The sequence below is a fragment of the Astyanax mexicanus genome, chromosome 18, assembly GCF_023375975.1.
Source record: "Astyanax mexicanus isolate ESR-SI-001 chromosome 18, AstMex3_surface, whole genome shotgun sequence".
In the NCBI taxonomy this organism is placed as follows: Eukaryota; Metazoa; Chordata; class Actinopteri; order Characiformes; family Acestrorhamphidae; genus Astyanax; species Astyanax mexicanus.
This window is the reverse complement of record NC_064425.1, coordinates 38,354,736-38,482,152: the sequence shown is the minus strand read 5'-3', so window position 1 is coordinate 38,482,152 and position 127,417 is coordinate 38,354,736. Positions and strand designations below refer to the sequence as shown.

Here is a 127,417-nt window from a genome sequence, read left to right as displayed (position 1 = left end):
TGATGTGGAAGAAGAAAGGGAGGTTTTGGTAGCAGAGACGCAGCATGAGCAAGAGCCAGAGCCAGAGCCAGAGCCAGGTCCAGTGCAGCCAGGGAAGACACGATCAACAGGATCTCAGATGAGCCTGTTTGAAAAAAGACTCATTAAAGCAGTAGAGACAGCATCAAATGCAGGGCAGAGCTCATCTTCATCTGATGAAGATCAGTTGTTCTTATTAAGTCTTTTACCATCTCTGAAATGGCTCCCTTTAGCAAAAAGGGCTGAAGCCAAGCTCAGGATCCATCAGATCATGTTTGAAATGGAGTTCTCTGAATAGTTAGTTACCAGGGTGCAGCTGACAAGATTGTGAGGGGTGTCAGTAAGCTTATTTCCCTCGCAGTCTTGTCAGCTGCACCTTGAATAATCAGACACATTGTGTTAACCTTTTAACATGCCTTGTTCTGTATATGTGGTGTAGGTGATAAAAAAATATTTTTCTCTGCATTAAAATAAGTTATATAAGTTCTGCAGGTTCGAAAATAGACATACTTTAGGTCTGGAGGAAATTAAATGTTTGATTTGTATTCAGGAAAATACTGATTTAAATTTTTTTTTTTTTTTCAATTTCATGATTTTATTCATTATATTTTGACATTAGCAGATTTACTTGACTATTTTTTTTTTAGATTTTCTATTACAGTTACAGTTACACTTTTTAGTAATGTTCCTTAGCAAACATCAAAGCTTTTTATGTAATGCTTGAATAGAAATCCTCAAGATTTAGTGCTGTAATGTCAGGAAGACAGTTGACAAAAATCCTGGCCTGTTAATATGTATATAGTTCTGTTTGAGTTTAAGTTTTTTTGTCAATGTAGGGGTATTGAAAGGTTATTTAAATCTGTTTTCCCCTTTATATAATATTTTGTATGTAAGGTGAATAAAACTTCACAATTTGACATAGTGTATTTTGTCATCTTTTTAATATAATCAGATTGTATTGTATTTTTAAATTCTTTAATCATTGGGAAACATGTTAACAGTTGTGGTTAGGCAGTTGTGTTAGGTTATATGATGATTATAAGATGTAATACAATTGTAAGTATGTCAATTACTGGTATTTATTTGTAAAATATCGGAACAGGGAGGTATTGTGCTTGTGCATTACAAGAAGGAACTTTGATCTTTTGTAAAATAATTGTTTGGCTCTTAAAAGAGCCGTTGTGTTGTTGATGGCTTTTATAAAAGCCTTTTGTTTTTTCTTTTAACTCAGGCCATCTGGTCTTGCCAGGCAACGGCACCTTCTGCAGAAAAATAGTTGGCAAATTTTTCCCTCTCCCTAGCAGCATAGTTGCTTCCGGCTCTTGGGGCATTCTGTAGGGCAGATGCTGCTTCTCCCTCAGACACTGCAACAGTAGATGGATTCCTATCAGTTCTTCGCATGAAGTTGTGTAGGATACATGTGGCTTTCACACATGCTCCAGCATTGTCAGGGTTAGTACCAATGACCCGCCTGTACATGCGCCACTGTGCTGCCAGAATACCAAAAGTATTCTCTACTACCATGCGTGCCCGTGAAAGCCGGTAGTTGTAGATCCTATTTCTGTGGGAAATCCTGGATCCAGGGAAGGTCGCAGAAGATTTCGCCTGAGAGGGAAAGCTTCATCTGCCACAAACACATGAGGTTGGGGTCCCAAATGCTCTGCTCCTGGAAGTAGTGGAAGGAGAGTCTTCTGGAAGATCAAGTGACCCATTTCTGAGAGCCTGGCCAAAGATGGAGTTTGCTAATGTTCCACCATCACTTGTTTTTCCATATGCACCTACATCCACAACCCGAAAACAGTAGGAAGCATCCACAACTGCCAGGAGAACTATAGAAAAGGTTCCCTTGTAGTTGTGGTACATAGATCCAGAGTTGTTTGGAGCCTGGATGACTACGTGCTTCCCATGACTACGTGCTTCCCATGACAGACCTGAATGAGGATTATTCATTTCCATTCAATGAAACTGATGAGGAAGAGTTTGAACATACTATCAAGGACTGTGTGGTTGAGCATGCAAATAGACAGTATAGCAAGTGTGACAGTTTGAATTTGAACACTATTGACCATATGGAACATAAAATATATGAGTTTGGAAATGATATTGACCCAGAAAACAACTTCTACAATAACATCAATAACTCATGTGAGTATTACACAGATGAACAGTTCAATAGTAAGGTCAATATGGAAGGTGCTTTTTCCATAATACACTTCAATAGCAGAAGCCTTAACAAAATGTTTTCAAAAATTAAGGAGTATTTGAATAAATTTAATAAGTTCACTATCATTGCAGTATCTGAGACTTGGCTTGAACATAATAAAGAGTATGATGTTGGGCTGGAGGGATATGAGCTATTTACAGTAAACAGGGTTAATAAAGTAGGAGGAGGGGTTGCCATCTATGTTGATACAGCTTTGCAATGCAATATGGTTACAGGGATGTCATATGCAATAGACAATATAATGGAGTGCATAACCATAGAAATTAACATAGAAAAATCTAAAAATATATTAATCAGTTGTGTATATAGAACACCAGGAACCTGTCTTGACATATTCAAAGATAAATTAGAGGACATACTGGATCAGTTAAATAAAGTTCAAATTATATGTGGGGGGGATTTTAACATTGATTTATTAAATCCAAATGGGCATAAAAAGACAACAGACTTTATGAATTCATTGTATAGCAACAGTCTATTCCCTGTAATCATAAAACCATCCAGAATAACTACAGACACTGCAACACTGATTGACAACATATGGACAAACAAAATAGAAGCTAGAATAATTGGTGGACTGCTCATAATAGACATCAGTGATCACCTTCCAGTCTTTGCAGTATTTCAAAACATGTTTATGGTTAAAAAAGAAAATAGGTCAAATACATTTAAATTAGTAAGACATAGAACACCAGAAACTTTAGCAGCTCTCAGGGTGGACTTAATGAAACAAGCCTGGACAGACATATATAAAAATAATGATCCAAATAAGGCATATGGGGTTTTTCTGTCCATACTAACAGGGTTATACGAAAAAAAATGTCCTTTAAGAAAACACAAAATAAGAAACAAATATGAGGGCAAGCCATGGATAACAAAGGGGATTGCAAATGCATGTAAAAAGAAAAATATATTATATAAAATATTTATATAACAAAGAACAAATGAAGCAGAATACAAATATAAGAGGTACAAAAACAAATTAATAAGTATTATGAGATTTAGTAAGAAGGATTACTATCAGAAAGTATTAGAGCAGTGTAGGAGCAACATGCAAGGAATATGGAAAGTTCTTAATAGCATAATTAGAAAAGGTTCTGGGAAAACAAGCAACCCTAATTACTTTGTAAAAGGAAACCATACAATTATAAATAAAGCAGAAGATATCGCTAATGGATTTAATGATTATTTTGTTAACATAGGATATAACTTAGCAAAAGAGATTGTGGAGCCTAGAAACAAGGATGGGATAGAATATGATATTATTACTAAAAACCCTCACTCCATTTTTTTTAGGGGCACTGATGAAAAAGAAATACTTGAAATTGTAAACAAATGTAAAAATAAAACATCTGCTGACTACAATAACATTGATATGTCACTGGTGAAAAATATAATAGAATGCATAGTGAAACCTTTTACACATATTTGCAATCAGTCCCTTCAAACAGGCATATTTCCTAACAAAATGAAAACAGCTAAAGTTATTCCTATCTATAAATGTGGAGACAGACATAAATTCTCTAATTATAGACCAATTTCTCTTCTATCCCAGTTTTCAAAAAATTTAGAAAAACTATTTGTCCACAGGCTTGAACACTTTATAGAAAAGCATAATCTATTGAGTGATCATCAATATGGTTTTAGAGAACATAGGTCCACCTCGATGGCAGTGATGCAATTAGTAGAAGAAATAGCTACAGCAATAGATAAGAAGGAATATACTGTTGGAGTATTTATAGACCTAAAAAAGGCATTTGACACTATTGATCATGATATATTGTTAAAGAAACTGGTAAGATATGGAGTGAGAGGTGTAGCATATTCATGGCTTAAAAGTTATCTAGGAAATAGATACCAATATGTGCAAATAGGCAATAGTAAATCAGATTTATTGAAGGTCACTTGTGGGATTCCTCAAGGTTCAGTGTTAGGACCCAAATTGTTCACATTGTATGTAAATGACATTTGTAAAGTATCAAAACTATTAAAAATTGTATTATTTGCTGATGATACAAACTTATATTGTTCTGGGGAGAAATTGGAATGGCTTCTGAATACAGTCGAAAGAGAATTGAGTACTTTAAAGAGATGGTTTGATATCAATAAGCTATCGTTGAATTTAGGTAAAACAAAGTTTATAATATTTGGTAACAGAAAAATCAGAAATGAAGCTAAACTTAGGATAGATGATGTTGAAATTGAAAGAGTATATGAAAATAAATTTCTGGGTGTGATAATTGATCATAAATTATGTTGGAAACCACATATTAATAATGTAAAAACTAAAATCTCTAAAACCATTGCAATACTGTATAAAACCAAACATATTTTGAATCAAAAATCATAATTTATACTGTACTGTTCTTTCATAGTTCCATACATGACCTATTGTGTGGAAGTATGGGGAAATGTATATAAAACTAACACGCATCAAATTTTCATGCTACAGAAAAAAGCAATACGAATTATTAACCAAGCAGACTTCTATGAATCAACAAACAAATTATTTATTAATTTATGGGCTCTAAAATTCACTGATCTAGTTGACTTACACATTGCACAGATAATGTATAGAGTGCAAAACAATTCGCTTCCTGACTGTATTCAGAAGCTATTTGAATTGAGAGAGAATAAGTATGAGCTGAGAGCAACAAGTATGTTTAAAAAAATAAGAGCAAGAACAAATATAAAAAATAGATGTGTATCAGTCAGGGGGGTCACTTTGTGGAATGGTTTTAACAATGAATTGAAAATGTGTAGTTCACTCAGCAAATTTAAAAAACTTACAAGAGAAAAGTAGTAAACTCCTATAAACATGAACAATGATTAAATATGGAATGTGTGGCATTTTTTTTTTTGACTCATTTTGTGTTTTTGATTTGCAAAATAATGGAATATAGAATGTGAGATAATGTAAAAAGGATAGGCAAAAATAAGCCAAAGCTTCAGCCTATACCTTTTCGGCTCATATTTGTGTTGTTGATATGCTTATTAACAGAAAACTTTTCTGTTTATGTGTATGTATATGTGTTTTCAACCGAAATAAACATGAGTAAACTAAACTAAACTAAACATCTATGGATCCCAAGCAGTTTGGGAAATTCCATCGCTCATGGAACCCAGTCGCAATGGTTCTCCAGTCCTCCTTGGTGGGCACTGGCATGTATTCTGTGACCAGGCAATCCCATATGGACCGTGTCACTTGGGAAACTATGCCAGCCACAGTGGAAACCCCACCACGGTAACTGAAGGCCAGAGAACGGAAGGAGTCCCCAGTTGCAAGGTACCTAGAAAAAGGGAGATAATTTTTTAAACTATAAAAAGGATTGAATTATTTTATATGTCTCTGAGTTATTGTTTTAAAAGGATGGCCTAATTAATTATGAACGTTCAATAAAGTATGCAATAAAAAAATAGTGAATAATAAAGAAAATTCGGATTTTAATATAAAAAAAACGATACAGATTATTTAAAATGGTGAATGCTCTGTTTATATAAATCTTAAATCTTTCATCTTAAAATATGCTTCTGGTAAATAGAGAAATACATAAAAAATATTAACTTATAAATAACAGTAAAAAAAATATATATATATATATATATTAATTAATTATAAATATATAAAATATATTACTTACCGAAGGCAAATAGCAAGGCGTTCGGATGGGCTGATGGCTCGTTGGCACCTTGTATCCTGTCTTGCTATTTGGGGTCCAACTTTGCTAAGGAGCAAATCGAACTGACTGGTATCGAGCCTGAAATAGGCACGAAAACGCTCCCTGTCCAGTCGCAGTTCTTGCACCAGGCGGTGAAATTCCCCATGCATCCAACGTGTTTCCAGAATAGGATGGACCCACGTCGATCTGCGGGAACGGCTGCGTTTCCAGCGCAGATAAATCAGAGAAACGGCCAAGAGTCTACCAAGATCGGGAGTCATAGCTGCAGAATAAAGTGAAAAGGCGATTCCTCATATTTATACACTATTTTCCCTCCAAAAAGAATATTTTTCAAGCGGGAATAAAAATGACTGGATGATGAGTTTATATATGTACATATATATATATATATATATATATATATATATATATATATATATATAAATATATATATATATATATATATATATATATATATATATATATAAATATAAATATATATATATATATATATATATAAATATATATATATATATAAATATAAATATATATATATATATATATATATATATTTTTTTTTTTTTTTAAATCAGTTTATTTTTAACCATTTTAGTGATCTTAATTTAGTTAACAAATACATATTTAATACAAACACATTTAATAAAAAATATTTTTCTAGGGCGGTGGAAGCAATACAATTGATCGAGCCTTTTTTCTTGTCGGAAGCTGGACCGTGATACACGTGCGCGTTTAGCTTTGACACGCCCCCAAGCGACAAACGCGGGGCGACGCAAGCGACTCGTCGCGTTCCAGTGTGAACGCAGGGTAATGGTGAATTTACACTGCTCCGACGCGACAACGCACACGGTCGCACTACCCCCCTCCAACTGGTCGCATGTGGGCGTGACGAAGGTGTTCCCTGCGTCGTCCAATCAAATCGTTTGTGTATGTTTCCAGGGGTAACGGTGCAGCGATGACGAACACTCGAGTATCCGTCAGCTATTTCTTGATATTTCCACCCAACCATATATTTTCCCGCCCGGATTTTGAATTTTGGAGGGAATGTTGTTGAGTATAAATATGTGCACCCTCGAATTGCTGTTTTTATTCATTATGGATCATAAAAAGAGGATTGTCGCCATTGCTTTCCTGTATCTGCGTAGAAAACGCCGCCGGTCTGTCTGGGTTCACCAGATACTGCGTGGCCGGCAGCAGCAAGGGGAGTACCACCGCTTGGTACAAGAGCTTCGCCTGGATGATGTCTTGTTCCAGCAGTATTTTAGACTGTCCAAAGGCCAGTTTGATAACCTGTTGGGACGATTATTATGAATTAATTACTCAGTGAATAGTGTCTGTCTGACATTTATTATATCATAATACGTTATCATATTCCGCTGTGAACTGTTAGATTTTCTGAACAGGTAGTGTTAAAATTTATTTGATGTTGATCGTCTCTTCCCTGGCTGCACTGGACCTGGCTCTGGCTTAATTCCAGCCATTATATTATATCAGTGTGTGATCAAATATGACCATAAACCTTTTAATGTAATACCAAATACTATACAAACAATTGCTACACTGTTTAATATCTAACATTACTACCCTTGTGAAAAGGAAGTATAGTTAAGAGCATTAAAAGTATGTTCGAAGTAGGTAAACAATACTAATGGTTCATATTCAATTTTATATACTTAATGAAAATACACATTAAATATGCTTTCTCTGTATTTCCATATAATGTTTTTATAAGCCATGGTTTAAATTATACATTGTGTACGTTGAAAATATATATAGTGGCAATAAATACTGTACTGAGTATTTATTTCCCAGTAGCATTAAAGGTGCACACAATATGTGCATCAATATGCCAATAGTATATTTACAACATACTTAAAGTGTATTAAAAAGTTGTTTAAAAATCACAGACTTAAATCTAAAGTTTGCAAAAGTTGTACAGAAAAAGAACTCAAAAGCACAATTTAATACTTGTATGTTGTTTAAATATAGCTTCATTACAATTGAAATATACTTATGTTCCAAAATGGTACATTTAGTATGTATTTAAGTATGTTTTAATTTTAAAAAGTATGTACCTTTCCATGTTAAGCATACTTTTAAAAAATATACTTAATACACTTTTCTTTTAGAAGGGTAGTCAACAGTGTTTGTGTGGCATTAACATTTTATGCACAAGCTAATAAGAATTCTCTCTATGTGAATTTACAGATATCTTGCAACTGGGGATTCGTTCAGGACAATAGCGTTCAACTACAGAGTAGGGCACAGCACAGTGGCTGGGATTGTTAAAGAGGTGGCGGAAGTTATCTGGTTGTCCCTCTTGAATGACTTCATGCCCATTCCATCTTCAGAAGATTAGGAAAGTATAGCCGAGGGGTTCTACCAGCGCTGGAATTTCCCCAACTGCCTCGGTTCAATAGATGGAAAACGTGTTGTCATCCAAGCTCCACCAAACTCTGGCTCCCTGTATCACAACTACAAGGGAACATTTTCCATTGTTCTCTTGGCAGTTGTTGATGCAGACTACCTGTTCCGGGTTGTTGACATCGGTGGGTATGGAAGAACAAGTGACGGTGGGTCACTGTATAACTCAGCCTTTGGTGAGAGGCTCAGAGATGGCACCCTTCAGCTTCCAGAAGACACTGTGATCTCAGGATCAGATCATTGTGGGCCCATACCACATGTCTTTGTGGGAGATGAGGCGTTCCCCCTCCGCAGGAACCTGATGCGTCCTTTCCCCGGCACAAACCTTCCAAGAGAGCAAAGGGTCTTCAACTATCGCCTCAGCCGTGCCAGGCTGGTTGTAGAATGTGCCTTTGGCATACTCTCTTCCCAGTGGAGGATGTACACGCGAGTTATTGGAGTCAGTCCTGCCACTGCCGAGGTATGTGTCAAAGCCACCTGCATTCTGCATAACTTTCTTAGGGTCACAAGCCTGAGGGGGGAGCATAGGGTGTCAAATCCTAACCCTGCACCTGAGGATGACACTAATGTAGCTCTCCAGGAAGTATCCAGGATGGGGACAAACAACGCCACAAGAGAGGCCATAACCATCAGTTGAACTTTCACCTCTTTCTTCAATCAAGAGGGTGCTGTATCCTGGCAAGACTGCATTTAGTCAGTGCAACTCAAAGGCTCTTTTAAGAGCCACCCACAAATTCAAATTCAAGTGCAAAATTTCAGTCTGCACAAGCACAAACACCAGTATAAACCTGAAAATAACATTTCATTTTACAGCTGTAACATCATTGTGAAAATATAATTTAGTGTACAACATACATATTCATTTACAAATATGTAATGTTGACAGCTACATTTAATTTTTCTGTAGATACATTTGATTCTCAAATTTATAATACTCTATCATTTACTAAGTATATGGACTAGGAAACTCATCAAGTTTTTTAAATTATTATATTCAGTTACACTGTTAGTTATTTTTATTTTTTTAATAGTTATTTTTTACATTTGCAATTTTATTTATTATACAATAAAGAGGACCATTCACTCCAAATGTTTTTTTTTATAAACAAATATTTAATTGAACTCATATGAACCATTTATAACATACTAAAATCAATTTACACTTTTGACTTTTTTGTTTCAGGTATTCAGTTAAAAAACTATTTACACTTTTGACTTTTTTGTTTCAAGTATTCAGTTAAAAAACGAATTACACTTTATCTTTTTCTACTTCAGGAAGTCATTCACTCTCCTGCCCAGCCTCAAAAATTAAATTAAACTGAGGAAAAAAAGCTCATCCTCATCTGTGCTTGGGGGAGGGGGAGGTGGAGGTGCTGCCGGAACAGATGCATCCCCAAGAGATGCCAGAAGCTCTCGCTCAAAGGGGCTCATTGTCTGGCGCTTCCTTCTTCCTGCCCTAAACCCAGGGGTGTCAGGAACAGGTTCTGCCACTGCTGCTACCTCAACGATTACAGGGTACTCAACAGGGTACTGTTGAGGTTCAGGGACTGTTTCTGTCTGGCTGAGGTTTAATGCCTCCAAATGCTCCTGAGCTGCTACTGGACGGACTCATTTGCATAAAGTTCAGCTCGGCTCAACTTTTCATCGCATCGCATCCCCCGCTCTCGACGCGTCGGACCCATGATGCACCGCGCGACTGCGTCTGACGGAGGCGGCGCTTCCCATTGAAAATGAATGGGATCCGTCGCTGTGCGTTGTCGCGTCGGAGCAGTGTAACGGTGAATTTACACTGCTCCGACGCGACAACGCACACGGTCGCACTACCCCCCTCCAACCGGTCGCATGTGGGCGTGACAAAGGCGTTCCCTGCGTCGTCCAATTGAATCGTTTTAATAAATGGGAAATGCTTTTTTATATAAGCTATTATTATTTCCAATAATTAATAAATATAAATGTGTCTTTATAGATATAAATGTTTGAATGAGCTTCATTACACTGTCTAGTGAGCATTATATAAGCGGACAAAAGCAAACTTTTCCAATTAAATTACATATTAATATTTAAAAAACCCACCAGAGACTCCAACAATCACAGCAGCCTTTCTCCTCGCTGACAGAGTCCCTGTGAATCAGCGGGGATTTTATAAAGAACAGGGAAGCCTGAAACTTCTCTTCCAGGCTTCTCTGGACGCTTGAAAGCGGAACTAAAATGTTTTCATGCGCTGCGCTGAGGACGCGTTACAGGCCAACACCTGCTCTCTGATTGGATAGACGCATTGCGTTGGACGGACTCATTTGCATAAAGTTCAGCTCGGCTCAACTTTTCATCGCATCGCATCCCCCGCTCTCGACGCGTCGGACCCATGATGCACCGCGCGACTGCGTCTGACGGAGGCGGCGCTTCCCATTGAAAATGAATGGGATCCGTCGCTGTGCGTTGTCGCGTCGGAGCAGTGTAAATTCACCGTAAATTCACCGCAGAGAGCCGCTCAACGCGAGTCACAGCCCCCGCCGCTGCTGCTCTCAAGTAGGTGAGTGTAAAACAGCTGAAAACAGGGCATTTACCTCACCACTGTGGCCATGTAATATCACTTAAACGGCGTAGAAATCCTCACTTTAACCACGGTTTGCTCTGTGGTTTGTAAACATTAAATTAAGATAGATATCCAGATATACCTTGTTAAACTAACTAACTAAATAAATAAAGCTCCTCTGTTCATTTCAGAAAGAGCTTCAAACACGAACACTAGATCAATTATTTATAAATACAGCCACTGTGTGGAAGATAATTACTACTGTAGAATCTGAGATAGTAACTTAGTTTGCTGAATTATAGCTACCTATCTTGCTAGTTAGCTGTGGGACTGTGCGATTATAGATAAGATACTACCTAGTTAGCGGTTTGTTTAGCAATACCTTATTTACACTTTGCTGCAAAGTATGTTGCTTAGTGTACTGGCCACTGTCTAAATAAATATATTGAGCTATATTACACTTACTGTACCCCTCTCAGGCTGGTCCTCTCATTAAATAAAGGAGATTTATTAGAATTGCTTTTTGTCTCTTTACTAATTTAACAGAGATAATTTAAGATATGACCATTACTTATTTTATGATATAAATGTTAATGTTTATATTTAATATATATTTTATACATTTGTTAACAATTCAACTCAGGCTTTTACTGAGGATATCAACAGTAAATAATAGTCCTAAAATGCTTGTGTAATTAAAATACAGCATGATTAGTCCTGTTTACTAGTGCATCTCAAAAGTGAAAAATATATATTTGGGTTTAATATCGTTCAGCAAACGGTCACCTTATGTTTTAAGCAACACATTTAACTTTTTTTTATTTTTTAAGTTTAAACTACATATTCTAGTAAACTGGGTTAAGGTCAGGACAGTAATTCTGGTTTAATGAACTTTTAGCCAGGTAAAAATTATTTGGAATATGTCAATTTACATGTAGAGTAATGTATAATTTCTATTAAATTATGATATTCTCATGATCTTCAGATTTTCTGAGATGCATTAGTAATTGGTTTGTGCCAAAACCAATGCAATAATAATTTCAAAAATGTTTTATATAAATATAAATGAAGTAAATACTGAATCCAAACAACACCAAGTTTAACACAGTCATACTTCTTGTCTTCACTTTCTTAAACAGGATATTTTCTCCCAGAAAATGAAAGGATAATAAAAGGTAGGTAATGTTCTTAAAATTTTTAATTATATTCATGTATCAAATGCAGTAATTTTTCAAGTTTCTTTTGTATTCCACAGGTTTCCTTTCTCCAAACTTTTAAAGAACAAATAAAGAAATCCAATTTCATGCAGTCTGTGCTGTGTTTATTTGATTTATTTACATGTGCCATGTTCTGTTTTTCTTTAGTTGTTTACATGTGTTCTGTATTTTTTTGTGTGTTTTGGGCAGCCTCCCTGTATTCTGGCACATCATATCATGCTCATCTTGTTTGTATAAATAATAAAAGTAATAAAATAATGTGGTTCCTATTCATAATCCAAATAATTCTGCATAAAATCTTCAAGTGGTGACTTCAGAATATGGACAGATCTTTGTATTCTTTGACTTCGTTCTTTTCGTGGTGAACTCTCCATAGCTGCAAGCTGAAACTTCTCCATCTTCTTTTCAACCTTAAATAAAAACATCAGATTCACTTTTAGCGACAGCATTTACAAAATGTGACAATTATTATTAACATAAAACATTTAATAAATATTACTAATAATACTCTCTCATGGGTTGCAATATTTGATTCTCATTTATTAACATAACCTAAATATAAATAAAAATGTATAAAAGACATCACTAATAAATATTGCACTGATTACAAATTAGATAATGCCCACACATACATCTAGACCTAGTTACCAGCCTGAGAGGTATATAGTAACTGTAATAAACCTCCTTTATTTAATGAGAGGACCAGCCTGAGAGGGGTACAGTAATAGTATATAATATATATATAATATATATATATATATATAATCGGCTTTCATTATATATATATCAGCTTTTATTATATATTTCCTGTTTGGCTTGCCATACCAGTGGTCCTACTGTGCAGGTGACACTAATGGCACTTATTCACCTGTTGCATCAGTTTACTCACCATGATGTGCCTTTTTGTGAGGCAGGAGGAAATCTGTGTGGACACGAGGAGAACACTGACAACAGTGACCAGAGCAAAGATCCACCCCATGAAGCTGTACCACCCAAGTATTCCCTGCTGCACCACCATAGTACCTAAATACAGTAAATACAGTATCTACAATAACACAGATACTTAAATAATTATGACCTAATCTACATTTAAGAAGAATATTTTAATTCAGATGTATTTCTCTTAAACTCCATGAAGCAAAGCAAAGGAAAGAAAACTCTTAATCCGTACATGGTTCATTTTTTATATAATAGAAAAAAACACACAATAACTGCTTCTGCTCTTAAGTGGCCAAAAGAAAATCTTTTATACTCAGTGATCAATTCACTCACTGTTTGAGTAGTTAGTGGAGATCTGTCACGCATAGACTGCACTATGATTCTACTGTGCTCAAATGTTGCAACTGCATCGTACTTCCAAAATACATTTTGACTTTATAAGACAATCAAACTGCTTTAAACAATTCTTTATAGAAAACAATTTTATTTAAAAAAAAATAAAAAAACACACTGAAAAAAAAAATAATTTATTTAATCCTTTCTTTTAGTAACCTTTACTTAATTTCTGCATACAATATCACCTAATTACAATTACTTAATATATACATTACTTAATTAATGATACATAATATATTATTCCTTATATATTATTATATTAATATATTATTATATATTATTCCTGAAATTTAAATATTTTTAGTTAAAACACACATTTAAATATTTACATATTTTCATAGATTAATTTTGTAAACTGAAAACTGTATACTAAAAAAAATGCATTACATGCCATCCATGTGTTGAGACAGTATTTTTAAATTTCAAGAATTATCATATATTGTGTATTATAGGTTATTTGAGTAATATTGTATAATCAAAGTAATTGTAATTAGGTAATACTGTATGCAGAAATTAAGTAAAGTTTACTAAAAGAAAGGATTGACCGAAGTTCAGTTCACTTATTTACTCTGTTACATTTAAGTCAGACCGAGTTGAAGTTACTTAAATTTATCTAAAATTTAAATGTACTTAAAAAAAAGCAAATGCAGAAGGTTGATAAACTTTAAGTAAATTTCTCATTTTTTTCAGTGCATGTAGCATGTTTCCTCGAAAATAAGTAAATAAAAAATACACACTTATATTCTCTTTCTCTCTTTATCATAAGTCTTTAGCTCTATAGTTTATTTTACTTGCTGTAACTTCAGCAACTAATCTGTATATAGACCGTTTCAATGAGGAAAACAACAACAAAGCTACTGCGCATGTCTGTTCCTTCGACGCTTCCGGTGGCGCTATTCTCAAGTATACAGGAGATCGCATATTTCGCTCCCGAACACAGAACAAACACGCTATAGTGTTAGTAATAAGTGATCAAACCTCTTCTCCTGATCTTTTTGATAAGGATTTAAGATGGAAGTTTTTTCCTCTGATTTAAAACGCTTGCCAGAGGTGACCTACCCAAATGTGATCACTACCTTGTTGAAAGCGCACCACAGTTTGGACGCATATAATTACTTTCTCAGTGGAAAAGTTGGGAATATTTGTTCCTGTAGTAGAGAAGGCATCACTATAGTGTATGGTGAGGTTGGAGCAAGTCAAATGCTATCCAACACGTACTCTGCATGGTTTATAGATAAGAAGGAGGGAGTTGTGAGCGGACACTGTAACTGCAGGCAGGTCAGCAGTGTGAAAAACGAAAGCAGGCGTGTTTACTATGGAGGACCAAAAATGACATAAGTATAAATAAATAAATGTTGAAATTAATAAATGAATAAATAAATAAATGTTAACATAAATAAATGCACATATAAATGAATAAATAAATATATAAATAAAACGTATTTATTAATTTATTTATTTACCTATACAATTATTTGTGCATGCATTTATTTATATATTTATTTATTTCATTTATATGTGCATTTATTTATATATTTATTCATTTAAACGTTAATTTATTTATTCATTTATATATTTATACATTTATGTGTATTTATTGATACTTATGTCATTTTTGGTCCTCCATAGTTTACTTGTTTAAAGAACAATTTGACCTGATTTTCAATGTTTGTGACTCTCAGATTATGTGATGATGTCAGGGCCCTGAACACATCACCACCAACTCCAGAGACATTTTACCTGCAAAGACATTTTTTACACAAACACAGTACTTACCTGGATCCTGTGGAAATGGCGGCGCGCGAGCCACCCGGGTCCTTAAGGTCTGGGTAGAGACCAAGGGGTGTCCTGGGGCAGGGGAGCCTGGGGTACCTGTGAAAAAGAGAACAGAGAAAATAATACATTAACATTGTAAAATTATCATCAATACTTACCTGGACGTCCAAATGTTTACATGCATGTCATTCTGTTTGTAAATATGTTAATATTGTACATATACAATCATGTATAGTTGTCTTACCCACCTGCCCTCAAGTTAATTACTTGTTGGTTTAGCCGGGGATGGGCTAAAGGTATTTAAAGGCAGGCGGGTACACTATTGGGGGGCTGGTTGAGCGTGGCTGGTATGCCGACGGGAGTTTATTGTGCTGAGTATTAGCATTTGTGGTGGTAGCTGCCAATCCACCTTTAACTCCTACCAGTGTAGCGTGTAAATAGTTTGTATATATATTGTAAATTTCGTTTTGTTTTCATTTTTGTTTTTGGGTTCGAGTGCTTAATTTGTCACAATAAACACTTCAAAAGGGATTCTTACCTGGTTCCAGACTGTTTTTGCGTCTCTGCCTCACCTCTCTCCGGTAACCTCCTGACCACTTGTCCTCACACTACCACAGATTAGGTGAAGGTTGCATTCATGTTAAATTATAAAGTTACGTCCACTGTTTTGAACGCTGTTTACCGCTAAACGGAAGTGTTCTAGGAACAGCTACGTCACTTCCTATGCTCATGAATATTCCTCAGAAACGGTCTATAAGCAGTCTTTGGTCATGGATAAAGTTTTGTCTCCACCCTGCGGACAAACTGTGCAACTGCAAGCTTCGAAAATAGACCACTGCAGTCCTTCCTCATTCTCATAGTCCTTGTATGCCCATATTTGGGGTTCCGTGTCTAAGCTGACTTTATAAATATTGAAAATGAGTGGGTTTTTCAAAAACCTCTTCACTGCATGATTAACCTAAAAATCTTTATAAGATAAATGAATCACAGTAGTATAACATTGGGAAGTAAAAAAAGCTGATCTTCAGAATAGCTTTTTGTGTATAGTCTATACCAGTATAATTACCCGAAGGAGACGACGACAAAAATAGGTAACAAAGCCTTTTATTAATTATTATTATTATTATTATTATTATTATTATTATTATTATTATTATTTCTAGACAATAAACCAGCTAAAAATCATGCATGAGTCAGACTAGAAATATTTGCATAACTTAAGGTTAAAAACCTCCGATCATAATTAATAACCAATAAACAAAAAAGGAGCAAAATTAATATAAAACAAACATAACACCAAATAAACAAAATGTCCCAGTCTCTAAGATGAACAGCTTCCAGGGCGGGCAGATGCAGCTCTTCTCAGTCCACAGGGTCCACTCACGCCCCTAACAGGGCACAGGAAAGGCTTAACAGTAGCTAGTTCCTTTAGACTAATCAGCCTCTAATATATAATGCAGAGGTGAACAATAACAAAAGCTTAACTTACGCAGTTTACTAAATAAAACTCCCTATAACAGCAAGCCAACTATCACATACACTGTAAATAAAAAGGCTGTTGGTACTCACACCGTTCTGAGCACAGTCAAAACTGTACTCAGAACCTGCAGCCGCTTGCCCACAGTGTATGGCTCGACCCTCAGTCACCAGTCCAACGCGCTCCCGACGGCCGCCGTCGTCACCGCGTGCTCCTGCTTCAGTAACCTCCCGGGTCTGCTGCAAGTGCCACACTCGAGTCTGTTTGGCCAGCCAGCCTCGCGGTCTGTACTCCAGCTCGCTCTCGGCGTGCACGCCGATTCCGCCGCTGCTGCCGCCGCCGACGCTGAGTCTGCGCACTTCCGACTCGCCCGCGCGTCCCCTTCGCGAGCCCTGCTTCCTGCCCTGTTGCTGCTCTCTCCACACGATAAGAGTCCACCTTTTAAAATAAGAGTCCCGACATGCCCGACACTCTCCCGCTGCTCTGATTGGCGAAAAAAGGGGATTGCAAGAAGCAGTTTCAGCTGTTCAGGTAATTAGACAGACAGTCTTAAAGAAATTATCGGTGACAAACACCCCCAAAACACAGCACACATCACAGCAAATAAACAAAGATCCAAAATAAATCCCACAATAGTCACAGCAAATAAACAGAAGTCCAAAATAAATTCACAATAATGCTACACAAAATCATATTATAATATAAATAAAATAAATAAAATAACCACTTTTTAACCTGTCCAACATATATATATAATGTATATATATAATGAACCCTGATATAATATAATAAAATATAATATAATAACCTTTTAAACTCCAGTTATAAACCTTTTAAACTCCAGTTATAAGCCTTTTAATCTCAGTGGTCTGACTGTAACTCCAGCATCAGCTCAAGGACCCATCAGCTCTCAGTATAGCCTAAACCCCGTTTATTTTAGAATCAAGTTTATTATAGAAAAACTTAACTTACTATTTCTAATTTGTGTTTTTAGCCCCCCTTCCGTTTAATTTTGGACTCACTCGCGGGCTCCCTCTAGCGGTAGGAAGTGTGTAGGCTCTCCATAAATCGGCTCTGGTTCTACTGAACTTTCAACTGAAAAAGGAACGATTGCACAACGTTAACCCCTAAAGTTGTATAAATTGCTGATGGGAGATACTCTAGCAACATTAATAAAATATGTTATAAATGTATAATATATATAATAATATATCATTTATATCATTACAATAATTAGTATTGTAATAATGGGAAATAAACTAGCAATAATAAAATATTATAAAATAATAATAACAACAATAATAATAATAATAATAATAATAATAATAACAATAACAACAACAACAACAACAACAATAATAATAATAATAATAATAATAATAATAATAATAATAATAATAATAATAAATATATGGTAGAAATATTTTTTTCCCCACCCCCCGCTGCGTCATTCAGCGCAGCGCAGCTGATTTGTTTTTATTCGAACTCTTCGGAGATCGTGAGCAGCGGCAGCAGCGTTTCTTTCGACGGATCGTCTACAACTTCTCAACACCAGTTTACTGTTTAATATTTACTGTTTTATTATCTGTATTATCTTTTAATTACTGTATATAATTGTATATAATTGGATTATCTGTACTGTTTTGTCATTAATTAATTGTATTTGGTTTTTTGTTTTTCAGGTGACTGTAGCCGCTGAGGGAGCTCACCCCCATACCGGTCAGGTATGGATCCCCGGTGGAGGAGCAGACCTCTTCCAATAGTGGTGAGTAAATTTGAAACTTCTCACATTTTACACCAAATTCACCCTCAGTAACACTCAGAAATAAACCCAGAGCTGGATTAGTTCAGGAGTTTAAAGCAGGGCTTTGTTTTTCAGGCGCAGTCAGGAAACTTTTGCTTCCGGACTCGTCGTGTGTCTCCGGTGAGTCTCTATCACTAACTGTTACACCTGCAGCTAATGACTAACTAACTAACTAATTAACTAACTAACTAACTAACGTTAACTACTTAACTAATTAACTATCACCCCCAGTATACCTTATTGTAACCCTTTCAGTTCGTTTTTTAGAGTCAACGCTAATTTCTAAAGAGATTTGTCTGGAGTATCCACTGTGCCCTAACCTAGGTTAGCTAAATTAGGGTTAGATAGCAGCATACATTGTAAAGAAGCTAGTGAAATGATTTAACACGTATTTCTGTTCTGTATTTTCTTGGTTCCTTTTGGTTTTGGACTTAAAGGGAAGGTTAGATAAGGAAATTACTCTCGAAAATACATACATATGTTTATATGTTTTTGAGGACAATGAGAGATTCATAAAAAATGTGGTTAAAATTTTAGGTAAATATTATATAGACAATATGAAAATTGCTAATAAAAAAAGAGGATTGAGGCAGTGATGAGCTGACATAAGATTGTCTGCAGTGGCAGGGTGAAGATCCAGCCGCCTGTGAGGAGCCCCAGCCGTGTCAGCCCGGGTTCCTCGAGATGAAGCCAAGGGCCTACATTAAGAAGGTAAGAAAAGCACAATGAACAGTTAAAGTGTAGTCAAGTATCACTGTCATACATCTCTATTTTAGCAGCATCACTAATATGTACAGCTCTGCTTTCACTGAATCTTTCTTAAATTGGACTTAAATTGGATTTTTAACAGTGCACAGAAGGTCAGCTGGAGGGACTCCTTCCCACCTCCCACCCAGAGTCTCCATTGCCTTCAACAACACCTGAAAGGTATCACAGCCTTCTTATCTGTCCCTCTACCACCCTGAAACCTCCCATTCCTTTATTCTGATTCTGATTTACCACCCTGACACCTCCCATTCCCTCTTTCAGGGATGACTGTAAGGCTCTGGTGGTGGTTGCGGAGGCAGAACCCTTGAACACGCTGAACACTGCTGGTCCAGTTGCACAGGTAAGAGTTTGCGGTTTATTCTGTATCCTCTCTACCTCTCTACCATCTTTCAACGATTGAAGATTTAAAGTTTTTAGGACACACACATACAGTATTCCCTTACACGCACATTCACACTATATATACACTTAATGTATCCAGCTTTCTGCTTCTGTGTGTCTTGCTATCCCTTTGCTACTGTAATACTGTCAATTTCCCCACTTTTGGACTCATAAGCAATTATCTTTTCTCATCTGTTCTTGGACAGTGTGAGGAAGCCCGGATCACGTCCCTCACCACCACCCACCACCCGGAGACATTCAGCCAGTAAGACACTGCACTATCACCCACCATCAACACTCAAATAATCTCTTAAACACATCACCACCAACAGTAAGACCTCTGTTTTTTCTCATTTCAGGTCAGGGATCGATGTCCTGGTGGTGGTTGCAGAGGCGGGTCCCTCTTACAGGCTGGACACCAACAGCACCGAGCCTGAGTCTGAGCCAGTGCCAGTTGCACAGGTAAGAGTTGGGAATAAATTCTGCTGTCAGCTATAGAAGAAGTACCTGCAGTATCAGATTGTTTAGATATTTTCCATGTATGACCCTGTATCTCATTTAGTAATAATAATTTTTATTTAGTGGTAGAACTAAACAGCAATTCTTATGAAATATTTTAAACACCATTTTAAACTGTTTCACTTATAGTTTCTTAAAAGTATTTGTTAAATATATATATATAACTTATTTCTGCAGTGACATTATTAGTAAGGTGTTTTTTCCATTCTGTCTTCATATAGTTCTTATATATGGTTATCATATAGTTCTATAGGTCTACAGTTCTTTGGTAAACACCTTTGTTTTTTTTTTATCTGTCTCTTATAGGCTGAGGAGGATCTGGAGAGCAGCATGGAGGTCGTGGTGGAGAGCATAGAAACAGCTCCCAAAAACAAGGTCAGTTTAGTTTTACCTAAAACATCAAACAAAACCAGATCACTCTTTTCTGTTCTATTGCATGTGTATGGGATGTATATATCAGAGTTTTACACCATGTCTTACTTTATTCTGTATTGATGTTTCCCTGCAGAGACGACGGCTACAGCGCTGTCTGAGACTCTGGAGGAGCACAGCCTCTACCTTCCTCTCCTGCTTTCCTTGTAGGGTTAAGAGATCTAACAAAAATAGAGAGGATAAATAGAGGATAAAACGACGGTGGATAGATACATAGAAAGGGGGATGATATATAGGTAGATAGATAGAAAAGGGGATGATATATAGGTAGATACATAGAAAGGGGGATGATATATAGGTAGGTAGATACATAGAAAAGGGGATGATATATAGGTAGATAGATAGAAAAGGGGGTGATATATAGGTAGATAGATAGAAAGGGGGATGATATATAGGTAGATAGAAAAGGGGATGATATAGGTAGATAGATAGAAAAGGGGATGATATATAGGTAGATAAATAGAAAGGGGATGATATATAGGTAGATAGATAGCAAAGGGGGTGATATATAGGAAAATAGATAGAAAAGGGGATGATATATAGGTAGATAGAAAGGGGTAGGATAGATAGATAAGTAGATAGATAGATAGATATCTATCTATATTCAATTCAATATAGCTTATTTAGCATGGCTGTAAATTACAGTGATATATGATATATGAACATACATAACAGACAATAACATTTATAACAAAAATAATTATAATGATTATTATAATAATAATTATACTATTTATCAATAATTATAATTATATAGTAATAATCTGTCTGTTTGTCTATCTTCTCCTTTTTCTATCTTTCTATCTTCTGATTTATCTATCTGTCTCTTTTCCGTTTTCTATCTATCTATCTTCTCATTTTTCTATCTATCTATGTATCTGTCTTCTCCTTTTTCTATCTATCTATCTTCTCATTTTTTCAATGATATATGAACATACATAACAGACATAATAACATTTATAACAAAAATAATTATTATGATTATTATAATAATAATGATACTATTTATCAATAATTATAATTATATAATAATAATCTGTCTGTCTGTCTTCTCCTTTTTCTATCTATCTATCTATCTATCTATCTATCTATCTATCTTCTCCTTTGTATCTATCTATCTATCTAGCTTCTTCTTTTTCTATCTATCTAGCTTCTCCTTTTTATCTATCTATCTTCTTTTTTATCTCTTTTCATTTTCTATCTCTATCTGTCTTTTTGTCTATCTATCTTCTCATTTTCTATCTATCTATCTCTATCTATCTTCTTCTTTTTCGATCGATCTATTATAATAATAATTATACTATTTAACAATAATTATAATTATATCAAATTAATCTATCTATCTGTCTGTCTGTCTATCTTCTCCTTTTTCTGTCTATCTTCTCATATTTCTATCTGTCTGTCTGTCGCTCTGTCTTCTCCTTTTTCTATCTATCTTCTCCTTTTTTCAATAATATATGAACATACATAACAGACATAATAACATTTATAACAAACATAATTATTATGATTATTATAATTATAATTATACTATTTATCAATAATTATAATTATATAATAACAATCTGTCTGTCTTCTCTTTTTTATCTATCTATCTATTTATCTATCTATCTATCTTCTCATTTTCTATCTATCTCTATCTATCTGTCTGTCTGTATTCTCCTTTTTCTATCTAGCTATCTATCTTCTTATTCTGTCTATCTTTCCTTTTTCTATCTATCTTCTCCTTTTTATCTATCTAGCTATCTATCTATATTTGTCTATATATCTTTTTATCTATATATTATTAATAATTATTATGATATTATAATTATACTATTTATCAATAATTATATAATAATAATCTGTATCTCTGTCTATCTTCTCCTTTTTCTATCTATCTAACTATCTATCTGTCTGTCTGTCTTCTCCTTTTTCTATCTATCTGTCTGTCTTCTCTGTCTATCTATCTATCTATCTATCTTCTTTCTATCTATCTATCTATCTATCTATCTATATTTGTCTATTATCTATATATTATTAATAATTATGATTATTATAATTATACTATTTATCAATAATTATATAATAATAATCTGTCTCTCTGTCTATCTTCTCCTTTTTCTATCTATCTATCTATTTTCTCCTTTTTTATCTTTCTATCTTCTCATTTATCTATCTGTCTGTCTTTTCCTTTTTCTATCTGTCTGTCTGTCTTCTCTATCTATCTATCTATCTATCTATATTCTCCTTTTTCTATCTATCTATCTTCTCCTATCTATCTATCTTTCTATCTATCTTCTCCTTTTTATCTATCTATCTATCTATCTATCCATCTTCTTCTTTTTCTGTCTCTTCTTATTTTCTATCTCTATCTGTCTGTTTGTCTGTCTATATCTTCTCATTTTTCTATCTATCTTCTCCTTTCTTTCTATCTTCTTCTTTCTATCTATCTATCTATCTTATCATTTTCTATACATCTCTATCTGTCTTTCTGTCTGTCTGTCTTCTCATTTTTCTATCTATCTATCTATCTTCTCATTTTCTATCTATCTCTATCTGTCTTTCTGTCTGTCTATCTTCTTATTTTTCTATCTATCTATCTATCTATCTATCTATCTATCTATCTATATTTGTCTATCTATCTGTCTATCTTCTCATTTTTCTATCTGTCTATCTATCTCTATCTATCTATCTATCTTCTCATTTTCTATCTATCTCTATCTGTCTTTCTGTCTGTCTATCTTCTCCTTTTTCTATCTATCGTCTTCTTTCTATCTATCTATCTATCTTCTCCTTTTTCTATCTACCTATCTATCTATCTTCCCCTTTTTCTATCTATCTATCTTTCTATCTATCTTCTCCTTTTTATCTATCTATCTATCTATCTATCTATCTATCTATCTTCTCATTTTCTATCTATCTCTATCCATCTGTCTGTCTGTCTTCTCCTTTTTCTATCTATCTATATTCTCCTTTTTCTATCTATCTATCTTCTCCTATCTATCTATCTTTCTATCTATCTTCTCCTTTTTATCTATCTATCTATCCATCTTCTTCTTTTTCTGTCTCTTCTTATTTTCTATCTCTATCTGTCTGTTTGTCTGTCTATATCTTCTCATTTTTCTATCTATCTTCTCCTTTCTTTCTATCTTCTTCTTTCTATCTATCTATCTATCTATCTATCTTATCATTTTCTATCCATCTCTATCTGTCTTTCTGTCTGTCCGTCTTCTCATTTTTCTATCTATCTATCTATCTATCTATCTATCTATCTATCTATCTTCTCATTTTCTATCTTCTCCTTTTTCTATCTATCTATCTTCTCATCTATCTATCTATCTATCTTTCTATCTATCTTCTCCTTTTTATCTATCTATCTATCTATCTATCTTCTCATTTTCTATCTATCTATATCCATCTGTCTGTCTGTCTTCTCCTTTTTCTATATATCTATCTTCTCCTTTTTCTATCTATCTTTTCATTTTCTATCCATCTCTATATGTCTTTCTGTCTATCTGTCTTCTCCTTTTTCTATATATCTATCTTCTTATTCTGTCTATCTTCTCCTTTTTCTATCTATCTTTCTATCTATCTCCTTCTTTTTCTAGCTATCTTCTCATTTTCTATGTATCTCTATCTGTCTGTCTGTCTATCTTCTCCTTTTTCTATCTATCTATCTTTTCATTTTCTATCCATCTCTATCTGTCTTTCTGTCTACCTGTTTTCTATTTTTTCTATCTATCTATCTATCTATCTATCTATCTATCTATCTATCTCCTCATTTTCTATCTCTATCTTTCTATCTACTCATTTTTCTATCTTTCTATCTATCTATCAATCTATCTGTCTATCTATCTCTATCTGTCTTTCTGTCTGTCTATCTTCTCCATTTTCTATATATCTTCTCCTTTTTATCTATATATATATATCTGTATGTCTATTCTCTGCTTTTTCTAACTCTGTCTATCTGTATATCTTTTCATTTTTCTATCTATCTATCTCTATCTATTTATCTTCTTATTCTTATTCTGTCTACCTTCTCTTTTTCTATCTATCTATCTTTCTATCTGTCTGTCTGTCTTCTCATTTTTCTATATATCTGTCTTCTCATTTTTCTATCTATCTTCTTCTTATTCTGTCTATCTTCTCTTTTTCTATCTATCTACTTCTTTTTCTATCTTTTCATTTTCTATCTGTCTATCTATCTATCTATCTCTCTCTATCTATCTATCTTCTCATTTTCTATCTATCTATCTGTTTTTCTGTCTGTCTATCTTCTCCTTTTTCTATCTATCTACCTATCTATCTACTCCTTTTTCTTTCTATCTATCTTCTCATCTATCTCTCTATCTTATCATTTTCTATCCATCTCTATCTGTCTTTCTGTCTGTCTGTCTTCTCATTTTTCTATCTATCTATCTATCTTCTCATTTTCTATCTATCTCTATCTCTGTCTTTCTGTCTTTCTATCTTCTCTTTTTTCTATCTATCTATCTATCTATCTATCTATATATATCTATCTTCTTATTCTGTCTATCTCTATCTTTTTTCTCTCTTTTTCTCTCTTTTTCTATCTTCTCATTTTCTATCTATCTCTATCGCTGTCTGTCTATCTTCTTATTTTTCTATCTATCCATCTATCTATCTTCTCCTTTTTCTATCTATCTATTTTCTCCTTTTTTATCTTTCTATCTTCTCATTTATCTATCTATCTGTCTGTCTTTTCCTTTTTCTATCTATCTTCTCATTTTTCTATCTATCTATCTGTCTTCTCCTTTTTCTATCTATCTTCTCATTTTCTATCTATCTCTATCTCTGTCTGTCTATCTTATTATTTTTCTATCTATCTATCTATCTATCTATCTATCTATCTATCTATCTTCTCCTTTTTATCTATCTATCTATCTATCTATCTATCTATCTATCTATCCTCTCATTTTCTATCTATCTCTATCTGTCTTTCTGTCTGTCTATCTTCTCATCTATCTATCTATCTATCTATCTATCTTCTCCTTTTTATCTATCTATCTATCTATCTATCCTCTCATTTTCTATCTATCTCTATCTGTCTTTCTGTCTGTCTATCTTCTCATCTATCTATCTATCTATCTATCTATCTATCTATCTATCTATCTTCTCATTTTCTGTCTATCTTCTCTTTTTCTATCTATCTTCTCCTTTTTATCTATCTATCTATCTATCTATCTATCTATCTATCTATCTATCTTCTTATTCTGTCTATCTTCTCTTTTTCTATCTATCTCTATCTCTCTGTCTGTCTGTCTTCTTATTTTTCTATCTATCTATCTTCTCCTTTTTATCTATCTATCTATCTATCTATCTATCTATCTATCTATCTATCTATCTATATTTGTCTATATATCTATCTATCTTCTCATGTTCTATCTATCTCTATCTCTCTGTCTGTCTATCTTCTCATTTTTCTATCTGTCTATCTCTCTCTATTTATCTATCTTCTCATTTTCTATCTATATCTGTCTTTCTGTCTATCTGCTCCTTTTTCTATCTGTCGTCTTCTATCTATCTATCTATCTATCTATCTATCGATCTATCTTCTCCTTTTTCTATCTATCTATCTACCTATCTATCTATCTTCTCCTTTTTCTATCTATCTTCTCATCTATCTATCTATCTTTCTATCTATCTTCTCCTTTTTATCTATCTATTTATCTATCTATCTTCTCATTTTCTATCTATCTCTATCCGTCTGTCTGTCTGTCTTCTACTTTTTCTTTATATCTATCTTCTCCTTTTTCTATCTATCTATCTTTTCATTTTCTATCCATCTCTATGTCTTTCTGTCTATCTGTCTTCTCATTTTTCTATCTATCTATCTTCTTATCCTGTCTATCTTCTCTTTTTCTATCTATCTTTCTATCTCCTTCTTTTTCTATCTATCTTCTCATTTTCTATGTATCTCTATCTGTCTGTCTGTCTATTTATCTTCTCATTTTTCTATCTGTCTGTCTTCTCCTTTTTCTATATATCTATCTTCTCTTTTTTCTATCTATCTTTTCATTTTCTATCCATCTCTATCTGTCTTTCTGTCTATCTGTTTTCTCATCTATCTATCTATCTATCTATCTCCTCATTTTCTATCTATCTATCTGTCTATCTATCTCTTTCTGTCTGTCTATCTTCTCCGTTTTCTATACATCTTCTCCTTTTTATCTATATATATATATATATATATATATATATATATATATATCTGTATGTCTATTCTCTGCTTTTTCTAACTCTGTCTATCTGTATATCTATCTTTTCATTTTTCTATCTCTATCTATCTATCCTCTCATTTTCTATCTATCTCTCTCTTTCTGTCTGTCTATCTTCTCATCTATCTATCTATCTATCTTCTCATTTTCTGTCTATCTTCTCTTTTTCTATCTATCTTCTCCTTTTTTATCTATCTATCTATCTATCTATCTATCTATCTATCTTCTTATTCTGTCTATCTTCTCTTTTTCTATCTATCTATCTTCTTCTTTTTCTATCTTCTCATTTTCTATCTATCTCTATCTCTCTGTCTGTCTATCTTCTTATTTTTCTATCTGTCTATCTATCTATCTATCTATCTATCTTCTCCTTTTTATCTATCTATCTTTTTATCTATCTATCTTCTCATTTTCTATCTATCTCTATCTCTCTGTCTGTCTATCTTCTCCTTTTTCTATCTATCTATCTTCTTCTTTCTATCTCTATCTATCTATCTATCCTCTCATTTTCTATCTATCTCTATCTGTCTTTCTGTCTGTCTATCTTCTCATCTATCTATCTATCTATCTATCTATCTATCTTCTCATTTTCTGTCTATCTTCTCTTTTTCTATCTATCTTCTCCTTTTTATCTATCTATCTATCTTCTTATTCTGTCTATCTTCTCTTTTTCTATCTATCTCTATCTCTCTGTCTGTCTGTCTTCTTATTTTTCTATCTATCTATCTTCTCCTTTTTATCTATCTATCTATCTAACTATCTATCTATCTATCTATCTATCTATCTATCTATCTATCTATATTTGTCTATATATCTATCTATCTTCTCATGTTCTATCTATCTCTATCTCTCTGTCTGTCTATCTTCTCATTTTTCTATCTGTCTATCTCTCTCTATTTATCTATCTTCTCATTTTCTATCTATATCTGTCTTTCTGTCTATCTGCTCCTTTTTCTATCTGTCGTCTTCTATCTATCTATCTATCGATCTATCTTCTCCTTTTTCTATCTATCTATCTACCTATCTATCTATCTTCTCCTTTTTCTATCTATCTTCTCATCTATCTATCTATCTTTCTATCTATCTTCTCCTTTTTATCTATCTATTTATCTATCTATCTTCTCATTTTCTATCTATCTCTATCTCTCTGTCTGTCTATCTTCTTATTTTTCTATCTATCTATCTATCTATCTTCTCCTTTTTATCTATCTATCTATTTATCTATCTATCTTCTCATTTTCTATCTATCTCTATCTCTCTGTCTGTCTATCTTCTCCTTTTTCTATCTATCTATCTTCTTCTTTCTATCTCTATCTATCTATCTATCCTCTCATTTTCTATCTATCTCTATCTGTCTTTCTGTCTGTCTATCTTCTCATCTATCTATCTATCTATCTATCTATCTATCCTCTCATTTTCTGTCTATCTTCTCTTTTTCTATCTATCTTCTCCTTTTTATCTATCTATCTATCTATCTTCTTATTCTGTCTATCTTCTCTTTTTCTATCTATCTCTATCTCTCTGTCTGTCTGTCTTCTTATTTTTCTATCTATCTATCTTCTCCTTTTTATCTATCTATCTATCTATCTATCTATCTATCTATCTATCTATCTATATTTGTCTATATATCTATCTATCTTCTCATGTTCTATCTATCTCTATCTCTCTGTCTGTCTATCTTCTCATTTTTCTATCTGTCTATCTCTCTCTATTTATCTATCTTCTCATTTTCTATCTATATCTGTCTTTCTGTCTATCTGCTCCTTTTTCTATCTGTCGTCTTCTATCTATCTATCTATCTATCTATCTATCTATCGATCTATCTTCTCCTTTTTCTATCTATCTATCTACCTATCTATCTATCTTCTCCTTTTTCTATCTGTCTTCTCATCTATCTATCTATCTTTCTATCTATCTTCTCCTTTTTATCTATCTATTTATCTATCTATCTATCCTCTCATTTTCTATCTATCTCTATCTGTCTTTCTGTCTGTCTATCTTCTCATCTATCTATCTATCTATCTATCTTCTCATTTTCTGTCTATCTTCTCTTTTTCTATCTATCTTCTCCTTTTTATCTATCTATCTATCTATCTATCTATCTATCTTCTTATTCTGTCTATCTTCTCTTTTTCTATCTATCTCTATCTCTCTGTCTGTCTGTCTTCTTATTTTTCTATCTATCTATCTTCTCCTTTTTATCTATCTATCTATCTATCTATCTATATTTGTCTATATATCTATCTATCTTCTCATGTTCTATCTATCTCTATCTCTCTGTCTGTCTATCTTCTCATTTTTCTATCTGTCTATCTCTCTCTATTTATCTATCTTCTCATTTTCTATCTATATCTGTCTTTCTGTCTATCTGCTCCTTTTTCTATCTGTCGTCTTCTATCTATCTATCTATCTATCTATCTATCTACCTATCTATCTATCTTCTCCTTTTTCTATCTATCTTCTCATCTATCTATCTATCTTTCTATCTATCTTCTCCTTTTTATCTATCTATTTATCTATCTATCTATCTATCTATCTATCCTCTCATTTTCTATCTATCTCTATCTGTCTTTCTGTCTGTCTATCTTCTCATCTATCTATCTATCTATCTATCTATCTATCTATCTATCTTCTCATTTTCTGTCTATCTTCTCTTTTTCTATCTATCTTCTCCTTTTTATCTATCTATCTATCTATATATCTATCTATCTTCTTATTCTGTCTATCTTCTCTTTTTCTATCTATCTCTATCTCTCTGTCTGTCTGTCTTCTTATTTTTCTATCTATCTATCTTCTCCTTTTTATCTATCTATCTATCTGTCTATATTTGTCTATATATCTATCTATCTTCTCATGTTCTATCTATCTCTATCTCTCTGTCTGTCTATCTTCTCATTTTTCTATCTGTCTATCTCTCTCTATTTATCTATCTTCTCATTTTCTATCTATATCTGTCTTTCTGTCTATCTGCTCCTTTTTCTATCTGTCGTCTTCTATCTATCTATCTATCTATCTATCGATCTATCTTCTCCTTTTTCTATCTATCTATCTATCTACCTATCTATCTATCTTCTCCTTTTTCTATCTATCTTCTCATCTATCTATCTATCTTTCTATCTATCTTCTCCTTTTTATCTATCTATTTATCTATCTATCTTCTCATTTTCTATCTATCTATCTTTTCATTTTCTATCCATCTCTATGTCTTTCTGTCTATCTGTCTTCTCATTTTTCTATCTATCTATCTTCTTATCCTGTCTATCTTCTCTTTTTCTATCTATCTTTCTATCTCCTTCTTTTTCTATCTATCTTCTCATTTTCTATGTATCTCTATCTGTCTGTCTGTCTATTTATCTTCTCATTTTTCTATCTGTCTGTCTTCTCCTTTTTCTATATATCTATCTTCTCTTTTTTCTATCTATCTTTTCATTTTCTATCCATCTCTATCTGTCTTTCTGTCTATCTGTTTTCTCATCTATCTATCTATCTATCTATCTCCTCATTTTCTATCTATCTATCTGTCTATCTATCTCTATCTGTCTTTCTGTCTGTCTATCTTCTCCGTTTTCTATACATCTTCTCCTTTTTATCTATATATATATATATATATATATATATATATATATATATATATATCTGTATGTCTATTCTCTGCTTTTTCTAACTCTGTCTATCTGTATATCTATCTTTTCATTTTTCTATCTCTATCTATCTATCTATCTATCTATCTATCCTCTCATTTTCTATCTATCTCTCTCTTTCTGTCTGTCTATCTTCTCATCTATCTATCTATCTATCTATCTATCTATCTTCTCATTTTCTGTCTATCTTCTCTTTTTCTATCTATCTTCTCCTTTTTTATCTATCTATCTATCTATCTATCTATCTATCTATCTATCTTCTTATTCTGTCTATCTTCTCTTTTTCTATCTATCTATCTTCTTCTTTTTCTATCTTCTCATTTTCTATCTATCTCTATCTCTCTGTCTGTCTATCTTCTTATTTTTCTATCTATCTATCTTCTCCTTTTTCTATCTATCTTCTCATCTATCTATCTATCTTTCTATCTATCTTCTCCTTTTTATCTATCTATTTATCTATCTATCTATCTATCTATCTATATTTGTCTATATATCTATCTATCTTATCATGTTCTATCTATCTCTATCTCTCTCTGTCTATCTTCTCATTTTTCTATCTGTCTATCTATCTCTCTCTATTTATCTATCTTCTCGTTTTCTACCTATATCTGTCTTTCTGTCTGTCTATCTTCTCCTTTTTCTATCTGTCGTCTTCTTTCTATCTATCTCTCTATCTATCTATCTATCTTCTCCTTTTTCTATCTATCTATCTACCTATCTATCTATCTTCTCCTTTTTCTATCTATCTTCTCATCTATCTATCTATCTTTCTATTTATCTTCTCCTTTTTATCTATCTATTTATCTATCTATCTTCTCATTTTCTATCTATCTCTATCCGTCTGTCTGTCTTCTACTTTTTCTTTATATCTATCTTCTCCTTTTTCTATCTATCTTTTCATTTTCTATCCATCTCTATGTCTTTCTGTCTATGTCTTTCTATGTCTCTATGTCTTTCTATCTCTATCTGTCTATCTACTCATTTTTCTATCTTTCTATCTATCTATCTGTCTATCTATCTGTCTATCTTCTCCGTTTTCTATATATCTTCTCCTTTTTATCTATATATATATCTGTATGTCTATTCTCTGCTTTTTCTAACTCTGTCTATCTGTATATCTGTCTTTTCATTTTTCTATCTCTATCTATCTATCTTCTTACTCTTATTCTGTCTATCATCTCTTTTTCTATCTTTCTATCTGTCTGTCTGTCTATCTTCTCCTTTTTCTATATATCTGTCTTCTCATTTTTCTATCTATCTATACCGTAAAATCGTGCGTATACGCGCATCTAAATTTAAAGCACGGATGACTTGACTAGGAATTTCAGAGGCACGGATAGCTTGACTCCGGTCATACAGGGACAGGTCGATTTCTGGTGCTTTGCTGCCTGGATTTTGTGAGATTTCCTGAGATTCACCCAGTTTTATAGCACGTATGCATCTGGATTTGCAGGACTGATCGTAGAAGTACATTAATGCCATTTATAATAATTTCTGGCTTTTTCACCATTTAGGGACACCATTGCTATCGATTTAAAAGAAATTATTAAGGACTGCAGCTTTGCACATGATCATGGGATTGGTTTGACACACTGCTGCGTGGACACAATGATAAATAAATTACCTATTACTCTGATTTAACGTCTCTTGTTGGAATGATGGCATATGTATATGTATTTAAAGGAAGATATGGATTGGACTTTATTTTGTCTGCTCTTCCTCCTTCTTGGTCAATTGTTTTTCTTACCTGTATTAATTCCGCCTAAGGTCTTTAATCATGCCGCAGCGAGCGTTTAACACTAAATTAAATTCATCTTCTCTCTCACCATTGACCGCAACTCCATCTACAGACTGTTACCTATATCACAATAGAGTTTTTCACCTCTTAGGCTTATTTGATTCTGGACCTCGTCATATTTGACAGATGAGTTTCTGTTTAGCAAAGGGGTCCGAATTATTCACATTCATTTCTCAGGTAGAAGTATAGATAGGCTTTAAAAATACTTCTGTAGAAGTTGAAGTGACAGATGAGTTTCTGTTTAGCAAAGGGGTCAGAATTATTCACATTCATTTCTCAGGTAGAAGTATAGATAGGCTTTAAAAATACTTCTGTAGAAGTTGAAGTATCAACTCAAGATTTTACTTAAGTAAAAGTGTAAACGTTCTGGATTCCAAACTACCTAGAGTATAAAATTAAAAGTAATGCTATTAAGATCATAAGCTCAAGCCACACCACAGGGTCCTACTGTGCGCAATCCTCCTCCCCCATTGATTGAAAATGAAAATGTTTTTAAGTACAATGTAAATATATTAAAGAAGCTTAGTTGGACATTTAGCTTGAGTTCTCTCGAGTCTCTGTATACATGATCTTTTATAAAACATATTTTAGTATTGTAAATAAGTATATTATAAAAATAAATTGTAAAAAATGTATTTTATCAAAGCATATTGAAAAACTGAACTGGAAAATTATATATATTCTTTTTAAAAAGAGGGGGTGGTTTTACAGCTAGTAGGTAGCAATGGAAATAAAATGATCTTTGGATTTTTTAAATGTCATTTTACAAAGCCTTTGTTTGTAGTAAAGCAGTGCTGGAACAGATTGTGTTATTGCCCTCTCTACTGCAGCAAGTTTATTTTTAACTGACTCCTGTTCTATTTGCCACCTTATAACAAAGACTTATATTTTGAAAGGTGGCGCTGTAAGGAAGAGCAATAATAAAGCACGCGCAGGAGCGCTGCTCACGCGCTGGAGAGTATGAGGAAAGAAACTGAAGATGGCTTTTCTGTTTAAAGTGTCTCAGCTCTGTCCTCTGCTGAGAATAGCGCTGGTTCTGGCCTGTGTTCTGCGGCTCCCGGCTGAAGCGCGTTTCTCCAGCTCCCGAAAACTGAGCACAGCTTCTGGGTTCAGTTCAGAACCTGCAGGAGAGGAGTACTGGTTCATCCAGCGGCTGGACCACTTCAATGGAGCCGACAGCAGAGTCTGGAAACAGGTAACCCAGTGGAGTTATTAGAGTTATTAACATTACCCAGTTAACCCAGTTCAGACCCAGTGGAGTTATTAGAGTTATTAACATTACCCAGTTAACCCAGTTCAGACCCAGTGGAGTTATTAGAGTTATTAACATTACCTAGTTAACTCAGTTCAGACCCAACTCTATTCTATGATCTCTATGATACATCTATGTTAGTGAAGAGGATAAAATACTCCTGAATAAGCAAATACCAGGAATTATGAATTTATTGGTGTCAGTTTCACAGACTTTGACAACCAATATTCTTCACCACAGGTTAAATTAGATTAGCACAGCTAAAATATATTTTAATCAAACATTTGACAGTTTCCCCCATTGTGGAATTTCATTTCACAAACTACACTGTATTTTGTTTTTTGAGATGCAGGTGCAACATTATATTATGGTTTTTTTTTTTACATCTTGTATAGAATCATCTTAAATATATAAGTGTTTTGATGATAATGCAGCTCTAATCTAAGCTCAAAACTATAATGTTCTAACTGTTAGTTCTTTCAGTTCTTCATTTCCCTCCCCCCCTCAATTTCCTTCTTTTTCTTTCTTTCAGCTGTAAAGCATAGTCTTTTAAAGTGACCTTGGCATTGTGAAAGGAATTATAAAAGTTATTTAGAGAGAGATGTCTTAAAATTTAAAATTTAATTAGAAAGTGAGTGTTTAGTTTAAAATTTATAATTTGCCCATTGCAGTTTAATCACAGAAAATATGTAAAAGTGTTAAACCAGGGGTGTCCAAACTTTTTTTGTTGGGGGCCAGAAGGAGAAATATATTTGAAGTCACAGGCCACACTCCGTAATAAAACAAATAATGAAATATACCACTTTAAATAATACTCTTTTCCTGATTATTTCATTTACACACCATTTTACTTGACTAACTATCTTTATCTTTGACAGTGTTGTGTAAACTAAGATTTTCAAATTGATGTTTAATTTCATGATGTCTCTTAATATAAAACTCCTTAATTACGGCAACTTTTAGACTCTTTGGCCCGTTTTCTGAGCTAGAAAAGCGCACTCTCTCTGCTTTTAGACTCTTTGGCCCCGTTTTTCTGTGCTAGAAATGCGCACTCTCTCCGCTTTTAGACTCTTTGGCCCATTTTTTTCTGCGCTAGAAGTGAAGTAAACAGACAGAAAAGCAGACTTTATTTATTCAACTGTAACTCCCAACAAGAACAGTGTTAAAAGAACAAGGACAAGTGTACTCTTAGGATCGAGCAGCAATGTACTCTAGTCTCCACATCTGTCATGAATATAATTACTTAACATATTACTTCCACTCTTTTTTTTTTATTATTATATATACTTAGTTACTTTTTTTACTTAAATGTTAAACCACTAGTCTGACCGTTAAAAATATTCAGCACCTCTAATCAAAAGACGTAACTTAGCTAGCATGATAGCTAACTTACATTTTGTTTACCACATAACTCAATCCATTCTGATTAACTAAAACTCTATTGATAAGTAAACATTTAGAAGAGAATGACCGAGCGACTGGATGGAGAGAATATAGAAATGAGCTTTTTATCCATGGTGGTGTAAGCTAGCCACTAGTAAAGATGCAGAGAATTACACAGAGCTCAACAGCACACCAAAGACCGATGCAAATAGAAAACAGGCTAACTGCTCTCAGCACAGCAAAATATCGATGTCGTTAGCTACCAGGATAAACGCTAATAGCGCAACAAAAACTGATAACGTTAGCTTACAGGCTAACCGCTAACAGCACAGCAAAGACTGATAACGTTAGCTAACAAGCTAACCGCTTACAGCACAACAAAAACTGATAACAATAGCTAACAGGCTAACCGCTAACAGCACAGCTAAGACCGATAACCTTAGCTAATAGGAAAAATGCTATCAGCACAGGAAAGACTGATAACTTTAGCTAACAGGAAAATCGCTAACAGCACAGACTGTGTTCCAGCTAAATGAGGTTCAGATCACACACTTCCTGCAGACTCCTTTGCCCAAAAATACAACTTGGTGTATAAAAAACAGGGTGGTCCTGTTTTTTTTTTATCTTAACCATTATCTATTTATTTTCTAATTCATAGAAAGGTCTACACTACATCTAATAATACCTTTTATTAAAATAGTATAAATTAGTTGATTTTTTTTCATTTAAACCACATTTCTGTAAATCTGTATTGCAATAACATCAGTTGCAAAAGCTCTATATATCTATATCTTGCACAAAATTCTTTTTTTTTCCACTTACCTTACATGTGAAGTGCAGTTACTGACTCCGTACACACTACTGCCTCCCATTGAGAATGGGCCTGTGGACCACTAGAGGGTACTGTGGTCCCACTGGTGGTCTGTGGCCCACGTTTTGAAACCCTGTGTTAAACAAGAAAACCTCTATAATATGCAGGGCAGTAATTGATATATATTCTATTTTTTCCTACTTATTCTGCAACATGCATAGGTTTTTAAAATATAACATCAAAAACTAACACACATTATTCTTTAAACTAATGCTTAATGTCAAATGATGTAATTTGTTAAACAAGCTTTCAGTGATACTGCACATTTCAATACTCAAGTCGGTAGATGTAGCACAGATCTGATATCACGACAACCCATTTGTTAACGGCAAACCTCTGAATGTTTTTTTTTTTTTTTTTTTTTTTAATGCTTTACCAGGAAGAGGAACTGTTCAAACTACACACGGCTGATAAACGCCTGACCAGTCATATAACTGTGTCTGAACTTCATAATAGCATGTAAGCGTTTCCCAGCGTTAACATGTATGGACTAATAATTAAAACAGCACCAGACTATGCAAAGTGCTTGAGATAGAAACACAAGGTGGGAGGGGTTAAGAGCTGCTTACTCACTCAGTTCACACTAAGTGCAACACAGCAGATTACAATATTTTTACTCACTAAATATCAGAAAATTTCACATTTAAACATCTGGGATATTTAAGAGCATTTAAATTCCACGTTCAGCTGTTTCTGTTATTATAAAGTGATGGCGGGCATGGAAGAAATAATCGTTGTATTGTAATATTGTGCCATATTGCCCACCCCTAATTATCACATCAGGGTACTATTTTTTTATTTTATTATTATTATTTTTTTTTTAAACTGTTTTTTTAGAAAAAGAAAAATTCACACTGTTCTCATATCCCATTATATATCTACTAGAGACAGATTATATCTGTCCAGTATCATTTATTTTACTTTAATCCTGAATATCAAGATATTTGGAGTGCATTATTATTATCATGACATTAATAATAATAATAATAATAATAAATCAATTTTATATAGCGCTTTTCTTGGTACTCAAAGCCGCTTTACAGAAAATTTCACATACACACGTACAATATGCACATGTGTCAATGTTCATATGCAAACTTGAAAAAGGTGGGTTTTGAGATGACGTTTGAAGGAGTGCAGGGACTCGAATTCGAGTTTCGAATGGTAAGGGGGAGGGAGTTCCATAGGGTGGGGGCAGCGACGGCAAAGGCCCTGTCCCCACGGTATTTGGTGGAGGTAGTTTGGGTGAGGAGGTTAGCGTCAGCAGAGCGGAGTTGACGGGCGGGGGAGTGGCGGTGAAGGAGGTCAGACAGGTATGGGGGGGCGAGGTTGTTAAGGGCTTTATAGGTGATAAGGAGAATCTTGAAATGTATGCGTTGTTTTATGGGAAGCCAATGGAGTTGACGGAGGACAGGGGTAATGTGCTGTCTAATTTGGGAGCGGGTGAGCAATCGAGCAGCAGAGTTCTGGACATATTGGAGTTTTTGAAGAGCAGTAGAGGGGAGACCATACAGGATGCTATTGCAGTAGTCGAGTCTGGAGGTGATAAAGGCATGAATTAATGTCTCTGCAGCAGGAGTGGGAAGAGTGGGTCGCAGGCGTGCAATATTACGTAAGTGAAAGAAGGATGTTTTAACTATGTGGTTGATGTGTGATTTGAAGGAAAGTGTAGGGTCCAAATAGATTCCAAGGTTTCTGACAAGTGGGGAAGGAGTGACAGAGTGACCGTCAATACAGAGAGTGAAATTTTGACAGGTGGAGAGGCTGGATTTTGGACCAAAGATAATAATCTCTGTTTTATTACTGTTTAGTTTGAGAAAATTATGGTTCATCCAGTCTTTGATATCCATGAGGCAGCAAGTGAGGGTGGAGAGGATGGCAGGGGAGATGGTTTTAGTGGTGATGTAAAGCTAGATATCATCAGCGTAACAGTGGATACATTCTGTATCATTGACTTCTGATACAAATCTGATAAAATGTATGTATTTTTTAATATCTCAGTTAGAGGTGGGCCATATCATATCATCATATGCAATGAATAAATCATTTTTTTATTTTGTTGCAGTAGTGTGTTCTTGAAATATATATTTTTTTAAATTCAGTGTTTTGTCATATCACCAAGAGTATCATTATCGTGAAAATGCCATGAAATATTGTGATATTATTTCAGGGCCATATCGCCCACCCCAAGTCATTAGAATAGTTGACGTTTATACACACACTCAAACAAGCAAAATGTGTTCTGCAAAAAAAAAAACGGGGGCATGTGTATAAAAATAAATAAATAAGTATTGTAAAATGAGGGGAGGATTTTTAGTGAACACGTCATTGGTTAGCAACTTACACCTAATCTGTATAAACAGAAATAAACTGTATTTTGGAAATGAATGTGGAACAATTACATTTTACAAGCCTATGTAGTAAGTCAGTGCTGGAACAGATTGTGTTACTACACCCTTCTGCAGCATTAACACACTTACACACAGCAAACTCACACTTTTAACATAATAACTAGAACAACACACAAACACAGAGAACTCTGTAACTATTAAAAGTGAAAGTCTTTAGAGAGCGGTGAGTACTGTTTCCTACACCTTTTAGAAAAGACTCTTAGAAACCGGAGAAAACTGCTACACGAAGACGTCTGGCTGACCCAAATTGCCACAGCTTTAGCCTTTAGCTTAGCTAAACATTGGACTCAGTTTTAACAGTCAAGAAAAGATTTAGAGGTCTGATAGGTGAAGTGCAGTAATAAAGTCATTCCTAAGATGATAAAATAAAAAAGCAGTACAATCTTTCTCTGTTCCACAGTTGAACCTGTTTATTAAAGTTGGCGTAATCCCACATGTTCTCAGGGACTCTTGTTGTCCAATACACTCTCATTTTCCTTTGTAAATTTCTACAGGGTCCTTTTTCCCCAAACTGCTCTTCAGTTAAGAAAGCTTATGATTTTTCCCCAAACTGCTCTCCGGTTGAAAAAGCTTATGTTATTAGTAATTTACTTAATAATTCCCTGTTTGTCTGTGTGTTTGCAGAGGTATTTTGTTAATGATCGTTTCTACAAAACCGGAGGCCCAGTGTTCCTTATGATTGGGGGAGAAGGCCCGGCCAACCCTGCCTGGATGCAGTACGGAACCTGGCTAAATTATGCAGAGAAGTTTGGAGCCTTGTGCTTGTTACTGGAGCATCGATTCTATGGCAAAAGTCACCCAACTGAGTAAGTAACATTAACCACTAATGTTGTTAATGCCAGTTCTCTCTCTGGGTGGGTCACTCCCAAGGTGATGCTGGCCTGCACAGGCGTCTGGTAGCTGATGTATTAGACCTGGGGATCTGGCACATTCCTCAGAGCTCGCTGGCTGCTTGGTATTAATGGATTAATAATCACAGTCTATTTCTTAATTTCGGTCGATACAATATAATTCCGACATTGATATAAACAGTATAAAGCCCCCCCCACCCCCCGTGGTGTACATCACACTCTGACACTGCCAGTCTACAGTAGTATACAGTGCTTTGCCCTTTGTGCTCAGCTTGAATGCAGTGAACTGACAACAGTGTCTCCTAAAAACTTTTAACTACAGCTCTGAAAAAAAAAATTAAGAGACCACTTAAAATGATGAGTTTCTTGGATTTTACCAAATTTAAAACCTCTGGAATATAATCAAGAGGAAGATGGATGATCACAAGCCATCAAACCACCAAGCTGAACTGCTTGAATTTTTGCACCAGGAGTGGCATAAAGTTATCCAAAAGCAGTGTGTAAGACTGGTGTAGGAGAACATACCAAGATGCATGAAAACTGTGATTAAAAACCAAATATTGATTTCTGAACTCAAACATATACCTATAAATAGCAAAATCAAATAAACTGATTCAGAAACTGAACATTACAAATAATTAATAGAAAATGGTCACACAAGCCAGATTCAGAAGATTCTAGGATACATCTTAAAGAGTAACTACACTCTAATAAATGTTTACATTAATAGCTGAAATGTGTTGCTCTGTAATAGAAAAATATACCAGCCCTGCTTAAAAATAACCGAATTTAGATATGACCAGATTTTGATCACGTTTACTTAGTAAAGTAAAAAAAAAATACTCCAAATTACATGACGAGACTGAGTGTTCTTTATTTAGCTTTATTATTGAGGTCGTAATGTAATTTTTGCAATAGGTTTAAGCATACATCACTAGTTGAAACAGTGTGCACAGTATGATTATTCTACCAGAACTCACCATGGTGTTATAGCACAATATGACCACAAGGTGTCCCTCATGTTGCACTTGAGTTTTTGTAGTTTATGTGAGGCCCGTGATACCAGGCCCCCAGCTTTTCCCTTCCAAAACGTGCCACCGGAAGTGTGCTGCTGAGAGATGAGAGGACCATTTGAACAAAGCTATCCATTCACTTCCACTCATTTCGGGGTGTCTTTGAACCAATAATAAATGTATTTCCAAGCCGTTTTCGATTATGACACGGCCCGTGTTCTTTTCTACAAAGAACGGATTTTCTGCCATTTGATCCATAAGATTAATAATCTGTTCATAGCTTTAGAAAATAACATTTTTATACAACTATGCTAACGATTACGTAAAAAGACAGCGACCCAAAATACCGTGCTGTAATGTTTGGAGAAGTTGCTCCTCTTAATTTAAAAGTACAGAGCTGATTGAATTAGAGCAGGGTCAAAGTAACCTCTTATTATGCAAATATAATGCTACTACTATCAGTTATAATACATTGTAGATAGTAAGATAGTAGTAAATAGAAGTAAGATAGGCTATGAGAATTATAGTGTATAGATATAACTGTAATTTATATTACACATTTATTATTCTTATTACTGAGTTTCTAAATGCTCATTATATAGACACACTATGGATATTCTTCAGTAAATCCGTGGCCTAATATTGGATACCAGTAATTCTAGTTTTTTATCTGCTGTTTATTCAATAAAAGCCGGAATGGAGCTTTTCTCACTGTGGAGTAAATAGTTCTGTGCAGCTCCTATAAACAGTACGGCTGTTTGCACGGCACGCGGAAGATTCGCGTCATGCTGGCGCCTGCGCAATCTCTCACTTTCCCGGTTAACGCCCCACGAGAAGCCGATCAGGAAGTGACACGATTGGCCTCATCTGGCTCCGTTGAAATCAGTGGGATGGCTTGGTCCAGTTAATATATACTGTCAATGCGTGATACTAGCCCCAATGTGTGAAATACAGAACCAGTCAAAAGTTTGAATACACCTCTTCTCATTTAATGTGTTTTTCTTTAATTTTATGATTTTACATTGTAAATTTATTATTAAAGACTATATTAAAGCTACACAGAAACACATGCTGAATTATTTAGTAAACAAACATATTAAACAAACCAGAACATGTTTTATACTTTAGATTCTTCTAAATAGCACATTTATCTTTGAGGACAGATCTGCACACTCTTGGTATTTTAATCTCAGTGTCTTCATGAGGGAGAGTCTTCTGGAATAGTTTTCTCAGCGTCTTGAAGGAGGAGTTCCTGGAGGTGCTGAACAATAGTTGCTGCTTTTCCTTCACACTCTGAAGCTCCAGCTCATCTCAAAAATCCATCTCAGTTCATCTGGTTTAAATTAGAGGATTAATGTGTAGGACAAACACTTTTAATGTTTACTATGTAACGCCATACATAATTTAAATTCCGTCTGCATTAATTATTTTCATGTTTTTAATATTAATCTGCAATGTAGGAAATAAATTAAATAAAGCAAAACTTAGAAGGAGAAGTTGTGTTTAAACATTTGACTGGTTTAAAAAGTCATGTTAAAAAAAAATGTATAATATGTATATCTTGTGAAAATATGTATATATAAACACATACAACTGCATCCATATCTCATTTATCCTTTATCATATCATTTATCCACTGAAATTTTAAATGTCATGTGACAGGAAATACTGTGTTTTTAAAGAGTGCTGCACTGACCTGTGGGATATGTGGGTGGGGTAATTTCTGTCGTTGGTCTGTTCACACAGACAAATCTAGCCAGATACCGCCGGACACCATCATTACCACCCACTGCAGTATATCTATATGACACTTTATAAATAATTTACATACTGCTATCCCATGACTTTTGGCATGTCGATATATGTTTTAAAAAGTGTACAGTACAATCTCTTGACTAAAACTTTATCCTTCGCAGGGATTTGAGTGTGGAAAGTCTGCGATTCCTGAGCAGTAGACAAGCCCTGGCTGACCTCGCCCACTTTCGCTCGGTCACCGCAGAAACTCGCAAACTTACCAGTAACAAATGGGTCGCGTTTGGAGGCTCATACCCAGGATCTCTCGCTGCGTGGTTCCGACTCAAATACCCTCACCTGGTCCACGCTTCTGTTGCTACCAGCGCTCCTGTGTATGCTACAGTGAACTTCACAGGTAACACACACACACTTGCACAGGCAGTGTTGTGAAAAAGCGTTTAATTAAAACCACAAACCTACCCAATCTAACCTGCAGTGTCCTCCATATGTTATCAACAATCAGCAATTAACCCAGTTCAGAGAACAGTTAGCATCACCAGTTAGCCGTTAGCCATTATGACTAATCTGTTTTTGTAAGCTTCATAATAGGATTTTACAAGCCAGCTCATATTGTTTTTAGTATACATATTTTCATTAATAAGAAACAACTAGCTTTTTATTGTATTTGGATTGTTTTATTTTATTTAGACAACAATATGGTGAAATATAGCAAAATTCTGTTCATATTGCATCTAATATTTAAGCTTTTTAAAACAGTGCTGGTCTGGTTTATTATTACGGAGCAACACATTACAGCTATTATACCTGTGCTGGGATTTACATAAAAAATGCAATACCATATCGTTCACTGGTGAAGTGGTTTATGGCTGGAACACAAACCAAAATCTGGATTTGAGCTCAGGACTCCATCCAAAGTAAACTGAAACGTTCTTACTGTACCAGTAGTTAATTTGATATTTTTAGATATTGTTAAAATAACCACATTCTATTAGAGCTGGGCGATATGGCCCAAAAAAAAGAAATCTTCGATTTTGTAAAAAATTGATTTAAACCGATTTTTCCCCCCCTACTAAAATCTCCTAAAAGTCGCTAGAAGTCGCTAAATGACGTCATTGCCTAATTTGCATAATACATGTTTTTGAAGCTGTAAAGGATTAACATTGTGAGAGAGAAAAAAGTGAGTAAAAAAACACTCTAAATATGTTAGAAATGATACAAATGAACTCCAACAAATGAACAACTTCTGTTGCTTTTTAAATAGGCAGTCACGTCTCAAAATAACTTTATTTTTACTTAAATTACATAAATCAGTTTTTGCCGTGTTGTTAAATGTTATTATAAGAGCAGTTTTTTATTTTATTAATTTTTTTTTAGCTTTCTTAAGTTTTCTTTATTTTCAAACCTATTATAGACAAATTGTTGAATATCTTTTTACAAAGAGGGAGACACTGTGGAGGAGGTGAGTGACAGGCTGTGTGGTGAATGAGGTGAGTGACTGACTGAGACTGTGTGAGTTAAATTCGGTGAGGTTTTTTTTTTTCGTGTCACACTGAAGACACTTTTATATTTATATTTCTGCTCTGTAAATACGGGGCGGGGTCAGTCAGCACGCACAGTGTGTTTGTGGAGCAGTGTGTGTGCTGAGTGTGTGAGACTGCACTGTGAGTGTTGTGGGCAGGGCTCACGGTAGCACCTGCTGCAGCGCGGAGGTCAGTAACTGAAGAGCATGTGTTTATCTCAGAGTCGCCAAAAGTGTCCAATAACACCACAAAAACTCGCTAGATTTGTCGCTAGTCACTTTTTTACAAAAAAAAGTTGCTAGAGGGTCTGAAAAGTAGCTAAATATAGCGACAAAGTTGGCAACACTGCTCCGCCGTCATGTTGTGGGTGGGGGAGGGAGAAAGGGGCGGGGCTGCGCGCGGGAGAGCGTCGGTGGTGAAAATTAAAACTCGGAGAAAATCGATTTTCATAAAAACACATCGTCCTTAACTGTAATTCGATTTAATCTATAAAATCGATTAGTTGCCCAGCTCTACCACATTCTATTTCTATTTACATTGATTTACATTTTATACAATCCATTTAAACAGGCTTTGGCCCAGAGAACACGGTAAAATTTCGGGATGGTGTTGTGAAATGGTTTCTTCATTGCAGGATCCAGTTTTAAACTGCATTAGTGGATTACAGCACGATGAACTGTGTTCAGTCAGGGATGATTTCTGGAAGTGTTCCTGAGCTCATGCAGTGATTTCCTGTACAGAATCAGCACAGCCTGTATTTAATGCAGTTTCTCCTTCATCCCTTACACACAGGGGTTTCTCCAGATTCTTTGAATCTTTGATAAAATTATGGGCTGTATATGGTGAGAGATCCAAATCATTTATTGTTTTACATTGAACATTTTTTTCTGAAATTGTTCCAAAATTGGTGTAAATTCCCCCTATTTCAGCAGTTTTTTTATTAGTAAAACTTATTTTTCCAGCTTTTTGTTTCCTGTCCAAAGCTCTAAATATTATAAAATAGTAAAATGTTGGAAATAATATTCTGTGTTTAATACTGTAAGTAATATGCAGGTCTTAAATATTTGCAAATCTTTGCATTCTATTTTTATATGCATTTATTCTAGTTGTGTCAATCGATTAAAAAATTAAATCAGATTAATCACAACAAAATTCAGTGATTAACTGCAATTAATCGCATTTGTTTTTATACAGACGCAAAATTTTTATAGTGGATATTTAAATGTAAAAAAAAGAATAAATGGAAGAAATGTAAAATGCATATGTATATGTTTATTAGTGGTGTCAATTAAAATAGTTTATACTTGTATGTTTGGGGGGAGATACAATCAGCGTAGGGTGCTGGAATAAATAATGCATAATATATTGGATTGTAAATGTCTCAGCTTGGTTGTAACAGCGAAGGTGTATAAATATAGAGAGAAATAGAGAGAGCGAGAGAGACTGAGAGAGAAATGGAGAGAGAGGGAGAGAAATAGAGAAAGAGGATATAATATATAATATATAAGCTGACTGGTCTGAGCTGGAAGTTCACAGCGCCGTTCAATCGTTCAGCCGGAAGACAAATAAAAAAAATAGTAACGCGTTACTAATTCCAAATTAACATACGGCTCTAGTTTATTCACATTTAGGGTTTTTTTTTTCTCCTTTTTATTCTGTTTCTCTTTCTGTTAGTCTGCCTGCCTTCCCTTGCCCCATTAGCAACAGACATTTCCCAGAGCGCTTGTACGCATACATAATCGCTCCAATTTTAACTTTGTCTGGATGTCTTGAAAGACTGTCTGTTTCTGAGACACTTTCCAGGAAAATAACGTAATTAAAACTTAAATATGAAGATGAGCAACTGTCTCTTCATCTTCCTGTTACAGTTTGTGGTGAGCTCCACCCTCAGCTTCTCTGGCTTGGTGGTCACAGTAGGGAAGACTTGAGTCCAGCACATCTAACTCCACTGATGTTAGCTGGCTGGCCAACAACGAATTATAGATCACATCCAGCGTTTAATACTAACAACAGGCTTACTAAAAAAAACACCGTAAAGAACCCCGTGCACAGTGACTAACAGCACAACGTCTACACATGATCGATAATAAACTTATTGATTAATTAGCTAGTTGACTAAAAATATTTTATTGTAGCCCTACCTCCTTACGATAGAACAGTGGTGTGCAGTAAGGCCCTTCTAACCCTTCAGAGAAGGGGTGACAAAAAGTTAATGTAAATAATTACATATTTTTAATCAGGAAATATATGTTATAGCTATTGTAAGTGTAAGAATTTATTTTATAAATTAACTAAAATAAAAAAAACAGCAACTAATTCAAAGCATTAGTCTGTGTTTTTCAGTTGCTACAGGACTCTTATCTGACCGACAGCGGTTTTAACCAATCAAAAAGGGTGTAGTAATGAGTCTGTTAGCAAAGTTATAGGACAATCTAACCGATCAGATTCATGATTTTCACTTTGGGGGCGGGCCATGACTGTCTTACCCCTTCTCTGTGCTCAAATTAAGGGGTTACGCTATGTGCACTGATTAGTCGTAAAACGGAGCGTGCATGCTGGATTAATTAAATATTTAGCTAACTAGCAGGGAAATAAGACAGATCTTGGGTCATAATATATTAAACAGCCTTTTTAAAGGCTGCCCTTTAACATGAAACTAAGTAACAGGCTGCCTGACTGGTGAGTTTTATGTGTGCTTAATGTTTTGGCTGCTCTGGCGTCCTGTAGGCATACAAATGACTGGTCTTTGTTGAACGCCTGTACTTGTAGGAAAATTAAGCATTGATTGTATGCTTGTCTATTGTATGCTTTTGTGGGTTGTAGCTGTAATATTGGGCAGTTAATGTGTATTAAGTTCATATAACTCAGTCAAAACAGAGAATATGTAGTTATTGTAGTATTTATCAATGTGTCTGTTGAAGAAGGGGTACCCACTATATTCACTGCACGCCACTGCAATGTAATAAAATTAGAGATTAAAAACTAGAGATTCAAAGACCACTTAGGTTTGTTTTCACTCCAGCATTATTTGGTCTGGTTAAAACAGACTCTGATTCGGTTAAAAAACTATTAAAAATGTATGAAAACAGAAATAACACTCAGGTCCGGATCAAAACAACCAGACTGAGACCTGCTAGTGGAGGTGGTTTCGGTCTGGTCCCAAATAAACTCTGACCAAGCTATCCTAATACTTATTTTATTTTAGCTGAGCTGCTGATAATGTGCAGTTTAATCTGATATATTAGCCAGATAACACTATATACCACAACTATGAACAAACGCTTTCTGCTCCATGCTGTTAACACATGCGGTATGTGCAGCGTTCACAGCTTGCAGCCGCGCAACTCTGTTTACTACATGTACATCTGTGCTGCAGCAGCAAATTCTCAGCGTTTTGTGTTAAAACAGCTTCAAACTTAGAATCTTCTTTCAGCTCTGGCTAATTAGAGGAAAAGATGTGCTTGTGTGGTTTATTGGTGGAGATTTTGACTCGTTTAGGTTTGTGTCTGTGTGAAACCAAACCAAACAGAGGGAGAAACGCTCCAATTAAACAAACTCATCAACTGATTAGGACCTTAGAAACCAACTACAGGTGTAAAAACGTCTTTAGAGAAGAAAATGAGTTGGGTTGGCCTGTTTTGTCACAAGGGAATTTGAGATTTCATTTCTATATATAGTCATTATAATATTAACAATGGTCTTATATTGTTTTCTCCTTCGTCCAGTGCACAAATCCCATTTCTTGAATGGAAAATGGAGCCAGTTACATGTAGATGTAGCTGTTGGATGTTCATGATTGTTTGACTGCATATTGATGTACACCGTACCATAGAGTAATGAGGATATTATTATATTGTAATATATAACAATGTAAATTATATTGTAATCTGTAACAATAATATATTGTTAAAGAGTATCTGGAGGTTGTTCAGAAGTCGTTGGAAGCAGAGAATCCTCAGTGCCCTGTACTGGTGAAGAAGGCGTCAGACACCCTGATGGCTCGACTTAAGGACCCAAAGACCTACGACAACATCACTAAAGACTTCAGGTATCATGAATAGTAATTAGAATAAGAATAATCATATACTCAATGATTAATAAAACAACACACCAAGAAGAAGTTTTTGTACAAGATTGTCCTACTGCACATTTAGACACAGATTTTGCTGTAGCTGGGCCTGTAGATCCTACGCTACACTCATTGGTTGGTGGAACTGCTCCCATGAATGCTTAATTGATGATTAGTCTAGAGACTTGGTAGGCTTAGAAAGTGTTGCAATATGGCGAAGACTTTTATAGTAAACGCTTGCAGTGTGTGAGCGAGCATTATCCTGCTGAAACACGCCAGTTGGCAGCCCTACCATAAGAGACAATACATAGCCACTGAGATGTTAGTGTCCCTTGAATGACTACATGGGGTGACCGACTGTAGTATGCGACTGTTCCCCGGATCAGATCATCACACCAGCTTTTGAGGCAAAGTATCACTCCAGATCAAAGGACTGGCCACCACTGGATCTCAAACAAAACCTGGTTCTAGTCTGTCGCAGTCCAATGCAATTAAATGCTGGCTGTGGGCGTCCTAGTTGCTCAACAGTTTGTTAAAGCGGCCATCCAGATTCTCTCAGTCCACTAATGCACCGTCCCTCAGTGCCTGTCAACTGGGCAAAATGTGCTTTAGTAATGAGTGACCTTAATAGCAATGTAAATATTTCCGTTTATATGCTAAAGAACAGCTCTTAATGTGTCTTAAACTGTTTCCTGAAGGTGACAGAGGCTGTTTCTGAAATCGCATATGTAACCAGTCTGTACTGGTTTGAGGGGAGTACGTACTGCTCGCCTGGCAAAGCAGTATGCTCTTTCAGTACTTCATTAAAATAATTGATCAGCTTTATTTTTATAAATAAAAGCCCACTCGGTCCTATTTAATCAGCACTGACTGTAAATAATATTTAAAATTAATTATATTTTACTAAAATATAGCCCATATATTAAATAATTATAAATAGAGCTTATTCAGTATTACAAAAATATGAATTAAGATTACCAAAAATATATATAGATAGATAGATTACCATTAATATATTTCAGAAATATATATATATATATATATATATATATATATATATATATATATATATATATATATATATATATATATATATTATTATATATATATATATATATATATATATATATATATATATATATATATATATATATATTATTATATATATATTTTTTTTCTCTTGTCCTAGATGCATGCCAGCCCGGGGTGAATCCCTTTTAGCATAAATATTATTTATCACATTATGCTTATTGTTGTACATTATCCTTTTCTGACAGTATTAAACATAAAAGCCAACATATGTACATTATTAATGCATAAAATTAATATGAAAAACAAAGTTTAAAGGTCACCTTCCGTCGTTTTTTCTTTCATTTTAAAATGTCTAGTTGTGGTCTCTAGTATGAATGAATGACATGTGAGCCGTTTTTGTAAAAAAAAAGTGCTCAGGTGTCTCTGTATAGCTCTTTTTTAATGGACTGTTTTAGGGGTGTGTCCAAAATGACCGGATTCCAGCTTTGCTCATGAATATTCATACATGCAAACAGAATGCAAATATCTCTCCTCTGATTGGCTAGGAGCACTGCGACGCCCCTCCACCGCTCTGCCGCTCACTGCCTCCCACCTCCTAACTGATGAGCGGTGATGTTGCGTCGCTTCAGCTCCGCCTCTGGGAGTTTCTCGAGCCAAGGTGGGCTGGTCTGTGAGTTTCTGCCTACGTAGGCAGAAAGATAATTCAAATTTCACCCGTTTTTCGGAGGGGGGGAGGGGGGATTTCTTTGCTTAGCTCCTGCAGACAATGGGGGCTGCAAAACAGTTTAATGTGCAGGTGTACACATTCAACTCGGAGAGACCTACTGTATTCCACAAAAAAACAAGAAAAATCGGATTTTCGCGGAAGGTGACCTTTAATAATAAACAGAACTGGGAAACTGAGAGAGGGAGATTAACTAAATGTAAATACATAAAATTATTTTTTTTTTCGCATTACATTTTTACGTCAACATATAAGAATGACAAGAAGTCTTTGAAGTGGATTTATTTTATTTTATTTATTAGTTTTATCCTTTATTGTCCATTTTTCTCCACCTCCTAGTCTTCATCCTCTCTCCTATTTCTACTGGCAGAATACTTTAATCTAAAAACACACGATTAAATTATAAACTTTAGCTCTGGTATTAGACGTATGTAATTTAAATTCAGTATAATAGCACTTTTGGACACACTACCATATCTCGCATACTGCTTTTGCACAGTGTTTCATATGGAAGTATGCGATTTATGAAGCAGCCCGTGTGTTCTGATTGTTTTTCGGTTTTGGGATATGATAAAATAAAAGTCAGCATCAGCGTGAAGGTGCCTTTATAAATAATTTATTAAAAGCGTGAAACCTGAGTCCTGTCAGCATCGATGAGAATCTTAAAAAAAACGTGTCCTGCATCTTGTGGAGTCTGTGTCACAATGAATTGAAGTTTTTTGAGATCAAACTGTAGTCCCTACCCAGTATTACTAAACGGTTCTCAATAAAAAGCTCTATAAGTGTATTTTCAGACAGCAGTTAAATTAAATGGCTTTATATTTAGCTTTTGTCTCACCATTTGGGTGGAGAAGCCACAGTTCCATGACTCATGCTGTCCACTTTAAAGCAATGGACTATTATAAGGGCAAAACATTTGAGATTAAGTCATTTTGTGTACACAATGCTGTAAAATGGTTATTTCAGGTACGTATACCAGAAGATCCACCACTTCAAAGTGTTTAATGCATCAGCTTCAAACCACCTGCGTGGTTAGGCCTGTCAAAATAACTTATTTAAATTAGAAACTGCATGGCCAAATAAAATAAATCACGCATCCTAATATTTACTTAGAGTATCTTTAGCTTATATTCGCTGTGGCATCTTTTCACAATTATTTCTGTCCAGAGCCGCATTAATATTTCCCCAAGATTTCCCAAGTCTTCTCCAGGACATCCCAAAAATTCTCAGTGGGGTTAAGGTCTAAAATCAATGTGTTAAAATGTTCTCATGCTCCCTGAACTCTACACTCTTTCACAATCTGAACCACATGAATCCTGGCATTATTATCTTGGAATATGCCCGTGTCATCAGGGAAGAAAAAAAACAATTGATGGAAAACCTGGTCTATATTCAGTATATTCAGGTAGTCAGCTGACCTCATTCTTTCAGCACATACTGTTGCTGAACCTAAACCTGCAGACCAACTGCAGCATGAACCCCACATCATAGCCCCGCCCCCCACAGGCTTGTACAGTAGACACTAGGTATGATTGGTCCATCACTGGAACAACAGGGTAAATCTGGACTCATCAGACTTTCACATGACCTTCTTCCATTACTGCAGACTACAATCTTTATGCTCCCAAGCAAACTAAGGGCATTTTTGTCAGTTAGCCTCACTGATAAGGGATTTTAAGGGATTGGGACTAAATCGCTTAAGAAAAGCACTTCATACTGTGCATGTGGAAATGCTCTTTCTTTCACTATTAAACATGTCCCTGAGTATTTTTTTTTCTATGATTTAATTTCACCAACCGTTTAAGTGTCTTTCACTTTTTAATAATGCTTGACAGTTCTTAACCTGATTTGTTAACCCACAATTGACTGCTATACATACCTCCACATAGCACTCAAAGACATTGTCCATTTAACTTTTTAATACCAACTTTAATACCAAGAAGACCACTTTCGCTACAGCAAAAACACACCATTATTTGGTAAATAAATTTTACACTAAGATTTTGCTTACTGTATTTCAAACAAACAAGTGCAGAAGTCTGTGTGTGTGTGTGTGTGTCTGTGTGTGTGTGTCTGTGTGTGTGTGTCTGTGTCTGTGTGTGTCTGTGTGTGTCTGTGTGTGTCTGTGTGTGTCTGTGTGTGTCTGTGTGTGTCTGTGTGTGTCTGTGTCTGTGTGTGTCTGTGTGTGTCTGTGTGTGTCTGTGTGTGTCTGTGTGTCTCTGTGTCTCTGTGTCTCTGTGTGTGTCTGTGTGTGTCTGTGTGTGTCTGTGTGTGTCTGTGTGTGTCTGTGTGTGTCTTGTGTGTGTCTGTGTGTGTCTGTGTGTGTCTGTGTGTGTCTGTGTGTGTCTGTGTGTGTCTTGTGTGTGTCTTGTGTGTGTCTTGTGTGTGTCTTGTGTGTGTCTTGTGTGTGTCTTGTGTGTGTCTTGTGTGTGTCTTGTGTGTGTCTTGTGTGTGTCTTGTGTGTGTCTTGTGTGTGTCTGTGTGTGTCTGTGTGTGTCTTGTGTGTGTCTTGTGTGTGTCTTGTGTGTGTCTGTGTGTGTCTGTGTGTGTCTGTGTGTGTCTTGTGTGTGTCTTGTGTGTGTCTTGTGTGTGTGTGTTAAGGTTTCTCCATATCTGTAGATCTGAATGCCATTCATGCTCGAGAGTGCAGTGCAGTATTACACGTTTGGAAAGACCCACCAACACAAAGCCTCTTACACAAATGTAGATCTCACCCCTTCCCTCAATAACTGAGCTTTCAGCTGATAATTTTGGCAGAAATCAGTTATTTGTTTTGGATTGTATGTGTTGTTCAGACTCTTAATCAAGCTTGTATAAATAACTGTATCATCCCTTAAAAATGTTTTTTACTGTTGTAAGTCTTAAGGCTGAACCAGTCTAGTTCTGAAAATAAAGAGAAGGGTACTAAATAAAATACATTGTTCTGCAGGTAATGCATATATAGACCTATTTAGAAGTTACACAAACCTTAATAATACATAAAATAAATCTTTATTGTTTAGCCGTGATGCTACAAGCTAAATGTAATGGGACACAACTTCCGAAAATTTTGACTTTTTCCTCGTCAGTCCACAGAGCTGTTTCCCAAAAGTCTTGGAGATCATCAATATGTTTTCTAGCAAAATTAAGACGAGCCTTTTTTCTCAACAGTTTTTTGTTTTGGCACTCTGCCTTGCAGACCATTTTCCCAGTCTCTTTCTTATGATGGAGTCATGAACGCTGGCAAGTGAGGCCTGCAGTTCTTTGGATGTTGTTAAGGGGTCTTTTCTGATGACTTGGATGAGTCATCACTGCTCTCTGGGTGTAATTTTGGTTGGCCGGCCACTCCTGTGAAGGTTCACTACTGTTCCACATTTTCACCATTTGTGGATTATGGCTCTCACTGTGATTCCCTGAAGTCCCAAAAAATTAGAAACGGCTCTAACATTTTGGTCTACTTTATTTTGTCAGGCAGGTTCTATTTAAGGTCCTATTTCTTGACTGAGAACAGGTGTGTCAGTAATCAGGCCTGGGTGTGGTTAGAGAAATTAAACTCAGGTGTGATAAACCCCAGTTAAGTTTTAACAAGTTTAAAAGCCTTAAATGCTAATAGTTTCCAATCATATTTAACTTTTGACATGTTGGTTTGCATGGAATTTAAAAAAAAAAGTCTGTTTTGATATCGTTCCTTGAAATTATGGATAAGTGGTCCCATTATGGTCAGAATAGTGGCCCTACTATAATGGATTAAGTAACTGTATGGTTTGGATGCCTCATGTCCACAGGAAAATTTAGCTAAAACTCTTATGCAATTCTCTCCCTCTCTGTCTCCTACAGGCTGTGCTCCAAGCTGGAGATTCAGTCAGATATGGACTCTGCTTATCTGCTGGAGACTCTGGCTGGAAACTTCATGGATGTTGTGCAATATAACGAGGACAATAGGGCCTTTGAGGTGTGTGCATCCCCTTTTTTTTAGTTGATTTAATGGGTTTTAAGTGGATCACTGGCTGGATGAGTGACAGGTTAGTTATTACTCCCATAGACATTCCCTGCTTTGTTGGGGGAAAATTAGGGTTATTTTACAAAACTGGGTCACTCACATTCTACAAATGATGTGGATTGTGCTTTAGTTTGACTGATATGAACCTATACCATTTGGAAAAGATTTTTAAGAGAGTCCCTTCTGATGTGCTTTTAGTTTTTTTCCCAAGTCGTTCATAGTGAGTGATTTCAGAGCTTTAAAATAAAAAATAAGAATTAAATTGAAAAAAATCAAGCAAGCATACAGAAACCCAGTAATCACTACAACCGCAAACTGTAAAAAAAAAAAAGACGTATTTATTAAATGAAAAATTGTCCAAAAAGTGCACAGAAGAGAGAATATTTGCATGGCAAGTAAAGAAGATACGTCCAGATGACACATGATATCCAAGTGAGGAAGAGGAAAATAAAGGGTGTTTTTAAAGAAAATTACTACTCAAAAATTTAAACCATTTTTTGGAAGTCGCAGAATATTAAAAAAATGATTGAAATGAAATAATTGTTCTTCAATTCAAATGGCTTTAGATCCAGCATTTCTTTAGTGCACTTGATAAACTGTGTGAACTGAGTGAAACCAAAGCTAATTGGACCAGTTGTACAAAATAAAATATAAAAAACACATCAACCTCTGGAATTGACTTTTAGGTGCCCATTAATTGCCTAGTTATTTGTTTAGTTTTAGTCATTCAGGGGTAGATTCGATTCAATTATTGGGATTGTTGTCTTGCTACAATGGCCCTGAAGCCCTGAAGAATCTCCACACCATCACACTACCACCACCATGTTTTACAGTTTGAATGATGTTCTTATTGAGAAGTGCTGTTCAATAACTACATGTGATGGGAGCCCTGTTTTTTTGTGTTATGAGCCTTCTAATGGGGAAATCAAGGATGCCACCTTTTTTTTATTAATTTAGCTTTACTGTACATACAGGATCACTTTGTAGTTCTATAATTACAGACTGTGGTTCTGTATCTGAACACAGTGTTTAAAAACTCCCAGCAGCACTGCTGTATCTGATCCACTCACCCAGCCCACCACACACACCTCATACACCACCACCATTCTAATCAGTGCTAATCACTGTAGTGCTGAGATTAAACAACCCACCACCCAAATAATGATGATAGCTGCTCTGTGGTGGTCTCTTTCGCTCCTGTGGGGTCGTGAGCATTGTAAAACAGGGTGAAAGGAGGATAATAATAATACATACATACAGGAACAGGTACAGGACTACAGCCTGTAATTATACTGCAGAACTACAAAGTGCTTCTCTATGGCCATGAACAATTTATTATTCTATTGCCGTTATTGGTTAATAAATGTCACTTTGTGTTCCAGTTTAATAAAACACAGGAGCTAATGACCTGAGTAGAGCAGTACAGAGAGAGAGGGAGAGGTAGTGAAGAAAAGAGTGTAAAACAGAGAGGCTTGTGTGTGGGCCCAGAGAGAGGGTGCAGGGGATGTAGTTTGGGAACCTGTGAATCAAATTACAAATAAGCTGAAGTGGAAACAGTGGGATAAAGAGTTCTGGGCCTGCCGTGTCCAGTTACTGCAGCTGCAGCCACACAAACACAAAGCCATTAGGACCGTGTACTATACCACCAGACAGTCGAAAATGTTATATGTAGCAGTGTAATAATCAAAATGTGTTTTTATGTTATCGACTTACCACTCAACAAATTAATGTTTGCCAATAATTTTAACCACCCTTTTTATTTTTATATTGCTCATTGTGTATATTTGTGTGTTTAACCCTCATGTTTTGTTCTGGGTCAAATTGACCTGTTTTGAAGTTTGAAGATCTATGAAAACTAGTAAAAAGTATTTTTTCAGTATAAAGCTCATCTCACATATTTGCAACCACCCCCTGCAAAAACTAAAACTAAAACATTGCAATGTTTCAATGTTATGTAAAACTATTGTGTTTTATATGTTGGTATTTCAAAAGTAATAAAGTAGTGAAACATTTAAAGTTTAAATGATCATAATTAAAGCATGAACTATTAGAGGTAAGGAACACCATTCCACTAAATATTGATAGAATACTTAGTAATGAAATATTCACACTGCTTTTTAGGATTTTTTTTGGGTTTCAGACACCTTTGGATAATTAAAGATGCACCGGGTCAAACTGACCCTGGAGCACCATTGCTGTTTCTAAACAATGAACATAAAAGGGGGTAAAGACATTAAGAGGAGACATTATTTTTAGCCACTTAGCCACATTGTGAGTAGGCCACACACACACACACACAGTATGTTTTTACTGCGGTAGCCTTTCATACCTTTTAATCAAGCAATTATACAAACATCTATCAATTCTGTTTCAGTGCAAATCAGTACTGAGGTCAAGAAACACATATGGAATTATATAGTAAACTTAAAAGTGTTAAACAAACCAAAATACTCTGAAGTATTTAGGTGCTCTTATCTCGGGAGCTGTTAACTGTTAGCTGTAGGTAGCTCTCGCTCTTCCTTTCCTGGGGCGGTCCTGATGAGAGCCAGTTTTATCATAACTCTTTTCATGGTCTTTGCCATTGCACTTGAGGATACTTTCAAAGTTTTTTTCTTTACTTAGTTGAGTAGTTTTTGACATAATATGGATTAGAACATTACTCAGAGTTATTCACTGTATACCTGTAACTCTACCTCTTCACAACTTTACAACTGATGCTCTCAAACACATTAATAGACTAGAAACTCAAGTAATTAAGTAATTCAAGGCACAGCTGTTCCCTAAAAGCCATCTACCTCATAAAGCTGACTGTGAAAATAAGAAAGATCTAAAATATAAAACATGTTCTGGTTTGTTAAACAATTTATGAAACGTTTAATTTGGTACTGTGTATATATTTTTATATATTTACCGGTATTTATTCATTAGTGACGTAAAAAGAAATTTAAAACTATTTATTGTCTATTAAAAAACAGTTTTTGTGACAGGCCTGTTTGTAACTTGTCTTGTGTCTGTTTGTGTTTGTGTGTTTCTGGCAGGGTGTGTTGGGCACTAACATCACTATAAAGGTGCTGTGTGATGTGATGCTGGACTCGTCGCTGGGTGAGCCGTATGATCGTTATGCAGCTGTAGCGCGTCTGCTTCAGAAGACCTTCCTCCAGTCCTGCACTGATGCCCAGTATTCCCAGTACGTACGAGAAATGAGCAACACCAGCTGGACTGGACCTGCTGCCTCTGGAGGTGTGTATCTTTTTATTCCTACACATTCATTCATGTGTAACATATTTTAACAGGATCTTTAGGTAGACTCAAAGTAGCTCCACTCTTCATTGGTAGAATTCTGAGGGCTCTGACATTTAAAACGAGGCACTGAGAGCTTTAAAAGTGCAAAGACCGTATATTAAAAACACTGTTTATACACACTGAACCTTCAGCCAGCTAAGTTCTCTGAGTGTCGCCATCTTAAAATTAAGTCACGACAAGTGGACTGATGAGAACAAGCCAAACTACAGCAGATAAGTCATATTTATGCCATTTGTTGTACGGTGCTCTTCATTCTCATGTAGACAGTCAACAGATATTTTCACAGAATTAACTTTGCAGTTTGTTCTCTTATTTCTTCATACTCATCGCTCAACTTTAACATTAAAATGTTAAAGTTGTTTTTTTTGTTTGTTTTTTTTTTTTGTGAAAAAAAGTGCTCCGGTGTTTCTATTCAGCCCTGCTTTAAATCACTGAATTACTGGTCTCTGAAGAAAGACAGGTTTTGGCTCTTGTTCATGAATATTCATACATGCAAATATATCTCCTCCGATTGGCTAACAGCACTGCAGCAGAGAACGTCTACCTGCCCCCTACAGTCAGTTGTACAGCTCTAAAACTCAAAGGGCAAAATGTTTTCAGAGATACAGTCTTAGTTATAAAGATATAGCATTGAGTGCTACGTAAAGTTAACCCTTAAACTTAACATCAGACTCTCTGTGTCGAATGGCCCTGCAGCTGAGAAATGTTATCAATGCCGCGGGCCGAGTGTAGGCTGCCCACCCATATCATGAAATCTGACGCGAGCGGCGCCCCCTTTTTACCGGTGCTCTGTCGAGCTGTGCTACCTTGTCAAATCGTGCTTCCCTGGTGTTTATTTAGGGTGTCAGTAAAAAGAGGAATCAACCGAAGATACAATATAAACCTATGGTTACTAAAGCTAACACTTAGTAGCTCTGTGGGTGGTCCTGAGCCAAGGTGGGCGAGGCCATGAACTCACTGGTTGAACTCACATCTCTCTGATCAACTTGTTCTTCTGAGGATTATCTTTTAGTAGCTAGTGAAGACAATGGAACCTGAGAAACAGTTTAATGTGCAGCATCATATACAACTCCCTATAGTTTTTCGCAAAGAACAAAAAAAATGTGGATTTTAGCGAAAGGTGACCTATAATTTCAGTATAGCTGCGCAGAGAATTACCTTTTATCTATTGCTCTCACTTTGTGGGATAAATGCACCTTGGAAGAAGCATTCAGAGGAGTAAGCATAAATGGTAAAATCTTCATCATACTCTTTAGTTATTTCCATCCATATTATTTTCAGCTGTTTTTAGCCAAAGTCTTAAGGTTCACATCCCCAGCTAAGGAGGATTTGATTATTTTTGTTTTGTTTCCTTTTTTTGAATGACCTTCCTCCATTTCTGCCATTTGGAAATCTTTTTAGTGATACGTTTTAAAATTATATTACACATAAATTAAATGTAAATAAATAATTTAATAAATGTAAGTTTGGTAAAATAGTTTTTTTTACGTGATTGACACCACTAATATGAATATAACAACAAATAAATAATATGCTGATATTTCGCTGTGTTTATGGAAGGGAGGTTTGATAATTGTGTAGTGTGTGTGTGTGCATCTCAAAAAATGTGAATATCACTCAAAAGTTGACATGTCTCTCCAAACCATCACTGATTGGTGAAAACTTCACACTAGACCTCAAGCAGCTTGTACTGTGTGTCTCTCCACTCTTCCTCCAGACTCTGCTCCCTTGATTTATAAATGAAATGTAAAATTTACTGATGATCAGTGATGGTTTGGAGAGACATGTCATCTGCTGGTGTTGATCCACTGTGTTTTATTATCAAGTCTAAAGTCAGTTCAGGGTTTTCCCACAAAATCTTATAACACTTCATGCTTCCCTCTGCTACTGACAACTTTTATGGAGATGTGGATTTCATTTTCCAGCAGGACTTGGCACACTGCCCACACTGCCAAAAGTAACAATTGGTCTTATATAATATTCTTGTTTTCTGAGATACTGGGTTTTCATAATAAGCAACAATAAAAGAAATAAAATGCATCACTCTGTGTGTAATACATCTACATAATTTTTACGTTTCACATTTTAACTGAATTACCAAAAAAAGTAACTTTTCATTGATATTCTAATTTTTGGATATGCACCTGTATGTGAGGAAGCTGGTGCCAAACTTTTTTTTTTGCGGGGAAAAACATTACTATTGTGTTTAATGTAGGCCGCAATATTTATATGTATATTTGTAGTAATGGTATTAGTTTCTGTTCTGTGTAGGCAGGCAGTGGGTGTATCAGACCTGTGCTGAATTTGGATTCTATCAGAGCACTGATTCACAGAAACAGCCTTTTGGTGGATTCCCTCTGAAGTAAGTACAGAATGTTGGTGCAGTTTGTTTATTAGTAAGAGAGTCTGAAGGATGTGATGGTGAAACTGTAGTCAGGGCCTGTTAGTCATCCGGGTGGAGAATTTGAATATTAAGCTGCAGTAAATCTGGGTGTGGGTGATGTTATTACAGGCCTAAGGGTATGTGTATCAAAAAACAAACACATTAACATTCTCTGTGCCTCTGTGTACAACAGATCCAGAACCTCTGTTCTGAATAGATAAACAGCAGATGTGAAATATGATAGTTTAAATCTGATATGAAATGAAAATGCTTCCAATTACAGTATATAACCTTAATAACCTTGCAGTATATTGTGATTATATTGAATCATAACCCCTGTATTATGGTGAGTATTGTATCACCATATTCTTGCCAATACATTAAGACTAACAAGACTGTCAGCAATGCAGGAAATTGTAGGATATTTAAAGTATTTATCATAATACACAGTATCATGCTGGATAAATCAGCTAATGATCAAAAGTTTAGACACCCCACACATCAGTATGCTCTACGATACTGTGTGCATGAACGAGCTTAGCAACACCTTAGCAACACCTTTGTAGGACATGCTGATCCATCCAAACTGACAGATCGAGCAAGGAGAGTACTGGTCAGCCATGAGGCCCAAGGTCACTCTGGAGGAGCTGCAGAAATCCACAGCTCAGGTGGGAGAATCTGTTGACAGGACACCTAGAAGTTGGACACTCTTCAAATGTTGGCCTTTATGGAAGAGTGATAAGAAGAAAAACAATGTTGAAAAAAAAGGAAAGACATAATTACTGCAGTTTGCAGTTTGTCACAAGCCATGTAGGAACACAGCAAACGTGTAAAATGTGCCGGAATGTGTGACAGAAAATTAGCACTGCTCGCCACCCTGAATTAAACATCTCCACTGTGAAACATGGTGGTGGCAGCATCACACAGTAGAGATGCTTTTCTTCAGCAGGGACAGGGAAGCTGATCAGAGTTGATGTGAAGATGGATGGAGATAAATACAGGGCAATACTGGAAGAAAACCTGTTGGAGGTTGCAAAAGACTTGAGACTGGAATGGAGATTCACCTTCCAGCAAGACAATGACCCTAAAGATACAGCCAGAGCTACCGTGGAATAGTTTAGATCAAAGAATATTAATGTTAGAATGACCCAGTCACAGTCCTGGCCTAAATCTCCCTTGAGTTTCATTGAGTTCAGTGGCAAGACGTGCAACTTGCTGTTCATAGACGCTCTCCATCAAACCTGGATCGAGCTTGAGCTTTTTTATAAAGAAGAATGAGCAAATATCTCACTCTCTAGATGCTCAAAGCTGGTAGAGACAAACCCCCAACGTCTTGCAAGCCACTGTACATATAGTAATCACTGGATTACTTAAACTGGCCTTATTGTTACCATTGGTCTCATTACTGTAGCCTACATAATGTTTATGTCTAGATAAGTAACGATAATTCTGTGATACTCAAATAATCAAAGACAGTTCTTTATGATAATTTACAGCCTCTGTTACTAAATAGGATAAAATACTCCTAAATAAGTAAATACCAGGAATTATTGATATATTGGTGTCAAATTTACAGAATTTACCAACCAATATTCTTCACCACAGGTTTTCCCTATTCATATGATCATAGCGCCACCATGTGGAGTAATGAAGCAGCAACTTTAGTAAGTCCAATTGAGAGGCGAGTCTTGGGGAGTGTAGAACTCTTATGTTTCAATAAAAATGTTCATATTTGACACCACGCATCAATATAATGCCATATAACGAATACAATACATCACTGAATACATGCAAATCTCAGGTCTTCTGAATTGTGTAAATGGCAAATTCATGGTTTACGCAAGCTGAAATTCTCTGAAGTTTAGGCTGCAGTAGCACAGGTGTAAATGTAGGCTTTTGTGATGTGTGTATTGATATAAGTCTAGAGTGATCTCTAGAGTGAACGCTGCCGCTGCTCGCCGGGAATTTTTATTTTTATTTTAATTTTTTAAGCTGTCCTATGGTCTATGGTCCTGCGACCTAGGACAAAATGATGCACAAGATCTCATCTGGCAGACTTTACACCTGTTTTGAAAATTAGTCTACACTTCTGTGTAGTTATACGGACAGCTTCTGAGCCTTACCTGCCTCTGCACAACTGATCAAGCTACCTGAATCCTCGATCACAATGTTGACCAGCCTGACCCACATCTGGTCCGTGCTTCTGTGGCTTCTCCTGGCATTTGTTCACCAACCCGCGACAGGCTTGCTTCAGTACTCCGCTGCTGAACTCCTCTGGCTGCGGTACCAACTGTCTGATCCTCCGTCGGCTGCACTACTCCTCCATTCGGATGCAGCTTTCCTGCCCTGCCGGAGATAATTCCACCGCGGATCTCGCCGCAACTTCCACGAGGACTCAACGAAAGAAATAAAATCCATCTGGTCCACTTCTCGCCGTCCATCTCGCAACTACAGCCGGGCTGTTGACCACAGTGTGCTAGCCTGCTTAGCCCGGTCGGCTAACACCCCCGGCAAACCAAATAACTCCACTGTCAACTTCGGTCTTCTCAACATTCGCTCACTCACAAGCAAGGGACATCTCATCCAGGATCTCCTCATCGACCATAAGCTTGACTTTCTCTGTTCAACTGAGACCTGGCAACAACCAAATGACTTTGTACAACTTAATGAATGCACTCCTCCGGAGTTTGTTTACATCTGCCAACCTCGTGACACCGGCCGGAGGGGGGGAGGTCTCGCGATAATTCACTGCGAGAAGTGTAAAGTCTTGCCGGTGTCTGTGCCTACCTTCTCCTCCTTTGAATCAACAGTGTGTCAATTGTCTGGACCTATTCCCACTATCATTACAACTGTCTATCGTCCCCCAAAACAAAACAACCATTTTCTCAATGACTTTGCTGCTCTGCTTACTCATCTCTCCACCCTCTCACCAAATAATATAGTGCTGGGAGATTTCAATATTCATATGGAGAATATCAATAACCCTCTTACCAAAGACTTTACATCTTGTCTTGACAGTTTTGGATTCCAGCAGCACTCAGATGCTCCCACTCACACTTAAGGTCACATTTTGGATTTGATTTGCTGCTCTGGTGTCTCACCTTCCTACCTTACAACAGATTATCTCCCTATAACTGACCATTTTCTCCTCTCATTCTCTATTGATCTCCCTCTCTCCATCTCTAAGCCCTCCCGTCTCATTTCTTTCCGTAACATTAAGAACATTAATTTAGATTCTCTTTCCTCATCTATTCACCACTTTACAAACACTCTCAACTCAACTACCCTTGAAGAGCTGGTATCACACTATAATACTGGACTCCACCACATACTCAACTCCGCTAAAAACCAGGTCTGTTTCCTTTTCTCGGTCTGCCCCCTGGTTCACGCACGAACTTCGGCTCATGAAAGCCAAAGGACGGCAACTTGAGCGGCTCTGTAGGAAAACTGGTCTAACTATTCACAAGGACATTTACAAAAATCATATGTTACACTATAAGGACTGCATCACCGCATCCAAAAACTACTACACTAGTCTAATCTGTTCCAACGAAGGTAACAAGTCACTATTTTCATTATATAAGAATATCACCCAAGCCCCAGACTCTCTGCCATCTCACCTCTGCTCAACTGCTTTCTGTAACTCCCTCATGTCATTTTTCAATGAAAAAATTCTGAACATTCATAAACATCTCACTTCACAACCTACGCTTGGTATATTTCCTGAACTTTCCCCTCCTGTCCACTCTTTTTCCTCGTTCCAGCTTCCCTCAAATTCGGAAATTTCAGATCTCATCCGCAAATCTAAACCATCCACCTGTCAGCTAGACCCTCTCCCTACAGGCCTGGTTAAAGCCTGCCTCCCTTCCTTGCTCCCTTTAATTTCCGCTATTATCCATTCTTCTCTCTCCACTGGAACTGTTCCTGCATCATTTAAAACTGCTGCAATAACCCCAATCTTAAAAAAAATCTGGTGCTGACCCCACAAATTTTAATAACCTACGGCCAATCTTTAATCTACCCTTTATCTCAAAAATCCTTGAGAAAACAGTAGCAGCCCAACTACATACTTATCTGTCTTGCAACAACCTGTATGAACAGTTCCAATCTGGATTTCGCCCTCTCCACAGTACAGAAACCGCGCTCATAAAAATCACTAATGACCTCCTCATGGCAGCTGATTCTGGTTTACTCTCCATCCTCATCCTTCTTGACCTTAGTGCAGCATTTGACACCATCTGTCACACCACACTCCTCAATAGACTAGTTTCCATTGGTATCACTCAGACTCCTTTAAATTGGTTTAAATCATACCTCACCTCTCGCACTCAGTTCATTCAGCTCAAAACTTTTACTTCTCTGCCTTCTCCTGTCACTTCAGGTGTGCCCCAGGGCTCTGTCCTGGGGCCCCTCCTATTCATCATTTATCTCCTTCCCCTTGGTAACATCTTCCACAAATACAACATCCATTTCCACTGTTATGCGGACGACACCCAGCTCTACCTTGCCACCAAACCCACCTCCAATCTTCCACCCTCCTACCTTACTGACTGTTTGGCTGAAATAAAACTATGGTTCAATTCAAATCTACTAAAACTTAACAGTGATAAAACTGAGGTTCTCCTCCTAGGCACAAAATCAATTCTATCCAAAACCAACAGTCTGTCTCTCAACATTGACAACGTCTCCCCCTCTCCACAGGTAAAGAGTCTGGGTGTCATCCTGGACAGTACTCTTTCATTTCAATCACACATCAACAACATTACCCGGTCTGCCTACTTCCACCTCCGCAATATAAACCGTCTTCGCCCTTCTCATACTCCTCATGCCACTGCCATTCTTGTACACATCCTTGTTACCTCTCAATTAGACTATTGCAACTCTCTTCTCTTTGGTCTCACCAATAAAACTCTCCATAAGCTTCAACTGGTCCAGAATTCAGCTGCCCGTATCATCAGTAGAACCCCCACCTTCCATCACATCACTCCTGTTCTTCAACAGCTCCACTGGCTCCCAGTAAAGTTCCGTATCAATTACAAAATCCTTCTGCTCACCTTTAAGGCCATTCACAATCTTTCTCCACCATATCTCTCTAATCTTCTTCAGGTTGTAATTCCATCTCGTTCCCTCCGATCTTCCTCCTCCATCCACCTTACCGTCCCCACTGCTCGCCTCACCACCATGGGGAGCAGAGCCTTCAGCCGCTCTGCTCCCCAACTCTGGAACTCTTTACCACCTCATATCAGACAAATTAACTCGCTCACACAATTCAAATCCACACTAAAAACTCACCTGTTTAAACTTGCCTATTCCATCTGATTGTTTTCTCTTTTTTTAACCAGTTTTTTAATGTTGTGTATTTTGTATGTTTTATTTTAATGCTTATTTTGCACTTTGTAAGGTGTCCTTGAGTGACAGAAAGGCGCCTGAAATAAAATGTATTATTATTATTATTTATCATAAGTGATCCATATACTATTTCATACACTGCCTGGCCAAAAAAAAAGGTTGGCACCACTCTACTCTAATATTTTGTTGGAACGCTTTGATTGCTAAAGATCTTGCAGCAGCATTGATGATGGTAGAGTCTGACCACTGCACAAAGTCTTCTCCAGCACATCCCAAAGATTCTCAATGAGGTTAAGGTCTGGACTCTGTGGTGAACTCTCTCAATCCATGTGTGAAAATGATGATCTCATGCTCCCTGAACCCTGAACTCTTTCACAATTCCAGCACCATGAATCCTGTCATCCTGACCTAATTCTTTGAGCACATACTGTTGCTTAACCTAGACCTGACCAACTGCAGCAACCCCACATCATTTGCTTTCATCATTGTAATGTCAGTTGAAGCGATATTAAGAAGGCAAGTGTGTGTTTCTTAATAATCTTTTTAACCATCACTCTCTGTAGATATCACCTGCGGCAGTGTAATGATATCTACAACCTGAATTCATCCGTGGCCGATGCTGTGCAGCAGACCAATGAAGAGTATGGAGGATATAACATCAGGTCAACGCGCATCGTCTTTCCAAACGGCTCCATTGACCCCTGGCACGCCCTCGGAGTGACCAGTAACATCACTGATGAGCTGCCAGCAGTCTTCATCAAAGGTCAGAAACCAGTCATACATCCGTCCTACATTTACAACATTCAGATATAATTACAAAAATGCACTAAATTACAGTCAAATCTAGAATTTATTCTTTAAATTGAGTGTATTACACACCAAGGTGTGAAAAGTATTCACATTTATTACTCGGGTAGAATTGTAGATATTAGGCTTTAAAATTACTTTTGTATAAGTTGAAGTATCAACTCATGTAAAAGTGTAAAAGTACTGGTTTTAAAAATACTTCTGGATTAAAAACTACTTAATTATAAGCAAGTTAATAAATTCAGCAAATAAATAAATTAACCAAAAACAGTATTTCTAAGTTTGTGCTGTTTATTACTTTAATAGCTGCACTTAAAGTATAAAAGTAAAAGTAATGTTAGATGAAAAAAATGCCATAAAGGAAAAACACATTTTTCTAAAAGCTATAAAAATATATAAAAGCTGTTATATTATTAAAATGTTAATGTTGATAACACAATTTGGGATGCACTAGGCTGTTCCCTGTTTCAGCTGCACATATTTGCTGATTGTAATTGAATGTATTTTAGTAGAATGTAAATATATTAAAGAAGTTTAGTTGGAGTGGAGTTTGTCTGGAGTTTTCTTGAGTCTCTGCACGGAGGGGAGGGGGGGGGGGTTTTGGGGACATGTGCAGGTGTGATGGATCACAGTATAAACCAATAGGGTGTCAGAATGTTATATGACCCAGAAGATAAATATATAATTAGAAATTCAATATATATTTAAATAAAATGTGTTACCCTTTTTACATTAAATTTTTAAATTAGAAATTCTATATATATATATATATATATATAAACATATTTTGGCAATACACACAAAGCTCTACAAACATTTTAATCCAGGAAATGTATTTATCTATTTATTTAGTAATTAACTGTTCCATTTGTAAGATTTGTTTTTAAATGGCCATATAATGTTTATATTATTTATACACAATCAGATAGGAAATATTGATCATTTTTGTTGATAGATTTATTTTTTGCGTGCATGTGTGTGTGCATGTGACAGGTGTATTGGACATAAGGGGTGGGCGATATGGCTCTAAAATAATATCACAATATTTCATGATTTTTTCCCCGATAACGATACTTTTGGCGATATGACTAAATACTGGATTCAAAAAATTATTTAGAATTTTATTATTGCATGCAATATGATATGGCTAACTGAGATATTAAAAAAGATGTCTTGATATTAATAATGCATTTCAAATATATTCATATATCTAGGATTAAAGTAAAATAAATGATACTGGTCTCTAGTAGATATATAATGGGAAATGAGAACGGTGTGAATTTTTATTTTGATAATTTATGTGATAATTAGGGGTGGGTGATCTGGTACGATATTTCAGGGTATAATATCGTTCACGATATTTAACATTTTTGGCGATATCATGTACGATACGATATGATACACCCCTATTGCAAAATTGAAATCGGTTCAAAAAGGGAAGCATCATTTAATTGGCAAATAAAAGACGCTTTGGTATTTTACAGGGCGGGTTGCAACCTTTGATGTACCTTTTAACACAGATGTCCAGATGTCTATTTTAAATTATTTCTCTTTCTTTTTTTTTCTTTAAGGTACAGCTCACTGTGCCAATATGTACCCGGCCCGAGCAGAAGACCTCCCGGCACTGACACAAGCACGAGATGAGATCTTCCTTCTGCTGCAGCAGTGGTTGAAGAAGTGATGAACAAACACGACAGCCAGTCAAATCTGGCAGCTGCACTCAGTCACAGTTGTGATTTTAGCAATAATTTACAGAGAAAAATATGATTTAATGTTCTGTTCACAAAAAAAACACTTTTGTTCACTTGTTTTAATATTCATTTGATCAGATTTTTTTTTATAATAATAAAGATACTTCTATATCAGGGATCAGCAGCTCCAGTCCAGGGATTCCACACTTGCTGTCAGGTTGATTATCAGGTTTTAGTAGGTGTGGTTGAGCTGGAAAATTGTATCCAGTGCTGCTCTGTTGTTCTCCAGGACTGTTGTTGCCATGTACTATACATCAGTGTTCTGACGTGCAATGTAATAAAGTTGATTTGGTACTCTCTTTGTTTTGTTGTTGAAAATTGTGTAGGATTTTGACTAGTTTTTTTAATAATTTTATTTCAAAATTTTCCCCATTTTCTCCCCAATTTTGCTCAGCCAATTACCCAACCAACTCATTAGGACTCCCTCTTTGCGAGCTGCTGCAGATGCAGTATTGTCAAGTAGCCAGCACGCTTGGAGGAAAATGCAGCGACTCAGTTCCAATACATCAGCTCACAGATGCCCTGTGCTGCAGTCCCTTTAGTGATGTGGGGACAAAGCGCCATCTACCCACCCGGAGGGAGCAGCGCCAATTTTGCTCCTTCTGAGCGCCGGCAGCTTGATGGCAAAGCTGCATGAATGGGGGTTCGAACCTGCGACCTTCCGCTCATAGTGGCAGCGCCTACTAGTTTTGTCTTTAAAGGATATTTCTGGTTGTTGGACTTTTGACATTGTGTCACTGCATTGCTGAGAACAATCCACCCATGTGGGGTCCTGAGTATTTAAGATTAGGGTGAAAGGAGGATAATAATAAAGTATGTACAGAGACAGATACAGAACTACAAAGTGCGCCAAGATACACAGTGGAGATAAAAAGATCGACAGTGAGTGTAGAAACAACTATTCCACTATGGAATGTCATGCTTGCCAAGGGAACATGTGGAATCCTGAGGGAGAAAATGAAGTGCCTGACTGAGAACAGGTGTTATTAGTCAGATGAGACCAATGGCAAGGGACCTGCAATCTGATATAAAGCAGATAAACAGCTGGAAATTAAGTCAGTACTTTTCCACAGCAGTTTCGGTCTCTTAGCATCACTGAAACGCAGTGATCTGAGTCCGAGAGGAAGTATGCTCCTGTGGGTTTGAGACCAAGACTTGGTCCAATCTAATTTTTCTTTTGTATCCCTACCCCTTGTTTTTGAGTGTAGCCCTTCCCCTTAAAACAGTGTTAGAAGAGGAACTGGTGAGATCTCCCTCTAAGAATTGAGACAACCCTTCAATCGCCTGATGCAGATATAGCGCTATATATAGCAGTGGAGCGCTAAAGTTCAGCAACTTATCTGCTGCTTAACAATTAAACTTGAATGCTTTGTATGTCTTCAAAAAGGGGGCAAATTGTCCATTTATTAAGTCCTCTGTGATGGAGAACAGACATTAGCTTTTTTACTGTATTTATTTTATTGTATTTTTCTGTTCCATCTTAAATGCTTCAGCCTTTACCATCTGTTACACCATTTAAGGTGGAACAGGACAGTTAGTTAGCTACCTAGCTACTGAGGTGAACTACTACAGATTTTCTTATGCTTGTTATAAAGAAAATATAGTGGGTTTTGTCATTTTTAACAAGAAAAATAGTTGTGTGGCTTTCTTTGGTAGCTTGTGTGCCTGCAATATACATTTTTTCAGTTTTTAACAAAATAAAATATTTCCTTATTTTTTACATATAAAGCTCTGGGAAAAATTGAGACCACTTCAGTTTCTGAATCAGTTTCTCTGATTTTGGTATTTATAGGTATATGTTTGAGTAAAATGAACATTGTTTTTTATTCTATAAACTACAAACTTTTCTCCCAAATTCCAAATAAAAATATTGCAATTTAGAGCATTTTTTTTTTTTTTGCAGAAAATGAGAAATTGCTGAAATAACAAAAAAAAAGAAGCAGAGCTTCTTGGCATGTTCTCCTCCACCAGTTTACACACTGCTTTTAGATAACTTTCAAGCTGAAAATTTTAAGCAGTTCAGTTTGGTTTGATGGCTTGTGATCATCCATCTTCCTCCTGATTATATTCCAGATTTTTAATTTGGTAAAATCAAAGAAACTTAAATGTCTTTTCCAGAGCTGTATATATTTTTAGTATAAAGTATTTGTTTTTCCTTTAAGGAAGTACTGTTTCAGGTTATGCACTGGACCTAAAGAGCATAAATCGCAAAATAAACAGGAGTAAAAAAAAAAAAAAAACTTTTGACCAGTAGTGTATTTGTCCTAAACACATGCTTTACTTATGGTTATGTTTCATAGTTACTGACCGCCAGGGCGGTGCTTAATGTGAATGTATTCCCTGCCGTGCCCACGGCGAACCGAGAGTTGTATACCAACGAAGTCACTACACGTGACACAGCGTGTGACGCAAGCGGGGTATAAATGCCCCCTGGCACTCGCTGCTCCTCCTCTTTTTCTTCTCGCCCAGAACCGATTGAGTGCAGCTCGCTTCAGAGCTCGGATTCCGACCTCTAGAGCTGTTTTTCATCATCTTTTTCTTCTCCTTTTTTCTTCTCCTATTTGGATTACTCGTCGCCAGTACCCACACGAAGCTTGGGGCTCCAAGCTTCGGGTTACTGTGCATTTCCCGTCGAAGCTCGAAACCAGTGAGGACTCCCACCGTAGTTCTAACCTAGCTTCAGTACTCGTCCGCTGCCTCAGTTATCGTGCGCTCGGTACACCGAGTTCACTTTGACCGCAGCGAAGCGCTCGGCGCCGGGATTAGCCTCAGCTAACGCCCCCACGAGCGGCTATCTACACTGTGGTGTCTTCGCCGGAGCCGACACGGTGAGTACTCTCTCCTTAGCTCTACTAGCGTTACGCCTCGCGAGCTATCTGACCTAGCTAGCTAGTGCTCGGTACACCGAGTTCATTTAGCCGGCTACGAATCGCTCGACGCCGGGGTTAACCAGAGGCTAGCGGCCCCACGAGTAGCTATCAGCCGAGCGGCTGTCAGCACTGCTGTGCCTTTCGCCGGAGCCTGACACGGTGAGTACTCTCAACCGTAGCTCTAACTAGCGCAAACTCCTCGTGAGCTATCTGCTTCAGCTAGCTGGTGCTCGGTACACCGAGTGACTCGACGCTCGACGCCCGAAGCGAGCCAGCGGCCACCGCGAGCGGCTGTCAGACCCCCTCCCGGAGCCGCGGCCTACCTAGCGCTGCTATGCTAGCCTCGATTAGCTGCATGCACTGCCAGGCCGTCCTGGAGCCCGACGACGGACACCGACTGTGCCCGTCGTGCCTGGGCTTGGACCATCTGCGCGAAGCGCTCACAGACCCATGCATCGACTGCGCGATGATTCCCATGGCTATCCGCCACGAGCGGCTAGCGGGCCTGGAAGCACGAAGCGAGGCATCCCTCCCCGCGACAACGCCCAAGGCTCGGGGAAAACGGAGCGCGGATAGCTCGTTAGAGCCACCGCGAAAAAAGAAAGGCTATGGAGCTCTCTCTAACCGTGTGGACTCGGTTGTATCGGAGTTACACCAGCTAAAGAACCTGATCTTAGCTATGAACAGCCAGACACAGGACCGAGCAGGTGAGAGCCCCTCGGTCGAGTTTAAGGAGTCTGTTTCGCCAAGGCGGGAGGCTGAGTTTGACGTTCTCTCAACGGCTGCCTCCAACGCGAACTTTACACAAGGGTCGGCTCTCGAGCACGAGATGGGGTTCGGATCTTTTCCGACCGATAGCTCTCCTGCACCCCCACACTCCCTGTCTTCGGATGGAGCCAAGGGAAGTGAGGACACACACCCCGCAGCCTCTCGCAGGGCTTCAGTGGAAGAGACGCTTAAGTTAGCCTTAGCTAGGCTAGGCCTGGATACACCAGCAGCAGGGAGCGTACGCTCTAACGCGCTGTTTAAACGCCTGGAAGCGGGTGCTTTCGCGGTGCCGCCTTGTCAGGACTTCGTGTCTGAATTCTCGGCTGCTTTTCAGAGCGAAAAAGCAGGTCGGCCGACGGAGACGGCGCGCTTGCTAGCATCCATGGCCGGAGCGGCTGACTATGGACTGGCCTCCATGCCTGCGATCGACCCCTGTGTGGCTTCCACGGTGGTTTCGCCAGACGAAGCGCTACGGCCGGAACCTCGCTGCCCGAGCGCGGAGTGTAGGCGCACGGACGAGCTGGTTGTTAAAATGCACAACTCAGCAACGCGGATGGGGAGACTGCTGAATTCCCTCTGCATCCTGCTTATTGCGCTGCAGAATCCCCCCGCATCCACGGAGGACTCAAATAGCTCGGAGGAGCTTCTGAATCTAGCCCTCTTGACCGCGGGTTACATGACCCACGATACTGGTCGGCTCGTCGCTACGAGCCTGCATGCTCGGCGCCAGGTGTGGCTGGCCCAATCCTCTCTGCCCGAACCTTGCCGAGCTACGCTGCGGTCCGTGCCTCTCAAACCCGGGTCTCTCTTCGGACCAGCAGCCAAGGAAGCCCTGGAACGACGATCCTCCCTGACGGAGGCTCGAAAGCTGCATAATACCGGGCAGCCACAGAGTTTTCGTCGCCCACTACAGCGGACTCGAGGACACGATAGAGAGAGGCGCTTCGGAGCCGCAGCTCCGCCGCCGCGCCCCGCAGGCCCCACGGTCCCGCCGAGAGCGCCTAGGCGACCCCCCCACCCTTCCAAGCCGCGTGCAGCTGCCGCTGCTGACCGCCGCTGACATGCTACGGCCGGTGACGCTGTTGCTCTCACCATCACATTTGGCCTACTGGACAAAGATGGTCTCAGACCCGTGGGCTCTGAGCACCATGACAGTGGGTTACAGACTGCAGTTTCGCCGCCGGCCACCAGTATGTTCTCGCCCTACGGTGACCAAAGTTCGGGATCCCGTTCGGGCTGCAAGTCTCTCCCAGGAGATAGGCTCCCTGCTGGCCAGAGGAGCCATAGAGTTAGTAGACCCTCAAGTTCACCCCGAGGGGTTCTACTCAATTTATTTTGTTGTTCCGAAGAAAGACGGCGGTTTGAGACCGATCTTAGATCTCCGTCGCCTGAACAAATTTTTGAAAGTTCTTCCGTTCCGGATGTTACACACCGCGGCTGTTCTCCACGCGGTTTCCGAGGCGGAGTGGTTCACCCTAGTGGATCTCAAAGACGCCTACTTTCACGTTCCAATCGTTCCAGAACACAGACGGTTTCTCAGGTTCGCCTTCCGAGACAGGGTATACCAGTTCAGAGTGCTGCCGTTCGGCCTTTCACTGGCACCAAGGGTGTTCACGAGATGTATGCGGGCGGCCCTGTCCCCCCTTATGGCTCAGGGGCTAAAAATCTTGCCCTATCTAGACGACTGGCTGCTGTGTGCCCCCTCGGAGCAGAGAGCTCACACAGACACACTCAGATTACTGCAGCACACGCAAGCGCTGGGGCTCGCGGTGAACTGGAACAAGAGTGTTTTAATTCCTGCTCAGTCCATAACCTTTTTAGGCATGGTCTTGGATTCACGTCGCATGTTGGCCACCCTGCCTTCAGCTCGCGCTGCGGCTATACTATCGGCCATTCACAGCCTCAGGTGGGGCGCCAAGGTGCAGTATGTGAGGCTTTTGCGACTACAAGGTCTTCTCACCGCCGCTGCGCAGGTGGTGGCACTGGGGAAGCTCCACATCCGACCATTTCAGATGTGGCTCATCAGTCTGAAACTGGATGCGGCACGGCACAGGCACACACGCGTTCGCATTACCAGCGAGTGCTTGGCTGCCCTCGATGTCTGGAACTCTGCACCCTTCCTGCTGTCAGGGGTAACGATGGGCCAGATTCCTTCTCGCAGAGAAGTGATCACTACAGACGCGTCAGCCACAGGCTGGGGGGCTGTCTGGAACCACAGCGCAGTGCAGGGTGTTTGGTCCATGCGGCAGGCGCGAGACCACATCAACATCCTGGAGTTACGTGCCATAGTGCTCGCCCTGAGACATTTTCTCCCGGTGCTCCGCGGCAGACATGTCTTGGTGAGATCGGACAATGTGTCAGCAGTCTATCATGTAAACCACTTCGGCGGAACACGGTCCCGCAGGCTATTAATGCTGGCACAAGAACTCTGGACGTGGGCTCACCCCAGAGTGTTATCTCTGAGAGCATCTCATGTGACAGGCGCCACCAATGTCACGGCGGATGCGCTATCTCGCCGTTCTCTTCACCCAGGACGATGGAAGCTACACCCGCGTGTGGTACAGCTGGTGTGGGAACGGTTCGGGGAGGCTCGAGTAGACCTCTTTGCCTCTCCAGACACGACACACTGCCCTCTCTGGTTTTCGGAGATGGCACTATACAGCCCATTGGGCCAGGATGCCCTGGCTCACAGCTGGCCGAGAACTCTGCTCTATGCCTTTCCCCCTTTGCCTCTGATTCCGGCTGTATTGGACAGAGTACGCCTGGAACAGCATCGGGTCCTCTTGGTGGCCCCGAAGTGGCCGTATCAAACATGGTTTCCAACGCTGCTGTCATTACTCCATGGGGTTCCATGGGAACTTCCGTGTCGAGCAGACCTGCTTTCACAGCTGAACGGACAGGTGTGGCACCCACGTCCGGAGCAACTCCGGCTATGGCTGTGGCCCTTAGGCCCACCAGCACATTAGACTCGTGCACGGCCCAGGTCAGACGCACGATCGATAATGCTAGAGCTCCTTCTACGCGGGCTCTATACGAGGGCAGGTGGAAGGCTTTTGAAGCTTGGTGTATTAACCAAGGTGTGGTACCACACCTCTGCACACTACAGACTGTCTTGTCCTTTCTCCAGACGCTACTGGAGGAAGGCAGGGCCGCTTCGACGCTCAGGGTATACGTGGCGGCCTTAGCCTGTCACGTGATGCCGGCGGACGGTACTTCCTTGGGCTCTCATAAGCTTGTGACTGCTTTTTTGAAGGGAGCTAGGAGACTGGCTCCCCCTCGTAAGCCGCGGTATCCCCCCTGGGATCTTCCGCTAGTCTTGAACGCTCTCTGCAAGGCTCCTTTTGAACCGCTAGAGCAGGCAGAGCTGAAATGGATCTCTCTAAAGGCTGCTTTCCTGTTGGCTGTTTGCACAGCAAAGCGGAGCTGTGAGCTGCATGCGCTGTCTATCAGCCCCCTGTGTTTACAGTGGGGCTTGGATGATTGCAGTGTGAAACTGAGGCCGAACGCTGCGTTTCTGCCTAAGGTGTTGAATCCTGCTTTTGTGAACCAAACCATTGATCTTCCAGCCTATGGGGACGATTCTGATACCAGGAGGCTAAAGTTATGCCCTGTAAGAGCTCTACGGGCATATGTTTCTGCTACGACGGCTGTTCGTCAAACGGACCAGCTGTTTGTATGTTTTTCTGCTGCGAAGTTGGGGAAACCACTTTCGAAGCAACGGCTATCCCACTGGCTTGTGGAGGTTATTCAGGGGGCCTACAGGGCTGCAGATCGCCCTTTGCCTGCCCCGACTACAGGACATTCTGTCAGAGGCATCGCCACATCTTGGGCTGCGCTTCAAGGAGTGTCTCTACTAGAGATTTGTGCAGCGGCCACATGGTCGTCACCATGCACCTTCTCTCGTTACTACAGTGTGAACGTGGCAGCCGCCGAGGGCTTATCTACGGCGGTTCTGTCTGGAATCTCCTCGTGACATCGCTGGTATGCATCATCCACATTAAGCACCGCCCTGGCGGTCAGTAACTATGAAACATAACGCTAGTTACGTATGTAACTGTGGTTATGTGAATAGTGGATGACCGCCAGGGTTCTTGGTCACTCGGATTGCGAGAAGAACCAAGTTTTGAGGAGGAGCAGCGAGTGCCAGGGGGCATTTATACCCCGCTTGCGTCACACGCTGTGTCACGTGTAGTGACTTCGTTGGTATACAACTCTCGGTTCGCCGTGGGCACGGCAGGGAATACATTCACATTAAGCACCGCCCTGGCGGTCATCCACTATTCACATAACCACAGTTACATACGTAACTAGCGTTATCCTGCTTTAAACCTCAGCTAGAGCATGTCTCCTGCGGGGTTAGGATGAATCCTCTTAGATGGAGTAATATGATGACAGATGTGGGTTTAGTTTAAATGCAGGTGGACTTTAAAGGCTTTAAAGTGCAGCTTCTGAACCACAGCAAAACAGACATGTGACTGTTTCAGGTTTAAACTGGAATAAAGCTCTAAGTAGCAGCTATGCTAATGACAGTGCAGTTGCCCCATTCTGACGTGTTCAGACTTGTTTTTGTGTTTTCTTCCACCATCCACAGTTTAGAGCCAGTGGACTGAAAAAATAAAGACTTAATCCTGTATGGGAAACCAACACATAGAGTTCCTGGACGGGGATTAGACCTAGTCTTGGACCATACAGAGATTTTAATGGAGAGTTCCCATTGTAGGAGATTTTAGTCTATGACTAGGGTTAATCCCTGTCTGAGAAACTGTCCTATAGAGTTTAAATGATCTCTCATTGTTCGTTAGCATTACATTACATTTGGCAGACACTTTTGTCTAAAGCGACTTACAATAGTCAAGTACAAGGTAATAGAAGTTTAAAAGTAAAACATCTTTGAACAGGGCCTAAAGGAGGTCAAAGGGAAATAATGGGATAGAGGAGTGAAGGAGGGGAAGAAGGAAATGAGGTTAGAAGTAGTTAGTGTGTTAGAGGTGTTAGGAGAGTACGTGCTCTTTAAAGAGCTCTGTCTTCAGGAGTTTATTAAAGATAGTGATAGATTCTCCTGATCTGGTAGTGGAAGGTAGTTGGTTAGAGGTGTTAGGAGAGTAAGTGCTCTTTAAAGAGCTCTGTCTTCAGGAGTTTATTAAAGATAGTGAGGGATTCTCCTGATCTGGTAGTGGAAGGTAGTTTGTTCCACCATTGGGGAACTCTGTATGAGAACAGTCTGGATTGCTTTGTGTGAATGTTTGGCAAAGCGAGGCGATGTTCATTGGAGGAGTGCAGCGGCCGGGAGGTAGCGTAAGCCTTCAGGAGTGAATAGCAGCTGAACATAGACTTGCAATTTAAAGAGGACAAGTTAGAATAGGTTTATGTTCTATATAAAACATGTTCCTGAAGTTATTTGCACAAAATCACTCTCACATAAAGATATAGCACCAGCTATTCTTACCAGTTTCAGTCTCTTTCAGAATGAGCCGTTTAAGGGCTCTGTCACTTTCATGCAAATAAGCTGTTGCTGGCTAGGCTACATTTTTGCTTTTTTTTTTACATTTTAGTGTTAGCTTGTGCTAAGTGGCAAATCACAAACAAGGTATTTTTAACTGCGATAGAAGCAAAAACTTTGAGATGTACTTACATCTCCCTCACCTGCTGACTTGCCACAAGCAGTAGGTACAGATGCAGTGCTATCTCAGGTTCTCAACCAGCAGACCAAAATGGCATGTCTTGGCATGTCTATTATTATTATTTTTATATTATGTCTCTCACAGTGGACATGCACTCTCCATCATTTCTGAGTGGGAGAACTTGCAAAGTCGCAGGGTGTTCAAATGCTTATTTTCCTCACCTATTTACCTTACAACTGAATACAGTTTTTGTACTATTAAATAAAATAAATAGCCTCAATGTTTTTTTTTTCTTGCTCTTTAACTAAAAAGCAATTGAAAACCTACAGTTTAAATATAAGACAGCAAACAAATACCAGGGCTAAGATAGCTCAGCTATCATTACTATCCTAGTCCTGCACAGCTTGTATCTTTCAGCTGCAAAACAGACCGTGTGTAGTGAGGTAGTGAACTAGTGGCTAAGTGAACTGATGGCAAGTGTGATATAGGATGCTGAACACTTTGGAAAGTAACTTAAACCTGACATTTGCCAACTTGTGGCCGACTCTCTCCCCCTTACTCCCTGCATTGAGTGTATATCAACGCTCTGATACGCAAAGGGAGCAGGGCTATTTCAAGGCATTTTGGGGGCATTAAGTAAATTGGACTACCACATTTTACAAGACACAAAGACACATAAGCAAACATGAAGTTATCCATAAGAAAGCCAGAAAAAAAGAAAACAAAGAAAGAGGAAGAAAAGAAAAAAAAACAAGACAGTGTTTTTTTTTTACATTGGATCAATTAGGACGTTTTCACCCCAGCACTGTTTAGTCTGGTTAAAATGAACTCTGGTCCATTTGTAATTTTAGAGCAGTTTGATTGAGCAGGTGTGAAAACAGCAATCGCACTTGGGTACGGATCAAACAAACTCTGAAACAGTTCACTTTGGTGAGAACGTAATCCGGTCTCAATTATACCCAGCAATTAAATATATAGTCTATTTATTTGAGCTAAACTGCTGATCAGGCACAGTTTAAACTGCCCTACTGGAAAAAAACAGCTCATACCAGCTAAAGCTGGTCAAGCTGGTTACCAGCTAGAAACCAGTTACCAGGTGCAAACCAGCTACAAGCTGGTTTTAGATGTTCTGACCAGCTATACACCAGCTATACAGAGAAATGAACTACAGGTGTAAAAAATTCCTTTGTTTATCCAATGTAAATGATCACTTACCACTGTCTTGTTTTTTTTTTTCCTCTTTCTTTGTCTTCTTTTTTTTCTGTTTTTTTTTTTTATGGATAACATCATGTTTGCTGGTTTCATATTTTGCTTCCTGCTGGAATCATGAACCTGGCTGGCAGGCTACTGTCTGTAACTAGTGTCAGGGACTAGTGCGATTTCAATAACAGTGTCTTTGTTCTTTCCTGCATTGACTGTTATGTAATTTAGATGTGCTCACACAGTTACCAGTCATTGTCTGTGGGCCTCAGGCCAGCTCTGGGCCGTAGATAGGCACTTGATTGGTTTGCTTGCCTTGCCTTGAAAGGGAGTGAGTGGAGTGTAGACTGCAACTGCTGCTGGAAACAATATTCTCTTGGGTGTGCAGTATAACTACATATAAATTCTTGCTAAAATATTCTGCTTTTTTACTTATTCAGCCAAACAAAGGCATCAAAAATGTTTGTTGGAAATCAATGCATCACTAGCTGTAAGTTAAAATTAGCTGTTTACTATCAAATAAGAAATAAGACAAAATGTGCATATAAAGTTTTCCATGCATCCTCATCTTATGCATCACTGTGTGGTGTGTAATTGTGAGTGTGTTCTCTATTTTTCTCTCTTGTTCTTAAAAAATAACATGACCCGTGAAGTTTGTTCCGATTGAGATAAGGTCTTACACTGATCCCTAAACTGTCTGGAAAGGTATTCTGATGCAGCCCGAGGCTTTAGAATCGGCTGTGTTTCTTTATTGTGTTTCTATTAGTCAAATTGGGTGCATGGACTGCTGAAGATACAGCTTATTAACTCCCCCAATCTCCCTGATTTGAAAACCTGCACGTGCTTTATTCCAGTTCTGTTTGAGTTCATTAACTTTATATTGGTCAGTTATACTTTAGCACAGCAGTTCTCAAACTACTTTAGTTGGGCTGGAGTTTCAATTACTGCTGTGTATTGTCAAAAGCCTGGCAGTATTATTATGAGCAGTGGTGGCTATGAGGTTAGAAAAGTTGTGGGTTTGATACACGGGTTCAGCAAGCTTTCATTGTTGGAACAAGAGATGACTGCCTAACAAAGTCTATGCTGCAGTCCTTTGAAGAGTCTTTAGCTGGGCATAGCTCCAGCTCAAACTGCTCACAGTGTACGTCCAATCACGACACGTCTGACTCTTTTATTCCGATCTGTAACATAAAAAGTAGTAGAAGAAGAATCGGGAAATGGGAAGATCTTCACCTGAGAGTGCGAGAATGCTAAACGAAGAGAAACGCTTCATTCATCTTTCCATCAACTCACGCATGAATATTCTTTGATCTAAATCATTCCACTGTAGCTCTGACTGTATGTTTAGGGTCATTGTCTTGCTGGAAGGTGAATCTCCTTCCCAGTCTCAAGTCTTTTGTAGCCTGCAACAGGTTTTCTTCCAGGATTGCCCTGTATTTACCCTCATCCATCTTCCCATTAACTCTGACCAACTTCCCTGTTCCTGCTTAAGAAAAGCAGCCCCAGAGCATGATGCTGCCACCACCATGTTTGACAGTGGGGATGGTGTGTTCAGAGTGATGTGCAGTGTTAATTCTCTGCCACACATAGCGTGTTACATTTTGGTCTTATCTGACCACAGCAATTTGTTCGTTAGCTGTGTCCCCAACATGGCTTCTGGTAAACTGCAAACAGGACTTTTTATGGTTTTCTTTCAACAATGGGTTTCTTCTTGCCACCCTTCCATAAATACCACCTTTGTGTAGTGCACGATTATAGTTGTCCTGTGGACAGATTCCCTTACCTGAGCTGTGGATCTCTGCATTTCGTCCAGAGTCACCATGGCCCTCTTGGCTGCATCTCTGATCAGTGCTCTCCTTGTTCGGCCTGTAAGTTTGGGTGGATGGCTTTGTCTTGGTAGGTTTACAGTTGTGCCATACTCTTTCCCTTTCTGAATAATGAATTGAACAGTGCTACGTGAGATGTTCAAAGCTTGGGAAATCTTTTTATAGCCTTTGTTCTTTGGACTTCATGATGCAGTTTACTCCACAACATTTTCTTAACCAACCTCTGAGGCTGTCACGGAGCAGCTGTATTTTTACTGAGATTAGATTATGAACAATTTTGCAACCCACTAAAAACAGCTAAACAGAAAAGGCAACATCATGTAAGAGCAAAAATGGCCAATTCTACAGCAAAAACTGGAGGTAAGCATGCACAGTGTAAGAGGTTGAGGTAAGTTGGCTTAAGGCATTGCTTCAACAATGCGATACCCTCACGATTACTGAACGTGAGCTTGTTGTAACACAGCGTATACTACACAATGAACGACACACAATTTAGCCGAAACCTGATCCGAAAAAGCAGCAGCATGAGTGGCAAATCAGCTCAAAATGAGCCGAAAATTCTGTATACTTGCCATAACGAAGCTTCATGTTGACAAAACACAGACAAAACACATGAGTTAATTGGTATGCAGTTGACTAAGCTGTCATTGTGTGGTAATCATATTCTCACCCATTATAGGCATTGAAGCTGTGGGCTTCCCACCAAAAATATTGGTAGGATTCAGGTGGTCAAATGGCTCCAATCTCTACTGCACATGCTCAGTCCCCAGGCGCAAGTATAACCAAGATGGCAGCTTTTACTTCAGCCATCTTTTGGCTTTAAACCTTTGCAGTGGAAATGAACAGAAACACTTTCTTTACTTGTAGAAAACTATAGTTCACATTATGCACAATTTTAATTTGTTTTGAATTTGATCTTTTTATAATTCACATTTTTTTTATTTAAAAAAATATTTATTTTCACTTGAAACATTGTCAGTTTACTTTGTACTATTTAAGTTCACTGGATTTTGGGCCATTTCATATTATATCCATGTAGAAAAGAGACAGATGAATATACTTTTTTCCATTTTTTCCATTATCTTTTTTTTTTATTTTTTACAATATATATATATATATTTTTTTTTACTATTTCCATTTTTTAGAATATACATTCTTCTATTTTTACAATATACATGTATTTGATTTTTTTAACAATATATGTTTTATACAATATGCACTTTTTTATTACAATATACAAAAAAACACCTAATTTTTGTACCTTTTAAGTTCACTGGATGTTTTAACATTTCAGGTCATATCCTGAAACTCCTGAATATCCGAAACTTTTAATAATCTAAAGACCTAAACGGAAAATTTGAACTATGTAATGTACAATTCAGTTTAAATGTATTTATCAAACGCTTTATGTGTGCAGGCTTTAAATAATTTAGCAAATATTTTATGAACAAATTGTGCATAAATGCACCCCAGGTATGATTAATATTTAAAATTATTATGTAATTTATACTACTATCCAAAACTACTTCAATAAAGGGTGATTTAAAAAAAGAAGCAATATCTGACCCAAATGTTAACCCCCACAAATATACACAAAGTTACCACAGGGAAAAGGGACAGTATTTTATTTAATTATTGGAGTAAGAAGGTCATGGTTTTGTTGTTTTATAAGGTGGTAATGTGTCATCACGCTTTTGGAACAGCACTGTACTCTTTCTGTTTGCAGTTGCAGAGAATCAGAGAAAACCGCTGTTATACTTCAGTTCATGCTGTTTTCACTCTGTTGCTGTTTTGGTGTGTCTAAAAACCTATATTTAGAGAATGGTTTTATGCGTAATTAGAATTTCGTCATTCTGGCTGGGTGTGCTTTTCCTGTTTACAAAAGACAAAGGTTTTTCCTACAGTACAGTCCGGATGACAGCTGACTTTCATTAACACGGGCCTGAACTAAAATGGGAATGCCCAGCTATTACACACTCTGCCGTATAAATAAGTGATATCAAATATTTAAGAATGTTTTATTATTTAATGTTATTTCATGTTAATATTTGACTTTTGTGTGATGTAGACAGTCTGAATTCAATAAATTGCAAGTTTTATCTGCCCAACTTTTTTCATTTATTATTAATATACAGTACTTGTCAAAGCTTTGGGCACACCTTCTCATTCAGTGTTTTTCTTTATTTTATTTGTATTGTATTTATTTTCTACATAGTGGATTAATATTAAAGACATGAAAACAATTACGGGACAAATAAGGAATTACATATTAAACAGTAAAAAAAAGTGTTTGTCCTCCACAATCCCCTGATCTAAACTGATCAACTGAGATGGGTGAATTGTATTGTTCAGCACCTCCAGGAACTCCTTCAAGATGCTGGGAAAAATATTCCAGGTGATTCTCCCTCATGAAGACACTGAGAATAAAATACCAAGAGTGCAGATCTGTCCTCAAAAATAAATGTGCTACTTAGAAGAACCTGCAGTATAAAACATATTCTGGTTTGTTTAACACATTGTCTAATTCCACAAGTGTTTCTGTATAGCTTTAATGTCTTTAATATTAAATTGATACTGTAAATCTTCTTGTAAATGTATCATCTTCTGTGCTTTTGTTCCACTTTAAATTTTGTCACTATATTTAGACTATATTTTCCACCTTAAATGTTGATATATTCCCACAATCACCAGTGCCACCATAATGCTGTTGTCATATTCACATAATCAGATTATTTCCACTTTATATGCTGCCACTAGTATAACACAATCACACTTATTCCATCTTAAATGCTACCGCTATATTAAGACAATCACACCAACACCAGTTTATGTAATGTTTTTGTTCCACCTTAAACAGCAAAGCTGTTACAGGTGCATGGACTAAACCTTTAAGGTGATAAGAAGCTGAAAGCTGGAGAATAAACAGCTGTGCTGGCTTCTTTTTCTTCTATTCCACCATAAGTGCTGCTGCTGTTACATTAAATAGTGTTTGACAACTGCATATTAGAATTTTCTGTTCCACCTTAAACAGTAAAGGTGTGAAGGAGCTGTTCTATTTCTGTTATAGTTATTCCACCTTAAATTGTACACCTGCCTGGTTAAACGTGTCAATATTGGCATGTATTTCGAACATGAATCTCTGGCAGGTTAAAGTAGGAACTATGTGAGGAGAAGTGTAGAGGCAGTACATGACTGTAATTATTATACCTCTCCTATATCATCTTAATTACATTTAACTATATCTACTATATATAGCTTCAGAAATTCTCACATTTTGGCTCACAAAGTTCAGGTAGGAGGTTCAGAATCTTGCTTAGGGCCCTACGGAAGTGCAGACTGGCACTGGAGGAGCCTTAGGTTAACTTCTCTGGGCTTGGAGGCATCTGGGATGGACCATCACACAGTGGAATTGAACACCATGGTCGGATAAATCAGCATTTTAGAAGAAATTCATCCAGAGAAAAAACATCCAGACTGTTATCAGCAACATGTGGAACATGTGCAACATGGTCTGTCATGCTATGGGGTGGGCCAGTACATTTCTGTGATGCAGCATTAATGCTGATAAAAACACACAGAGATATATTAAGGCTCATGATGTTTGGAAATGCCTAATATATTAAATTCAATGCTAAACAGGGTCATTTTTATTAAGAGTTAGAAATGCAATGATTGGTGCTGCAGTGTAGTATTTCAAAGTGTTTGACAGGGAAGCACCTCACTCTGCTCAGTTTAATGGAATTATTTCAAGGCACTGTAAATGTTTATATACAATGTGAATGCAAGGCCTCTACTTAACACTGGCTGCACTGCAGTTTGTCTAGTAAGTGTGATGTTTTGACAGTAAAAGTCCAGTTTGTGTAAGTTGCACTGCAGTGTAGTTACTTCATGTAATGCAGATGGTTTGTTCCAGTCAATGCTCTTTATTAATTACTTCATTCCTATGTTTAACTCTGCCTTCTTTTGATATAGCAAAATATTATTTAAAATGTTTGAAAATTATTTTTGGGGCATCGAAGGAAAGATGAGAAAATGTTCTTGTGTCATGAAAATACTGTGCTAGGATAATGGCCTGTGCTGAGAGTGTGATTTAAGCTCATTTATTATGCCTAATCAAATAAATGTGATCCTTTTAAAGGCTCTCCAAACTTAGTGCTCATCCCCAATTGGTAGGTGCTGAGATTTTTTATGTTTTACTTCTTAAAGGTTTACTTTTTTTTACTTCTTCAAAAAAATGCACAAGAAGCTTATTAAAAACCACTGTTTACTTCCTGTGCTGCTAGCTTTAAGCTCCATGCGCCACCATCATTGTACTGATATGATAGACATATATACATAAATTCTGCATAGCCTGCCTCCAGTGTTGTGCGTGAACGAGTTCAAAAGAAAGCGTTCATTGAACACGCTCATTTTTTTGTGAACATTGAACTGAACGCAACACATTTTTTAATAAAGAACTTGAACGTGAATTAGTTCACATTATGTGTCATGAACGGCAGACATCCCTGTAAATGAACGTTAGCTAGAGAGCAGAGCGAGAGAGAGAGAGAGAGAGAGAGAGAGAGAGGGCAAAAGAGAGAGAGAGAGAGAGAGAGAGAGAGAGAGAAAGACAGAGAGCGGAGCGCGAGGGCGAGAGAGAGAAAGAGCACGGGGCGAGAGCGAGAGAGAGAGAAAGAGAGAGAGAGACCAACGGCGAGAGCGTGCGGCGCGAGGGCAAGAGAGAGAGAGATACAGAGAGAGAGAGAGAGAGAGAGAGAGAGACCAATGACTGTAGTGAGAGAAAGCGCTGCAATTTAAAAAAAAATGGCTAGTGGAAGTGATGGCACGGAGACAGTCACCGATTCCTTATGAACATTTTCATCACCTGGTAAGAAACCCACATTGCAGTATCATGAGCAAATGTCTACAATGAGCAGTTTCAAAGAACATATAGTGATTCCTAGCTTGTAGTGTGAAAAAAGTTTTTTTTTTTTATATCTCACGAAAAAAGTAAAATGAACTAAACTTTGAACTAGTTCAGAATTAAAATTGTGAACTTTGAATGTGAACTGTTCACTTTGAGCATGTATGAAATGAACTTGAACTAGTTTAGAAAAGCTGTGAACTGGAACAACACTGCCTGCCTCCTGGTGCCGGATGCTACGATATGCGGAATCTATGTATATATGTCTGTCATTATCAGTACAATGATGGCGGCGCACGAAGCTGAAAGCTAGCGGCACAGGATGTAAACAGTGGTGTTTAATAAGCTTCTTGTGCACTTTTTAAGTTATTAATGCCTTGTCAGGGCTCTAGACAGGTGGTGTTAAGTTACTTTGAGCTTGGATAACTATGTAAAAAGCGATTTATCAGGGCAAATTATGCCCTAATATGGGCAAAAAGTACAAAATTACTGGATCCCAGAAAGCTGTGGGAGAGCGATGGTGAGCTACTCGATAAAGGTAAATACTTTTTATCATGTTTTGCTTCACCAAAAGTCCTTTTACACAGAAGTGTAAGTGTAAAATCTTACCGCAGTGTGTGGAGTATCCGCGCGCTCAGATTCAGCTACTGTGGGCGGAGCCGCAGCTCTCGGGGGGCGGGGCCATTCGGTCAGACCCCGACCAAAATAAACCGGGAGGCGGCTCCAAAATAACGCGCAGTCTGGAGAGCAGATCCAGCGCCTTATTACACACTCATACACTCACACACACCCTCTCACACACACCACATATATACTCACACACACACCAACTCACTAACTCACACTTACACGCCCTCTGGGAGCAGCAGTGTACCGTCTGCCTGTTTTCCTCCAGAAGAAGGTAGGAGCGCTTCAGTGGAACAGTTTTTTATACTGAATTATTTGCTTGTTTAACAGTGTAAATGCTCTAAACTGTTTTTACGTGGCTCGTGGATGCTTCTTGTGGTGCGAGTTGCCTGGAGGGTTAAACAGAGTTAACTGTAGGGTATAAGCAGTTGTTCTGGTGGTGTATTGTACTGTAAGGGCAGACTGTTTATGTCTGTTTATGAGTGTTATAGAGAACACTGTGTTTACTAAAGTGGGATTTTATACACACACTTGATATAAAATATAAGAACTTTAAGGGTCTCTATAACCTGTTTACTGTAATTATGAGTATTGCTACTACTACTACACTGCTGAAATAAACAGCATGGCTAGTTAAAGCTGGTTGAGCCAGATGATCAAATCAAATTACATTATGTACATATTTATATAGCTCTTTTTACAACTGATGTTGTCACAAAGCAGCTTTACAGAAATGTGGTAGTAAGGAAAATCAGAAAAAAGAGCAACAGAGGCAAGGAAAAACTCCCTCAGAGCTGGAGGAGGAAGAAACCTTGGCAGGAACCAAGACTTACATGGGCCTTGTACTATCACATATTATTAAGGGTAATTTATATAAGGAGGGACCCATCCTGTTCTGGTCAGACAGCTTATAAATGAATGTTAAAAGAAGTCAATAAACATCCAGGGGGTGAAGTTGTTAGAAAATTCCTAATTAGAGTTCATATGAACTTTGATGTAATCATTAGTGAAGAAGAGTGAGCAACTAGTTTGAGGCAGGTGACATAACCTGGACGGTGGGCACTTCCAGAGACTTCCATCTATCTGGCCATACAGGTGACATGAGAATCTGAGGGTCGAACATTCATTAGTATGTCAATGAACCACTGAATCTGCAGCCTTTGAGGAAGAGGAAACATTAATCTCCAAAAGCTAAACTAATCAGGTATGATTTCAGTCTAGATTTGAGATTAAAGATTGAGACTGTGTCTGAGTCCAGAACATTTTTGGGAAGGTTATTACAGAGCTGAGGGACTTTATAAGAGAATTTTTTTCTCATGCAGAACTCCTCTAAAATTTTAAAACTACTAGTAAACCAGCACCATGTCTGAGTTATTGTGCGAGTTTAGGAATTACCAGCTTAGCTCTTGACCAGTATAGGGTATGTTGGATTTGAACCTGGTCAAGCTAAAACTAGCTAGATAACCAGTTTGAAGAAGCATAGATAAGCATGACCAACATCAAATTCAGCATACCCTCTGCTGGTCAAGTACTGGTAACTATCTAGATTATCAGTATAGGGTAGAGATGGGACCAATATGCAGTGTTGCAATATATTATATCGCCTGCAGTGAAGAATGTTGGCTGTTAAATTCTGTGACACTAATAAATCAATAATTCCTGGTATACGATTATTAAGGAGTATTTTATCCTCTTCAGTAACACAGATGCTGCAAAGTATCGCAGAGAATTGTCTTGTAATATTATATCGAATATCACAGAATCACAGTATTACGATAATATTGTATCATGAGATGCCATGAGATTCCCACCTCTAGTATAAGATGGAAATACAGACTCAGCATATTAAACAAATGCATGACCTGGAAAATGTTTTTCTGGTATATGTATACATACATTGTAATCATAATGTGAAAATGTGCCATAGTCGCATTGCGGGACATGCAATATAAAGTAAGATACATTTTATTAGATGCAGAGTTTTTTTGCTGCTTGATGCAAAAGGAGAAATTGCTCTCTCAATATTGATACATACATGATACAGCTACCAAAAGGTATGTATTATATCTGCCCAAAATAATAATTTGTACTCCATTCTTTTATAAACAAAGTGCATTTTTAACATTTTGACATTTTAGATTATTGACTCCTGTCAATCCTGTACATTTTTGGTAAAAAATATTGTATTTATTTTAATATAGCAATATATATCACAAAATAGAAGACTTTTGCAATGTCAGTTTTTTGCAATACCCTGCAATATTGCTTCTTTAACTATAAATAAATGTCTCTCTCTGTGTCTCTCTTACACACACACACACACACAGCTGAATAAATTCCACAGCTGCACGGCAGTGTGACAAGAAACCCAATAGCCAAAAAAGGGGGTAATGTCCAGAAAAGTGTGTATGTGTGTGTGTGTGTGTGTGTGTATGTGTGTGTGTCATTGGATTTCTTTTGTAGGTAGTTGTTGGGTGGCTGCTGTAGACCAAAGTCTGAAAAGAAAGCGGTGGGGAGAGAGAAAGTGCTTCCAGGAATAATAATGAGGAGAGATAGAGAGAGAGAAAGAAAGATAGAGAGAGAATGTGTGTGTGTGTGTGTGTGTGTGAGAGAAAGAGAGACAGTATAAAAGTAAGAGGTAGAGAGATATTCAGAGAGACAGAAAGAAAATGTGAAAGAGAATAAAAGAGAGAGAGAAAGTTTGTGTCTGTGAGAGTGTGTGAAAGAGAGAGAATGTGAGAGAGTGTAAGAAAGAGACAGAATAAGAGTGAAAGTGAGAGAGATTCAGAGCGAGAGAGAAAGAGTGAAACAGAATAAGAAAGAGAGAGTAAGCACAGAAGAAAGGAGAGAAGAAAAGTAGACTCACATCGTGGATGAGGGAAGTGTCCTTCTCAGAGGGGGCGGGGCTTTATTGCTCTTTATTAGACGGGTTTATTGCTCTCAGACAGAGGCTAATTGAATAGCTGTGAATAGACTGTGACCTCAGCAGGGAAAGAGAGTGTGTGTTTGGGAGAGATTGGACGGCGCTGTGGGTTTGGGAGGGTTTAGACTGTGTTAGTCAGAGGACACAGGGTTGCAGGGATTGTTTAGTTAAAGGGAAAACCTGTGGCTGAGGTTTTGTGGTGTTTACTGTGAGAACAGGCTTTTAGCGAGTCATGTGGTTTTATATGGGAAGGCAGTGTTTTGGTTCTGGAGTAGAAATACTACTACTTAGAATGAGGTGAAGAGGTAAACATACGTCACAGTCTGCTACAGTGCTCCAAACTTCATGTGATCTTTAGATGAGCTCAATAACAGTAGAGCATAGAGAGCTACAGTGCTTAAACTTAAACTTTTCATACTTTTGCCACATTTCAGGCTTCAAACATAAAAATATGAAATTGGATTTTTTGTGAAAAATCAACAACAAGTGGGACACAATCGTGAAGTGGAATGAAATGTATTGGATATTTTAAACTTTTTTAGAAATAAAAAAAATGAAAAGTGGGGCATACAATATTATTCGGCCCATTTACTTTCAGTACAGCAAACTCACTCCAGAAGTTCAGTGAGGATCTCTGAATGATCCAATGTTGACCTAAATGAGTGATGATGATGATGATACATAAAATCCACCTGTGTGTAAAAAAGCAACACAGCTCATCATCCTGAACACACCATCCGCACTGTCAAACATGGCGGTGGCAACATCATGGTTTGGGCCTGCTCAAATTGATGGTAAGATGGATGAAGCCAAATACAGGACCATTCTGGAAGAAAACCTGTTGGAGTCTGAAAAAGTCCCGAGACTGGGACGGAGATTTATCTTCCAACAAGACAATGATCCAAAACATAAAGCAAAATCTACAGTGGAACGGTACACTAATAAACATATCCAGTTGTTAGAGTGGCCAAGTCAAAGTCCAGACCTGAATCCAATCGAGAATCTGTGGAAAGAGCTGAAAACTGCCGTTCACAAACCAACGCTCTCCATCCAACCTCAGAAAAATATTGCACGCCCATTTTCAGTTTTTTATTTCTAAAAAAAGTTTTAAATATCCAATAAATTTTGTTCCACTTCACGATTGTGTTCCACCCACGTCTTGTTGATTCTTAACAAAAGCCTGAAATGTGACAAAATTGTTGAAAATACTTTTGCAAGGCACTGTAGCTCTCTACTGTTATTGAGCTCATCTAAAGATGCACATGAAGTTTGGAGGACTGTAGCAGACTGTGACGTATGTTTACCTCTTCACCTCAATTTAAGTAGTATTTCTACTCCAGAACCAAAACACTGCCTTTCACATATAAAACCACATGACTTGTTAAAAGCCTGTTCTCACATTAAACACCACAAAACCTCAGCCACAGGTTTTACTTTAATACTTTTGCAAGGCACTGTACATGGAGAGGGTTTCCATGGCCAAGTAGCTCCATTAAAGCTTTAAATCTCCACGGACAATGGTGTAATGGTGTCGGATGCAGTGGTGTAAAGCACCCTGCCACTGGGCTTTAGAGCAGTGCAGACAGACGTATTCTCTGGACCAATAGATGAGTTTGAGTTAGGCAGTTGTCAGAAGAACAGTATTGTGTAACTACATGTGCCAAGTGTAAAGTTTAGTGAAGGTGGGATTTAAGTGGCGTGCCCCCTTAGTTCCAGTAAAATGAACTCGTAATACATCAGCATACCAAGAAGTTTTGGAAAATTGGACAATTTCATGCTCCCAACTTTGCGGGAACAGTTTGCAGAGGACTCCTTTCTGTTCCAACATGACTTTGCACCATTGCACAAAGCAAAATCCAAAAATACATGATACAGGATGAACAAGTTTGGTGTCTAAGAACTTTACTGGCCTTCACAAAGTCCTGACATCAACCCGATAGAACACATCTGGGATGAATTGGAGTGGAGATTTTGAACCAGGCCTTCTTACCCATCCCCAGTATCTGACCTCACAAATGTGCTTCTGGAATAATGGTCAGAAATTCCCATAAACACACTCCTAAACCTTGTGGAAAACCTTCCCAGAAGAGTTGAAGCTGTTAAAGCTTTAAAGGGTCTGTCAACCTCATATTAAACCTTATGGATTAACAATTAGTTGTCACTTACGTTGATATCAGTGTGAAAGCAGAAAAGTGAATTCAATATAGCAATAAATGGTAAAAGTGCATTTTTACTATGAATGTGCCATATCATATTATACACAATATATCTTGAAAAAGTAATATTGTGATTAAAAATATCCACAGCATGATAGTAGGAGTACTCTGCCTTAAATGTAGTCTATTATTTACAGTAAAGCTTTAAGGGTATTCTTTTTATAACATTGTTTTTGTTTGCAGTTTATTTAGAGTTTAATTAGAGTTTAGATAAGTTACTGTTGTTAACAAACGAGACATACATTCTGCAGAATGTCTGAAACTGTTATACATGAAATAAAACATTAGCATTTAGCATCACAGCTTACTTGCTTCAAATCTTTAAGTCTTACTGCTTCATCTGTTAGCATTATGGGTCTAATTCTTTTTTGGTCAGCGGTTAGCATTGTGGCTGGCCCAAACTTTGCTAAGGGCAGATGTTAGCATCACAGCTAATACTCTACAACTTTGCCAAGACTGACTGCTGTGCTAGCATCCTGACTCTAATGCTGCTGAAGCCGGCTGTTAGCATTGTGGCTTGCCCCTCCAAACTTTGCTGAGGCCGACTGCTGTGTTAGTTAGCATTGTGGCCTGGCTGCTCTGTCTGTTAGCACTGAGGCTATCCCACCCTAACCGTGCAGCAGGGCTGGACTGGGTCAAAAATTCGGCCCCGGCATTTTTGGTTTAGACCGGCCTCTCATAATTAGCGGAGCACAACTGACTTGTAATTTATGTATGTGCGGTTACAGAGAAGCATAATGCATCAACATATTAAATATAAGAAGTTTAGTGTAGTGCTGGGCGGTATACCGGTTCATATGGTGTACAGTTGCGCAATATTATACCGTAGAACAGCACCACCAAAGAAACATGCTGTGTGTTCAAATACTGTCAAATTTTATCATCTCTAATACGTATTTTCTGAATTCCTCTGATATAACAGCTCAATTCTAAATATTTAGATTAAAGGTGCTTCCTCCTACAGCTATGAAATGTATTTGTATCAGGCTACAAACAGGTGCTGCTTTATGAATTCATGCAACGCAACTATGTTGACACTGTTTTACTCTTATTCAGTGTGGGCACACCTTTGCTAATATTACTTTTATACTTTTTTACACTTACTTTAGTCATGCTTAAATTGCAAATCTTTTACTTATCATTTATCAGTTTTAAAATCTGTTATTTCACTTGTTTGAGTGCTTTTTAAAACAGGTTGATCCACAGCATAGAGGCTACAGATTCAAACTTCTATGCAGCCTTTCAACACACCTTTAACCTAAATATTTCAAATAAAATTATGCAGCCTAAAAAGGACGCTGCTTCTCATCCAACCCTTCTCAGTCTTGACCGTTTGCTATTTTATCAGGATAAGGGAGCACGGCTGCCAGATTTTGGGAAGTATGCAAATACTAATTGTGTTATCCTAACATTACGTCCATCACCTCTAAGTTTCTGTGTTATCCTAACGTTACCTCCATCACCTCAAAGACCCTGTGTTACCCTAACATTACCTCAATCACCTTAAAGTTCCTGTTTTATCCTAACATTACATCCATCACCTCAAAGTCTCTGTGTTATCCTAACATTACCTCCATCACCTTAAAGTCCCTGTGTTATCCTAACGTTACCTGTGTACGTGCTACACTTTACCGCTCAGTCTGTCCCTCGGTTTATTAAGTCTGCATCTCTGTCTGCTGCTGCGGAGGACGCGATTTGTCAACAATGATTTCTACCAAGTCTCTCTGTCTCTGCTTCCTGTGTGTGCGGAACCTGTGCCTAGTTTTCGCTACTACTTTAAAACGATATTAACATCTGAACATAGCATTTAAATGCCAGTAGATTAAATGCGAATAGTGATGATATTTAGTGAGTAAACTTGTTATTTCTTGTATTTAGGCACTTTTAGAGACCGTGTTGAGTGTAAACCGTATGAGTGAGCTCATTATCCCTCTCCCATTGAGTTTCTGTCTCCAGTGTTTTGTATTTTTTCGACAATATATAGAGTACCAGTCAAAAGTTTGGAATTCTCATTTAGTATTTTTTTTCTACATTGTAAATTGATACTAAAGTCATTCAGACTATGAAGGAACACATAAGGAATCATGTAGTAACTTAAAAGTGTTAAACAACTGATACTCTCAAACACATTTAGAGGCAATACATTCTAGTAATGAACTCCTGACAAGTTCAGCACAGCTGTTAACTGAAAGCTGAACATTCCAGGTGACTCTACCTCATAAAGCTGACTGAGAAAATCCAGCCAAGATGTGCAAAGCTGTCATCTAATCAAGAGGTGCTACTTTTATTAATCTACAAACGCTGAGCATTTTATAACAATGAAAAAGCTAAAGTGTGTCCAATTTATAACTGGTACTGTATGTAAACAACAAAATCCATTACAGGCTACATGTCACACATTATACTGAATAATAATAATAATAATAACACTTTATTTTTCCCTTCCCCAGGTCAGGGTTCCTGAGCGACTGACGCCTCACCATGTCGCGTGTGTGTGTGCTGTGCATGTCGGTGCTGCTGGCAGTGTTTATGCTGTGTGGAGCAGGGCCTGAGACGGCTCCTCCATCGTATGGTGAAAGGGGCTCTGACCTGGGCCTGCAGGTGTTTCAGCAAGTGGTAAAGGCAAAGCCTCAGGATAATGTGGTTATCTCCCCCCACGGTGTAGCCTCCATTCTCGGCATGCTGCTGCCTGGAGCCCACGGCCCCACCAAGCGCCAGCTCATTGGAGGACTTCATTATAGGAACAAAGGTAAGAGGAGGAGTTTAAAATTATCAGAAGGGTATCACTTATAATTTATTTAAGGTCTAAATATATATATTTTTGTAATTAAGTTAATCCGGCTTCTCAGGATAATGTACAAAGTATGTCTGATAAATATGTTTAGTGAATAAAATAAATATATTCTGTATTTCATTGGTATCGCAGGAATGAAAGTATAATTTGGGATGGGACTGATCCAATACAATATCGGTATTGGGGCTGATATTGACGTAATCAGTGTATCGGATATCGGGCGAGCACGACCGATCCACTTAATGATTCATATTCCAGTCCGCAGCTTGAGCTGGACAATAAACACGCTGTAACAATAACACGAAACTCATCACTGATCCAGATTCCAGTTCCACACTTTACCCAGAACCCCCAGCAGCTGACTGATAAACTTTAGTTGTTTGTCTACAAAAAAATGTCGATTGTCTGAAGACTTTTCACTTTGGAAACGTCGAACAGCAGAACTTCTACTTGTAATATTTGTAAAGTCAGCGTCAGAGGGGTGAATAGATTAACACCAGCAGTCTGTTAGCCTAGCTAGCACTGAACCGATAACTGCATTCTGGTGTTGTAAAGGTAAAAAGTGAACTACAGACTGGAGTAAACTATAGTCATAATCCACATATTCTTTAAAACCACAGGATCTACAAACACTAACCAGCACAAACACACCCATCTACTGTTAAAAACAGCGATTAATTTGGTCAAGAAATACAGTTAGCATCGCCAGTTAGCCGTTAGCCATCTCTGCAATCTGTTAGTGCCATCTCTGCAGTCTGTTAGTCTAGCTAGCATCGGGCCATCAGCAGCATTCCGGCATTGTGAATATAATAAGTTATTCAAGTGAACTACAGTCATTATCCACATCAAATATCGAAAAACAGATCCTACTCACACTAACCAGCACTAACTAATCAATCTATTATTAAAAAACAGTGATTAATCTAGGTTGGAAATACAGTTAGCGTCGCCGATTAGCCGTTAGCCATTGCAGCTAATCCACTAAGCTACGTGTCAAAATAAAAATCTCCTGCGCAACCAGTGCAAAAAAAAATTTTTAGAGCCCTGTATTTAATATTTAACATTTTTTATATTTAACTTTTTTTATTATATTTATATTTAATTTGAAAGAAAACTATTGTGTGTTTGTACATAAAGTGTGCCAAATAAATGACTTTGGAATGCATTTACATTAAATGCACTTGTGTATACTCGAAGTAATAAATGGAAATAATCGAATCAGAGCTGAAAAAAGTGGTATCGTCCCATCACTAAGTGTTATAATGCTATAGTGAATCAAATCATGCTGATATAGACCTGACACACTTTTAGGACCACCCATTCCTCCTGATGTAGAATGGACAGTCCTAAAAGGCTAATGATATTCTCAGCATTACCTTGATCAATCATGAGCATTTCATGGCCCCGCCCCCTCTCTATGAATCTGAGCAACCTGCTGAGCTAAAGTGAACTTAATAAACATGTTAAGCTATCCAGCTCTCTATATCTGAGGTACTTTTATCTAATTAAGTCGACATTTCGTGTATGTGTGTTCTTTGGATCCCGTACAACAGGAAAGGAAGGAAAAGTGTGATCTAATATAAGATATCATGACATAAAACTGTAGTTGGCTTTATGTTCTAAAAATGAGCATAATTTTCTGACCTCTTGTTACAACTTAAACTTAAAGTAGTAGCATTATACATTTTCATGGCTTACAAAAATAACAGAATTTTGATGGTAAACTGATTTTTTTTGTGAATTTTGTTGTGAAAAAAAACAAATATCGCATAATACTACTTTTTAAAATGCAGCTTTTGTTATGCCTTTAAGGCCAATTAAGTTTACATTACACAATGATAGCTCAAGTTTTAGATCTTAGGCTGTTTTGGGAAAAAGCAACAAAAGTCTAATTGCTGTTCATTTTGGAGAGCAGACAGACTCCTGGTGAAAGTTCTTGTAATTTGTGACTCTTGCTGATCAGTGGTGTAATGTGTAAACCACAAGCACATGGTGTAGTGTGGAGGCTAGAACAATCTGCCAAGTTCTGTAGTGTAAACCTGGCATAAAATTGATATTACATAAATGAGCTCTGTTCTGATTGGCTGCCTGTATTGTGCCTCATTTAAATGAATTCAGGTTTAAAATACTATTGAGAATTGCAATATGAATGTAATATGAACTGTGGCATGCTGCAAAAGAATTTTTAATTAGGTTATCTTGACATCAGTTTAGCAGTAGCTTTTTTTTTTATTAATACAAAGTTAGATGGAAAATGCTTTTCCATAACAGTTTCCTCCCTGATAGCAATATTACTGAGGTCTGAACCTGGGCCACATTTAGCATTTAATAATTTTTTGTGTCTGGAGGAAATGTCTAAAGACCACCAGACTGAAAGCTTCACTCTCTCCCGCAGGTCCCTATAAGATGCTGAGGAAGCTCCACAAGGTCCTGACATCCAAGACGAACGCAGACCTCGTAACCATTGCTAATGCTCTCTTTGCCAGGGAGGGCTTCAGCATGCATGACGCTTTCCTGGAAGCCAGCAGGGACAATTTCATGGCTGATAGCCGGACCCTCGACTACGGAAATCCACAGCAGGCTGCGGACACCATCAATGAGTGGGTCAGCAACAAAACGAAGGGTATGAAACATTGTGGTATCAAAGAAAGTAGCATTAGCATTTAGCAGAAGGACAAATAGGCCATGAGAAATGTCAGATCCTGTAGTGTCTTTAAAACACTGGGAGCTCTTTAACCCATAAGATCCCAGACCAAATTCTGAATATTGATACAAAATACAAAAATGAATTTGTTAAATTAATTGAGCAGCTCATGCATGTTTTTTAGTGCTGTTAATATTAACATGTTAAAACGTGATACTTCTGGAAACGTAATTTTTTTCCTAAAGCCAATTAATCATGTTACCATATTTGGTGCCAGTTTTATTCTGTTATTTACGCTTACTGGCATATCAGCACTTTTATTGAGCGATATAAATACACCACTGCTACTGTTAAGTTCAAGAGCTAAAAAAATAAGTAATAAAATTTTAATACCATTTTGCAAATCTATTAATCAAAATTGTACTCTACATTTATTATTTTATTTACCTTTAAATATCCACTATTAAATGATTAAGTCTTGACATGACATAATGACATAATGTTGTTGTGATTAATTTAATAGTTTGGGTAGTTTTCTCGTATTGTGATGAAGAAAGTATTACTGTTTTAAGATTAATATCTACAAAAAATACACTTTTAGTTTTTTTTAAAAAGAGCTAGTTTTATCTTCAGTAATGTAACTGAGCACACCAACATACTGTATAACTTTAAATAAGATCATAGATCACAGTCACACACTGTCCTGTGATGTTCTTAAGATGTTCATTATATGTCGCTTAGGGACACTGTAAGAGACTTTCCCCATCTTAAGCTCCTTTGGTTTAAAAGCATTTTGATAGTTTTTTATGTTAACACATGTCCCCCTCTAGGCCACATCCAGAACCTTGTGCAGCCAGATATGCTGGACCCAGCTCTGACGCGGCTGGTGGCGGTGAATTCCATCTACTTCAAAGGCCTGTGGAAGTCACGCTTCCAAGCCCAGAGCACCAAGATGAGGAGCTTCACAGCTGGAGACGGAAAATCCTACAAAGTGCCCATGATGTCCCAGCTTTCAGTCTACAACATGGGTGAGACTCAGCATTCCTGTGGAGTTTTATTTAATTATGAGAGCAGCTGGAAACTTCTCCTTGCTTGGGTTTTCACCACATTTAACATTTTCTGAAAATGTGGAGATTTCCTCTTCACACATTTATATGCATTTTTAATTGCATATAAAAAAAAAAATTGAAAAATAACATTAAAAATCTGGATGTCAGTGTATTTGCCAGTAGTGTAGAGGCATCTGTTACTCACAGGAGCCCTGCCATTAAACTTTAAAGTGTGTGTAAAAAGGGGGTTCATGTATTGTGCTGCTTGTATGTTGGGGGGTGCTGTGGCTTGGTGGTTCACCTTTCAGCACTGGGGTCTTGGGTTCCCTACCTGCTTAAAGATTGCATGTTCTCCCTGTGCGTTTCCCTGGGTTCATCTGCGGACTTTTTTTTCTTACAGTCCAAAAACAGGAGATCATCTTAATTGGTTAGACACTGGTTAATCTAAAGTTTCTACGAGTGTGCATGTGTGTGTGAGAGTATGTATATGTGCAAAATGTGTAAATATGTTTTTTAGATATGGATTGGAACTCTGTCCTGAGACAATGCCCTTAGTGTCTGATGTGGTCCTCTAAGTGGGTGGGCATTTCCAGTTAAGAGTATGCTGTGTTTGATTGGCTGCTGCTTCTTGTCGGTGTGTGTGTGTGTTTTGAGTGTAGAGACTGTTTGTAGAGAGTGTTAATTGTAAAGAGGAATTGAGTGTCTTGAACGGTGTTATAGTAAAGTGTAACTTTATTCATTTGTACATGAAGCAAAAACCTATTTACAGACTAGGTTAAAAATAGGGCTGTTTATTGGCAAGAACTTGGCAATACAATATACAGGGGTTGGACAATGAAACTGAAACACCTGTCATTTTAGTGTGGGAGGTTTCATGGCTAAATTGGACCAGCCTGGTAGCCAAGCTTCATTAATTGTACATTGCACCAGTAAGAGCAGAGCGTGAAGGTTAAATTAGCAGGGTAAGAGCACAGTTTTGCTAAAAATATTGCAATGCATACAACATTATGGGTGACATACCAGAGTTCAAAAGAGGACAAATTGTTGGTGCACGTCTTGCTGGCACATCTGTGACCAAGACAGCAAGTCTTTATGAAGTATCAAGAGCCACGGTATCCAGGGTAATATCAGCATACCACCAAGAAGGACCAACCACATCCAACAGGATTAACTGTGGACGCTATAAGAGGAAGCTGTCTGAAAGGGATGTTCGGGTGCTAACCCGGATCGTATCCAAAAAACATAAAACCACGGCTGATCAAATCATGGCAGAATTCAATGTGCACCTCAACTCTCCTGTTTCCACCAGAACTGTCCGTCACCACAATAAATTATTGCGGTCTAAAACCAGGTGTTTCAGTTTCATTGTCCAACCCCTGTACATTGCAACACAGGGGTCACGATTCAGTTTATTGTGATATTGCGACGTTAAACTTACCATAGTAAAAAAACAAACATAAAAACTGTCATTGTAAACAAACTATTGTATTTATAAAATCTGAGTAAAAGAAAAGTTTACTTTTTATCCAAACAGAACAGTGAGTACAACACTGCCATCTAATGCGTACAATAAACAAACCACTAAATTCATACCTGTGATAAATAATCAATACAGTTTTACAAAAAAAAAATACTGAATATCAATATTTCCGTACAGCCCTTGATAAAGGCTGAATCACAGTTGGTGCACAATGTTTCTTACATTTACTTTGCAGACAGTAAGAAACCAATATATTTATTAATATAACTCCATTCCTGCAGTTGGGATGGTAAAACATATATTACTTTGTAATGCTACCCTTCCTTCTCACAGCATTTAAAAGACATTTTGGCACTGAGGATACCAAGTAATAGTAAAAGTGTTTCAGGTGTTATTTCTTTATTTAAACATGTCTTAAGATGCACAAAGTTACAGGATAATTATCACATTTATAGCTGCAAAATTCTCCACACATTCTCTGTTGAGGACAGATCAGGACTGCAGACAGTCCAGTCCAGTTTCTGCACCCGTACCCTCTTCTTCCACAGCTATGCCTTTTTTCATGTATGCAGTATGTGGTTTTGCATTGCCTTATTGAAAAATGTCTGGAAGTCCTTGGAAAAGTTATAATCTTTAAGGCAGCATATGTTGCTCTAAGATGTCAGAGTATATGTCTGCATTAATGTTGCATCACAAAAGTGTACTGACACATCCATACCATGACAGACCCTGGTTTTCAGACTGGCTGCTGATAACAGTCTAGATGGTCAGTTTTTATTTGGTCTGGAGCTCACAACGTGACAACATTTCTAGATATGGTTAACATTTAAGAACCTTTAAACACCGACATTCTTTTACATTCATTGAATGGTTTAATTATATAATGTATAATTGGGAGAAATGTGCAAATCTAATCTTTCTTTGAGGAGGAAGAATACTCAAAAACTCAGCTTTTCGTGAATACTGCTGTTGTATGAAATCCTAATTAAAATTACCTGTTAACATCACCCATTTGAAATCTTATAAAGCATCTACTAGCACTTAATTGCCCCCTCTCCCAACGTTTTTGGAATGTGTAATAGGGTTGAACTGCAAGAATGGATGTATATTATTAAATTAAATAACGTTAATCAGATAAAAAAGGAAATATCTTAGATTCATACGGTCTGAAACCAAATAAAAGTTACAGTTAATGTAAGAAATCCTTTTTTGTCTCTGATTTAGGCCTGTATAAGAGAAAAAAATATGTATGTGGCTACCCTTTTTTTGTTCTGAAGGTTTACCTCAGTGTATAAGCGTGTGTTGCACAAAATTTGGCCTTGTGCAGGAAGTTATGTTGTTTTCTTATATTTATATATTAAGACTTTGTCTGGATTCAGGATATCAGTTTAATGCGAGCCCCCTGTCACACCAGAAGGAGGTCTGACTGGCTGTGTTCCTGTTCAGAGTGGGTTTTGGTCAGCATAACACAGGGCTTTCGGAAAACTGAGATGATTGTTTACAATACAAAGGTGGGCATTCTGTTGTGGCCGAATCAGGAGATCAGAGATCTCCAGACTTGGGACGTCTCCTGCTTTTAGTAAGGAGATAAACTTGTTTGTGGTCTGTGGGTAAAGTGATATGTTATGTTCTTGTACCGCTGAAGAGAAAAATGTTACATGTACAAGGAGAAAAAAAAAGAATATTATAATGCACCCATTGTCTGTTTTTCAGCTACAGCGATCATATAGCACACTCTGTATTTCTATAATAATTATAGGTAGTTCTGTACCTGTTTCTCTAGATACTTTATTATTATCCTACTTTCACTCCACAGGAGAGAAAAACACCACAAAGCAAGTATAATATATTAATGTATTAGCACTGCAGTGATTAGCTCTGATTAATATTGTGGTGGTGTATGAGGTGTTAGTGTGTGTTGTGGTGGTACAGTGAGTGAATCAGATGCAGCAGTGCTGCTGGAGTTTTTAAACACTGTTCTCCAGTCATTGTCCTCCACTTTATTACACACTCCTGCCTGCAGTTCTTCATTTGTGCTCACAGGATTAAAAGTCTATTTAAATAATTCACCTGCACCCACTATCAGCCCTCACTACAACTCCCATAATTCACCTGCACCCACTATCAGAGCTTACTCCAACTCCCATAATTCACCTGCACCCACTATCAGCCCTCACTACAACTCCCATAATTCACCTGCACCCACTATCAGAGCTTACTCCAACTCCCATAATTCACCTGCACCCACTATCAGACCTCACTACAACTCCCATAATTCACCTGCACCCACTATCAGAGCTTACTCCAACTCCCATAATTCACCTGCACCCACTATCAGACCTCACTACAACTCCCATAATTCACATACACCCACTATCAGACCTCACTACAACTCCCATAATTCACCTGCACCCACTATCAGAGCTTACTCCAACTTCCATAATTCACCTGCACCCACTATCAGACCTCACTCCAACTCCCATAATTCACCTGCACTCACTATCAGACCTCACTACAACTCCCATAATTCACCTGCACACACTATCAGACCTCACTACAACTCCCATAATTCACCTGCACCCACTATGAGACCTCACTACAACTCCCATAATTCACCTGCACCCACTATGAGACCTCACTACAACTCCCATAATTCACCTGCACCCACTATCATACCTCACTACAACTCCCATAATTCACCTTCACCCACTATCAGACCTCACTACAACTCCCATAATTCACATACACCCACTATCAGACCTCACTACAACTCCCATAATTCACCTGCACCCACTATCAGACCTCACTACAACTCCCATAATTCACCTGCACCCACTATCAGACCTCACTCCAACTCCCATAATTCACCTGCACCCACTGTCAGACACTACTCTAACTCCCATAATTCACCTGCACCCACTATCAGACCTCACTCCAACTCCCATAATTCACCTGCACCCACTATCAGACCTCCTCATTCCAACTCCCATAATTCACCTGCACCCACTATCAGACCTCACTACAACTCCCATAATTCACCTGCACCCACTATCAGACCTCACTCCAACTCCCATAATTCACCTGCACCCATGATCAGACCTCCTCATTCCAACTCCCATAATTCACCTGCACCCACTATCAGACCTCACTACAACTCCCATAATTCACCTGCACCCACTATCAGACCTCATTCCAACTCCCATAATTCACCTGCACCCACTATCAGACCTCACTTCAACTCCCATAATTCACCTGCACCCACTATCAGACCTCACTACAACTCCCATAATTCACCTGCACCCACTATCAGACCTCACTCCAACTCCCATAATTCACCTGCACCCACTATCAGACCTCACTACAACTCCCATAATTCACCTGCACCCACTATCAGACCTCACTCCAACTCCCATAATTCACCTGCACCCACTATCAGACCTCACTACAACCCCCATAATTCACCTGTACCCACTATCAGACCTCACTACAACCCCCATAATTCACCTGTACCCACTATCAGACCTCACTACAACTCCCATAATTCACATTACCTTACCATGAGCTCTCTGGCCAGTGTTTAACCTCACTCAACAGATAACAACGCACCACTTTTTGTGTGGTCATTCCCAAAACAAGCCATCCAAACATGTACCACTATTTTTAGGAAATTTATTTGAATTGGAGAGTTTAAAATCCATAAATAAAATCTTTTACAATTTTCCAGTACTTTGTAATATACTGTGTAGCAAGGAGCAGGATGGTGGTTCAACTAATTGCTTGTCATGGAGGCTGCCAGTCTGCCAGCTTTGTTGCCATCTTTTGCAATCGCAAACCAGAAATCTAAACTGTCTTCTTTAGAAATGAATCTAGGATCTGTTTGGATCTGACAGCAGTTTTGTTTTGTCAAGTATGAAGAACTTGTGGTGAATATTTAAATCCTGCTTTTTTTTGTGGAGCGACACACTGCCCCAACTGCTGGTGTGATTCTCTGGGGAGCATCGATCACAAATGGCAGTCAGTCACCTATAGTAGTGATACGAGGGACAATAACAGCTAAGTGTTGTGATATGTGCAGCCACATCTGTTGTTGCCACTCATGGCAGGGCTTTCAAGTGGCATTTTTCAGCAGGATAATCCTCATCCACACACTGCAAGGGTTTTCCAGAAATTCCTTCAATAGATTGCAATAGTTTCTTGGCTGATCTGCATGGTCATCAGATTTGTCACTTAATCAAGCAGCTTTGTGGGAGAAGTTGGGAGCAGGATCTACAGGCCAAGCTGTATCAACAGTTGTGGATAAATGTGCTGCAGGATTATATATGTAACCTGTATTCCTTGATTCAACCTATTTTGCCGATAGGGTTTCCATTATAAAAGCATCTATTCACTCTAATATTGAAATAACTTACATATACTATTATTTCATTCACACATATAAAGAATTCCTTTCTGCCAGGTCCAGAGGCATGCAGACATAGACATCAGCCCTTTACTCTGCCCTTTATCAACCAAAGTGCCCTTTTGAAACTTCGGGGTTTTTTTTATATATATTATTATTATTAAGATTTTACTGAGGCCGGTTTGAAATGATCTTTTGCAAACCTGAGCGATTAAAAACGAGTGAAAACAGAATGTCATGAAATCAGCTCACACACACCCGACCTCTCTCTTCCTCTGTCATATTGAAAACATTCTGTTGTGTTGAAGTTTATCATTACAGCACCAGCTTCAGCTATCCTTCCATACCTTCCCACATTTTTTAAGCACAGTGTTCTTTCTTTTCTTCCACTCAGGCGTGGCCAGTACTCCTGATGGTGTCAAGTATAAGGTGATCGAGTTACCGTATCACGGCAACACCATGAGCATGTTCATTGCTCTGCCGTCTGAGGAGGCCACACCGCTGGCAGCCATCATGCCTCACCTCTCCACAACAACAGTGTCCAGTTGGTCTACAGGCGTGATGCGACAGGGGAAGATCCGCCTCCTACTGCCAAAGTAAGCAGAGCTGTAAATAATGATCCACTAACAAACATTCAGACCTGTATGGATGTGTGCTCTGTGTATTTGTAGCTGAAACTGAAGGTTAATTTGTAGAGCTCTAACTGTGCATCCACACTGAAAAGCGATGAAAGCAGCAGAGCGACCGGAAATCATTCATGTAAAAGTTTAGATCAGATTACAGAAAAACTCTGCAGTATTCTGCTGGCGCAAATTTGTCTAGTGTTCTAAAGCGCTGCCACTATGATCAGGAGATCGCTGGTTCAAATCCAGGTCATGCAGCTTGCCATCAGCTGCCGGAGCCCTGAGAGAGCAAAATTGGCCTTGCTCTCTCTGGGTGGATAGATGGTTCTCTTTCCACTCATCACTCCTAGGGTGATGCCAATCAGCACAAGGCGTCTGTGAGCTAATGTATCGTGTATCGTTGGGCTTTCCTCCGAGCGCTCTGACTACTCGGCAATGCTGCATCAGCAGCAGTTAAAAAAAAAGGTGGAGTCTGACTTCACTTGTGTCAGAGGCTGCTAGTAGGGTGCTAGTCTTTACCCTACTTGTGTAGTGGCATCACTAGTGATAGGGGATATGCAGCTGAGGACATTTGGCCCAGCTAATTTGGGAGAAAATGGGAAAAAAAGTACAAACACTGAAGATTTGTTCCCTTCATTAAATGGAGGTAACAGCATGTTTGTTGCTGGTAAATCACTCCAACAGTCAGCAAAACAATCTTACTCATATTCAAAGAGCAATAATACTATTATTCAATTCAGTATTTATTTATTTAGATTTTTACAAGACAGTTTCCCTCCAAAAAAATAATAGAGAGAATGTTGCTTATTTGTTTAAAATATCAGCAGATTCTAAGTAAATAAACATGTACCAGTAATCGGTTGATTTTGTAATTATTCAAGTGATATAAAAATTTAATTAGGGTTGTAAACCTTGAATAAATAAAGTCTAATAGGCTCCGTTTATTTATACTGGTTTACTCAATGATACAGTTTAGTCCAGCAGACGGACACAAGAGTGGAAGCAAGCCCACTAAGAAACGAATGCATACCTTTCTACTTACTGATCCTCTTTTTCCTTTTCTCTTTCCATTTTTTCCATCTTCTCTTTCTGTTTTTCAGGTTCACAGCGGAGGCGGAGGTGGACCTGCAGGGCCCTCTCTCTGCTCTGGGTATAACAGACATTTTTAATGAGGGAAAAGCTGACTTCAGACACCTCAGTGAGTCTTCATAAAATCTGATTTATCTAAAATGTGCTTTAGTTGCTGCATAAAACACATCGTCACATCAACATATTATCTTACTAATGAATGCATTCAGCTACTTTAAGTTACACCCATTGCTGACGCAGAGGTGCAAATACACATAAAAACACACACAGCTTGTCTAGACCCTACAGTATTGCTGCTAATAGAACAGGACCCTTTCGAATAGATCAACATAACATGAGCCTGTTGGCACCATACCTAATGCCAGGCGTGGGCTTTAGAGGGGTATAAAGCCCCCATTATTGAGCTGTGGAGCAGAGGAACTGTGTTCTCTGGAATGATGGAGCTCCACCCAGTACTTTTGGGATGACGTGAGGAGTTGGGGATGAGGTGGAATCTCAAGGGAGAGTTTCTTACTGATCTGATGAAATCTGTGCCAAGTAGACTTGATTCTGTTTTGAGAGCAAAATTACTTAGGCCTTACTTAATATTATTGTGGCATTTATAATAAAGGGCTTAATAATTAGTTGAGTTTGCTCTGGCTCTGCTTTTGATGTAGCTATGGCTGAACATACAGTGACAGTCAAAGGTTTGGACACACCTTTCTATACAAAGTTTTTATTGTTTATTTTTCCCTACATTGTAAATGAATGCTAAAGTCATTCAGACTATGAAGGAACACATAAGGAATCATGTAGTAATTTAAAAGTGTTAAACAATACTAAATACAAAATGTGAAGCATTTAGTTGCTCTTATCTGGGGAGCTGTTAACTTGCGGCTTCTGAGGCTGGAAACTCTGATAAACTTATCCTGTACAACAGTGGTAACTCTTGCTCTTCCTTTTCTAGGGCAGTCCTAATGAGAACCAGTTTAATTTTTTTCATTAGTTTTTAATGGTCTTTGTGACTGCACTTAAGGATACTTCCAACATTCTTTTTTTTTTCAGATTAATTGATCTTCATTTCTTAAAGTATTTTTTTCTTCAATTTAGTTGAGTAGTAGTTGGCATAATCTGGATTAGAACATTACTCAAATATTCACTATTCACTGTATACCAACTCTACCTCTTCACAACTTTACAACTGATGCTCTCAAACACATTAAGAGACAAGAAATTCAAGTATATAACTCTTAATGAGGCACAGCTGTTAACTGAAAGCCATTCCAGGTGAGCTGACTGAGAAAATGCCAAGGTGTGCTAAGCTATCATTTAAGCAAGAGGTGCTACTTCAAAGAATCTAAAAGTCTTTTGTTTACTATATAATTCCATATTTTTTTTTTATAGTTTGGTTGACTTCAGTAGTAATCAACAATTCAGATGCAATTTTAAAATAATAATGAAAAAACACAGAATTCCAGGTGTGTCCAAACTTTTGACTGGTACTATACATTATACCAATTGACAAAGACAATTCTGCAATTAACTTAGCTTGGAAACGACATTAGCATCTGGGTTAACACGCTCTAAAAGGAAGGAAGAGGGTAAGTGGGCAAACTTGGCATCACTGTCACATGTGTGCATGTCTTATAATGAAATATAGGAGGGTTGCTCATTGCACACAAATAATAAAATATAGTCAAGTATAATTTTGGTCGGCCGGCCACTCCTGGGAAGGTTCACCACGTTTCCATATTTTTGCTGTTTGTGGATAATGGCTCTCATTGTGGTCCCAAAACTTTAGAAATGGCTTCATAACCTTTCCTAGACCGATAGATCATGCAGCTTGCCATTAGCTGCTGGAGACCCGAGAGAGCACAGTTAGCCTTGCTCTCTCTGGATAGGTAAATGGCGTTCTGGTTACTCGGCAATGCTACATCCACAGCATACAAGAGGGAGGCGGTGGCTGACTTCACATGCATTAGAGGGGGCATGTGTTAGTCTTCACCCTCCTTGTGTTGCGGCATTACTAGTGATAGGGGGAGTATAGCTAAAAAGCGTGTATGGTTTCCCAGGTCATATAAGACCAACATTTTGTACTAATGATTTGCAACTCAGACTTAAATTAATGACTTGTAGGCCTATTACAATAATACAATCATTGAGTATTGTACAATATATGGACATGACCTCCATAATATTTGCTGACCTATTTATTTCCCATTGTGTTTTGGTGACTGAACTGGTACACTGACTGTTTAAACATGTTGGTTTAAATTTATTTGATTGATGTATTATTCATAATAATTAAAAGTTCATTGCTCTTTGAAAGTATTATTTTAATATTTTATTATTATTTTATTTTATTATTATTTTTCGCTCAGACATGAAGGAAAGTCACTACATTACCACATAAGACTGTTGTTTTGACAGTTCAGGTCTACTGATATACAGTCATATGAAAAAGTTTGGGCACCCCTATTAATCTTAATCATTTTTAGTTCTAAATATTTGGGTTTTTGCAACAGTCATTTCAGTTTGATATATCTAATAACTGATGGACACAGTAATATTTCAGGATTGAAATGAGGTTTATTGTACTAACAGAAAATGTGCAATATGCATTAAACCAAAATCATCTTGCTGCAGATGGTGTCACTGTGCATCGGTTAACAATACAGCGCACTTTACACAAGGAGAAGCTGTATGGGAGAGTGATGCAAAAGCACACCTCAGGCGACTCTGTTTGTGGCGTGCTTGCAGAAATGGCTTCTTTCGCATCACTCACCCATACAGCTTCTCCTTGTGTAAAGTGCGCTGTATTGTTGACCGATGCACAGTGACACCATCTGCGGCAAGATGATACTGCAGCTCTTTGGAGGTGGTCTGTGGATTGTCCTTGACTGTTCTCACCATTCTTCTTCTCTGCCTTTCTGATATTTTTCTTGGCCTGCCACTTCTGGGCTTTACAAGAACTGTCCCTGTGGTCTTCCATTCCCTTACTATGTTCCTCACAGTGGAAACTGACAGGTTAAATCTCTGAGACAACTTTTTGTATCCTTTCCCTGAACAACTATGTTGAACAATCTTTGTTTTTAGATCATTTGAGAGTTGTTTTGATAAGCCCATGATGCCACTCTTCAGAGGAGATTCAAATAGGAGAACAACTTGCAATTGGCCACCTTAAATACCTTTTCTCATGATTGGATACACCTGGCTATGAAGTTCAAAGCTCAATGAGGTTACCAAATTAATTTTGTGCTTCAGTAAGTCAGTAAAAAGTAGTTAGGAGTATTCAAATCAATAAAATGATAAGGGTGCCCATACTTTTGCACTGGTCAAATTTTGGTTTAATGCATATTGCACATTTTCTGTTAGTACAATAAACCTCATTTCAATCCTGAAATATTACTGTGTCCATCAGTTATTAGATATATCAAACTGAAATGACTGTTGCAAACACCCAAATATTTACAACTAAAAATGATTAAGATTAATAGGGGTGCCCAAACTTTTTCATATGACTGTAATCATAGAAGTAATAAAGTTAACATAATACAAAATAGTTAACATAATAATGATAACAGGAGTAAACAAAATAATATTAATGACAAAAGCAAATAGTTAAAGTCTATATAAGTTTCAGCAAATTCAGTATTAAAGGTTAGGTGAATAGTCTGAGGCTGGTTACATTACCTGGACACTGCCTGTGCAGCTGGTCTAAAGCAGGTATCAGGAGAGCTCAGTGGTTAGCTCTTCCTCAGTGTCCAGTCAGACGGGTGGGTAGTCATGATCTTGGAAAAGGATAAGGGATGGAATTAGTTCTGATTGGCTGTATGACGTCGAGAGAATGTGAACAGATTATCAGAGTGTGGCTGAATGACTCAGGCTGATCTGACTATACCAGCCTGACTAAAAGGTGAGAGACAGGAGGTAACATAGACAAAAGAGCGCTCTGAAACACTGGCATCATCATCTCCACCTGAGTGATCACACGCAAGTTGCGGGATGATCCGCTCACCAAAATCACGTCAAAGTTCACGTCTCTGTCTCTGAGCTAGTCCTAACTCCATACTGAGGCAGTCCATAGCAGTGCGTGGTGATTTATCTGTTGACTGTGATGTTGAGTTCAGAATTTCAGCAGCATGAATCATGTCTGGCTGTGGGCTGTAAAATGCCTGTTCGCTGAGTCTGATTGACGCAGATAGCTTTGCTTTCCTCAACTGGAATTATGCTTATCTAACAGCTTGGCAACCCATCTGTACTTAGTAGGACAGTGAGGTTATTTTTTTTTTTATGAATAATGACTTCTTTACTTTGATATCAAATCAGATCAGATTTATTGGTTTAGTGCTTTTATACAACGGATGTTGCTGTAAAGCAGATTTGCAGGAATTCAGTAATACAGCTCTGGAAAAATAATAAGAGACCACTTACAAATTTTGAGTTTCTTTGATTTTATCAAATTGAAAACCTCTGGAATAAATTCAATAGGAAGATGGATAATTACAGGCCATCAAACCAAGCTGAACTGCATGAATTTTTGCACCAGGAGTAAAGCAGCATTAAATTATCCAAAAGTAGTGTGTAAGACTGGTGGAGGAGAACATGCCAAGATGCATGAAAACTGTGATAAAAAAAAAACATCTGAATTGATTTCTGAACTCTTAAAACTTAATGAATATGAACTTTTTTTTTTTTTTGCATTATTTGAGGTCTGAAAGCTCTGCATCTTTTTTGTTTTTTTTTCAGCCATTTCTCATTTCTCTTAATATTTGTATTTGGGATTTGGGAAAAATGTTGTTCGTAGTTTTTAGAATAAAGCAACAATGTTAATTTTACTCAAACATAAACATATAAACAGCAAAATCAGAGAAACTGGTCTCGTAATTTATTAAATAATTTAATAAAAAAAAAAAGAAATTATCAGAATATTCATTAATATTATTTTACTTTATAAAGTAATAAAAATACTACTAATAATGATAATACCAAACAGTTATATACGTCTATATAAACAGCTATTCTGACCTGCACTTATCTATTTGCCACTTTCTCCACTTCACTACCATTCATTTTCACTCAGGCCGCACACAGAATTACTGTGTCCTGACGTCTTGTAATCCATTAGGGCAGGTAAACTACAGCTGTACTAACCTGCACTCATCTTTTTGTTGTGTTTTCATCCTTATTTCCTCCAACTTTAGCTGCACAACCTTCCTACATTCCTTTAGGAAAAGCACCTTTCTAGTTTTTCTTTTTTTATTATTGTTGCTCTGCTTCCCCCTTGTGGTGATTTGATTTGATAACTGAACACTGTGAAGCTACACTGAATATATTTTGTATTTATTTGCTCCTTGTTTGATAATTAATAATACTGACAATGAATTAAATATTCCCACATTGTGTGTGCCTGTGTTTATTTTACAGGTCCAGAACCTGTTCATGTATCCAAAGCTCTGCAGAAAGCCAAAATAGAAGTAAATGAGGACGGGACTAAAGCAACCGCTGCAACAAGTAAGACTGTGTGTGTTTGTGTGTGTGTGTGTGTGTTATCCCAATGTGTTTGTTCATTTGCATTAACCTATATAGTGAGGCTTACCAGCCTTATATATGTACCTTAATTATTGATGTATTTATTTGTCACTGAGTCCAAAGACTTAGCATGTATGTTATCATTTCCAATTAACATTTTAACAGCCACAAATTGTAGAATATTTCTAGCTAGCTTCATGCTAGCTAGTTTGCTGACTAAAATACAGACTAAAAACTTAGGAACACTCAATAATAAGACTAAACAACTTATAGCTTTTATTAATAAGAAGTAAACTTTATATCACAGTAAAAATCTCAGCACTTACTGTTTAAAGACGAGCCATCTAGTCTTGGAAAGCTGTTAAATTTATCACATTTTTTCTGTTAGTTATAATAAATCAGCTTAAGTCTCACTCTTGACAGGCCATTATCCTAAAGGAGTAGAATCAAATGATCTGATCAAATAAGGGTGTCTAAATTTTACCACAAGTGGCCATGGAGCATCATGAGAAGATTTAAGTTTAGTTAAGTGTAAATGATTATTTAAGGAAGGTGACATTATATAATATAATATTTTATCTTTAGAGGCAAACACTACAGGGGAAGACAGGTTACTATTAGTGCTGTCAAGCTATAAAAATAATATAAATTAATAAAATGTATCACTTTTTGCTACAAAGTTTATTACTTTATAAAGTAATAAAAATACTACTACTACTAATAATAATACCAAACAGTTATGTAAGTGTTTATAAACAGCCATTCTGACCTGCACTTATCTATTTCCTTTTTTTTTCTCATAACTCCACTTTCTCCACTTCATTCACACTACCATTCGTTTTCAATCACGCCCCACACAGACTTACTGTGTCCAAACTTCTTGTACTCCATTAGGGCAGGTAAAGTACAGCTGTACTAACCTGCACTCATCTTTTTGTTGTGTTTTCATCCTTATTTCCTCCAACTTTAGATGCACAAGGTTACTATTAGTGCTGTCAAGCTATAAAATAATATTAATTAATCAAATGTATTACTTTTTGCTATGAAGTATTTTAAATACTGAATAACCCCATTCAGAGTCGCTCCCTTTTACAGTAATAATACACCATATGTTGTGTCTGCCATTCTGTAGTGCTGTTAAAAATCTCGACAGTACATTTTATTATTTATATTCCAGTCACTACCCATACAGTGCAGAGGTGTTGTGTCAGATGTCCTCTAAGCAGCACAAACAAAGATGTTTGTCATTTGGTGGTTCCCTATTCAGTTTACTATAAAGCAAATGCTATATGGTGAATAGTGAATGAGTTTCACTACAGTGAATGTGTGCACTATTGTGAACACATCTATGTACTTAAAATTCTACGTCTTTATTTCAGATGCAGAACCGACATCTTTAGGTCACAACTATAAACTAACAAGAATGATACAGTTTATCCCTTTGGCCTGTATTTTCTCAGTGCTTCACTTTTTGATGCCGGTTTAAACGTCTTCCTCGTGTCAGCGCAGAGCCTACAGCGTAGTCTGCATGAGTATTCTACACAGCTGTGTATGTTTATACTTGGTGTGTCTGCGTGGATCTAGAAACTGAAATCTTAAAATACGAAGACTGAAATGTATGGGTGGACCTCAAGGCTTGACAGACCAATCACAGCTGCAGCTGTTGCATCTGCACTGCGTCAGCTAATGTTAGCTAGCTAGAAATTTTAGTTTTAGTTTTAGTAATTAAATGAATTAGCTGGCTAGTTAGTTGGGTCAGTGTTTTCGTGTTGACTAACAGCACACCTCGACTTCCTCTCAGCTTGTCTGGCTTGATCTCAGAATGTATGAAAAAGATCAAATTTAAAGAAATCTTATTTTTTTTCCTCAGAAACTAGTTCATTATTATATGAAATCACCTACCATTCTGAGCCTTTACATTCAGCGTCTTCAGAGTTTGAGTCATGCAGCTCACACTCGTTTCTCAGGTAATGTTACCTGATCAGAGACCCGTAAGCTATAACTCACAGCAGCCCCACCCACTCAGCTCTCCCTCCTGCCCTGCCCCTGAACCCATATACCATCCAGTGTTTTTAAGCAATTGTTCAAATTTGAGCTGAGGGTAAAGTCAGCTTTTTGCCATTTGCGATGGCCTCTTGGCTGTTTTGCAACAGTGTTAGCATAGGAATAATATATATATATATATATATTTTTTTTTTTTTGTGATCAATTAATTAATTCATTAATTTGTTCATCTCATCTAATCTGTTTTTAATGTGTGGGTAATAGTTGTAGGGGTCTATTAATGTAAAAAAACAGTATCATTTAAGTCAATGTTAAAATAAATCCAATAGGACATAAGCTGTTAACATTGTTAAAAAAAAGAGTTTTCGATACACAAATAACTGACAAGTGATGAACACTAGGGTCATAATTTATTAACTTGAAACCTCAGTACATACTTTATTACACAATTCCTGCATTTCTCCACACGCACTCTGAAGCCCCGGAACAGTATGTTTTAATTTTTTGTTTTGGAAATGTTGCTTTTAACATTTTCACAATGTTAGGATTCAAGTAGCTGGGAACGTTATGTAAAAATGTTCTAATAACAAATGTGATGCAAACCATCACTATGTCACACATTTTCAGAACGTTCCAAAAACAATATTTCTATAAGGTTGCAGGCTAATCTTCTTGGAAACTTTTCTAAATGTTTCTAAATGTTCTGTAGCCCTATCCAGATGAGAGTAGGTTCTCAGAGGGACGTCTGTGACAAATATTTTACACTTTTACTCAGTGCTAAAACTCCTGCATCCGGACTGCAATTGAAAAAACAGGAGGACCAGTGAGTTTTTTGGTTTTCTCTGTCACGACATCGCGTTCAGTAGCTTCTCCTTTTTCACTCGCTGTTGTGTTTAGGTGGATCTCCATGGAAACCTGCGCCCAAAGTGTAATTACGGTGTGCAGCAGTGGACAAATAGCCATCTGAGTAAAACACATGCATGCTCGTTCCGGACGGTAATAAAATCACAGAGGATAAAAACCCCCATAAAAGAGAATATTACCCCAAGACCCTCTAAGAAACTAATTCAGTCTAGATTGGGCTTCTGTTAGCAGGGGTAGCAAATCATTTACAATAGTTTGAAAACCACCACCCTTTACTGTTTGACCGATAAATATTCATAATTGTGGAAAACTATATAAAACTAATTGTGCTAACTTTGTTAATTTTTTTCTCTGTCTTTCTCTCTAGCTTCAATCTTGCTGGCCCGGTCCTCACCTCCCTGGGTGATTGTAGACAGACCATTCCTGTTCCTCATCAGACACAACTCTTCAGGTATGTGATGTGTTCTCATAAAGTGGTTCTCTGTTTCTTTCAGACGTTACTCCATTTAAAATGCTCTTTGGCTCTCTTTTTCTCACCTGACATCTAAAACACTCTTGGCACCACATCACCCTTAATCCACTACTGGGGCACTTCTTCATTAGAGGGGCACCTAACTGACACTTCATCATGTAGGAGAATCCTATAGTATGGAGGCCCATTTTTACCGCTTAAAAACCCAGAACATATTTTTTTTACCATTATAAAATTAAATGCTATTTATTGTTATTTAGAGACGCTGTATTATAACACCTTAGCTGTGGTCCAATCTGAACGCAGCTGGCTAGGTTGTCATTGCCTTCGAAGGCAGCTTCCTCATTCAGCAGCATTTTAACCGATAAGGAACCTCATAATGCAGTGCGTTCAGGACACGCTGTGGAATCAGTATACGTCATCACGTTTCCTAATTCAAGTTATTAAACTATTATCTCAGGATAAATCTCAAAGCAGTGGCAGCTATTTTTCTTTCCTTCTCACTTCTGCAGTAATATACTCATCCAAATACAGCAGATAAACTTACATTTTCATGATTCATGAAATTACAGATTAAATACCCTCATTTTCGTGTTTGTTAATTTATTTATAATTTATTTATATAAATGTGGTATATTGTGATATATATCTTTATCGTGATATAAAAAATTCCATATCGTGATATTTAATTTTTCCCATATCGCCCAGCACTAATTTGAACTTTACTATATTAGATTGTAGTTACTCTTTAAGCCGTATTTGAGTAGTCTAGAATCTCATGTAATTGATTAGATTAATTAGTTTAATCATCTGACAGCACTATTTAAACAGTGAATCTATACTGCTATACCAGCTGTAAACTTACAACAGTTATATACAAGTCTTTATTTCTAAAGTGTTTTTCCCATAAAAAGATAAACAAAATATTTGCAGAAATGTGAAATGTACTTGCTAGATACTGTATATAGTTTTTGATGTCCTAATCACATCTCTGTTGTTTTCTGCAGGAACTATTCTGTTTGCTGGTCAAATCAACAAACCGTGAACAAGCTAACAGAAGGACACACACTGCTGCAGTACATTTCACTCTCATTTGGACTGTGTTCATTTAGGACGAACACCGCTCTGACTGTTCTGTTGAACACTATTTTATTTCTCTGTTTATTTACCTTCATGGCAGGTCAGCTCCTGTTGTTACATTCAGTTTTGTTCTGATTTGTTTGTGGGTTTTTTATGAGTTAAAAGATGCCTAATGTGCCTAGTGCAAATGTTTCCACTATAAAGATGTTCATAATTTCAGCATTGAATCATTTAACCAGCAGTTTCTCCTTTTATTAGTTTATATTTTCCACACATAATCAATCAATCCGTGTTTTTTTTTTTTGTTGTTGTTGTTTTGTTTTATTGTATTATACCTTTTCCACTGTTGACTTTTTGTTTGGGCATCAGTTACATGCATTAATGTTAGTTCTGTCCAAATAAAAGTAGATTATATATATATATATATATATATATATATATATATATATATATATATATATGTATATATATATATAACATTTGTAACTTTAGTTAATTGTGTATTTAATAAAGTATGCAAACATACTTTCATGCTTTTTCTTTTTATTGTCTTGCTTGGATGAGCTCAGCTCCAGTGGCAATGTTTATTTACTTTTTTAAGGGTTTTTTAATCACAGGAATTGTGCTTGAAAAGTATGGAGCCCCTAAAGGGCCCTGGGTAGAAAAAAACCTAAGAAAATGACATTGCATTCCCTCGCAAAAGTTTTGCATTATTTGCAAATAAAAAATGCATTCCCTCACAAAAAAAAATTGCGATCCCTCGCAAAAGTTTTGCATCCTTGGGACAAAATACATGTTCGACAAAGCGCAAGCATGTAGGACCCGAGATGCCCGATGTCAATGCCTACGTTAGGGCTTTTAGCATTTTTACCCTGCAGATTTAAAACACACAACATTTATTTCAGCTAAGGTCAGTTGTATTATGGTAATGTGTAGTACAAGCATTTTAGAATAGTTTTTAAGCTTGTAAACTTGGTAAATGTAGTTTGAAGAAAGAAACACCAGATTAGAGCCTGTTGCCAGTAGAAGTCCCAATAGATGTAGGTTAGTATATTTGTATAGAATAAATCACTGTATCATGATAAAGTTATGGTAAATAGAGGTAATTTGAAACTGCTTTTGTATTTTTTTTATATTAATTATTAGTTTCAATTTACACTTTAGTGCAATGACAGTGAGTCCATGTTGTTTAAAGCACAAGAAATAATAAAAAAAAGTGTAGGTCAGCGCATACGTAGTGCCTTTAGGAAGCACATATCGATGGGTAGCATAACTTGACGGAACACCCTGGAATTCCCACAGCGCATGCACATCTAAAATCACTTGTGTAGACACAGACATGATAAACGTACTACAATACGTCTCGGTTGAATTTTAAATATTATTTAAAGGTAATTAATTTCTACTGTGCCATATGACATACTTTTAGTTTGGCAAAATGTGCCTCGACTTCCCTGTTCCTCCATCTTGTGGGTAATGCAATTTGGGAGAGGTTAAGGTGCACTTATTTCCTGATGTTGTGCTCGTATGAAGCCAAGTACACTGTCTAGGCTGGAGTTATCCTTTCTTCTAGAAAGAACTGCTGTTAGCAAATGTAGTTTGCGCTCACTTGCATAATCATGTTTGATTTTGAGAATTGATAGTATGTCTCTATATTTCAGTCCAAGATCAAAGTAAAGTGCAGGTTGGTCCATACTCCGTAGTGGATGCATGATGCAGTTTTCTCCAGGTTTTATTTTTTAATTGCAAGGGAAATGCAAAACTTTTTTTTTTTTTTTGCAAGGAAGTGCAATGTCATTTTCCTTTTTTTTTTAGCCCATGGCCCTTTAGGTGCTCCGTAGAAAAGTGAGAATGTTCAATGAAGAAAATAATTCTTCAAAATTTTAAAAAGTCCAGTCTTCTTCTTCTCTAGTTTTGGAGTAGAAATTTATTATATGCCAGTTCAATTCTTTACACACCAAAATATTATTCTGATTAGTTCTTGCTAGTGGATTGTAGATCAAATAAAAAATAAACTGTAACTGTAGCATTTTTTTTAAGAGAATATTATAAATAAGTCATTTTTAACTGAAGCATATTGCTCTTACTAGTAGAAACTGTTTTTGGTAGGTATAATAAAAATAGCTTCTATAACTGAATTCAAAAACAATGAGAAATTCTGTTCAAGAACTGTACCATAGAGCTCATGCATGTAGAGATTGTAGTTTATAAATATTTTTCATACAGGTGCATCTCAAAAAATTATAATATCATTAAAAAGTAAATGTTTTATATTATATACGAGCAATTGGTTCATTTGGAAATCAAGGGATCAGATTCTGGAGGAAGAGTGGAGAGACACACAGTCCAAACTGCTCGAGGTCTAGTGTGAAGTTTCCACCAATCAGTAAAGGTTAGTAGCTCTAATAAAAAATTACAAATAACCGGATTCGCTAAATAACTCTGCTGGTATTTTCCACACCTGTTGGTGCTGAAATGTGAGTGATACAGGAATAAGGGAGGAAGTGGGGATAAAATTAGTCCAAATTAGTTTGACACCCAGGTGAATTTGAAACTATACAGGAACACATGTAAAAAGTAAACAAAAAGAGTTAAATAAACCAGAATATAATTTACACTTTAGATTCTTTTAAGTAGCCACATTTAGGTTTGAGGACAGATCTGCCAAATCTTGGTATTTTTACAGTGTCTTCATGAGTTTTCCAGTCACCTGGAATAGTTTTCTCAGCATCTCAGAGCGGGAGAGTTGCAGGAGAGCAGAAAATCAAAATCAGACTTAAATTGGGATTTAAATTGATATTGCAAACAGGAAGCAGAACTGCAATTCGAATTTGAATTGCAAACTCAAACAAATTCATAATACATACAACGGTATAAAAAAGTTTGGGCAGACATGATCATTTTCACGATTTTCCTTTATAAATCATAGGTTGTTCAGGCCAGCAATTTCAGTTATAATATAGCAGATGAACACAGTGATATTTGACAAGTTAGATTACAGTTTTTCTCAGTCGATTTGGTACTTTTCTCAGATCAGAATTTCTCATTGTTTGTCTTTGTTATTATTGCTAATGTTCCTGTACAATTTTCAGCTGTTTTTTTGCATTATACATTGCTTGTGTTGTGCTCATCAAAATGTGTTATACTGAATATTTATGCAATTGTTTTCCCGCCAAAACATTTAGGCTTTAGATCATTGCCTAGATCATTACATGCAAAAGTGCTGAACAGGTTATAATAATCTCTCAGGCATAATTTATACATTTCTATATAACTTTGTAGGTTACGTTGGTAAAATCCTGGTCTTACAATGGCTGGAGCTGGTCGCCGGGTGCAGCCAAATATTGGAAGAACAACTGTGTCTTTGATCGTGCAAAAGCATTTCAAGGGAAGATATTCAGAGTGACGTGAATGAAAACACCGACAATGTGGCCCAACAGAGAGGAGAGTCAGAATGCATAAAAAAATCCTTAAATTCCTTAAGTTGTTGTCTCAGGTTGTTTTGAATGTTTACAGTAAGTTTCTAGTTTTGTAGTTTTTTCTTTGTGTTTTGTACAGAGTGCTGCCAAACAGCTATCCTCTTCCCTGAATTTCTGTCAGATTTTTTGTCAACAAATTGCAGTGCAAACAATACAGTAAAAGAATATTACTTACAATATTTGATTACAGTCCAATTTCTTGCTGTCAGTCTCCCACATACAGTCATGATTAACTAGATAGATAGATAGATAGATAGATAGATACTTTATTAATCCCCAATGGGGAAATTCATTTGTCCAACAGCACACAAATAATAAAAATAATAGTAATACTAATAAAGAAGTAACACAAAAAGCATACACAACAGAGTCCACACCCAGGTACAAAAAAAAGTGTTAAATGGTGCTTATTAAGTACACACATCAGGTGTTAAGCAGTCTAATTCCAGCAGGAACAAATGACCTGCGGAACCTCTCAGTCCTGCAGCAGAGAGAGAGGAGTCTATCACTGCGCCTGCTCCTCTGAGCTGCCAGGATCCCATGCAGAGGGTGTCTGCTATTACTGAGGATACACTCCATTAAACACCTCATCCTCTTCTCCACTAACTGACCCACAGAGTCCACTTTCCCGCCCATTATTCCTTATAAGCTTATCCAGTCTGTTCCTGTCCCTAACAGTAATGCTGCTTCCCCAGGAGGCAACACCAAAGAAGACAGCACTCGACACAACCAAATGATAGAATGTGTGCAGAAACTCTTTACACACATCAAATGATTTAAGCTTCCTGAGGAAGTAAAGCCTGCTCTGTCCTTTTTTATATGCTGCACTCGTCTGCACTGACCAGTCCAGTTTGTTGTCCAGGTGGACTCCGAGATACTTATAGGACTGAACATTCTCAATGATCTGTTCATCGATGATAACAGGCTGATGGGAATGTTTCAGTCTACGGAAATCCACAATCATCTCCTTGGTCTTCAGTGCATTGAGGAGAAGACCTTTTCTTCTACTCCAGGCTGTAAAGGCAGCAACAAGATCTCTGTACTCTCTTTCATCCCCACCTCTTATACATGCCACCACAGCTGTGTCGTCAGAATAAGTTCAGACACATGTTTAAAATCAGCAGTGTAAAGAGTGAAGAGAAATGGTGACAATACTGTACCCGGACGCTCTGTGAGATAGCTGTAAATCCATGTGACTAACATAGCATCCACACCTATCATCTCCAGCTGTTCCCTCAGAAACTGCGGCCTGATAGTGTTAAAGGCACTTGTAAAATCAAAAAACATGATCCTTGTGTATCCCCCTGTCCCGTCCAGAAACAAAAGTATCTTGTGGGTTATATATATTACTGCATCCTCCACACCCATGTTCTCCTGATATGCAAACTGTAAGGGGTCCACAGCCTGCTGCACCTGAGGCTTGAGAACCCGCAGCAAAATCCTCTCCAATGTCTTCATGATCACTGAAGTCAGGGCCACTGGTCTGTGGTCCTTCACCCCTACCGGCCTCCCTACTTTAGGGACCGGCACGAGGCATGATGTTTTCCACTGGACAGGCACTTGTCCTGTGCGAAGACTCAGGTTGAAAATTGTTTGTAGAGGCATTGCCAGTCCTGATGCACATTCTCTTAGAAGCCGAGGCGATACGCCATCAGGACCCGCAGCTTTCCCTGGATGCAGCCTACGTAGTTCAGCATAAACCTCATCTATGGAGAAGCTATGTGGGGTCACAGCAGTACATCTGGAACAGCTGCCGGGTGGAGCAGCGCAGGTGGTCACAGCAGAGGGGGTGGTTCAACTGCCGGATGGAGTAGAGCAGGTGGTCCCCACAGAGGAGGTGGTACAGCTGCCGGGTGGAGCAGAGCAGGTGGTCACAGCAGCGGAGGTGGTACAGCTGCTGGATGGAGCAGAGCAGGTGGTCACAGCAGAGGAGGTGGTACAGCTGCTGGATGGAGCAGAGCAGGTGGTCACAGCAGAGGAGGTGGTACAGCTGCCGGGTGGAGCAGAGCAGGTGGTCACAGCAGCGGAGGTGGTACAGCTGCCGGGTGGAGCAGAGCAGGGTGTCACAGCAGAGGAGGTGGTACAGCTGCTGGATGGAGCAGAGCAGGTGGTTACAGCAGAGGAGGTGAGGGGCCCACTGACTGAACTGAACCTACTATAAAAGTGGTTAAATTCATTGGCCTTGTCCACATCGCCCACTGTCTCGCTAACTTTACTTTTGTAGCCAGTAATAGTCTTCATACCCTTCCACACCTCCCTTGTACTGTTACCCCGCATATTCCATTGCAGACCCCTTCCAAAGTCTCTTCTGGCCGCCCTTAAACTCTTCCTCAACTCATGTTGCACACTCCTAACCCTCTCACGGTCCCCAGATTTGAATGCCTCTTTTTTTAGATTCAGGAGGCTCTTAATGTTGCTAGTGATCCATGGCTTATTGTTTGCAAAAGAGTGGACTGTTCTCATGGGTACCACCACATCAGTACAGAAGTTCACATAATCAGTAACATGGTCCACTATCCCATCTATGTCATTATCAGCCACTTGTGAGACAATAAGTGTGTCCCAGTCAGTTGATTCAAAACAATCCTGTAGAGCTTCGAAGACCTCAGGAGTCCATTTACGGAAAGATCGACAGATCGACAAAGATGTTTTGTGAAAGTTTTTTGAGTATTTTTTGTGTAACACATACAGTTTTAATTGATTTGATTCAAATCAAAAGTTTGTTTCCATCAGAATATACCTACACTGTTGCACGGTACACTGTTAAACTGACAACATGACTGAGTATTTTCACTGCCTTGTTCAGAGACAATGACACACAGACAGGGCATTCTGATGGCACTGACAAACTGAATGAAATTAATATTTGCTTCTGAAGTAAAAACAAAGAACTCTGAGTGAGTTACGAGCTTTTGCAGGTATTTTATTGAGTTTTGCTTTTTGCACGAACTGTTTTGAGAAACGCACTTGTTGTGATGCCAACGTGCCAATCATGATGTGAAAAATGTACCAAATCGACTGAGAAAAACTGTAAGTTTGTAGGATTTACACAAAGTGTGTAATAATGAACAAAAATTAGCCAGGTGCATAAATGTGGACATTTTTGTTGTTTTATTGATTTGAATACATTCAACACTAATTACTGCAAAAAAAACAAAAACAAAAAAAAAAAAACATATATATTTTCTCCTTTATAGATAGATAGAAAGGGGGAAATAGATAGAAAAATGAGAAGATAGATAGAAAAAGGAGAAGACAGACAGATAGGTAGATTATTACTATTATATTATTATAATTATTGATAAATAGTATAATTATTATTATAATAATCATAATAATTATTTTTGTTATAAATGTTATTATGTCTGTTATGTATGTTAAAATATCATTGAAAAAAGGAGAAGATAGAAAAAGGAGAAGACAGACAGACAGATAGATAGAAATATGAGAAGATAGATAGACAGACAGACAGACAGATAGATTATTATTATATAATTATTGATAAATAGTATAATTATTATTATAATAATCATAATATTTTTATATAAATGTTATTATGTCTGTATGTATGTATGTATGTATGTATATGTATGTTCATATATCATATATCACTGTAATTTACAGCCATGCTAATAAAGCTATATTGAATTGAAGATAGATAGATAGATAGATAGATAGATAGATAGATAGATAGATAGATAGATAAAAAGGAAAACAGATAGATAGAAAAAGGAGAAGACAGGCAGACAGACAGATAGATAGATAGAAAAAGGAGAAGATAGATAGATAGATAGAAAAATGAGAAGATAGATAGACAGACAGACAGACAGATAGAGATAGATAGAAAATGAGATAGATAGATACATAAAAACTGAGAAGATAGATAGAAAGATAGAAAAAACAGAGATAGATAGATAGATAGATAGACAGATAGATATATAGATAAAAAGGACAAGATAGATAGATTAAGGAGAAGATAGATAGATAAAGGAGAAGATAAACAGACAGATAGTTAAATAAATAGCTTGATAAAGCATAGAAATTATAGATAAAAACAGAAGACAGCTAGATAGAAAAAAGAGAAGATAGATAGATAGATAGATAGATAGATAGATAGGGGGAAATAGATGGATAGAAAAATGAGATGATAGATAGAAAAAGGAGAAGATAGATAGACTGATAGATAGTTAAATAGATAGCTAGATAGAGCAGATAAAAGATAGATAGATAGATAGATAGATAGATAGATAGATAGAAGATAGATGATAGAAAAACGAGAAGATAGATAGACAGACAGACCGATGGATAGAAAATTAGAAGAGATAGAAAAATAAGAAGATAAATAGTTAGATACATAGATAGATAGATAAAAAGGAGAATATAAACAGACAGAAAGACAGATAGAGATTGATAGAAAATGAAAAGAGAAAAAGAAGATAGATAGATAGACAGATAGATAGATAGAAAGGAGAATATAGACAGACAGAAAGATAGATAGAAAAAGAGAAGATAGACAGAATAAGAATTAGAAGATAGATAGAAAGATAGAAAAAACAGAGATAGATAGATAGACAGATAGATATATAGATAAAAAGGAGAAGATAGATAGATTAAGGAGAAGATAGATAGATAAAGGAGAAGATAAACAGACAGATAGTTAAATAAATAGCTTGATAAAGCATAGAAATTATAGATAAAAACAGAAGACAGCTAGATAGAAAAAGGAGAAGATAGATAGATAGATAGGTAGAGATAGATAGATAGACAGATAAAAAGAAGATAGATGGATAGAAAAACAAGAAGATAGATAGACAGACAGACCGATGGATAGAAAATTAGAAAAGATAGAAAAATAAGAAGATAAATAGTTAGATACATAGATAGATAGATAAAAAGGAGAATATAAACATACAGAAAGACAGATAGAGATAGATGGAAAATGAGAAGATAGATAGATAGATAGACAGATAGATAGAGACAGATAGATAGATAGACAGATAGATAGAAAGGAGAAGAAGAAGAAAGACAGACAGAAAGACAGATCGAAATAGATAAAAAATGAGAAGATAAAAAGGAGAAGATAGATAGATAGATAGATAGATAGATAGATAGATAGATAGATAGATAGATAGATAGATAGATAGGGGGGAATAGATGGATAGAAAAATGAGAAGATAAGATAAAAAGGAGAATATAAACATACAGAAAGACAGATAGAGATAGATAAAAAGGAGAAGATAGATAGATAGATAGATAGAAAAAGGAAAAGATAGACAGAAAGATAGATAATTAAATATATAGATAGATAGATAGATAGATAGATAGATAGATAGATAGAAAAAGGAAAAGATAGACAGAAAGATAGATAGACAGATAGAGATAGATAGAAAAAGAGAAGATAGATAGATAGATAAAAAGGAAAACATATAGACAGAAAAAGGAGAAGATAGAATGAAAGATAGATAGATGAAAAAAACAGAAGACAGATAGATAGATAGATAGATAGATAGATAGATAGATAGATAGATAGATAGATAGATAGATAGATAGATAGGGGGGAATAGATGGATAGAAAAATGAGAAGATAGATAGATAAAAAGGAGAAGATAGATAGATAGATAGATAGATAGATAGATAGATAGATAGATAGATAGATAGATAGATAGGGGGAATAGATAGATAGGGGGAATAGATGATAGATAGATAAAAAGGAGAAGACAGATAGATATAGATAGATAGATAGATAGATAGATAAAAAGGAAAACAGATAGATAGAAAAATGAGAAGATAGAAAGAAAGATAGACAGAAAAATGAGAAGATAGAAAGAAAGATAGATACAAAAACAGAAGACAGACAGATAGAAAAAGGAGAAGATAGATAGATAGATAGATAGATAGATAGATAGATAGACAGATAAAGCAGATAATAGATAGATAGACAGACAGAGATATATAGAAAATGAGAAGATAGATACAAAAAAAACTGAGAAGATAGATAGGTAGATAGACAGACAGACAGACAGATAGATACATAGAAAAAGAGAAGATAGACAGAATAAGAATTAGAAGAATTCTTAGAAGAATTAGATAGACAGAATAAGAATTAGAAGATAGATAGAAAAAAGCAGAGAATAGATAGATAAATATATGGATAAAAAGGAGAAGATAGATAGATAAAAAGGAGAAGATAGATAGAAAAAGGAGAAGATCGACAGACAGAGACAGATAGAGATAGATAGAAAAAGAAAAGAGATAGAAAAAGAAGAAGATAGATAGATAAAAAGAAGATAGAAAGATAAAAAACAGAAGACAGATAGATAGAAAAAGGACATGATAGACAGAAAGATAGATAGACAGATAGAGATAGAAAAAGAGAAGATAGATAGATAAAAAGGAAAACATATAGACAGAAAAAGGAGAAGATAGAATGAAAGATAGATAGATGAAAAAAACAGAAGATAGATAGATAGATAGATAGATAGATAGAGGGGAATAGATGGATAGAAAAATGAGAAGATAGATAGATAAAAAGGAGAAGATAGATAGATAGATAGATAGATAGATAGATAGATAGATAGATAGATAGATAAAAAGGAAAACAGATAGATAGAAAAATGAGAAGATAGAAAGAAAGATAGATAGATACAAAAACAGAAGACAGACAGATAGAAAAAGGAGAAGATAGATAGATAGATAGATAGATAGATAGATAGATAGACAGATAGACAGATAAAGCAGATAATAGATAGATAGACAGACAGAGATATATAGAAAATGAGAAGATAGATACAAAAAAAACTGAGAAGATAGATAGGTAGATAGACAGACAGACAGATACATAGAAAAAGAGAAGATAGACAGAATAAGAATTAGAAGAATTCTTAGAAGAATTAGCAGTGTTGGGAAGTAACGGATTACATGTAACGGCGTTACGTAATCAGATTACAAATTATAGGTAACTGTAATCCGTTACAGTTACTGCTTCAGTAAATGGTAATCAGATTACAGTTACTCTGCTAAAATAAAAGGGTTACATTGCGGTACTTTCCTATTTTTGCTCTTCCAATCCAACACTGACAAAACGCAAATAACATTTTGCGGTGAAATCGCTCTGATATGACAGGGAACTGTCTGCCCCTCCTCCCGTCTCGATGCACACACACACACACACACAGGGAGGAGGGGCAGACAGCGCTCACACAGCGAGACGAAATTAACTGACATTTTGGTCAACGAATAAAAACGAGACGAAAATATTTGGCAGGAACGAAATCCAATCAGAACTGATTTAGTTCTGTGAAAGGAAGGGACCAGTTAAGAAGAGATCCAATCACTGCTACTTTAGCGAAGGTGGCGCCGCGCGCTCAGTTACAAACCCGGGAATTAACCTGTCGATACTTACGGAGCTCGACTGGAAGTTAACTCGTTCAGCAGGGAGAGAGAGAGGGGAGAGGCGACGTCGCGAAAAACAAGATAACGTGTAAACCGCGTGGAGCGACTCAATCTCCGGTAAAAACACCACAATTCAGCTTCTGCAGACCAGAGTCACACAGATCTCCATGCAGAGATCAGCGTTTTAATACTGATGTTATTTCATGAGCTGATGGTGTGTTTAACTCGGCAGTGCACTAAAACACAGAACTGTTTCAGAACCCTAACTCATTAAGATCAGATCATCTGTTTAGTCTCACAGTGGGAAAGATATAGCTAATGTTAAAGCAGGAACAGGTCAGAAAGAAACTCAATAATATAACCAAAATAAAACAATAAAATAAGTGAATCTCTGAACCCAAAAGTCTGTGTAAAGTTCCTTACCGCACTTTCTCATAAGTTTCTCACTTTAACTCATGAAGTCTCTCAGTACATCCTGAGAGCATCTCTACAGGACAGTGTGTGAATGTGTGTTTCTAGATCATTTAAAAGCTGTTTTTGCATCTACAACGCTGTTCAAACTATAATTTAACTATTCAAATTTTTAATGACCTGATTTCTAGAGCAAAATGCTTTAAATGTAAAATATATATAGTCACACACCTACAATAATAATAATATACATTAAATCATATAAAAAATATATTTCACTTTCAAACATTAACAATATTACTCAAGTGGTTATTAAACGTTTCATTTCGTATAAGTGTATAGTTAATAATTCAAGGGAACTGATGAAAAAGCATTTACATTTACACCCTTTTACAGTTTAGTCGACTAAATTTACTGTAATTTTAGTCGACTATATTCTTATGACATTAAGTCGACTAAAACTAAAAACATTTCAGATGACTAAATTGTGACTAAAACTAAATGCTATTTTCGTCACAAAACTATGACTAAGACTAAATCAAAATTTGTTGTCAAAATTAACACTGGTGGCAAACCTGCAAATAGATAGCTTACAGTTGTTACATTGTTTGGTTTTAAATGGTTTTATTATCAATTTATAGAAGTGTTTCATAAAATTGTTTGATGAAATGGTTTCATAAGTATTTTTAGAGTGATTGAAAAGGCTGTTTTAATTGTTTATCTATTTGTTGACTGGAAAGAAAAATAAAATAATAATATGCAATATGTGGTTGCTACATTCATTCAGGCTTAAAAAAATGACAATATTTAAAGTAATCCAAAGTAATAAAAAGGAGAAGATAGATAGATAAAAAGGAGAAGATAGATAGAAAAAGGAGAAGATCGACAGACAGAGACAGATAGAGATAGATAGAAAAAGAAAAGAGATAGAAAAAGAAGAAGATAGATAGATAGATAAAAAGAAGATAGAAAGATAAAAAACAGAAGACAGATAGATAGAAAAAGGACATGATAGATAGATAGACAGAGATATATAGAAAATGAGAAGATAGATAGATAGAAAAAGATAGACAGAATAATAATTAGAAGATAAAAAGGAGAAGATAGATAGATAGATAGATAGATAGATAGATAGATAGATAGATAGATAGATAGATAGATAGAAAATGAGAAGATAGATAGATAGATAAAAAGGAAAACAGATAGACAGAAAAAGGAGAAGATAGAATGAAAGATAGATAGATGAAAAAACAGAAGGCAGATAGATAGATAGATAGATAGATAGATAGATAGATAGATAGATAGATGGGGGAATAGATGGATAGAAAAATGAGAAGATAGATAGATAAAAAGGAGAAGATAGATAGATAGATAGATAGATAGATAGATAGATAGAAAAAGGAAAAGATAGACAGAAAGATAGATAATTAAATAGATAGATAGATAGATAGATAGAAAATGAGAAGGTAGATAGATAGATAGATAGATAAAAAGGAAAACAGATAGATGAGAAGATAGAAAGAAAGAAAGATAGATAAAAAAACAGAAGACAGATAGAAAAAGAAGATAGATAGAAAAAGGAGAAGATAGATAGATAGATAGATAGATAGATAGATAAAGCAGAGAATAGATAGATAGACAGAGATATAAAGAAAATGAGAAGATAGATACAAAAAAACTGAGAAGATAGATAAATAGATAAATAGATAGAAAAAAAGAAAAGATAGGTAGATAGACAGACAGACAGACAGATAGATAGATAGATAAAAAGGAAAACAGATAGATGAGAAGATAGAAAGAAAGATAGATAGATAAAAAAACAGAAGACAGATAGAAAAAGGAGAAGATAGATAGATAGATAGATAAAGCAGAGAATAGATAGATAGACAGACAGAGATATAAAGAAAATGAGAAGATAGATACAAAAAAACTGAGAAGATAGATAGATAAATACATAGAAAAAAAGAAAAGATAGGTAGATAGACAGACAGACAGACAGATAGATATAGATAGATAGATAGAAAAAGAGAAGATAGACAGAATAAGAATTCTTAGAATAATTAGATAGACAGAATAAGAATTAGAAGATAGATAGATAGACAGATAGATAGAGAGTTAGAAAAAGCAGAGAATAGATAGATAAATATATAGATAAAAAGGAGAAGATAGATACATAAAAAGGAGAAGATAGATAGAAAAAGGAGAAGATCGACAGACAGAAAGACAGATAGAGATAGAAAAAAAGAAGATAGATAGATAGATATAGATAAAAAGAAGATAGATAGATAGAAAAAGAAGATAGATAGATAGATAAAAAGGAGAAGATAGATAGAAAAAGGAGAAGACAGACAGAAAAAGGAGAAGATAGACAGACAGATAGATTAATATGATATAATTATAATTATTGCTAAATAGTATAATTATTATTATAATAATCATAATAATTATTTTTGTTATAAATGTTATTATGTCTG

At 37.2% G+C, this 127,417-nt stretch overlaps 3 protein-coding genes across 4 annotated transcripts; all 3 read left to right on the top strand.

Moving 5' to 3' along the window:
• The first annotated feature begins 18,157 nt into the window (after positions 1 to 18,157).
• On the top strand, positions 18,158 to 33,237 carry LOC125782606 (uncharacterized). Of its 2 annotated transcripts, none has more exons than XR_007425327.1 (10): positions 18,158 to 18,446; positions 18,561 to 18,605; positions 19,107 to 19,196; positions 19,336 to 19,412; positions 19,515 to 19,593; positions 19,841 to 19,899; positions 19,994 to 20,096; positions 20,460 to 20,528; positions 20,662 to 20,852; positions 20,888 to 21,258. XR_007425327.1 is itself a non-coding variant. In XM_049467155.1 (10 exons), exons 1-10 carry the CDS (start codon positions 18,408 to 18,410, stop codon positions 33,207 to 33,209), a joined length of 699 nt encoding a protein of 232 aa, XP_049323112.1. In that variant the 5' UTR covers positions 18,158 to 18,407; the 3' UTR covers positions 33,210 to 33,237. The 2 variants fall into 2 exon arrangements, 1 of the variants encoding a protein (XP_049323112.1); XM_049467155.1 differs by lacking the exon at positions 20,888 to 21,258 and adding an exon at positions 33,142 to 33,237 and having other exon boundaries at positions 20,662 to 20,731.
• On the top strand, positions 33,127 to 66,997 carry prss16 (serine protease 16). The gene is made up of 9 exons (XM_049467150.1): positions 33,127 to 33,440; positions 38,787 to 38,968; positions 41,943 to 42,175; positions 47,214 to 47,349; positions 52,943 to 53,057; positions 56,144 to 56,345; positions 58,680 to 58,770; positions 64,704 to 64,903; positions 66,519 to 66,997. Exons 1-9 carry the CDS (start codon positions 33,225 to 33,227, stop codon positions 66,626 to 66,628), a joined length of 1,485 nt encoding a protein of 494 aa, XP_049323107.1. The 5' UTR covers positions 33,127 to 33,224; the 3' UTR covers positions 66,629 to 66,997.
• Positions 66,998 to 84,613: 17,616 nt separating this feature from the next.
• Positions 84,614 to 114,077, top strand: serpine2 (serpin peptidase inhibitor, clade E (nexin, plasminogen activator inhibitor type 1), member 2). The gene is made up of 9 exons (XM_007237463.4): positions 84,614 to 84,787; positions 92,103 to 92,401; positions 94,842 to 95,069; positions 95,921 to 96,118; positions 102,413 to 102,614; positions 103,742 to 103,839; positions 109,137 to 109,223; positions 112,477 to 112,560; positions 113,589 to 114,077. Exons 2-9 carry the CDS (start codon positions 92,134 to 92,136, stop codon positions 113,624 to 113,626), a joined length of 1,203 nt encoding a protein of 400 aa, XP_007237525.3. The 5' UTR covers positions 84,614 to 84,787; positions 92,103 to 92,133; the 3' UTR covers positions 113,627 to 114,077.
• Positions 114,078 to 127,417: the final 13,340 nt, after the last annotated feature.

Coding starts and splice junctions, on each gene's coding strand:
- LOC125782606 (XM_049467155.1), top strand. CDS start 18,408: ATGGATCCCCGGTGGAGGAGCAGACCTCTTCCAATAGTG. Junction 19,594..19,840: donor CTGCTGGTCCAGTTGCACAG/GTAAGAGTTTGC, acceptor GTTCTTGGACAG/TGTGAGGAAGCCCGGATCAC. Junction 20,529..20,661: donor AAACAGCTCCCAAAAACAAG/GTCAGTTTAGTT, acceptor GTTTCCCTGCAG/AGACGACGGCTACAGCGCTG.
- prss16 (XM_049467150.1), top strand. CDS start 33,225: ATGGCTTTTCTGTTTAAAGTGTCTCAGCTCTGTCCTCTGCTGAGAATA. Junction 33,441..38,786: donor ACAGCAGAGTCTGGAAACAG/GTAACCCAGTGG, acceptor GTGTGTTTGCAG/AGGTATTTTGTTAATGATCG. Junction 42,176..47,213: donor TGCTACAGTGAACTTCACAG/GTAACACACACA, acceptor ATATTGTTAAAG/AGTATCTGGAGGTTGTTCAG.
- serpine2 (XM_007237463.4), top strand. CDS start 92,134: ATGTCGCGTGTGTGTGTGCTGTGCATGTCGGTGCTGCTGGCAGTGTTT. Junction 103,840..109,136: donor AGCTGACTTCAGACACCTCA/GTGAGTCTTCAT, acceptor TTTATTTTACAG/GTCCAGAACCTGTTCATGTA. Junction 112,561..113,588: donor CATCAGACACAACTCTTCAG/GTATGTGATGTG, acceptor TGTTTTCTGCAG/GAACTATTCTGTTTGCTGGT.